This window comes from Tasmannia lanceolata, unplaced genomic scaffold (assembly GCF_043159265.1).
Source record: "Tasmannia lanceolata isolate RefF3 unplaced genomic scaffold, GAP_Taslan_0.1 ptg000018l, whole genome shotgun sequence".
Classification (NCBI taxonomy): domain Eukaryota; kingdom Viridiplantae; phylum Streptophyta; class Magnoliopsida; order Canellales; family Winteraceae; genus Tasmannia; species Tasmannia lanceolata.
Window position 1 is genome coordinate 24,673,727 of NW_027518695.1, and position 144,179 is coordinate 24,817,905.

The following is a 144,179-nucleotide window of genomic DNA, read 5'->3' on the forward strand; positions in this document are numbered from 1 at the left end:
TCACCTTACCAGTTGTGCCATACAATTTTATGATCTTACACACTTCTAGCCTTGTGCTGTTTTATGTTTGCATATGGTGGCCTTAGGTTGATCATCAAGAAAGTACAATAAATAAATAAATTGAAAATACAGTGTGCTTTTGACATGCGCGCACGCACACACACACAGATGAGAAATGTCCGTGCACTGCCTGGAATGATTTTGGTGGTAATATTTCTTCATTGGGATTTAGGTGCATATATTTTAATATCTGCTGGATCTTACCCATGTCATCCATGAAATATTTATTGTTGCAGGATTTTTATGAAGCCATTGACAAGGCAGATTTGTTAGGGTTCTTGAAAGACTCCCTAAGTCATGATGATGCAAATGTTCGTGCAAAGGCTTGCAGTGCCATTGGCAACATGTGTCGATACAGCTCCTATTTTTATAATTTATTAGTAAGTAAATGGAGTTGTATATTATTGCATAACTTCTCAAGCCGGCGATGTTTGTTTCACTGTTTAAAACCTCCCCTAGTCATTCATAAATCGCCTAAGTCAACCCCCTTTTACCTTGATCGAGTTCTGGTCTGAGTCTGATTTTTCCCTCAAGTCAATCAAAACTACTTTCGACTCGCCCTAGTTAGTGAAAAATTGTTTCTATGAATCATTGACTTGCCCAGGTCTACTTCCTTTTACCGCCGAGTTCTCCTCCAACTCTGCGTTTTGAAGCAGTGGTTTGTTCCATGTGGTTTATGGCCATTAATCGGTTTTCTTGTGACATTTTTCTCATTCCCAGGCGAGGCATCACATCGTCAGTCCACTCGTTGATAGGTGTGCTGATTCAGATAAACGTACCAGAAAATTTGCATGCTTTGCTGTAAGTGCTTTCTCAAATTTATATACGTACTTTGAATGTCTGCTCTTTTTTTTTTTTGAATTGTTTCTAACTTCCCATGAGTAGTTCTTTTGTGTTTCATTAAAATACGATTTCTCAAGCACACACATTTCAGCATGTGGAAGGGATTGGTAATTAAGAATGTTAATGGAGTTTCACGGTCCAAAGAAATTAGTACAAACTCAAAACATGAATCAATGAGGGAATTCCTTTCCATCCAACTTCATCAAACTAAATCTTAACTGAATTTATATAGTAAATCCAAGTCCGGATGGAGTTTGATGGGTTTCTAGAAATACCACAGGAGAAAATTAAAGCATTTTCAGGGACAACGGTCACCAAGGGCTGTGATGAGGCAAGCAGATGGGCCTTTCTATTTGGACTGGACATTTTCAAGGAACACTTCGACGATAATTTGAAGGTGAAAGATGACTTCTGCAATGCTATCGCTTGGGTGAAGAGATATACATTGGGACTGTGGAAGATGGCCTCTGTTATCTCACCAGTAGCTGACCTTATGAGAGAGCTTAATCACACCTTTATTCACATTCCAGTAAGTGCAAATGACAAAGCTGACAAGTTCGCTAGGTAAGGGGCGGATCAAGTGGAGCTAGATATAGGAGATGTGTTCACATTATTATATAGGATTTCTTTGTGCTATGTACCTCATATTTTTCGCAGCTTAAATTATATCTAATTAGTGAGAGGACACCCGCTGTTTCTTTAGGGCCATCTCGTCCCTTGGAATCGTCTTATCTTACTAATAAATTTCTATCATTATGTACAACTCAACTCAACTCAACTAAGCCTTTGTCCCAAACTAGTTGGGGTTGCTGATGAATCCTTTAGAAAATTTTCATGAAGGATGTGAAAGGATCTACCCGGCTCAAATTGACTAAGTCTAATCCTGACACTAGTTGGGTTCGTCTACATGGATCATTTTCTTCTATCCTATCCAAGGTCATGTTCTCTTTTATCTTCCTAGCTCTCAAGTCTTTCCTCACTGTTTCTACCCAAGTTGTTTTCGGTCTGCCCCTACCTCTTTTACTCCATCAACTTGGCATAAGTCACTTCTTCTCACTGGAGCATCCAAAGGCCTACGTTGGATATGAGCAAACCATCTTAAGCTGTGCTCTCTCATCTTCTCCTCAATTGGTGCCACCCCCACCTTTTTACGGATGTCTTCATTTTTAATTCTATCATTATGTAAAAAAATTAAAAAAAAAGAGGGATGTTACACCTTAAACAACATACTGCAAGAAAAAAAGACACTGAGAGAAAATAACATCGTTACTGTCCCAGGGCTTTTCTGTCTGCGACTTTAATAGGGCAAAGCCCAAAGGAAATCCTATGCCCTCTAGTTATCTTACAACTTAAACAAAATATGAAAAGAAAGATAAATGCAACTATACTAAACTATTCCTACCACAATTTCAGCTATCTTGTCAACTAAATGCACACTAAGGCTGGCACTATTTTGATTTTTCCCCCTAATTTAGTGAGTGAGACTGAAGCCCATGGTGCTGGGCCTAGAAAACTTGAATCCATGTGCAAGTAAAAGGCTTTTTGTCTTAAAAGTATATAGCTTATTTCTTGACTTCCCAGGTGGGAAATGCTGCGTACCACAATGACCTCTTATATGAGGAGCTCAGGAGATCCATACCTCAACTTGCAACTTTGCTGGTTTCAGCTGAGGAAGACAAAACTAAAGCCAATGCTGCCGGTGCACTCAGTAATCTCGTTCGCAATTCCAACAAGCTCTGTAATGACATTATAGAGAGAGGCGCTATGGAGGTTTTTTGAATTCTTTTCAACTGTTCTTTGTATTTTCTGTTCATATGAAATGGTATTTTGTTAATTAGATTGAAATAGAGGTAAGTTAGTTAATATATTCAGCCCTTGCAATGGGAAATTGTCACCATCCTCGTAAAACAATAAATTGTAGGATAAATCTTTATAGTTTTACATTTTCCTGTATTGTCATCATCTATGTGCAGTTCTTATTGTACTTTTTTTAATTCTTTCAGGCTTTGCTAAAGCTAGTGGCTGACTATTCTAACATAGCCCTTAGCTCGAATAGACGCGATGAAGTGAATGAATCTCCTCTAAAGATTGCACTCTTCTCCTTGGGGAAAATGTGCTCCCACTCTCCTTGCAAAACCTTCCTTCGCTCTTCCAAGCTTTTCCCTGTCATTGCACGGCTGAGAGAGTCTCCAGATTCAACCATTGCCAACTACGCGTCTCTCATCTTCAACAAAGTCTCCTAAATTTGAAGACTAAACTTATGGCCGACAGAGATGTTATTTTTTGATTGCAGGTGCTGAATTCTGATTTTTTGTACTTATATATTTTGATTCACAAATGACATCATTTTATGGCTACAGATAGTAGATTGGTTATAATTTGATGTTTCCCTGAAACAATGAGACTGTCTGAGTGACATCGCCAAAGAAGTATCTGGGTGTATTTCACATCTGTATATGAGAAATAAATCCATTTGTGTATATCTAGAGGGTACTTACAAAATTCTTCAATGAGATGCTGCTTAAAAGTAAATACATGCAATGGTTGATTAATTATTCTGACTCAATTCACCCCAATTGACACGTCCGAAGCAATCAATGTTGGACTTATTGGATCTTTAGCTATTCATGCGAGGATTGGTTTTTTGGGGTCTATAGAGAGTCCGTTTTATGAAATATCTCAGAGATCAAAAGAGATGAATATTATATGGTAGCAGCAGGAAATTCTTTGGCGTTGAATCAGGGTATTCAGGAAGAACAGGTTGTTCCAGCTCGATACCGTCAGTGTGTTGAGTTATTTTCGTTCATTAGTGATGCATGAGTGTTCTTTTGAGGACTGATAACTTACTGCTTTTAGCTCCTACCACAGATTTCATTTTGACAAGAGCTTGTTTAAAAGTTCAAAATAGATTTTTTTTTTCAGTATACTAGTTTTTGACATGGATGTTTTTCAGTATAATTCTTGAAGACTGATAATTTTGGACAGTTGTTCGAATCCACTTCACATACCAATACCCGAATGCATCCAACCCGAAATCTAGGAGGTATGTGTGTTTAGGGTGTCTGCAGACTTTGCGTTTGCCGCTAGCATTTTTCTTCTTTTCAATAACTTTTTTTCTTTGTTTTTGATAAAAGATAAAAAAACAGGAATGCTACTAGATGGAGATGCACCCCAAACACGCATACATGTGAATATTTTTTTATAGGGTATCAAAGGTTTCAAAAAGCCCAAAAATGAAATATCATTTGTCGTTTTAACTGCGTTTTTAAATGTTATGAAAATACCCAACCATGAATAGACATAAATGAATGTAAATATGAAGGGATTTTCGTACATTGATGCCTCCATTCGGATTTAGGACACTCCATCAAAATTTGGGCATATTTAGTTCATGATCCAAAATAATTTTGGACTTTAGGATTTGGATCCAATGAGACAGAATTAGGATGTAGCTGTTGCCCCCAAATCCTTTGCTTCTTTGGATCTACGCCTATAAGTTGGATTGATGACATTCAAAACTAGTTGTTTCCACCTGTATATGTTTGAGGTGCATCTGCAGACCTTGCCTGAAAAATATTATTGACTTTACTAGAGTGTTAATTTTATAAAATCTACTTCCGAAGGCTAAGTTAACTAAAAAGTGCTGTTGATTATAGAATTTGGAAACCTTCCAACAAAAACTTAGAGAAAAATTATGCTAAGTTGATATGTATTTACAAGACGCTGGGAAGCTCTTCAAATTCAACTAGGCATTCAATGGAAGTAGTATTTCTCTCTTCTTCCGAGTGAAAATTGACTACTAATTAGTGAAAGCAAGTGAACATTTTTGAACAATTTCTTGATGCTAGTAGCCTGCATGCATATCATTCAATCAACCACATATGAAAAATCTCCTAAAGATGAATCCAATTGAGAACCAGGGTGGATAGCCTTCATGCAAATGACTTTTAGATGACCAGTTAATCTAATTTTTACTATTCTAGCTGTCAGGACACCTAGAATAATCCATATTAGGAAATATTTTTATATTTGTTGAAGTTCTGCATCATTCATGTATGAAGTGTCAAACAAGCAATGAAAGTTAATTCAATTATGGAAACATATTTTATTATTTGCTTCAATGTAATTAGGTCGTTGAAATTAACTAGTTGCTGAGAATTAATTGTGATAATTCCGTTGTGGTTTTTCCTTCTAAGAACAACAAATTGAGTAAGGGGTCAATGTATCTTGTGAAGAAAAATTATTTAGAATCTTACAACATGTATGGAACGCATAAGCACCACACTTTTGTTGATAGACTCCATGACTAAAGGCTTGCCACTTGAGCTCGTTAAGGAGTGTATTGCATGCATAGGTAGGGGTGCAACTCAGGTCAATTTTTCGGAATTCGGGTTGAGCTTTTACCTTAAAATCAGGTCGGATTCGGGTCGATTACAACTCATTATTTATCAAAATCTCAACCCGACCCGACCCAAGTTGCACCCCTATTGAAGGATTGCTGGACAAGCATACTAGCTTTAGAGAGTGGAAGTTTGTATAAAGATTCAGATAGTTGTATTGTGATCACATTATGTTTTGAGTGTTTCTATTATCTTATACTATCTGCTCCTCCATTGTTATTTTATGCACATAAATGGATATTGTTAAAGAATCATAACGGCGATAAAAGATATAAAGTGAACCATTAAGATGGATGCCTTCACTAAATCTTCATCCACTAATCCTGTTTGTTTCTTTGTTTCTCATCGCCAAAGACCCTAAGGATCCAACAATGGACATTTAAGTTTAACATCTTCCATGTTCCTCTTTAAAGATATTTCCTTGAGGGTTTATTCCACTCTATCTATTTACTCTTTCAAACGAAGAGGCCAACTGAAAGTAACTTACCTCTTCCAAGCGAACTTTTGATTAACGGTCAGATCAAGGGATCCGATCAGATCCCAAGTGGGGCCCAAAAGTAAAGTTATTTTTAGCAATTTTGTTGGGGTAAATCACCTATTTTTGAGGTCAAGGGTTTAGTCCTAGTATTTCCCATGTGAAGTGTTTGGGGATAATCTAAAACACCCATCACAAAAAGGTCACAATGGGTAAATCTCATCACCATTATGATAGAAAATTTAATTTTGGATCATCTATTATCCAGAGCAGAATTGAACACAAATATCAAAGTGGCGCAGCGGAAGCGTGGTGGGCCCATAACCCACAGGTCCCAGGATCGAAACCTGGCTTTGATAGGAAGTTTTTTTTTTAAAGTTGCCCACTGTTCACGTTATAAGGGAGGCGAATGCGTACTGCAGAGGGGGTGAAAATATCATCTCCTGACAATGGGCTTTTCCATCTGGTGGGGTTTTGAAATTGTCACATTTAGGTGGAAAAATCCAAGCCTCTTCATGGGAGTTTTATGGGTAGAGACCAAGTTGATAGTGGTTGTAGGCTATAGAGTAGGTGTTATTTGAGATTTGGAAACAATCTAGCAAAGTTCTCAGCCAAATCATCTCTTAGTCCAGAGCAATCAATGGAGTTACCGTGGAGTCCTACAATGTAGACTTTAATGAGGATGAATTTTGTTGAGTTGGGTGTCTTGAAATAAGCCTGATTGGGGTCCGAAATATTTTGTGCGGCCCAGGTTAGGCCCCTGGCCGCTCGGCCCGGCCCTTTTTAAAGTGATTTCGACCCGATAAGCATAAGTTTGGGCCCGCCTTATAAAAGGGGATTTTAGGGCATACTTTTGTAACTCGTCTCAAAAAGGATTGAGAGTTCTAAGAAAGGGGAAAATAGTGTGCTAGGGTTTTCTTGTGGGTTTTGGTGAGAAAGACACCGATCTTCTCTTGTAATCTCTTGTTCTCATAGTGGATTCTCTCATTGCCTCTGCGGTGGAGTGGGATATCCGAACCACGTAAATCTTTGTGTCTTTTGTGTGATTGCTTGTGTTTGTTCTTTCGTTTTACCTTGCTATTGAAATCACATATTGCTATTTGGGGTTTTTCACGACAAGTTTCTTACTAGATGAATATTTAGGGAGACTTTGGAGATCTACGAGCAGAGTCCAGATTCAGATCTCATTAACCCTCATGTCCAACCAGGGGCGGAGCTACATGTAGCATAAGGGGGGCAGTTGCCCCTGTTGAGTTGGGCCTATTAAGTTGGGCCAAATCCTTAATAGGCCCAACTCAATTGGGACCAGCCCCCTTTAAAATTTGAAGGACTGCCCCCCTTATGTACAAGCCTGTATAAGCTTGCGCCCCCCCTATGGCTAAATCCTGGCTCCGCCACTGTGTCCTACCATGATCCTATGAACATTAGAGACAGTGGGAGGTTACCATTGGAGGAGGATTCTGAATATCCCGAACTGCGTAAAGTAGTCGTGAAAAAGTACCCCTTTGTTATTTTGATATTTAGGGGGAAGCTTTTTCAGCTATTCTTCAATATGATGAGCCTAGTTGATACTAGGAGGCCTTATCTTCATCTTCTTATGAGTGGGAAACTGCTATATGCTAGATGAGATGGATTCTATGATGAAGAACCAAGTCCGGGAACTTGTTGATCTTCTTCCTGGCCCTTCCTGGGCGTAAGACCTCTAGGAACAAATGGGTTCTTAAAGTCAAACAGATCAGACCATAGATAAATTCAAGGTCTACCTCGCGGTGATAAGAGTGGTGAAATTTGCTTTGATTAGCCTCATTGTGGCTATTGTGGGATGTTTAGACTTCGAGATCTTTCAGATGGACGTTAAAACATCATTTCACAATGGAAATCTAGATGAGGAGATCTACATGGATCAGCCCGTTGCTTTCGTGGTGAAGGGACTTGAATGCAAAGTCTACAAACTCGAGCGTTTTCTTTATGGCCTGAACCATTCCTCTAGATGGTGGTATTTTTTATTCTATCGAGCCATCAATGAGTATGGGCTTATTATGATCAAAGAGGAGCATTGTGTGTGTTAAACACCATTTGAAGAGACTCCTTATTCCGTTGTTGACGTTGGTGACATTTTGTTAGACAGAAATGATCTAGTGCTGATTGTCCCAACTAGGTGTTGGTTGTCTTCTCATTTTGAGATGACTAACATAGGTGAACCGTGTGTTGTGCATGGCGTTAAGATCCACAGAGATCACCCTAAAGAGACTTCGCTGTTTATCTCAGGAGACTTACATTGAGAAGATACATGAGAGGTTTTCCATGCAAAACTGCAAGCCAGTTAGGTTGAGAGGGCATAATTTATGTCTTGCACTCTATCTTAAGATAGAGGTAGAGAAGGGTAGGATGACTAGTGTGTGTTATGGGAGGGTAGTTGGGAGTCTCATATACTCCATGTTGTGACTATACACTGCGACGGCAAGGTGGCACCAGCATATGCGAAGTATGCTAAGTACCATGGATGAATGAAGCACATTGACATCTAGTATCACTACATCATGGCTCAGCGAGGAGAGGTTGTCCTGTTGCACATCCCTACACACATGATGATTGATAACCCATTGACTAAGCCGATTCGATCCTCGGGATGTTTTTCAGGCTTGTGTCAGGAGTCTAGGGCTTTATCGGTTAGATTAGTAGACAATGGACTTTTAATTATGCTTGCACTCCTTTTGGTTTTTCCATTTGAGCGATGATAGATACAAGGGAGCCCTTGCATAAAGAGCCACTAAAGGGCTCTTCATTCGATCCACATAATTTTCAGTTAGATTTTAAAACCGGTTGAAAAAGTAAGTTACATTTAATGACGTAGATCCAATCAGAAGCCCTTTTTTGGCTCTTTATGCAAGGGCTCCCTTGTATCTATCACTCCTCTTATTTTAATATCATACACTTATTATGCTTATTGTTAAATGTTTTTTTCTCGCGCGATTTATATAATTTTACATTATTTCACACACGACGCACTATGCCAGCGTGTTCGACAACTATTCTTTTCCTGGATTTTCTCCTTTTTTAGGGGTGTAGAATGAGGAAAGCCAAAAAAATCTTGGCGTGTTCGGCAACTAATTTTTTACGGGATTTCCCCCCTTTTCAGGGGTGGAGAATGACGAAAGCCAAAAAAATCTCAAAAATCTTGTTCAGCTGCGTGACACGCTAAGGTCCGTTTCCAAAATTTCTGCTACTTTTTCGACTAAAAAATAGCATTTCTTGAAGCGATAAATAACCGTTTCTAAAGTTTCTCATCACTCCGTTTCCACCCGATTCTTTAGGTGAGAATGAGAAGTGTTGCCGAACATGCCCTTAATCTCGTTCGGCTGCGTGACCCGGTAAGGTCCGTTTCTCAAATTTCACCTACTTTTTCGACTAAAAAAATAGGATTCTACGAAGTGATAAATAACCGTTTCTAAAATTTCTCATCACTCCGTTTCTCGCCCGTTTAATCGGGCGAGAATGAGAAGGCTTGCCGAACGTGCCCAAGTGACCGTGACTATGTCACAAAAGGGGAGATCTATTATTTTACTATTCTAGTGTGCTACCAATGGCCATGAGTGATACCGCCGACTGAGGCATGTTTGGGAAAGCAGTTGAATCAAAGCCTACTGGTAGGAGGGCGACGTGTAGATTGGTTTGATAATATGTTCATGTTTCTTTGTATTTATTGTGCCCTCAAATTTCTAAATGAGAGTGCACCCATTTGAGGGGAGTGCAATTAGGGGTGGCAACGGTTCGGTTTCGGTCCGGCCAATTTCGCCAGCCCTTACTCATAATCATTGGAAATCAGGGGCAACGGTTCGGTTTCTGTTCGGTTTGAAATTTGAATCGGTTTGGTTCTACCAAACTGAAACCAAACCGAAATTTGAATCGGTTGGATTGCCACGCCTAAGTGCAATACTGTAGATGAGTCATGCAAGGTTTAGAGTGTAGGCTGGAAGGGATTAGAATTGCACAATCCAACATAGTTGAAAGCTAGTATGTGTTTTCCTATTTTAGCTGTTGGGCTGAAGAAGGTTTGATGACATTGCGCTTAGCAATTTGACCATCAAGATTCATCTACACGATTGGATCAACTAAATTTGAAATGTTTTAGCACTAGTTTGCTCAACTTTTTTCACAAATAGTTCGGGCTAAATGTGGGTGTTTATACAACAATTAGACATTATTCCTTTTGGCAATAATACCCTTTGAGTATCTCCAAAAGCTTGATGAGCATTGCCCAAAATATTTTATTTTGCAAACTTGTTTAGAACCAAGACTAGAGAATATCATTTAAGCAAATAAATCACTACTTTCAGGTTCTGTTTGGTTTGCAGGAAAGGAAAAATATTTCTAAAATTTCCTGCCTTTTTTTTACCCGGGGAAAAATATTCACTTAAACTTACCCTATTCGAACTTTTTTTAGAGGGACCTTCAATTTATGATGACATCCCTCTAAATTAACCATAATCATATCATTTGCCTCTGAATCATGGAAAGAAACTCTTTTTTCCCAGGAAATGTTCTTCAGGAAAGAGAACAAGAACCGACCCTATTCAATTTTTATTTAGAGGGCCCTTCAATTTATGATGATATCCCTCTTCTGTATTAACCATAATCATAATTTGCCTCTAAATCGTTGAAAGAGATTTTTTTTTTCCAAAGATTAAAAGAGAAATGAGTTTCTTAAAACCGATGTCAGGGCAGAGAAATAAGTCAATGCTACATCCTGTATTATGTGAATGAAGGCTATTATAAAGTACTAAATTACAGTGTAAACATGTCCACTTTGTCATTATTGTCACACTGATTGAGAATAAACATGGTTCCATGTTGAACTGATCCAAGACTAATGAACTTCAGTTTGTGATAAACTACTACAATGGCAGACCATCCTGTATGCTTGCCCTGCCAATTTTCTACACAGATATATCATGTTTAGAATTATCCGGTCCAAGCAGTTTGACCACATGCTTTCATATGCCGTTTGTTTGGATTTTGAGAACCAATTGTAAAAACTGATTATTGGATTTAATTTTTTTTTAATGATATATTGGATTCAAATTTATGTTTAATTTTGACTCCAATAACCAGTTTTGGACTCACAATCAGTTCTCAAAATCCAAAATCCAAAACAATCAGAGCCATAGACATCATACAAAAACGATTATAGATATGGAATAGCTTACCTCTAGGTGGTATTATGGAAACGAGCGCACAGATTAATCACTATTAGAACTTAAAGCAGCAACAACCGATCCTGTAGTGCTGAATGTCGATGCAACATCTGGGTAATCTTTCCATGACGTGCTGATTTGGAGGGAGGGATAGAGCCAAGGCTTTATAGAGTCAATAAAGGTCTCAGGATTGGGGGACAGAATGGCTTCCCAATCCACCTGAGCGCCTTGAGGGATGCTTCCTGTAACCTCCATATTGGCTGCAAGAAATAAACCAAGCAAAACCACATACCCAACGGCCGCAGTCCCTCTCGATAGAGGAATAAAATTGTACCTGCAAAGTGTTCAGTTCCATTGACATCAACTGTTTGATGTTTCGATAATTATGATATTGATTTCCTTGTAGTGAACTAAGCATTTACCAATAATATGTCAATTTCAGAATTGAGTCCCGCACGTTCTCAAGCATGTCAATATCAGTTGATCCATACACTTCGCCACAGTAGGCATTGCATAGAGCCTGCATATGAAGGGTTGAAACATGGACATTATAGACGTGAACACTTGCTACCTATTATTTCAAAAATACCTCCAATAGGATACCACTGTTGAAAGATGTCTACAAATTGCAATCACAAAAAGCACTCTTTCACTATGTAGACAAGGTGATCGGCCGGCCTAACTTTTTGAAATTTTTGCGATGGAGGAAAAAGAAATGGCCCATGTCAAAAAATTCAACAGAATAAACTCCTGTTTATCTGAATTGGCTACATAGTTTGCACATTTTGAAGTTTACAGAGAACAAAATAAAGGGCTTATGTGCATTGGTAAAGATATTCTGTATGTACATTAATGACTGGCCAGGCCAGTGTCGGGTTCTGCAGTGCTGGAATCTAATATGTATGATTTCAAGTTTCAATAATAGGTGCAGAGCCATACAAAGAATGTTCTTTAACGTATTTGGCTCCAGCACAGAAGAATCTCAAGTTATGGAACTGGAATAGACACTTTTAGAGTAGGAATGATGCCCATGTCAGTTGTCCCAAATGTAAGAAAGTAGAAACAAATAAAGTTAGAGAAACTGACATATTGCAAAATGCCTAAACTATGGTGGCAATACAAATTTCACAATATCAAGAACAATTACCGGGGGACAGCAAAGAGAAGTCATAAAGGTAACCAACTTTGCTCTCCTCGAAGTGGAAATCCATTCCTAAGGCAGTGTTTGGTTGCACAAACTCTCGGCGGAATTTTGAAGGAATTTCAGATACCATTCCTTGTTTGGTTGCCAATATTGCTTTGCACACTCCAAGGAGACTCCTTGACATGTTTTGTAAGTAATTATTGCATGTCTGTTGAGGTGGGCATTCACGTTACTTCCTTATAACTTTCAAACCAAATTCTACAAAAAGGTGGAAGTTTGGTTGAAAAATCTTGGGAATGGTGCTCTCTCTCTCTCTCTCTCTCTCTCTCTCTCTCCATATTGGTAATGGCACCCCTATTTATTCCCCTACTCTCTGAGTCAATGCCGTGCAACCAAACACTAATTACCACTATTCTCCGAGGTAAATCTAGACAAATCCAATGCTTGTCTCCTAACTGTTGACTTCTTATTCCATCACTCTCCGAGTAGATGCCGTGCATCCAAACATACCCTAACGGGCCGTTTGGATATGCAGATTTTAGAATCCAGGTTTTTAGTTTGAAAACAGTGTAAAAGAGGGTTCATGATCAAGCTGATGTATGCTGTCCTGACAGTGTTTCTTTGGATTTTAAGTGAGAACTTCAGGTTTTAAAAATCGCTCCTGCATCCTGAGATTTCTAAAACCTGGAAATATAGGAGGAGCTGGTACTCTCTTGCTGACGGAAAGAAGGGCGAGAAGTAAAAAACGAGTAAAAAACAACAGCTGGTCCGCTTCTTCTCTTGTCTCTTAGCTAAACTTTTGAAGAAATCCCAGATTCAAAAATTCGCGTATCCAAACGGCCCCTAAGTGTTTGTAAGAGCAAAAAGGGATGAAAGTTAAATTCAGTCCATGTACTTGATCAGTTTCTCTGACTGTCTGGAGGTGCAAATCATAAACGTATTGTTATGCTAGGGTAAGGCAACTTGGTGGTTCAAAAACATTATACTCTTAGATCCCAATGGAAGATGGCTCACAGAAGTTTAATCATCCAACAATTCTCCTGATTAAGCTAGTTCAGGTCGGTTATTGCAAAATATTTTTTGCTCCACATGCAACATAACATGCAATTTGCCATGTTACAGGAAGAAAAAAAAAATGTTAAAAGGTGATGTTATCAACTTTTCTGAGCATATTTATTAAACAGAATGAGTATAAAGAAAAAACTAATTGTATTAAGTATCACACATTGTAGGAAAAAAAAGAAGCATTCCTCAAAATCTAGCAAACATACCTCCCAGGCCATTGCCATTTCTGCATCAAAATCAGCCCATCTGGATGGTGTACAAGGTGTTCTAATTGCAAAGTCAAATCCTCTGTTGCCCCTGCAGTTCAAGTTTTCTAGTATCAATTGGTTTCATGTTAAAAAGAACTGCAACCACTGACACATGCAATTTATACTGTACATTTTCTGGAATGTGATCCTTGTCCCCTCCAGACGCTTCCTGAATTGCACAACAAATCAGCATGTCAAGTGAGGTTAAGAAATACAGCAAGTACAATGCATTATTTTCTGTTGCACTCGGCGCTCAAATATTGAGAAAATTGCTTTCCACACTTGAGAAAACAATTAACAGATTAGCAATTGAACCTCGTCAGACATAATCATGGTTTTAAATTTCGGCCGAAATACCGAAACTTCGGTGGTAATTTCGTTTTCGGATGAGGCTGAAACCGAAACCGAAACCGAAATTTCAATCCTTGGACATAATTACCCCTCAAATGCTGTACTGTTGCACGATGTAGCTAACCAAAAGTCCTCACCAACAACACTGTAAAGATCAGAGCAGGATCCTGCATTCATTATCTGCAGTTGAATACACATAGTGAAAATATGAACACAAAATTCAAATGATAGAAACAGAAACCCAGAAGAGAAATGTGATCCTATGATTTGTCCAATGTTACACTTTACTAGCAGAAAGTTTTTAAAGTAAATGTGGTCTGGAGAAATAATTCAGATTAAATATCATGCTGTTCATACTTATGGAAAGACGATGTATAGTTCTTCGACAGAGAATGAGATCGGGTTACTCTGTTTCTCGAGACCATGGGTTGTGGGTATTTAAAAAATAAGGTAAAGTGGATCTGGGACTCGTCTGGATTGTTCAATGTCAAATCCTTCTACCACCATCTTGTTCCTTGCTCTCCTAATTTGGCATTTGTAAAGGATGTGTGGCATTCCAGCTCTGCCTCGTGTCTGCGCTTTGGATGGAACGTGAGTCAGGACAATAGCTTAACAATTGACCATTTGACAAATTGCAAGGTTCTCATTGTGAATCATAGTGCTCTCTGTGTGCAAGCTGGGGAGACTGTCAATCACTTGTTCCTTCACTGCAGGGTTGCCAGAGTTATTTTGAGTTGTATTTGGAAAAGTTTCAGGATGGTTTGGGTTTTTCATCTTGGCCCTTTGATTTGCTTGACTGTTGGTTCTTCATGTTGTGGCCAAGAAGAGGGAAGCTATTATGGAGACCGGTGTTGCTGGCTACTCTATGGGTTTCGTGGAAGGAGAGAAATGATGGTACCTTAAAAAAATTCTGTGAAAAGGCCTCACTTCTTATACACGAAGATTACCTCGCTGGTAATCTCATGGGCCAAGAGCCTGCCATGCTTCAATTTATCTCTTCCATGGATGAGTCGCTACTAGAGAGAGATTTGTGGTCGTGAGCAGAGGAGGGAGATTCTTCCCCTCATTGGTATTCCCCTGATCTTGGCACAGCAAGCAATGGGAACCCTGGGCCGGATGGCATCAGGGGCCTCCTTAGAAATGAATCAGGCAACACTCAATAGTCTTTCTCTGGCATGATCGGGATTAAGACTCAAATGAAGAGGTTAGAACTGTGCTGCAGGAAATCAAATATATAGTGGGAGGCAATTTGGATAGGGCTAATACTGGAAGGGGACTCCCTAAATGTCATTAGGTGGCTCGAGGGGAGAAGCCACTTCACTTGGAGGTTTGTGAACTTCATGGAGGAGATTAAGGATAGGTTTAGAAGGGCCCCTGGTTCATTTCCATCATGTCAGAAGATCAGCCAACAGTGAAGCAGAGCGATTGGCTTGCTCAAGGGAGGATCGTGTTAGCCTGGAGCAGACTGTCAATCACTTGGTGCTTTACTGCAGGGTCACCGACTCACCAGAGTTATTTGGAGTTGTATTTGGAAGAGATTGGGAGAGTTTGGGCTTTTCCATCTCGATTTTTTGATTCACTCGCCCGCTGGTTCTTTGTGTCGTGGCCAAGAAGAGGAAATATATTATGTAGCATGACGTTGCTGCCTGATGTTGTTGGCTACTCTATGGGTTTTGTGGAAGAAGAGAAATGGTGGTACCTTAAAAATTCCATGAACAGGCCTCATTTCTTATACACGAAGATTATCTCGGTAGTAGTCTCTTGGGCCAAGGCCCTGCCATACTTCATTTTTCTCTTCCATGGATCTAAGTCGCTGCTGGTGAGAGATTTGTGGCCACGAGGAGATGAGGGAGATCCCTTCTCCTCATTGGTCTCCCCCTGATCCTGGCATGGTGAAGCTGAAGTTTGATGCCTCGACATTGGCAATCATGGCCCGGCTGGCATCGAAGGTCTCCTTAGAGATGAGTCGGGCAACACTCGGCAGTCTTTCTCTGGCTCGATCGGGATTGAGGACTCAAATGAAGCAGAGGCTAGAGCTGTGCTGCAGAGAATCATGTATATAGCGAGAGGCTATTTCAATAGGCTAGTAGTGGAAGGGGACTCCCTAGATGTCATTAGGTAACTCGAGGGGAGAGGCCCCTTCCATTGGAGGTTCACGAACTTCATGGAGATTCAGGATCGGTTAGAAGGGTCCCTAGTTCGTTTCCGTCATGTCATAAGATGTGCCAACTGTGAGGTGGACCGATTGGCTTGCTCAGGGGTAGATTGCGCTAGCCTGGAGTTTTTCGATTTTCTCCCACCATGATTTGTCCCTCTGGCATGTTGCTGCCTATGTTTTTTTGTTTTTTGTTTGTTTCCGATTCACCCCCTCGATCGCCTATTTTTTTTCTTTCTTAATAAAATTTACCATCGTTCCAAAAAATTCCCCATCTATATGTCAGTTCATTTAGAGGTAGCATCGGAACTCTTACATATTTAATATGGCATTCATGAGAAAATGCAACAAATAAATATTTTGGAAATAAGTTATGCTCGACAATTAATAGTTACTGTATCACAGTTGTTTAGCATAATGCATGGTTTTTCTTGATAAGTCAGTGCACAAAGAGAAGTTTATATATTAATTTCATTCTAAATTTAAGGTTCAAGTTTAGCAATGGGATTCGGTTCGGGGTTTACCCTGGCACTAGGGTCAGATTCTGGTCTGATAAGTGGTGTGGCAAATCTTCATTTAAAGACTTGTTCCCTAATCTTTACTTGACAGCTTTTAATAAGGAGGCATGGGTATCAGATTATATGTCGCTGGGGGAGAATGGTATTGCTTGGAATTTCAAATTTTCGTAGAAACTTTTTTGATTTGGAATTAAATAGGATTGCTCGGTTTCTGGAGATTTTAGATGCGCAGTATATTTGTTGTGTTGGGGCGGATAAAAGGGTATGGATTTGGTGCACTTCAGCAGATTTCTCTGTCAAATCGTTTTATAGACAGCTCAATAGCTCACTCTTGGCACGAGATCGCTGCAAGCGACTAACATGTGGAGCATTCTAGCTCCTCCCAGGGTTTGTGCCTTCGGTTGGATGGCGGTTTTAGATAAGATCCTTACCATCGATCACCTTAGGAATCGAAATATGTTGATAATGGACCATTGTGCACTGTGCTTTTTGCTCATGAGGTGTGGAGTCGGTGGATCACCCTCCTTTTACATTGTATTTTTGCTCATGAGGTGTGGAGTAAGATCCTGCAGCGGTTTGGATTGGATTGGGTGTTTCCTAAGAAGTTGGCGGTCTTTGTTAGTTGCTAGGAATTTTCCATGTGGCGTAAGAAAGGTAGAATTTTATGGAGACTTTCATAGTTGGCTACAATTTGGTCCCTATGGAAGGAGAGAAACACAAGAACTTTTAAAGGGTTGGTAAGCAGCCCCCATTATGTCTCAACTTTGGTTATTGTGCTTACTATTTCTTGGGCTAGATCCCTTCCTAAGTTTAGGTTTGTGTCGGCTTATGATCTTTGCCATGGTTGGAGGGAGGTCTGCTCTTGCATCGAGAGTGTCAAGAAGGGTTGCCCTCAATGGTGCCCCCCCCTCTGAGATGTGGAAGGGACTCCCTAGATGTCATTAGGTAACTCGAGGGCAGAGGCCCCTTCCCTTGGAGGTTCACGAACTTCATGGAGATGCAGGATCGGTTAGAAGGGTCCCTAGTTCGTTTCCGTCATGTCAGAGGATCGGCCAACTGTGAGATGGACCGATTGGCTTGCTCAGGGGTAGATTGCGCTAGCCTGGAGTTTTTCAACTTTCTCCCACCTTGATCTGTCCCTCTGGCCTGTTGTTGGCTATGTTTTTTTTTGTTTTTTCTTTGTTTTGGATTCTCCTCCTCGATCGCCTAGTTACCATCGTTCTAAAAAATTCCCCATCTATATATCAGTTCATTTAGAGGTAGCATCGGAACTCTTACATATTCAATATGGCATTCATGAGAAAATGAAACAAATAAATATTTTGGAAATAAGTTATGCTCGTCAATTAATGAGTTACTGTATCACAGTTGTTTAGCATAATGCATGGTTTTTCTTGATAAGTCAGTGCACAAAGAGAAGTTTATATATTAATTTCATTCTAAATTTAAGGATCAAGTTTAGCAATGGGATTCGGTTCGGGGTTTACCCTGGCACTAGGGTCAAATTCTGGTCTGATAAGTGGTGTGGCGAATCTTCATTTAAAGACTTGTTCCCTAATCTTTACTTGATAGCGGTTAATAAGGAGGCATGGGTATCAGATTATATGTCGCTGGGGGAGAATGGTATTGCTTGGAATTTCAAATTTTGTAGAAACTTTTTTGATTTGGAGTTAAATAGGATTGCTCGGTTTCTGGAGATTTTACATGCGCAGTATATTTGTTGTGTTGGGGGCGGTTAAAAGGGTATGGATTTGGTGCACTTCAGAAGATTTCTCCGTCAAATTGTTTTAAAGACAGCTCAATAGCTCACTCCTGGCACGAGATCGCTGCAAGCGACTAACGTGTGGAGCATTCTAGCTCCTCCCAGGGTTTGTGCCTTCGGTTGGATGGCGGTTTTAGATAAGATCCTTACCATCGATCACCTTAGGAATCGAAATATGTTGATAGTGGATCATTGTGCACCGTGCTTGGAGGCGGGAGAGTCGGTGGATCACCCTCCTTTTACATTGTATTTTTGCTCACGAGGTGTGGAGTAAGATCCTGCAGCGGTTTGGATTGGATTGGGTGTTTCTTGAGAACTTGGTGGTCTTTGTTAGTTGCTAGGAATTTTCCATGTGGCGTAAGAAAGGAAGAATTTTATGAAGGCTTTCGTTGTTGGCTACAATTTGGTCCCTATGGAAGGACAGAAACACAAGAACTTTTAAAGGGTTGGTAAGGAGCCCCCATTATGTCTCAACTTTGGTTATTGTGCTTACTATTACTTGGGCTATATCCCTTCCAAATTTTAGGTTTGTGTCGGCTTATGATCTTTGGCATGGTTGGTCTGTTCTTGCGTCAAGAATGTCAAGAAGGGTTGCCCTCAATGGTGCCCCCCCCCCCCCCCCCCCGGGGTTTCCTTAAAATCAACCTTGATGGATCTAGTCTCAGAAACCCCAATCCTTCAGGGATTGGTGGCCTTCTTAGAGATGAGATGGGAGCTTTGATTTGGGGTTTCACAGGCCCGATTGGCATAGCGGATTCTAATGAAGCGGAGATTAGAGCGGCTTTACAGGGTGTTAGATTAGCCGAGTCTCTTGACTTGGCAAAGTTGATAGTAGAGGGAGACTTGTAGAATGTCATAGGTTGGTTGAAGGGTAGCAAATCATTCCCTTGGAGATTTGCCAGTTGGATCGATGAGATTAGAGACCGGATTGGAGGTGCAGATGACGCATTTCAGCATGTTAAGAGGTCGGCTAATTCTGAGGAGGACGGCCTCGCTGGAGGCGGAGTGTGGAGGCAGGGCTGGAGTTGTTTGATTTCCTCCGCCCGTGATGATCTCTTTTGTATTGTGCTCTTATTCCCGTATTTGTCTTTTCTTCTTGTCGACCCTCTCAGTTGGCTTTTTCTTATTTTGTACTTCTTGTTTTCTTTAATAATATCACACCATTAAAAAAAAAAAAATCACAAACAAATACATCCTTTGATCTTGTGTCTCCACAAACAAATACATTTATACGATGATTCTTCCTATCTTATGTTAACAACAAAACAAAAAGTTGACGTAATGTTGGATGTGCATTTGGTTGCATCAATTGCCAATCCACCAAGCAGTGCCATGGCACTGTAATAGTGGGAATTGATTGCATGGTGGCAGAATCAGGGGGAAAATATGACGAAGCCATTGCTGATACTTCAAACAAGATAAAAAACACCTGAACCAAATTGATTGTAGTGCAAATCTCAGAATAAATGTGGAGAGCAAGGGGCATCCAATCATAAAATAATATTTAGACCATAACCACTCCTATAACATTGGCCTGCTAAACACATATGACCATGTTCAAGTTCTACCATTCAGCTCTTTCAAAAAGATAAATGCCTATCTAAGGGAATAGGAGTTAAGACCCTGTTGAGTTCAAGAAGAATTAAATAATATGACCGGTAGAACAATAGACAGAAAGCTAATTCCGTAGATAGATATGAAACTCACCTTTTGCAATTTTCCACCTTCAGATAGATCAATAATGCCATCCCTAGTGTTATGTACATACATGGTTTCCCCTATGATAGCCTTTGCGACATTGAGTGTCCTGTGTATTCAACAAACAATATGAGGGAATCCTTCGGCATTGTTGCTTTAACTTGAAATATTAAGGGATGATACCTTTCACAATTTGGAAAGTACCGGACAACTTTTGCTTGTCCAAGAACCATTGGTGTGTGAGATCCAAATCCAGAATTGAACTCTTCACTGGATAGCAGAAAGCGACACATTTTATTCAACAAAAATATACAATTCCCAGCAAAGACAGGTATGAATTCAAATGTGCAGCAAAACAACTAATTTGTATGGATAAAGATGTCTAGATTGTTCTAGTGGAAAATTCTTAGCGAAACTAAACCTTGGTTGCATTGAAACTAAAGATTACGTATGTGTTATTTTATTATTTTAATACAATAGTATTGATTTCATAATTGAACCCAACAAGTGCCTGCCTGCATTCACAGGCAGTGTTTTACAGTAATATTGTTGAGGGGTACATTATTTATCAGATCATTTCATTTTTTGGATGTTTCGGGATGACTTATGTAATGAGGGGTACATTTTAGATGGCCTTAAATATTGTAAGATCTTGGGCTTCGTTGAGGTTTGGATTGAAGGTGACAGCAAGGTTTTGATTGAAATGATTAATGCAAATAAGGAGCCTTCATGGTCTATAAGTCATCACTGTCAGGATTTAACGGATGTCATTGCTAAGATTAAGCCATGGTTCTCCCATCAGTATAGAGAAGGCAATCAAGTAGCACTCTCTAGCCAATTTTTCTTGTGACGTGAAACGTAATCAAATCTTTTGCGAGAGGAACGAACTTTCTAGTCATGCAAGGGAGGCTTTAAGATGTGATGTTTTGGGTATTCCCAATATTCGTTCTAGGTGATTTCTTTTATGTGTGTTTTTTTTTTTTGGAATATTGAGGCTAGGCGGCACATCCTCTTGCATCATTTGTTTACCTATAATAAAATTTAAGGTCCCGGCCCAAGTTCCTAGATAAATTCCGGGTTAAAAAAAGATCAACCAAACAGTCCATGTGGCATAAATAAATAAAATGATAATATTCTTGGATATTGCAGCTGACACGTTGCAGTTTGTGTAGTTATGCAGCCCAAACACGCATTAAGCTAATAACTTGCTAAATTACTTCATCATAATGTCAAACTTTATTTATGTTTGTAATTATTTATATTTTAGCTTTCCTTGAAAAAGTCCTGATAGTGCCCCAAAAATGTGAAATTTTATGTTGTTCGGTTAATTATTGAGACAATAAATTCCGGGAACAGTATCCGTTCCATAGGTAAGTAGCAGACAAAGGATTATATATCTGGAAAAAGAGACAGGAGACCATGCAAACATGGAAATAGAAGCATAGTTAACACATGAAAAGATATGTAATTAATTATTAAACATAGAATTGTGTTCTCAATAAATATTAATTAAATTTTTTTTTCTGAAATTTGTGAACTAGAAAAAGGAAAAAAATCATGGAACTTTTTTTAGCTCGGCCATTGCCTAACATGCATGCCAATACGAATACATGCCACCATGTTAGATACTGCAAATTTAACCACAAGGGCTTCCTGGATTCATATTTCAGTATTAAGTAAGCAAAACTACAATAGCAACAAGGTAAGTAAATGGTAAACAACTTGAAATGGTTTGAATCCAAAATAAATCAGAAATAGAAGGTAAGGTAGTAGCTATACTCCATTACTTACTGTCAGGACATGTGAAACAACCAATTACTCTGAAAGCTTAAGCTGTTGGAGATGGCATTATTTAATCTTTCATACTTTAACACCCCCCTCACATGTGGCCCCTCTTTTTAGGGTTCGCCTATATGTGGCACATGTGAACCCTCTTTTTTGGGTTGGCGATCACATGTGGAAGAAGAAGAGTGAGGGAGAAGATGGAGTCTCCTTAAGGAACTCCCACAAATAAGATGTGTGCGTGCGTGTATTATAAATGTGTTTACATGAAAAGACCAAAATACCCTCTAACAGGACATAAGATGAAACAATATGAACGAGGATGGCATACCTTAGTTTGTTAACCCATACAACTGGGTCACAAGGTTCAGAAATCTGTCTCCATCTTACACCCAATGAATATACCTCTTGCCAAGACATCATAAAACGGCTTGAACCAGATCTATCATCACTAAATCCATATGAAGTTGATGGTTCTGAGGAACTGCTGGTACTACAACAAGCACCACCCCTATTCTGGCTAGGGACATTGACCTTTTCCTTTTTCCTGGCTTTCTTACCGGTTTTGGTTGTACTTTTACTCGAAAATTTCCATTCCAGTTGCAAAGATCGCCAAGCCTTTGAGACCTTTTGGGCAATCTCTATAGCAGCTAATCCTGCCATACGATGCTGGACAAAAATTTTAAATAAAAAGCCTGGACGAAACAAATAGATGCAAATACAAGAGTAGCACAAATAACATTTTTTTAATATCAAGAGAAATACAAATAAAATAAATTGAAAAATAAAAGAAAGTAAGAAAGTGATGTGCATAATTTGTGCTTCCAGTTGGAAAATTTAAAGAACGTAAGAAAGTGACGTGCATAATTCTATGTTTCCAGTTGCATGCGTCTTTAGGTGCAGTAGTATTCCTAAAAAAGTGAATATCATGGCTCTATAATCATTTTTATTTTTATTTTTTGAATTGAATGGTAGAACATAGCAAATTGGTAAGTAAAAGTAACTGAAATCAAATAACAAAGCAGCAGAGGATCCTCAGATCTTTACTACAAAGTGTGAAAAATAATCATTCAACCAAAAGTGCCATTAGAAATCGATATGGTATCACTGCTAAGATAATTAAACATCTGATCTATTGACTTTAGACTTCCGCATGATAGGAAAAAAAATCCTTCCTACTAAAAATACGATCAGTGTTTGAAATGGAATCACTACTAAAACTCTGGAAAATCTGATTGTTGGGCATCGCCATGAAATAACAAGGCAAGTACCATGCTTGACTCGGTAAGATTGTGAGCTTAGTTGTCTCCTAAATCAATAGTATCCCTAGCACATTGCAGGATGAGGAAGATGAAAAACTTCTGGTGCTGTAGAATGTGAGCAACTGGTGGTTCTCAAAGAGATCCAGAAGCAAAGCTCCAAGGAAGAGACTATAAATGGCAATAAATAACTGCATATACGTATTTTAAAAGTGATTCCATATCGATTTCCTAAAACATACTAAAAGTCCGTGGAAAAATAATTTTTTATGCCCCTCTGTTCATGCATATTGAATTGATTTTGTTATGCTATTTACAACATATAGAAACATTTTGGAATGCCCTTCTTTCTGTCTTCTTCTGATTCTTTGACGACACTTTCAGATATTTTGATGTTTGATTCAACCACATAATTCTCCCGTCTTTGAGATCCTAGAGATGGTGTTTGAATTGCATTATAAATCATAGCGTTTTATGTGAAAAAATTATTGAAGTATTTGAGTAGAACATGGATTGTTTTTGTTCAATTCAAGCACATAATTCTCCATCTTTAAGATCTTAGAGAATGCCGAGTCGTATCTCCGTTGCTGTATCCGTACATGTATCCATATCCGTGTCTAGGTATCATAGGATTTTGGTACACAATTATGTCTTTGTAGGGAACTTAAATCATCAACAAGGAATCTCCTCATGTCCAGGAAATTTTAACTTGTTTATGGTTTCCAACTTATATGTCAAGATTGAACCACTATATGTGGCTCCCTTGACTATTTTGTATGCATTTACATTTCGAAAGGTATTATATATGTCTGATTATTTTGGAAAGTTTTCCAAATGTTTTGATCTGTCGAAACAAATCGCATTGAAACTCATGGTTATCCCTTGTGGGGTCCAATAATAAATTACTACCTAATGGGTATTAAGATAAGATGAGAGAGACCAAAAAGCACATATCTAGGCACAATGGCTTCCCATGATAAGCTCTAGTGGAATGTGAAAAAACTCCAAGCGGCGTAGTATTATGGAACATTGCCTTGCAATGGGGGCACTTTGGATAATTTCCTATTTCCAAGTTTATGTTAATTCCAATAGAATCCATCTCCTAGCTAAATCTCTCAATTTCTCTATAAATAAGTTGGGTGAGGAACCCATAGCTTACTTTCCATTTGTCTATAAAAACCCTGTTTGAGAAGAGTGAGGGAATAAGAAATGAGTCATTTATTGAATAGAAAACCTCAAATAAGGGTTGTAGAAATCCAACAAATGTTCTCCTTGTGGATCATCGCATCCTACTTCCTCCATAGCACCCAACTAAGGAAGAAAGGTAGATTACATAGCTAGAAGATCATATGAACCTATTCAAAGCATGTTCGTTCTCTTTTATTTTGAAGAAATTCAATTGAACATTATAATCCTAATGAAACAATCCTATCTGTGCGTCTTTATGATGAGCAAAGGATTTAAAACCTTGTAAAAACTCAAAAGATTTCATTACGCTTGACAATTACTATTGAAACTATGCACAGAAAAACTTCAAATCAAATCATGTTTTGTAAAGAATTATGTAAGGCATATTTTTTTCAGTAACATCATGATAAGTTTGCCTTCAAAAGTGCATAAATTAAAAAGAAAAAGAAAAAAGGGCAGCCCAGTGCACAAGGCTCCCGCCAATGCGGGGCCTGGGGAGGGCTACATGTACGCAGCCTTCAAAAGTGCATGACTTAGGAAAATATAAAACATTAAAATTAGAATAGCTAGAAAGAAAAATTAAAAAAAAAGGTAAACATAATATTTATTAGATAACTTTTTGAATAAAATTACCTGGCACCTATTAGGTAAGAAACCTGGGCAATTATATTGAATCTTCTTGCCAATGAAATCTGCAGCCTGTAGAAGAGTAGCCTTCTGTTTTGTAACAGTAAAATCCTGCTTCCTAAGACGGCCCTTTTTCAGAGATTCCCGAAGAGGGGGTTGCCTGTAAACCTTTTCACAGACATCTTTTGGGTGCAATCGTTTGCACCAATATTCCTGAACAAAAATGGCAATGAACATGCAGTTTTCACACTAAATATCAAAAAAAAAAATCAACATGTATTACTTTAAAGACAGAAACTTTTGAAAATGCCTTGCATTCCACTCCACAAAACATTATGTAAATTAAACTAAGTTGGAATGTAAACACACTCAATAGGATCATAAAGAAATTTTGTAATGAAACTACAAGCATCTGAAATTCAACGAGTTATTCAAATTTTCTAAGGATTCATTAACCGACCCCAACTAGTTTGCGACAGAGGCTTAGTTGAGTTGAGTTGAGCTTCATTCAACTAGTGTGGAAATAGCGAACGTTGTTCACTAGCTATAAACAAGCTTGATATAAACCACAAAATCAAATAGTCAACAGTCAATGATACAATTTTGGACAAAGAAACCAAGGCCAACTTGGTTCAACTAAGGTTAGTGAATACATTACGTACTATGAGCCCAATGGTAGAGCCTCCCTCTTAGACTTGTTGGATTTAAAATTGAGTATTAGTAGGAAGTAGGGAATACTTGAATAGTAAATAGCTAGTCATAAAATCTGCAACCAGCAGTCTATCATGATTTTACGATTGCGTGATTGGTGTGGCTTGGGGCTATGGTCCATCTCATGATGGGGCTTACAGCATGAAAGGTCTAAAAATGTGCACATGGGCCATGTGCACCAGGATCGAGACACTAACACCAAAAACTAAAATCCAAAAAGTGTCTATCCATTGACACTCTCTCTTTCCTGTATATTTTTTTTGAAAGGGTTTCTCTTTCCTGTATATAAATGCGTACATATATACATGTGCATATTTACACACACAGACATATATGTGCATATTTACATATATGTGTGTGTGTATATTATAATATTCAAGTTTCACTATTGAGTTAATTCATGTCTTGACCAAGTCTTCGAGTTGACTCAGCCCGGTGCACTTCCAAGATGAGCCGAGTTGATTTTTCTCGATTCTAACCATGGTAGGTGTATTCTACGCAGTTGGTTCATCTAAATCGCAATGAAAATGGAGAAAATTTCTTCTCCACCACATTCATTTGGGCTTTTAAGATGGAAACTTCGTGGGTATGATACCCAAATACAGGTTTGATTATGGACATGGGGACAGGAACAAAGATACAACTCAACATTTATAAAATTTAGGACATTTATACATATTGGGTAGTCCATACCATGTGATGACACCTGAGATATGCATACATAATATATACCATTGAACATAACCAGATTTAACTTAGAAGATGGAAGTAATAATAAATCAATAATAACATTTATATAACACTCTGGTAATCGTAACTAATGTTGTAATTAGCAGTGACTTTCAGAGCAATGAATATGCAATGGTTTTCCAGTAAACGAATAAAAGAAATAAGCTAAATTTCAATCATAGAATACTTTAAATAGGGGGTCAAGATCGCCATCGATATCAAACCAGCAGAACTCGCTACATATCTTCGAAGCAGTGTACAGTGCAACTTCTTTCTGCAGCAGAATTGAATAAAAAGTAAAAATTCAGTCAGAGAGAAACACCAAGTATTGCTGCTAATCAGAAGAAATGACAAAAAGGAACCAATCACTGTATATAAAGTAATATCATAAATGCAAATAAGATGAGGGCATGATGGAGCCATAGAAGTTTGTCCTAATTTAAAAAGAATAACATACAGGCACAGTAATCAATCATCAATTTATAAGACAAAAAGTAAAAATAAGAAAATTCAGAAGTAAATAAAAAAATACCAAAACACAGATAACAGATAGACTATAGAATGCTTCCGATCAGAATCGAAGGTAAATCCTTAGAAGCAGGAATCTTCCCTCGGGGTGCCACTCCCGACTTGGAACCTCGATTCGGCGCTCCTTAGGAAGGAGCTTCCAAGGAGCGCGATCCCGAAGAGATGGAAACCGCTCCCAACCCACTCCAATTACCCTATTAGTAACCCCTTCACCAACTTACTTGCATCAAAATCCTCCAATTGTTCAAAGTACTTCATTGGAGCAAGCATGGAGGCAAATCTTCGGAAGGCATGAATAAAGAGGCCATGAAAATGAAGACGGTTAGAAGATACTACTTTTGATGTAGTTAAATTTTGAAAGATTATATATAAGATAGTTAAAAATTACTATTTTTTACGTACTTGAATTTTGAAAGACATGTGATGAAAATATTACATAAACGCTACCATGGAGGTCCCAACCTTAGACTCTTCTAGACCCCCATGCTTCCCCGCCCCCGCCCCCGCACCTGCTTTGTGCTTCTATGGTTAAATCCATATTTATTATTCAAATGAAATTTCAAAAGCTTTTCTCAGCCAGGCTTAAGAAAATGCAGCCAAAGCAAAGGATCACAAACAGGCAGAAAATCATTATAGCTAATTATCTCCAACATAAGAGTCTTTAGTTATATAAAGTCCTCTTCTCAACATCTATTACAGATACTAGATGCAGAATATGTTGTAGGTTGTCTAGAAGATTAAACTACACAAAAATTTCATCATTGGGTTGAAAAGAAAATGGAGCAGCAATAAAGTCTTAGAACATCAAGTTGCGAAAATCCACGGGACTTGAATAGAACCAACATAAATAAATAGTTGGTATCCCTTGGTGATTTCCGATTCTGCAAATAATCATTGCAAAACTATGGAAAGCATATAAATTCTTAATGCGTGCAATGAAAAAGTCATAAACATGATGCACTTAGTCAGTTTTTTGGATTAGTGACCGGCACTGCTAACATGTTGCCTATTGTCACGGGGATGCAATTAGAATTATGACCAGGAAGTGGGCTCGTCCCTCGCTCCCTCTCCCCTCCCACTCCTTCCCATAGTTACGGATTCGTCATCCGCCATCCGACCCGTGATCCGGGGTTGCACGTTCCCAAACTTGGTTCGATAGCGACCCAGATCGCCAAAAATGACGACCCGCAGCGACCCGTGGGAGAAAAAGAGATGCATATAGACCAAGGGGGGAGAGATGGAGAGAGAGGCAAAGAGCTACAAATTTTATATATTTTGGGTTGGATTAGAACTAGAGCTTTCTTTTTGAAAAAAATATGTACGGCATACGAGTTTTTTTTAATTTTGTTTATTAGATGGATGTAGTATGGACTATGGAAGGAATATATTCCAACTGGAACTTTCTTTATGAAAAGATATGTATGGATGTAGTATGGACTATGGAAGGAATATATTCCAACGGGAACTTTCTTTATGAAAAGATGTGTATGACATACATGAGGTTTTTATATTTTGTGTATTAAATGTATGTAGTGTGTACTATGGAATAATATTCTTGTAAAAATATATGAAATTATACATGTGTGTGTGTGTGAGCGCTCCAAACTGACCTGCGACCCCAAATAGCAAAACAACATAGCTTACCCTCATCATACCGCGTACCGGGCTACCATCATCCCAGTAACCATTCCCGTACCACGTATCGGAACGAACCGCGCTCAAGGTAACATTGCTCCTTCCCACCCTCCCCATTTATGGTCACTGCATTCCCACAATGTTCACTCTCATCTAGATCAAAACTTAGTTGCCAATGCCATGAGTATATACACCCTTTCCCTCTCTTCCCCTCCCCCTCCTCCCTAACCTAATCAGTCATCAAGTCTTATTTAATCCTTCATGACTAATTAGAATTACAACTTTTAGGAATTTACATTTTCACATGCTTTATTCATGTATATTTAATGGTATGTTTTTGGAAAAAGATCCACATATTTTTTATTTGAAACTTAAGAAGAGTGCTCAAGTTTTAAATGCTCTTTTTTAAATTCAGTCCTCCGGCATTATAAAAATGAGAAAATATTCTTGTGGAGAGAAGTAATCATTGAAATACGAAGCATACTCTTAATCAAGAGGAAACGCGTAGGAAGCGTGCTTCCCCTAATTTGGGAAGCGAGAAGAAATTAGCATCCAGAGCGAGTTTCCAGGGAAGCGAGCTTCCCATCGAACTAGGAAGTTTCCGGTAACTATGGTCCTACAACTGATTTCTATGTTTACAAGTTGAATTTCAGTTGGAAAAGTTTTAAGTTTCAGCTGGTCATAGTTTTCAGAACTCCATATCCACATGATATAAATGGAGACAAACTGGTCGGATTTGCTAAAAGGAAATGTCTAGGTTTAGGTAATAGCTACTTTAATGTGTACTAGACTTAGCTTCAGTGTTTTTACTTCATCTTCACAAAATAGACATTCCAGGTACTGCTGATCTTATTTTCTTCTCTTTTATTCGTGTTTGTTTCCTTCCATACGTGGCCGCTTCAGCATGGGACAAAAAAAAGAACGCATCTAACTAAGGACTACCAATGAGATAGCAATGCATAAATGAAAGCAACAGCTGGAATAAGCTTTGTTGCTTCAAAATGGGATAAGTTCCTATGTTGAAGACATTGCATATTGGAAGGGTACTTGCTCACCACTTTAGACTAGCTCAATGTGGATCCGTAGCCTCCATGGTGGTTTCTCTGAAGTTACTGGAATTGAAGCACCATATGTGCCTTCATTCAGTTGGTTGAAATAACAGACAATCTAAATTTGACCAAATTCTTTCCTACGACATGGAAGATATATTTCAGATTTTCTGAATTTCTGTCATTTTTTTTTTTTTGAATGGTAGATTTATTCAAGAGAAAAGAGGAGTCTGAGAAGGTCAACCAAAAGGTACAAGAGGAAACCACAGAGAATAAAAAGAAAACAGAAAGAGGAAAAGACAGAAGAGAAAAGATGGAAACAACATCAAGGGGGAAGGAAATCAATAGCAAGTCTGTCTGCCACAGAGTTGGCAGATCTTCTGATGTGTTTAAAGACTAGTTATTTCTTTGCAGTTTTTTCTTTGATATTAGTTAATTGCTGATGAGAGGGAAAAACACACATATTACATGATGGCTCACAAAAGACATCTCTATGAAAATGCAATGTTCCACTTCAAACCTGATAAAATGCCAAACACTGCAGCACAAATTTCTCCACAGAATCTAGTTCCAAATCCAAAACAGCATTATAATCTTTGACCTACAAACAGGAAGAAATCAAGTAATTAAGATTGGATCTGAAGATAAAAGAATGGTAATTAACGATGCTACAAGAAAATCATACAGTACCGCATCTCCATATTGTCCAATGGCATGGTAGCAAGACCCCCGCAAGTACAAACATTCAATACTTGAACGCTCGATACTCAATCCAATAGATAAGTCCTTGATAGCATTCCTGCAAGGGCCATGCTGGCTAATTAATTGTCAAATAATTTATCATGAAAGAGAAACATCTGCATAAACCCGACTTTACAAGTAAAAGATTCGATAGGAAGGTATCATACGTAGGTTAGGTCGGAAAGCTATGAAACTCAATTACGCAAGACACTGGAATAGCGAGTAATACTTAAACAGTGAGGCAGAGTCCTCTGTGATAATCCAGATTGATGTTTCATATTAGTGTTCAGGCACTAATAAGACTTTTGTATCTGGTAATTAATTGTAACCATACACAGTAACTACTCCTCACCCTATACCGTAATTTGAAATAAAATCAATAAAGGGATTCAAGACTAAAATACTTCCACCTTTCAATGATCAGTCATTGGAAATTAAAAATATTTACCGATGCACAAGTGAGCAAGATTGGGATACATCTTATCACAAAATTACTTCGCTGCAACTTATATCACCTAGAAGGCCACCCAAATGTAGCCAACTGAGGACAAGAAGTCATTTGCCTCAGTGACTTAATGTTACATAGAAGGGGAAGGGTGGCACATCACAAAATGTATAATTGGCATAACTTTGGTGATGATTCAATGTAACGACCCGGATTTGGGGCAAATTTTGAGACATGATTTTTTTCTTCAAAATCCCAAAATCCGAATCGCTACCCCAAAAAAGGGAAACAACAATGTCTATTACATGATTTATCTCAACCCCAAAAGAAATCCTATGAGTGCTCTCTCTCATCCTAAGTGCCACCTAGACCTGTTCATCGGCAAAGGCTCATTCACTTTCCTCACCTACAAAGCCTAGAAAATAATTTAAGTCACACAGCAAGCTCATGTGACTGGCTTTTATAATATTAGTTACATTACGATTTCTGTGATTATATTTCTGTTTCCTATGATTATTCGCATTCTTTTTGCACCTATGTTATTGAATTAACTGATTATCTCCGTAGAATTTCTTGTGGTAGGACTTTTTATTTTTAAGCCATAATCTATATATACGGTGTTTTTATTATTATTAATATTACGCCTCGTGCTATAGTACGAGAAGGCCATAGAGCTACGTATAGCCACTTACCGACGGATTTGTGATGATTTCCATCGTGTATATACTTATGAGAAGATAGATATGACCCATATACCTCGTCGAGATGACATGATGCTTCTCGTAGTTTACCTATCTCTGTATGTACTCTGTATGATTGACGCTCTTATATGATTCCATGATTTGTCATCTTCAGTATATTCCCTTGACATTCTCACATGCGCATATTGATATTCTTTATCCTCGGCAATAAATCTTATTGCTTTTCCTTATCACATGTGAATGCCATGAGAAACACCTTTATAATGCATATTTTCATTCTTGTCACTTTTATTATCCAAGCCAGTCACATGAGCTTGCTGTTTGACTCAGATTATTTTCCAGACTTTGTAGGCGAGGAAAGTGAAAGAGCCTTTGCCGATGAACAAGTCTAGGTGGCACTTAGGATGGGAGAGCACTCATAGGATTTCTTTTGGGGTTGAGATAAATCATGTAATAGACATTCTGTTAATGGAATAGAATTGTTTAGTTGTTGTTTCCATTTTTGGGGTAGCGATTCGGATGTTGGGATTTTGAAGAAAAAAAATCATGCCTAAAAATTTGCCCCAAATCCGGGTCGTTACATTCAATTATTTGGTGCTCATTGTTTCTGGTTTATTCTCTATGAAATCAAACTATAATACTTTGGTTACAACATTTTTATTGTTCATTCACAAGATCTTGCGTTGGCACACTAGTAGAAAATTTTGACGATGTTTTGTCTGGCACATATTGATAATTAAGGCCCTCAAAACAATAAGATCCCTTTCTTTCTGCCTATAATTTAGTATTAATGATCCTTATTTGGGATTTCCTTTGCGAGCAGGAAGACATAAAAAATGTAGTTGGGATCTCATCGTGGAGAGAATTGAAAGAAGGCTAGACACTTGGAAGAGAAACCTTGTATCTAGAGGTGGAAGACTCACTCTCATTAAGGCGGTGTTGGCAAGCATTCCCATTTATCAGATGTCCATTTTTAAGTGTCCCGCCAGTGTTGCCTTGAGAATTGAGAAAATTCAGAGAAGATTTCTATGGAGTGGGTTTGATAAAAGAGGGGCATCCCTTTAGTGAGGTGGCAAGAAGTTAGTTTGCCTCTAAAGGCGGGTGGCCTTGGGATAAGAAAGATTAAAACAGTGAATCAGTCGTTGTTGGGTAAATGGCTTTGGAGATATGGGAAGAAATCATCTTCGCTATGGGCAAATATAATTGATAGCAAGTATGATTCGATGATGGGTCACTGGGAATCTGAAGATAGATTTGCTCAAAAGGGGTGCACTGTATAGCGTGACATTCTTAGTTATTCCCACAGCTTCCGAGCCGGAACGAGATTTAGAGTACACTCTGGTGATCGCGTTAGGTTCTGGCTTGATAAATGGTAGGATTTATCTCCTTTGAAGGATATTTTCCCGGATTTGTTTATAGTGTCCTCCTCAAAGGAGGCTCTAGTCAAAGATTGTTTCTTGAGCTTTGAGGGCAAGATTGTATGGATTCCGGCCTTCAAACGTAATTTCTTATAAGGAGCTTCCTTCGGTGACCAAGTTGTTTGAGGTACTTGAGAGTTGCTACATAAAGCAGGATGGCTCTGATGTTAGAGTATGCGTTTGGGACTCTTCGGGAGAATTCTCGGCCAAATCTTTCTACCTTCATCTCCTTTCTTGCCTTGCCTCCCCTAATCTAGCTAGAATTTGGTCCATCTCTGTCCCCCCTAGGGTCGGTGTTTTTGGTTGGGCCACCATTCAAGAACGTATTCAGATGATGGACATTTTATGGGAGAGGAAAATGTTGATCATCAATCATTGTTCCCTTTGCATTGAGGATGGAGAATTCGTTAATCACCTTTTCTTCCATTGTAAGATGGCCAGAGAAGTTTGGGGTAGCGTTTTGCAGACGTTTGGTATCTCTTGGGTCTTCCCCGTGGATATTATGCAGGCGATGGAGTGTTGGTTCTTTTCTCCATGGAGGAAAGGAAAAATCTTATGGCACATCTCCTTTTTAGCGGTTATATGGGTATTATAGAAGGAAAGGAATGCAAGAATCTTCAAGGGGTAGCGAAAAATGCATCATTCCTATCTACAAGGGTCATGGCTCTCACTGTGTTTTGGGCAAAATCTCTTCCAACTTTTAACTTCGTTTCCGCCTTTGGTATGTGGAATAGTTGGAGGGAAGTGTGTTCAAGTGCCGAATTCTCTATCCCGATTATCCAAGTTTGGGAGCCTCTGGAATCGGGATTCCTCAAGCTTACCGGACGACATTGGGGGAGTTCTAAGAGATGAAAATGGTGGGGAGAGGTGGGCTTTTGTGGGGCCATCAAGGTATCAAATTCTTAGAGGGGGTATATCTAAATTGAATAGTGGTGGAGGGTGATTCTCTCAATGTCATTAGGTAGCTTTCCAGTTCGCATCTCTTTCCTTGGCGTTTTGGGGATTTTCTCAATGAGATTATTGATATTGTGGGCTCCTGTTCAATCTCCTTTCGCCACATAAGGAGATAGGCCAATGGTGAGGCGGATAAGTTAGCTAAAAGAGGTGTTCACTTGGGATCCCTTGAACAATTTGACTTTCTCCCTCCGTGATCCTATTTGGTGTCTCTTTTTTGTACATTGTATCTTCTCTTTTATTTGTATTCTTTGGCCATCTTGGTCCCATTAATGAAATCTTTGACCATTCAAAAAATAATAATCCATACTGTTCATCTGTTGGACCCCATTGCGGGTGGAGCACACAGCCTAAATCTCCTCCAACAAGATACAACCCTTCAATATGTAGCATGTAAATGAACTTTAAGAATATAAAAAGCTAGCAGTCCACATTTGGAAAAAAAAAGACTCCACAAATCAAAGGCATGTGATCATACAATGGAGGAGATATTTGGGGCATGGCCCATCGATTGTGAAGCCCAGAAGATGAATGGTTCAGATCATTGAAAAGGTTCTCCTATTTTTATTTTTTACCATCATCAGTTGGAACTTTCCAAAGAAGAATACACAGAGAGCATCTAAATGGTCTTAACAAAATGTAAGCTAATTACGAATTTACTAACAATAAATATTGTGAATAACATAGATTATTCATCAAACAATAGTTTAGATTACTATAAGAATTTGAAACTTTAGATACCTGCATGACTACTGATATCTAAACCAGTAGCCACTTCTGGGGATTAATATTCAAAATTATGACAAATGCTTATCGAAAGATTGGTTGATGCAGCATGCACGTGTGTGTGTGTGTGTGTGTTGTGTGTATTTGTATATACAAACAGTTTCTGCAGATGACTGTCAAAAAACTTGTTTATGTAGATATATGGTTGCCATTTCTAACCACCCATTGCCATAAAAATCTAGAAATTCTGCATAAATAAATAGGGATGTTGTTTACACCATCTCTTTCATCATTAACTCCTTTCGCTGGTTGTCAAAGCTCCATGGGAATAGTATTAGCCAATGTGAGCAGACTACGACAATGAAAGGGGATGTATCTACCAAAGAGATGTAATTTGTTGCCTTTATTTTTCTTGAGAAAAATAACTATCAGTTTCCAATATGTGTATGTATATAGGAGTGTTATATTTCGACCCATTTTAGCTGTTCCACCCCCAACCTTTTTCTTTGCTGTCTCTTAAAAGTGTCCTTGCCTAGTACCTCGCAAATCTGTGTGGTATTGGCATAGAGTTTGGGTCTTTGAAGGTGAGACTGGTCACTGCACTTTCTTGTACTTCATTACAGTGGTGTTCGATGTGATTGAGTAATTACGGATGGCTTTCCTGCTTATGTGATGGATTCTAAGTATGCGTCTGGGCTTATTCTAGCATTTCCCAAAGTTACGTCTTAGAATTTCATTATTTGAATATGTTTCCATATGTTTCCGTGATTTTACAAGATTTTCACCAAAATGTTTCCGTTTCCATTTCTGTGCAAACCGAAACTGAAATTTAAAACCTTGCTCTCACCAGTAGGTTTTGATGACAACCTCTACCTCAATCTCCTCTTGCAGCCATATGAAATTATCTTAAAAAAATCTCAAACTAACTTATGTTATATTTTTGAAATCCCAAGAAAGGTTTTATAGACAAAAACAGTCCAAGAAGACTATCGGCACAAATTGAAATAGACATAAATTTAGAAAACTAATCACAGGACTAGTATAGCATCTAACAATCCCAAAACAGCCCAAAGGACATAAATAGGGTAGAAGGTGAGGGCTTAGGCAAGAACTAATACATATAAACAGCAATAAATAAAACTAAAACAAAAGGAAGAGAGAATAAATAAAAGTGAAATCAATCACTTGAGGAAAACACTTGTGATGTAGGATAAGGAAGAGGAAGAGAAATAGAAGAAAGGGGATAGAAGAGAATGGTCGGACCAAAACGGACGGGCGCCCAAAGTTGGTCGTTGTAGTGCTTGCACTCGTTGTTGACTGCTGAAAGTGGACTAGATACACTCTTAAAGTTGTCACGAACAACTTTCGTGTTGATGACGAAACCCAATTTTGAGTCAAAATAGTCCGATCGAAGATAGAGAAAATGTGATGGAGAGAGGAGAGAGAAAGTGTAGAGAGAAATGAGATGTGTGAGGGAATTTCTTTTTTTTTAATCTCTCACGTAACAATAGTCGGATATGTTAAAAGTGGGGTGCCAAGGAAAAAATAGGGGTAGATAAGATGGAGAATATTTTATAAGGGGCTGTCTAATGGTAAAAAGAGGGGTGGACAAGAGATAAAAAGTGGGTTAATATATGTTAAATGGGGGTGCCTAAGGGGGAAAAAGGTGGGGTCGGATAAGAAATTAATACAAGGAAAGAAAGAATGAGAGAGAAAGTTTCTCATATTTTTTTATTCTTTCTCTCTTTCAATCACGTGAGGCAGAGAGGTTGGGTGACCCACTTGCCTCTTACTTACCTAATAAAGGTACTTCTCCTCTCTTGAATGACACTGACACCTTAGGTTGCTTATGTAAGAAGGCTACTTTCTTTATCTTGCTCTAGAAGTAACAGCTTTCCTCGTATTACAAGCAACCTCCTTTTTGACCTTTATCTATTGCTTTGGCCTTTGTTGTAATATCAAGATAGCAATAAAGAAATAGAGTGACTCTTGTTACCACGAGTTACAAGGTAACTTAGATGGCCAATTATAACACCTACTTACCTGTAACATTTTGCCTTAGGTAGCCTTCTGCCTTTTAGGTAACCTGATGGTTTAAGTAATAAGGAACTTGCCTTATGAAGACATTCAACCAAAAGGGAAACTCTCGTGTGAGTCTCCTTCCTCACAACAAAGAAGGGAGGAAAATCAGGGGTCACGACCAAACTTGTAGGAACAGAAGCGTATGATTACCCAAGATAATCTCAGACATCGGTGGCAGCTACAAGCAACTTCCGACGAGGGCGGTGGTTTCTCCGCTGATGATGATATTGGCAATGGCAGCAACCGGCAAAGTTGGTGGTAGATAGTTGGGCTGAATTAAAGGACATAAGGGTGGAAGGAAAGTGGGTTTCACGACTATTTTATAAAGAACTGAAGCTTGTTAAAATTCTGGGTTTGAGAATACAGAAGGAATTAAAAGAAGGCTTTGGGTTTTGGATGGCTGATTTGGGGTTTGGGGTTTTCTGAGAATGGGGTTTGGGACTCACTATTTAATGGATTTTTACTGGTGAAGATGACGGGCTGGTAATGTGTAGGGGAGTTTTGATTGGTTAGGTTGTTGGGTTTGGGTAACAAAAGTGGTGGGTTTTCTTGGAAGGTAATAGACCGAAATAAAAAGGAATTTGGGTATGGGAAGGAAAGGCTACGGAGAGGGGTTTAGGTTGGGTAATAAGATAGTACTGTACTAGAGGTGGTGAAAGGGTTCGAGGGTTACGGTTACGGTTACGATAAGAGGGCTGTTGGGTTTTAAAGATGATGAACGAACCTGTATTTACGGGCGATTCACGGCTCGATCTTTGGAGGCCAATCTTCGGATACTCGGATCTTTCGCTCTGATACCAAATTTGATGTAGGATAGGGAAGAGAAATAGAAGAAAGGGGATAGAAGAGAAGAAGAATAAGAATAGATGAGAAAAGAAGAGAACAATAGAAGAACGATAGCATAAGAAGAAGAAGAAGCAGAATAAGTAGAGAAGAAGAGACGGAATTAGGGAAAAGTAGAAGAAGAATAGGAGAAGAGGAGAAGAGATGGAAGAATAGGAGAAGAAAAGTAGAAGAGAGGGAAGAATAGAAATCCGGGGGGAGAAGCTCTCAATCAATTCAATAATCATCAAAGTTCACAATAAAGCTGTAAAGAGGCCTATAATAGGCAATTAACAACCTAAAAGATAGAAACCTACTAAAATAAGAATTCCTAAAAGACTAAACTTCCTAATTCTAAATAACATGGAAAATAAAGGCATTAAAACTAAATAACATGGAAAATAAAAGCCTAGAAATCCTAATGGGCAAATATGCCACTTATTGGCCTACAATCTACATCTATGAAGCACGGGTACGGGTACGGGTACGACACAACACGGGTACGTGGGTACGTGATTTGCCAAAAAAACCGGGTGCGGGTACGTTCGGGTACGCCAAATATAATAATATATTTTAATATTTTATTATATATTTATAAAAATAAAAATAAAACAATTGTAGAGCAATCAAATAACAATAACATCACCAAAATGGAAAATTCTAATATTACTCTTCATTTCATAAGTGATTAAGTTCCATATTTCATAACATGAGGCATCAATACATCATTCATTAGAAAAAAAAGTCTGTCACCAGTGTGTTGACCAGTGCCTGACAAGATGAATAATTTATAGAGACCAAATTATGAGATTTTTTTTACCGGACTTTTGGGATTTAATAATGTTTGGACAAAATAGATTTTATGAATTTTTAAAATTTGAAAAATACCCCACCGTTTGGAAGTTAAGAAAGTTAAAATTTTGACTCGACCCTTTTTCTTTGAATTTTGTACTAGAACTGGAGAGTTGACTTTTTTTCCTTTTAGATTTGGGCGTTGAAACTATTTTTAATAAATCTAAAAGGTAAATGGACAATAAAATAGTAAAGACATTTACTTAAATGGTTTACATGTAAATACCGAGTGCAGGAAAGTAGAGAGAAGTACAGGAGAGGAAAGAGAAGCAGCAGGACGTGTCGGGTACGCGAGGTGCGCACCCAACACGCATTTTTTTTTTTAAACAATGGGGTACGTAACCCGGACGTACCCGGGGCGTACCCGCACCCCATACGTGTCGGGTGCGGGAGCCCCGGGAGAGTACCCGTGCTTCCTAGATCTACATCAACTTGAAATCTAACACCAAGCACCACTCCTTAGTTATTAATTTTGTTCCGTTCCGGCCGGAACGGACCGGAATTCCAGTTCAAGACCGGATTCCGGAACGGAATGGGTATATTTTCCGTTCCGGTCCGGATTCAGGTCGGTTCCAGTCATTCCGGCCGGAATTCCAGGCGGAACGGTCTGGAAAGGCGGAATATTTTCAAAAAAATTCTAAAAAAAAAATGCCATTAAGGCTGTTGGGGAGTGTATTTTACAGATTTGCCCTCGTTTTATGACCGTTTTATAGTTGTTGGGAGGGCATTTTTCGTCTTTTTCCAAAAAATTACAGAAATTCATTTATGGCTGTTGGGGAGTGTATTTTACACATTTGCCCTCATTTTGTGACCGTTTTATAGTTGTTAGGAGGGCATTTTTCGTCTTTTTGCAAAAAAATTGAAAAAAATAAAATAAAATCCCAAAAATTACAGAAATGCCATTATGGCTGTTGAGGACTGTTTTTTACACTTCTACCCTCATTTTAAGACCGTTTTATAGCTGTTGGGAGGGCATTTTGCATTATTTTTCATTCAAAAAGCTATAAATAACCCTCTAACCATTGTTTTTTCACAACTCATTTCCTCTTCAAATCTTCACCTACAACTACAACTCTTTTATCTCCTACACTACATACAACTACATCTACTTCTCCTACAACTACATACAACTACATATACTTCTCCTACAACTACAAAGATCATCTCAAAGGTTTTTATTATTCCAATTCCAACCAATTCTACTACATGCTCAAGAAGATCAAAGGCTTTTTTTATCTCCTACAACAACAAGCTCTACTATACTAAAGACAAGGGCTTCTCTTCGACGGCTTCTTCAACTTATTCTCTCATCCAAAAAGCGTAAGGAAAGTTAAAGCTTTATTTGATTTAATTATTTTTTATTCTCTTTCTCTCCATTTTCAACTTAAAATATGAGTCTTCTGGAGGAGCATTATCTATTGGTTCCGCACCCGCTAGATTGGATGACCCGGCATGGGCTTATGGCCTAGTAATTCCGGGTAAGGCTGGACATGGTTCCGGTTTTAACCGAAGAACCGAACCGAACCGGCTGCTTCGGTTCGGTTCGGTTCGGTTCTGGAACTTCACGGTTCGGTTCTGGGTCCTGAATCTGGGAACCGATGGCTTTCAGTTCGGTTCTGGGTTTGGGGACCTGGAGCCGAGAACCGAACCGAACCGACAATTATATTAACTATTAGTATTAAGTGGGGGGTGTTGATATCATTTTTAACTTTATAACAAATTCGTATGACAAAAGGGGCTGCCGATATCATTTTTAAGACAAAAGAAATTAAGAAAAAAGAAACAAGAAAAGATAAGAAACCAGATCTTTTTTGCCTCCACTGTTCTAACTTAACGAAACCCTAGATCGTTTCTGCCTCCACTCCGGCATCGATTGCTGCCGTGAGAAGATGAAGAAGAAAAAAAAAAGAAGAAGAAGAAGAAAAAGAAGGTATGTATTAATCCCTCTTTATCCCTCTTTCAATTTCTGTTTTCTCTTTCTTCTTCAAGAACTTTTTCAAAGAATCAAGGTAAGTTTCATAGTCCTCTGCTTTTTTACTCGATTTTTCACATCTAGTACTTGTTTCCTGGCTGATAAATGGATCTTGTACTCTGATTTTTATTTGTGGTTTTTTTTTTTTTTTGTAATTCCTTTTTTTTTACTGTTCAACATTCATATTTCTGGTTTTGATTACATTTGGAGGACTCTGATTTGGTTTGTGTACTAGCAGAACTGTTCATTCATGGATTTGAGATATATTTTAGTCGAATTTGCTCCGAAAATGTCTTTTTGGTAGTGTCTCATGTTTGTTCTACCTAGGGTTTCTGGTTTTGATAGCATTTGGAGGACACTGATTTGGCTCAGTGTTTAGTATGAGGATGTATTTCAGAATTTTCAGGTTCACTTGGTTTAAAAACCAACCATTTTTTTTTACTGTTGCAAACCCAGAACCGAACCGAACCAGAACCGAATAATTCGGTTCTGGTTCGGTTCGGTTCCAGGTTCACATGGTTCGGTTCTGGTTCCAGAACCTGGGAACCGACAATAGGTGGTTCGGTTCTGGGTTCACCCCAGAACCGAACCGAACCGAACCATGTCCACCCCTAATTCCGGGTCAAAAAAACTGTGTTAAATGCACCTTTTGTGAAAAACTCATAAAGGGTGGAGGTATAACCCGGTTTAAAGAACATCTAGCGGGTGTTCCTCGCGATGTAGCGGCATGCAAAAAAGTCAATGCCGATGTAAAATGGAGAATGGCATGAATGTTAGGCGAAATGAGAAAAGAAAGGGCTAGGAAAAGGGTATCAAGGGCAGAGGGGGTACTTTTATACCACACCAGATGAAGAAGATGTGGAGGTGGGAGAGGGGGATGAGGACGACGAACCGATGGGACCACCTCAGCCTAGGAAGGGGAAAGCAGTTGTAGAACTGAGTGGGGCAAAGAGGAAAGAGAAGGGTCTTGTAGGGGGGTTAATAGATTTCTTTGCACCACGAACAACCCCTGGATCCCAGTCAAGCATTAAGAGTGCTTTGGCAATAAAAGAAACACTCGATCGGGCAAATATGACAGTTTGCATGCTTTGCTATGATACCAACATGCCTTTCAATGTTGCTAATTCACCATATTGGCAGCCAATGTTTGATGCCATAAATGCAGTAGGCTCAGGTTATAAGGCGCCTTCTTTTCACGATTTACTGGGGGGGGGGGGGGGATATTGAAGAAAACTATAGAAGATGTAAACAGCTACTTGGGGGAAGTTAAGAATTCATAGAAAACTAGTGGTTGTAGCATTATGGCCGATGGATGGACAGACACCAAATAACGTGCCTTAATTAACTTTTTGGTATACTGTCATAAAGGAGTAGTTTTCCTTAAATCTGTTAATGCATCTGGCGTAGTGAAGAATGCTGAGGCATTGTTTGCAATTTTTGATGAGATTGTTTTAGAGGTAGGTCCGAAAAATGTAGTGCAGTTTATAACTGATAGTGAGCCAAGTTATAAAGCTGCTGGGAAGAAGTTAGAAATCAAATATGCCACATTCTTCTGGACTCCGTGTGCAGCCCATTGTTTAGACCTGATTTTAGAGCACTTGGGCAAACCGGATGTGTTTCCTCTCACAGGAAACACAATTGACAGGGCTCGGAAGATTACGAGGTTTATCTACAACCACGCAGCTCTATTGAACTTGATGAGACAGAAATTTACGGGTGGGAGGGACTTGTGTCGTCCTGCGTGGACTAGATTTGCTACCAATTTCATTAGTATACAAAGTCTAGTACTTCATAGGAAAGCCCTACAACAGATGTTCGTGTCTGATGAGTATGCTGGTAGTAGGTATATTCGACATGGATTGAGTGAAGAGATCCTGAGTATAGTATTGGATAAACAATTTTGGGACAACTGCAAGCATATTCTAAACATCAGCGAGCCATTGGTGAGGGTGTTGCGTTTAGTAGACCGGCAATGGATTACATATATGAAGCCATGGATAGGGCCAAAGAAAACATCAAGGCTAGGCTAAAGAACAAGAAGTCAAATTATGCTCCCATTTGGAGGATTATTGACCAAAGATGGGACAAACAACTTCACAGTCTCCCTCCGTGCAGAGGGATACTTTCTTAACCCTGCTCTCTTTTTCAGTCCTACTTTCTCCAAGCATCATGAAATCACCCGAGGTTTGATTGAATGTATTAATCGACTAGTACTTGATGAAGTTACGCAGGACACCATCACCAGTCAAATTGAGAATTATTGGGAGTCCACGGGCATGTTTGCAATGAAGATGGCAATCAGCAACCGAGGGAGATTGGGACCAGGTATATTGGTTTGTTCATTTAATTAAATATATTTTATTTAAAATTTCCACAAGTAAATGCTTAACTATTATTGTTTACTTTACAGTTGCATGGTGGAACCAGTTTGGAAATGACGTTCCGGACTTACAGAGTTTCGCCGTCAGAATTCTCAGCCAAACCTGTAGTGCTACTGGATGTGAAAGGAACTGGAGCACTTTCGAGCACATCCACTCGGCAAAAATAAACAAGTTGGAGCACCAGAGGTTGAATGACTTGGTATTTGTCCATTACAACCTCAAGTTTCGAGAAAGGTATGCTATTTAATTGAATTGGAATTAATTTTCGCATATTTTACCAAGTGCCTTTAAATTTTAAGTATTACTTACTAATTTATGTTGGACATTCTTTTCAGGGACTTAAACAGAAAATCTTCTACCACTAGCGACCCACTGAGTATAGATCACCCAGATGTTATGATGGATTGGGTTGCGGAAGATGAAGATGTCATTCTGACGCCAGACGACATTAGATGGAAAAATATTGAAGCGCCTTCTAAAGTTGATGCGGCCGACGAGGACGACGATGACGCAAACTTTGAGGACACTCCTTGAAGAGGTGGTGGTAACAGCGATGATGAGGGCTACCAGTCGGTTGAGTATGATGATCCTCAATCAGATTCACCACCATTTGATTGAGATTTAGAGATGATATGAGATGTGGCTGGCACTATGTATTTGGTTTTTTGGTCTTCTATGTTTTACTTTTTTATGTCTTAGTTGTATTAAACTTTGGACATTTAAGTGTTTCTTATATTTTTCTAACAATTTCTAATTTTTTGGATTTTTTTTCATATTTTTAACTATTTTTTTCGACCGGAACGTCGAACGACCGAAACACCGGAACGTTCCATTCCGGTAGCCAGAACGGAATTTATAACTAAGCACCACTCCAAATCCACGTAAAGGAAGATGCATTCATGAGTAGGATTTCTATCTTTTTGCTAAAAAAAAAATCCAAAAAAAACTAAACTTCATGGAGTTTGGATCCCCCTTTTAAGCTATTATATAATGAAAGGTGAACAGACCCAATTAACCGTCACTTAAGCCCTACTTTAATATCAACCAGTATGATTTAAGTCCAGCTAGAATAAAGTCTAAATAAAAAAAAAGATTAACTAAACCTAGACAAAAAAAAAAAAAAAAAACCAAAGTTTTCCTAAGGTTACTTAACTGTTGCGTGGACCCTTTTATGGGCCATGGCCCCCCATGCATGCAGATCTTGAGTGGATCATGGCTCACACATGCATCATTGTGGCTGACACAATCCAATCTGCTGCTTTCTAAGGCTCCATGCAGTCATCGTTTAGAAACAACTACATCTAGATACATATCTCTCTCTGTGCATGTGGCAATTGATTTTTCATTTTTTTTTCTTCTTTTCTTTTGTAATTTGGTAGGTAAGGTTGCTCCATTGTGACCTGGTGGTCACGGGTTCGAGTCATAGAAATAGCCTCTCTGCAAAGCAGGGGTAAGGCTGCGTATAGCTAGCCCTTCCCAGACCCCGCAATGGCGGGAGCCTCGTGCACTGGGGCCGCCCTCTTTTTAATTTGGTAGGTAAGCTAGGACTGAAGACATGCCCTCAAGAATTAGCAGAAATGACTATAGAAGATCTTTAGCTGTAAATTGGGAACTGAGAAGTTCTGTTATGGCTTCATGAAAACGATGTTTTTATAGCATTAAATTGACAAAAAAAGGTAAACCTGATAGAAAAAGATCCAGAGAAGTCAGAAAGTAATGATACCTATGCTCTCCCATACCATGATGCAGTAGCCCACGCAAGTGATATGCTTTTGCAAACCTAGAGATATGTTATGAGAGCCATGAAATAAATTTAAAGGAAAGAATATGAAAAAAAAAAATCTAGTACGGAATTAAATCCACGCTCCAAATGGACACCAATAGTAATCTATAACATTACCTTTCATCAATAATCAGAACCTGTTTAAGACAATCCAAGGCCTTCTCTGAATTTGCCAAGTCTTGGTAAAACTGTCATTTCATTGCACGCATCAGTACCACCTTTATCAGGAAGGTTGATGACGAAATTATAACAAGAAATAACAAACAGAAATACAGATATTGCTATTCCACAGGGAATGTGCCTATTAAAAATAAAGTATAGAAGCACAATATCTGATAAATTTCAATATATATATATATATATATATATATATATATATATATATATATATATATATGAGAAAACGGTTCCTACACGTGTAGATAAGTTATCTACACACTAGCTTAAAATACAGTGGAGGGCATATTGTTTGGGTGATCCAAACCATACATTTGATTGGCCCTCACATAGATAGGGTGTCCACAAAAAATCAGCTCCATAGAATCATCCCAACCCTACGATTTGTGGAGGTAAAATGGACGTGTATAAACCTTCACAAATCTGTCCATTTTTGGCCTCCACGGTTTGAAGGGTTAGGATGATACTATGGAGCTGATTTTTTGTGGACACCCTATCTATGTGAGGGCCAATCAAATGAATGGTTTGGATCACCCGAACAATATGTCCTCCACTGTATTTTAAGCTAGTGTGTAGAAACCGTTTCTCTCTCTCTCTCTCTCTCTCTATATATATATATATATATATATATATATATATATATATATATATATATATATATATATAGAGAGAGAGAGAGAGAGAGAGAGAGAGAGTGTTTCTGAGCTCAAGCTCAGATAAGCTTATTTGAGCTCGAGCTCAAAAACTTATGTTTGCCCACATTTTTGGGGTAGTCCAAAGCATTCATTTGAAAGGCCCTTACATGGATAGGGTGCCTACAAAAAATCAGGTCCCTAGGATCATCCTAAGTTCCTAACCCTTCCATTTTTGACGCTCGAGCTTAGATAAGCTATCTGAGCTTGAGCTTAGAAACACTTTACTATATATATATATATATATGTGTGTGTGTGTGTGTGTGTGTGTGTGTGAGGAAATGGTTTGTGAGCAGCAGCTCAGATAAGCTTATCTGAGCAGGAGCTCACAAACTCGTGGCCCCACATTTTTTGGGGGGTCCAAAGCACTCATTTGGAAGGCCCTTCCATGGATAGGGTGTGTACAAAAAATCAGCCCTATAGGATCATCCTAACCCTGGCATTTGTGAAGGAAAAAATGGGCAGAAACATGGACACACATTGTCTGTCCATTTCCCCCTCCACCTTTGATTGGGTTAGGATGATCCTATTAATCTAATTTTTGGTACACACCCAATCCATGGAAGGGCCTTCCAAATGAATGCTTTGGATCCCCCCAAAAATGTGGCCCCCTATGGTTTGTGAGCTCTGCTCAAATAAGCTTATCTGAGCAGCTGCTCACAACATTTCCTCTCTCTCTCTCTCTCTCTCTATATATATATATATATATATATATATACATATATATATATATATATATAAGGAAAAAGATTGTGCGCTCGAGCGCACCAAGCTTATGGTGCGCTCGAGGGCCCAATCACATGTGGGCCCACTTTGTTAGGATGATCCAAAGCATTCATTTGAAAGGCCCTTACATAGATGGGGTGTGTACAAAAAATCAGCTCCATAGGATCATCCTAACCCATCCAAAAGTGGAGGGAAAAATGGACAGACATCGTTTGCCACAAATCTGCCCATTTTTGCCCTCCATTTTTGGAGGGGTTAGGATGATCCAATAGAGCTGATTTTTGTTACACACCCTATCTATGATGGGGCCTTGCAAATGAATGTTTTGGATCACCACAAAAAATGTGGGACCCATGTGATTGGCCCTCGAGTGCACCATAAGCTTGGTGCGCTCGAGCGCACAATCTTTTTCCACTATATATATATATATATATATATATATATATATATATATATATATATATATAGAGAGAGAGAGAGAGAGAGAGAGAGAGAGAGAGAGAATAGAGTTCCTAAGGTGCCACCTCATATAGCTTATATGAGGTGGCGCTCACAAAACATAAAGGGCCCACATTTTTGGGGTGATCCAAACCACTCATTTGAAAGGCCCTTAGATGGATATGGTGCCAACAAAAAATCAGGTCCATAGGATCATTCTAACCCTTTCATTTATGGAGGTTAAAAATGGGCAGATTTATGGAGGTTTATACCCATCCATTTCAACCTCCACAAATGGAAGGGTTAGGATGATCCTATGAAGTTGATTTTTTGGGCACACCCTATCTATGTGAGGGCGTATCAAATGAATGCTTTGGATTACCCAAACAAAGTGGGCCCCTTATGTTATAAGCTATATGAGGTGACACCTTAGGAACTCTATTCTCATATATATATATATATATATATATATATATGAAACCGTGTACTCGTACATGTATATATTTGACGAATACCAGAGCACATAAATCAAAGCTGCAGCGCTGCCACCCTTGTATTTTCTATTTTTTAGGATTCCCAAGAAAAAGTTGAAGAATCAATGGTAACACAGAAAACTTGAACCCATTAATAGTTTTTCATGTGAAATGTGATATGTAATGAATTATCAGACATATGCCATAGAGTATGTCACTAAGTGTTTGAAGTTGTTAAACCATTATATTTGCTTGTCTTGCTTACGTGATGTTTTCTAAGTGTGCAGTTGTGCTTATTCTGGCATTTCCTGAAGTTTCATCATAAAATTCTATCATTTGCATATGTTCTCATACGTTTCTATGATTTTACAAGATTTCCACCAAAATTCCAAACTGAAACCAAAATGTTTCTATTTCCATGGTGACCAAAACCAAAATTCAAAACCTTGGTGTTAGTAATAATACTAGGGTGTTGGGCTGCATCATCCTCCCCCCCCTATTAGAAGAAAGCTCATCCTAGAGTTTATATTTGACCCGCAAGTTCTTCCATTTTGATCCTACACTATTGATGATCAAAGAACCCCCGTTGTTCTCTTTGTGTTTCCACTGTATCCAAAAATTTCTTGTAAGAATCCATAGAATGTTTCATGAATCTAACGATGGATCAGATCCATCCATACAAACCAAATATAAACTTTTGTTTATGATAGATACAATCTTCTCATTGATAAAAAATTCAGAACCTAATTTCCAACTAGACGAAGACCGAGTAAAACAAGTAAAACTCATTATCCATCCATTGCATTCCCATGAAATCAGTTCTGTTTGAAAGATAACGAAGTTATCTTTTACATAATTCAAAAAAAAAATAAAGGATTTATCTTATAACAAAAGTAAATTTTGTGAAGATCCATTATCATTTGCTATTTCTTTAGGTTCATAAAAATGCCGATGTCCAGAACCCAAGTTCAGAGTCCAGAAAGATGGTGCTTTTATATTTTTATCATAAATTGTGGTTCCATTACAAATGTCTGTTTACTCCAGTCTCCAGTGTAGAATATTATAACACAAATGAATAATGCATCATGCACAGAAAATCACGATTTCTGAAAATAAAAATAAAAATAAAAATGCATCATTATTTCTACCTTCATTGCAAGAAAAAATCAGTAAGTAGTTTACATGACTACCTGAGCTAGATGGGTCCATCCCTCAAGAAAATTTGGATCAATTTCTATTGATTTCATATGTGCTTCTTCAGCTCTTCTATATTCAGCAATTGATGATAATGCCAAACCCTACATTAAAAACCAAAACTATATTTAGGTCACTGATATTGTTTAGTAATGATAAACAAATGCATCAAATCATATCCATATGGACTATTATCACTCATGAAAGAGTGTTATAAAATATGAACCACTTACTAGGTATGTGTATGCCGATTTATTAACCTTATCAAGCATCACACATGAAGACAAGTCTTCTACAGCAGCATTGAAATCCTTGAACTTGAAGTTAACAATACCTGCAATTGTTCCAACAATATATTTCACATGTTTCTTTTTTCTATTCTCAATCCAATAACAAAGAAATAGATAAAATATTAATTCACTCGCATATCATGGAACTTTTATAGAGGGTGAGCCTTGGTGCAACAGTAAGGTTGCTCCATTGTGACCTGGTGGTCACAGGTCCGAGTCACGGAAACAGCCTCTCTGCAAAGCAGGGGTAAGGCTGCGTACATCTAGCCTTCCCCAGACCCCCGCAATGGCGGGACCCTTGTGCACTGGGCCGCCCTTTTTTATATCATGGAACTGTTATCCACAGTTAGCTCATGAATACAGGAAAATATACTATCAGATTTAAAGCCCACGCTAGATTTTTTTAAATAAGGGCTCTTAAAGATAAAGTTCAGTAAATGTAAAATACGAGAAGGCGTGGGTTCAGTTTAACAATGTTGAGATGAACGAGTTGGTCTAAGTCGGCAGATTAAGGTTCTGGTCCGAAAGGGCGTGGGTTCAAATCCCACTCTCAACATAATCATTTTTTCCCCTTGTTGTTCTCCTCTGGGTGACCTTCTTGGTCTTCCCTTTTCTTTTTATATATTTATTGAATTGATTACCTTTTCAAAAAAAAAAAAATACGAGCAGAAAATAAATTTTGTGGCAATTATTACACTATGTATTCAAAGATATAAATAAGTATACCTTAAAGTTAAAACTATCAAATAAGAGAAGTTTGTTCATTATGAACTCCATAGCTAGTTTGTTAGTAAGGACATTGATGTAATTACCTTTTTTATCTGATTAATTCTTCTCTTCTTCTCCTCTCTTTTCTAAATCCCCCAACCAGAAAATCAACTTATACGAGCAGGCCCTAAACCCTAAGAAAGATGAGAATGAGCACAACATCCGACCGTACAGACTGGAATAATATCGACCGTATAACTCTACATGTATGGGAGAAAAATAGACAGTTAGATTCACCACTTCAAGCTCTATAAGCTGTCAAAGTTACAGCCCATTTGGAGTTCCATTGATACAATTTTTCTTCATTCTAGCATTTCGCCCAATTTCATGGTTTTCTGCTTCGATTTCGTTTTTTGATCTGACCAGGGATTTTTATTTTTTTTTGAATTTTGAATGATTCTTACCAGGGAATCTTATATCAAAAGAACAGAGGGTTGGTCATTTTTTGGTGGAAAATCATGCGGCGAAACTTTTTTGTGAGCTTGAAATGATTTGGAGCAGCTGTGTTGTATTTCAGTCATGCTAGGGGAAGTGGGGAACGTCCAGTTTGGGTTTTTTTTGTCATGCTCAATTGTTTTATTTCTGCACGTGAATGTTAACACCAGCAACATTGTTGAGGTTGAACCATTAAAAAAAAAACATTGTTGAGGTTGTGTGGCTCTTTATGTGAGGTTGGAATCCACTATTATGCCTACGACCAGTTAGAGATTTTTTCAGTCAGATTTTACTCAATATTTTTTGTACGAGCTGTCTGAAAAGGATGTCAGAGGTCAGTCAAGCCTTGAACAATATGAGTGGGGGAGAAGCTTAGTCCTAAAATGATAACCATACCTTACAGATCATAAGTGAGAAACTCGGTGGCAATAACTATCTTTCCTGATCACGATCTGTCATACTGTTCATCGAGGGAAAATGGGTTCCTTGACTGGAAAAGTGTCTAAAGTCTAAACCAGATATTCATGTCCCGGTTATAATAAATGGGATGCCGAAAATTATACCATTATGTCTTTGCTCTTATACTCTCTGAAGCCCGCGATTAGTAGTGCGCATCTCTTTTTCGGATTGCAGAGATTCGGGATGCAATCACTCAGACTTATTCTAACGTGGAGATTGCAGGTATTTTACCTCAAAAGATCGATCCATAAAATTAAGCAAAGAGATGGGTCCCTTCATTCTTACTCTGCTAAGTTACAGAGTCTTTGGGAAGAGATTGTAATCAGAACTTCCAAGCATAGTCTTGGAGATGCGCTTAAGTTTACAAGGAAAATAGACCAGGAGCCAACATTTTAAATGTTCGTTTCGGTCACCACTGAAAAGGAAACATTTTGGTTTCAATAGGAAAATTCGGTGGAAATTTTGTAAAATCATGGAAACGTATGGAAACAAATGCAAATGATAGAATTTTAAGATGAAACTTTAGGAGATGCTAGAATAAACACAAATACACATTGGAAAAGGGAATGATATCAGCACAACCATGTTTTAATAACCATAATTTAATAATTGCACAGACACAGCTTGTCTTTTCTTTTTAAATTGCTTTTTGAGAACTTTTTGTGAACTCTAATAACCTCCTGACAGCTCTTTAAATACTAAAAGACAAGATGTGTTACTGAAAATATCAAATCATAGTTATGCTGATATAATTTCCCACTTAGAATAATCACATAAGCAAGATAGCCATCCATAATGGTTTAATAACATCAAACACCTAGTGACATGCGCAACGTCTGATAATTCAAAACAGATCACATTTCACATGTAATTCATTATAAATATGTATACATAGTACATACAGCACATTTCACATGCAATTCTTATAATTAATTATATAACACACTGATATAGTAAACCACTAACACACTTACGATTTTGATTTCGATATGCATTTCGATTTTGGTATAGTTCAGTGGGGATGGAAATAGAAACATTTCGATCTTTCGGGTAAGTTTCGATGGAAATTTAAAACCATGCTAGGAGTGTGTCTTTGATTTCTGGGCAGGTCTAAATCTTGAGTAAATCTTGAGTATGATCAGGTTCTCAGGACTTAAACCGAGACCCTTTTTTCCATGCTAAATCAGGCCTATACATATGTTCAAGAGGAAGATAGTAAACATATTGTCATGCTACATCCTGCAATCCAGGAGAGGTCTGCTCTAGCATCTGCATCCCCTCGCGACGAAAAATGGATCAATAAGATCTGTGAGAGTGGACGACAAGGAGAGGCCAACCTTGACGAGAAAGACAAGTTGAAATGTAACTATTGTGAGAAAACTAGGCATACATGAGAGTATTGCTAGAAGCTCCAAGGTAGAGCGATGAGGAGGGGAGGTGGATGTTCAGTGCCAAGATCCTATCATACTTCATCAATAGACATATCTGATGCCACATCAACTACTGCTCCTTCAGATTCAATCCCTCTCTATCTCAGGCAGACAAACAGTCTCTAAGGCAACTCATGGCTCAGATGGAGCTATGGTTTAAATTTCACGAAAAAACCAAAACGTTTCTGTTTCCATCTCCATTGAAACGAAATCTCAATGAATTCCTTCCACGTCATTATTTCCCCAAAATTTGACTGAAATTCTCGAAATCCTACCGAAATGGTCGAAACAACAAAACAATGGAAAGATGTTATGATTCGCATTTCCATGGGACCAAAATACCTCGTAACTCTATGTGGTATGACATAGAGTTGGGGTCTTTGGAGGGGAGATTGGTCACTATACTTATACTTCATTGCATTGTACTTCTTTATTGATTTTACTTTTCCACACGTGTGACAACGCATGTCACTAGGTATTCGATGTGATTAAGCCATTATGGATGGTTTTCTTGCTCATGTGAGGGTTTCTAAGTATGTATTTGTGCTTATTCAAGCATTTCCCAAAGTTTCACCTCAAAATTCATCATTTGCACATGTTTCTATACGTTTCCATGATTTTACAAGATTTCCACTCAAACCGATATGTCTCTATTTCTATGTCGACCGAAACCGAAATCGAAACCAAAATTTAAAACCTTGGATGGAGCATCTCACTGCCATGGCTACTACAGCTGCTATTCACTCAGGTGGATATGACTGACTGTAAGGAGACTTGTAATTCACTCAGGCTAGCAAGGAGACTTATTTATTTGTCTTATACACGACCAAATATTACTTTCGCGGTAAATATAGTGAGCTAGTTTATACATGTGCCCCAATCCTCTTACCTGGAAGTTGTATTTAGAATTCTATGATACTTGAAATCCACACCAGGAAAGGGCCTACTATTTGCTAAGCATGATCACCTAAAAATAGAGTCGTACACGATGCAGACTAGGCTTGCTCTGTTGATGATAAGAGATCCACCTCGGTCTAATGTACCTTCGTTGGTGGAAACATTAGTAATATGGCAGGGTAAGAAGCAGCCAATTGTTTACCGGTATAGCAATAAGGTTGAGTTATTAAGGTTGATAGGCATTTCATCAAGAAGAAGTTGAGCAACTGGCCTTAAATGCATTCTTTTGTGAGACCAGGAGATCATCTTGCAGATACATTGACTAAAGAGATTAATTGTAAAGGTTTGTATACAATGTTATGCAAGTTGGGCATTTGATATATCTATCCACCAGCCGGTGGGGATGTTGATTATGAAGTCCGTAGTTAGTTTGTAAGGACATTCATGTAATTACCTTTTCAATGGGACAGAGAGAAGCCCTACTATATTCTCTTCCTTTCCCTAATCTTCTTCTGTTCTTCTCTCTTCTCTAAATCTCCCAACAGAAAATCAACAAACTTATGATTGAAAAACAATAGGGCAAAACTCCATTTCAAAAAAAAAAAAACAATAGGGCAACAATATTTTGAAATTAGTTGCTAATTCATGCTACCATATTTGTCACATGTTTCTTTTCTCTATTTTTAATACACTAGCCGAGAAATCAATAAAATATTAATTCGCTTGCATGCCATGGAACTGGTATCCATAGTTCATAAATACAGGAAAATGTACTATCAGATTTAAAGCCACGGCTAGGTTATTTTAAATAAGAGTTCTAAAAGATCAAGTCAGTCAATGTATACTATGAGAAGAAAATGAAATTTTAAACATACGTATCATGCTAAGTATTCAACGATGTAATTGAATGACCCCTAAAACTCACGAATAATAAAAATATGGTTGAAAAACAAGAAAGCAGTGCTATTTTGCAATTATTATTATTATTATTGTTAAAGTTAAAAGATAAATAACGCCTTTCTCCAACAGCTTAAGCTTTTGGAGAAGTTGGTAAGTTAACATGGTATCAGAGTCAAAGGTCTCGAGTTCAAACCTCCCGGATAGCAAAAGTCAACATGCGATGGTCAGCCCAAAGTGGGACCACATGTGCCACGTGTTTGTCAAGTGGGCCACACGTACGGGGGAGTGTTAAAGTATAAAAGATAAATAAAGCCTTTTGGAGAAGTTGGTTAGTAGTAGTAGTAGTAGTTGTTGTTGTTGTTGTTGTTGTTATATTTTTTATTTTTTATTTTTAATTTTCGGGAGTGGGGGTTGGGTTCGGTTAGTGCAAGTAGTTACTAATTCATGCTTTCAGTATTATTATTATTATTATTATTATTAGGAAAAATTATTAAAAAAATGCAAAGTTTTGGTTATATTGTGAACAAAGGGTAGACATTTCAATTTTATAAAAAATGGGCTGTCAGTGAGAGAATATGGCTTTTAGGACAAATATACCCCCCTTGCTTTTTCCCACCACTTTTTGTGGTTCTAATCCCTATGTTATTCACCTACCCATTTGACATTTTTCTTTCTTCTTCCCTAAGCCTTCCTCCTTCCAACGTGAAAACTCCATTGCCATATTGGGTGCTCTCTCATGCAACTCCACCCACGAAATGCCTTCATGCGAAAGTCCCTACCAAATCCCATATTATAGTTAGACAAACGGTGGAGGATCTGAGGGAAAAAATATAGTGGGGCCTGCTTATTTCAGTGATCTAAACCATTTACTTGCTGGGCCTTTTCATGTAGTGCCATAAATTTTTCTCTATAGGATGATCATAATCCTCTGATTTGTTAAGGCTGTTTTTATGGGATCCATTCATTCTAACCCTCTATAATCCTAATGGTTCAGATCATCCTATGGAGACCAATTTGGAAGCAAGTCCTATCTATCTACACCAGGACCCAAACAAATAAATGGTTTATGTTCACTGGGCCCCACCTGTGTCCCACCTAAGAAATATAGGATCCATAACTTTGATTAGATTATCCTAGACCCTTGATCAAACAAGTGGTTCATCTAAGTTTGTTCCAAAAGATCACATCTTATACCCCGGAACCACTAGGGAACCACATCTTACACCACGGAACCACTAGGGAACCACATTTTCTACCCCGGAACCACTAGGGAACCACATCTTATACCCCCAAACCACTAAGGAACAACATCTTATACCACGGAACCACTAGGGAACCACTAGGGAACCACATTTTCTACCCCGGAAACACTAGGGAACCACATTTTATACCCCGGAACCACTAGAGAACCATATTTTATACCACGGAACCACTAGGGAACCACAATTTATACCCCGTAACCACAAGGGAACCACATTTTATACCTCGAAACCACTAGGGAACCACATTTTATACCTCGGAACCACTAGGGAACCACATCTTATACCACGGAACCACATTTTATACCCAGGAACCACTAGGGAACCACATTTTATACCCTGAAACCACTAGGGAACCACATTTTATACCCCGGAACCACTAGGGAACCACATTTTATACTCGGAACTACTAGGGAACCACATTTTATACCCCGGAACCACTAGGGAACCATATCTTATATGCAAGAACCACTAGGGAACAACATATTATACCACGGAACCACTAGGGAACCACATTTTCTACCCCGGAACCACTAGGGAACCAAATTTTATACTACGGAACCACTAAGGAACCACAATTTATACCCCGTAACCACATGGGAACCACATTTTATACCTCGAAACCACTAGGGAACCATATTTTATACCCCGGAACTACTAGGTAACCACATCTTATACCCTAGAACCACTAAGGAACCACATCTTATACCCTAGAACCACTAAGGAACCACATCTTATACCCCGGAACCACTAGGGAACCACATTTTATACCACGGAACTACTAGGAACCACATCTTATACCCCGGAACAACTAGGGAACAACATCTTATACCACGGAACCACTAGGGAACCACATTTTCTACCCCGGAACCACTAGGGAACCACATTTTATACCTTGGAACCACTAGAGAACCACATTTTATACCCCGGAACCACTAGGGAAGAACATCTTATACCACGGAACCACTAGGGAACCATATTTTCTACCCCGGAACCACTAGGGAACCACATTTTATACCTAGGAACCACTAGGGAATCACATTTTATACCCTGGAACCACTAGGGAACCACATTTTATACTCCGGAACCACTAGGGAACCACAACTTATACCCCGGAACCACTAGGGAACAACATCTTATACCATGGAACCACTAGGGAACAACATTTTCTACCCCGGAACCACTAGGGAACCACATCTTATACCCCGGAACCACTAGAGAACCACATCTTATACCACGGAACCACTAGGGAACGACATTTTATACCCCAGAACCACTACGGTACCACATTTTATACCCCGAAACCACTAAGGAACCACATTTTATACCCCGGAACCACTAGGGAACCACATCTTATAACACGGAACCACTAGGGAACCACATCTTATACCCCGGAACCACTAGGGAACCACATTTCTACCCCGGAACCACTAGGGAACCACATTTTCTACCCCGGAACCACAAGGGAACTACATTTTATACTCCGGAACCACATTTTCTACCCCGGAACCACTAGGGAACCACATCTTATACCCCGGAACCACTAGGGAACCACATTTTCTGCCCCGGAACCACTAGGGAACCACATTTTATACTCCGGAACCACTAGGGAACCACATTTTCTACCCCGGAACCACTAGGGAACCACATTTTATACCCCGGAACCACTAGGGAACCCTGCCTTAAACTCCGAGTCGGAAGTCCGAACTGATGGTCGGACTTCCGAATGGAAGCCAGTAGAAATGGAAAATCTACTGGTTTCCGTCGGAAATCCGAAGGCCGAAACAAACGTCGGAAATCCAACGGAAACCAGTAGAAATGAAGCTTTATCACGTTGCAAATGGAGTTTTTTTTCAAAACTACAATGGCAATGGAGCTTGGAAACGTTGCCAATGGAGTTTCACGTTAGAGGAGCATGGACCTACTTGGAGCTATGTTTTATCACCCAAGTTCAAATTTGTGACAAGTAATGGTGTTTTTTTTCCAAAATACAATGGGATTGGAGCTTGCAAAGGATGGCAATGGCTGTTTTTCACGTTGGATGGGTTGGGGAAGAAGAAAGAAAAAGGTGAAGTGGGTAGGTGAAACTAGCTTAGGGATTAGAGCCTAAAAAGATAGTGGGAAAAAGCAAGGGGGGTATATTTGTCCTAAAAGCCATATTCTCTCACCTGACAGCCCTTTTGTTTATAAAATTGATATGTCTACCCTTTATTCACAATATAACTAAAACTTTGCATTTTTTTAATAATTTTCCCTTATTATTATTATTATTATTTTTTTCGGGGGTGGGGGTTGGGTTGGGTTAGTGCAAGTAGTTACTAATTCATGCTTTTAGTATTTAAAGACGTAAATGAATGAGCTCAAAAAATCTTAAATAAGAAAAAAAAACTGATTGGACAAAAAAGAGAGTAATGCTATTATGCAATTAGCTTTGTTTTATTAATTTATGCTTTCAGTTCTTTTTCCCACATCAAAGCATATGTGTGGGAATTCGAAAATGCTTGGCAATCAGCACTCCCACATGTTTCCAGTATAAAGTTTAAGTTAAAAATAAATACACAGCCTAAATGAGATACAAAATCAGTGTCACCATGAACATTTCTACGAATATCAAGCAAAAGAGTAACATAAAATCTATCTGGGTGTAATGAAGCTACCTACCCCTTTCATGTAAGATGTCTGGTGAATTTGGCTCAAACTCTAAAGCCTTTGTCAGGTCTTCAATAGCCTGTAAAATAAACCCAAGGATGCTGAGATACCAATCATTTGTACAGAGTATCCATTGATACATGTGAACAATTATGTGTGCAAGTCAATGAGGGTGTGGGCAGGCATGTAGGCACAAAGTTTCAAAAACTATCAAAGTTTTATGCTATAAGAAATTTTGAAGGCTAGTGGTGCAGAAGAGATTATATAGCAGCAAAATTTTAAATGATAAAATCTGAAACTCATTGAAGATGACTTCCTCTCCGTTTGATGCAACACATTACTTGCAATTATTGAAGAATGATCCATAATGATAACAATATCATGATGTTTCCCAACATCCATTCAGTTCAGTTGATGCAAATATTAAAAAATGTTCCATAAAGATACCATTATGATGATGCTTCATTATACACAATCACTGTTTTGTCATATGCATAAGAATGTAAATGTGGCCTACGGCTTCTTATTGTATCCCCCAACAACTGATATGATAGAATCTGATGGCCTGAATTTGAAAATAAAGTAGTTAGTTTAATCCCACACTGGACAAAAAGGGACAAGGATAGTCACAGCTGCTTATATAAAAGGTTAGGACTACTATAGTTTCACATCTAGTAGGGAGTCTGGTAGGGAGGAAAACTTTTAGGTGTGCAGAAACCTTAGTTAATGTCTCCCATTGCACAAGTTCCCATAGATGATATAAATTTATGGTAACATATGGGGACCTGGTAAGAGCAACCCATGTTTTTTCAAAAACAAACCTTCGCACTTTAATTATCTTTGAGTCTGTGCATTTGTTTCTTCATAATGATCTAATTCCATTCTTGATTTCCCTTCATTTCCTCCCCATTCTCCATCCTCTAATTTCTCTCGGTTACTAATTGCATTACATTTCATCTGAAATAGCCAGAATGTACGGTTTCACAATGGAAAACGGAACAGAATTGAAAACAAAACGTTCCGCCTTTTGTTTCGATCTATTTCGGTCATTTTTGACGAATCAGGGTGAAACGGCATTCCAAACATACATACCATTCAAAAAAGCAACAGTCTGTTCCAGACAGAACCATGTGAAAACCATCACTCATAACCAAAAACACAATTATTTTTAGTTGATTATTTCCAAAAACATGATTTTTGCTGCATTTTTTTGGGTTTTTCCCTTTTTACCCTCATATAGTGACCGTTTTGTATTATTTTGAAGAGGATTTGATGTGAACTAATGGGAATGTTAAAATACATCAAAACCTCTAATTTTTAGACTTGCCAAATCCATTTATTCCCTTGAACCCTTCCCATTTCTAAATAATTTCTATTTTCTTGATTTTTTAAAAAATTTAAAAGAAAATTCCAAAGGTCGTAACATCATTCCCGGAACAGAACACTGGAACGGACAAAACACTAGAACAATCCATTCAAGTAAACAAAACGAAGGACCCACTGGAATGGAACTAATAACTACGCTCCTTGTTTACCCGTCAAGCCACTCATTATTTCTTCCCCAACTTTAACCTTTATAAGTTTTACTGGGCATACATTTCAAGCCCTCACTTCTTCGTACAAGAGATGTTCCAGGAGCAATTCCATGGTTTCTCAAGACGGGAAAAACAAAATAGTCATGGACAGGCAACCAAGTCCCAAACACCAAATTGAAAGAAACAAGCCATTAGATTTTTCCATGGAAGAAAGTGTTTGATGCGAACCCTCGTGACTTTCTGGGAATTTAGGAGCAATTAAAAAAAAATTGAATGGTAAAATGAGTTCTAATTCAATAAAATTAGCAACATGCATTCCCAAATCAGCATAAACATAACATGAATAATCAAAATCAGCAAAGGATTTTAAAGAAATTCGAGGCTGAAAATTTCAATCATCCATAATAATTAAATTATACGTATCATATACCATACTACAAGTCCCAAGAAGAAGTATCAATATGAAATAAAAAACAGTCATCAACTGTAAATCTGTCCCAAATCCCAATAGTTATACATACTATGTACCATAATATAAATCCCAACAAAAAGGAACTAATCAATAAAAAAGGGCGGCCCAGTGCACGAGGCTCCCACCATTGCGGGGTCTGGGGAGGGCTAGTTAGTAACAAAAAGTAACTAATCAATATGAAATAAATATCAGTCCTCAATTGTAAATCTGTCCCAATAATCAGATCTATCAAATCAGACTAGTATGGCCTACAAGTGTCCCAATGGGTGAGGATATGATGGGTGAATGGTAAAAATAAGGTCGGTGTTGAGGGAGACAAGCGTAGGGTCGATCCGAGTAAAAATAAGGATGTAAGGACTCTTGAAACGGTCGAAAGGGGGAAGGAAAACATAGGTAGGCTTCTGAAAATGAAAGTTCCATAGCTGGGAATGAAGTACCGGATGTCTAGCCTGATTCATCTGAAGGAGGATGAGTCTAAGAGAACAAAGGGAGCAAGCCAAAGCGGGTAAGGGGGCTGTTCCCAACCAAGATAAAGAGAGACGGAGAAGGATGGAGAATCAACTACTCATCAAGTACCATGTAGGTTAAAAGAAAGGGGATAGAGGGATGGCTTATGAACCCAATCGTGAGGGTGATGATAAGAATATGAGACAGCAGACGCATTTTACGTTCTTAAAAAATATATATAATGACTGATTAATTGTCTTAAGTTATGAAAAGTAAAGATACGGTTTAAAGTTAGTATTTAGGTTGAACTGGTTTTTCAACACATCCGATTCAGTCTGAGATGCGATGGGATTGCCCATAACAATTTCTAGTAGAATAATACACAGTTAATAAACATCTTTATCACAATGTCCAGTATTGCAGATAAAGAAAGTAAAAACCAATTCACGGTAGCATGCTTGGTGACCCTCACTAAATGCACTCCACATGTATGAATTAAACTATGTTGAAGGCGATTTGCCAAAAAAATTAAGGGCGAAACCTCGATGTTGGTCTAGGGGGTGCCGCTTGACTCCTCAGAATCTTCTCCTTGTTTCTGGCCTTCTATCCTTTTGGGGAGCCGAACACCTTGTTTTAGTGTTTCTGCTTTTCACCCGAGGACTTTCGGACAAAAATTATGTTAAAAGTTATTCTATTTCTACTCGGTCAAGTGCATTGGGCCTTAGACCTTTTATAGACGAGAAATCTAGTGTAATTCGCAAGCTTAAGCGATGTGGGACTAAAAGAACGGAGAGAATGACGGCTCTGGAGGTTGTTTCTAAATTGGGGAACTTGCGACCACAGTGTAACCCTAATTCTAGGTTTTGCGACAGGTGTGATAGCAAATGGCTCAGGGCCTGCTTTTGTCTAAGAACTAGAGGGCTTTTGGCTTGTTGAAGTATCCAGAGGTAGGTGATGGTTGGGTCTGTTGAATTTCACTGGTTTTCGTTGCCACAAAGACCTTTGGTCCACACGTTCAGAAGTTGCTCATCATCAAAACAAACTATCGTCAGCCCAATCTAGGCAAAATGGGGTGTCTATATTAACATGCTTGGATTTGATTTTTCAGCTTTTTGTTTTTTATTTTTACCCATATTTTGCCCTTAAGTAGAAGAAAAGATGTGGATCTCTAGATCAAATGGTAGAGCACTTGGGGAATTGGGTATGACCGGAAGTTTCTCAAGAGGATGGAGGTTCAAATCCACCAACATCCTTTACAATCTATTTTAATGACATTGCCTTCAATACCAAAAAGCAAAAATATCAAATCAATACAACAACTTGGAGGCACTAGTGGGGCCCACAATACACACTAGTATTCTGATCTATTAATGGGACCCATAAGCCCCTGCAGTAATGTTAAAAAAATGAATATTAAAGCTCTAGGACTTCAAAGTCATGTAGTTGTTGATGACAAACGTGCAATTTCATTGTCTACATGAAAGTCCCCGTTGAAGTCCCAGTAAGTCGAGAGTCCACGCATTCAAAGTCAAAATCCCCAAACAGTCATTGACATTTCACAAGAGTTCACATGACATTCAAAATCCCTTACGACTAAACCCCCCAAACAATAGATTTGAAAATTATTGATAATATAATTGTGGGCAACATAAAATCACAATAGATAAACATTAAACTGAAACAAGAATGATTGGAGAAACCTTGCCTAAACAAATAACGGATTAAACCATTAAACTGAAACTTGAATGACAAAAACAACTTACCTGTGCAGAATGATTGGAAAAACCTTGCCTGAACAAATAACGGATTACACCATTAAACTGAAACTTGAATGACTAAAAACATCTTACCTGTACAGATTCTCCCAAAGCAGCACGGGCCTGTCCCCTTCGCTTCCACGCCTCTCCGGCTAAGGGGTTTGATTCTATAGCCTATAACATAAAAAAATATTGAAGTTCCAGTTAAAATTACAAGTCAGGAAACATTCCCATCAGTATGGTATTTATGAGGGTCCATATACCTTAGTAAAGTCAGTAATGGCAGTATCAAGTTCCCTCTGGAATGCATATGCTGTTCCCCTTCCAATCAATGCCTCTGAAGAGGTAGGATTCTCTTTCAATATCTGTATTTTACGAACATAATCTTAGGTAAAACCAAAAGATTATGAAAGATATGTTTTTCTTAACCAATCATCAAACCCTGACGGGCCTGACCACACACACTATGGGTATATAACTGAAAAGTTAAAGAGGAAGAATGGCATGTGCGCAATAGATAAGAATGCCTGATAAAGAACATGAAGACAAACACTTAGCTAGGGATAAGGTGTAACCTGGTCAAAGATAGAGACGGCCTTATCGTACTTTCCTTCATTTACCTGCAAAACAGTCATTAGTACATTTTAGAGGGACTTTCTAGACATACCTTGTGATTGAAAGAAAAAAGTTGAGAACAAGTTATTAGTGTAACAAATGAAATGTTACAAGCATAATACAGAAAAAGAATGAAGAAATGACCAAAAGATTTATTCAATAAGAGCACTTCAATATTTAAATTTCTATTTGCATACAATTTTGACCATAAGAACAAGGACTCTTCAAATAAATCCATCATGCAAAAAATTAATCAAATGCATATAATATATTAAAAACAATCGTCGATTCTACAGATGTTTAAGCAGTACATCTAAACAAAGAAACTAATACGGTACAAACTGAAATAAAAGGGAGAGACAAATAAATAGATGACTCTCAGAATAGACAGAAAAAATTAGAAGAAAAAAAAACAAGACGACTGCCCAGAATATTAATTTTTATTTACATATTGAAAAATAATTAGAAGGATGATGAAATTGGGTTTTAGCGTCCTTATTGCGTAGGCTCAATACAATTTAGTTGTTATAAAATACTGGATTGGTAACTAGAAAAATGGAGCCCTATCAGTGAGTATCTTATGGAAAATAGTGTCAGTACTCAGTAGTGAGCCAAGGCGTCATGTTTAATCCATTCACGGCCCTCCAAAGAGTCATGTTTTTCATTGATCTGTAGGTTTTGACAAGATTATAATCAATCCCCTTCAAAATGGAGGAAAGAGCCATATCCTCAGCAATTGCATTATGTTTTCAAAGAAAACTTTTGATCATCTTTTATTCTTTGCTCCTTGGCAAAAACCCTTTGGTACTCGCTCTTCTCCATTTCTTGGGTGAAGTGGATCATTCCTTAGTCAATTGTGGCTCTATTGGAGTGCCCTGGTAGCCCTATCTTTCCATGGTCAGATCTTGTGTGTGGTATGGTTGGTAGCTACTTTGTGCTCAGGTCCCCTATCAATTAAAGAATCACTTAATATCATTAAATGGGTGAGTAAGAGGTGCTAAGCTTCCTTGAAGGTTAATGGATAGCTGTTAGCAATAACAAGATGCCAAAGTTCCAGTTCTCTTCTGATGTTCAGAAGAGTGAACAGACTCTTTTGCTAAAGAAGTATAGAGAGGATTTATGTATTACGCTCGTTGAGTTGAGTTGTTCAATTGTCTCTAGATTATTGTATTTAGTTCTTCTATGCTTTTGTAATCTTCTATTCTTTCTTTCAAATAAATCTTGTTATGATCCATGAAAAAATATTGTTACCAGTTCAAGATTAACAACAGTAGATGAGAATATTTTTTTTGAGGGATAAAACCAGGCTTTCTCAAACCTTTAATCAACTACATTGAAGATACACATATATACAAATATCATATTGAGAAGCCGGACATGAGCTACCAACATAGAACAAACTTCAAGATCACTCACATTTCAGCATAAAATATTAACTTTTCTAGTACAAGCACAGTTTTAAATTTCGGCCGAATTGGCTTGGACCGAAACCGGACGTACATTGAATCTGATTTTTACATGATTTCCCTGAAATTTTGCCGAAATCTGAAATTTCATTTTTCACCCTTATTTACAAAATTTCTACCGAAATGTTAAAGATTTCCACTGAAATTTAAAGATCTCCACCGAAATGGCCGAAATATCAGTAGAAATTTTAAAAAACCAAAATTTTTTGGTGGTTGCCGAAACCAACATTTAAAGCCTTGATTACAAGTTCATTCAATTAATTTTTAGTCTTCAAAGTAAAATTGAAGAATATAGAAAGCTGTAACCATTGCATGACTGAATTTTTTCAATCTTCCAAGCATATCAGATGACAAAGACCCGGACTTCATATACTATGTGCGGAAGTTATACCTGTGGGAAGTTAACTTATACCTGTGCTATTCCTCGTGATAATCGAAAATCCAAGCCTATTGACTTGGTCTTCGAAATACCTGTAGCAAAAGCCTTTTGAATAAATTTAGCTCCATCAGTTGATTTGCTATGTATTTCAACTGTTTCCTTTGTTTTTCTGTGGATTTCAGATGTTTCAGTCGATTTAGAGGAAATTCCAGAGTCCGCATCACCAGATGTAATTGTACTGGAAGAGTCCGTAGCTTGTTCTGCACAAACAATAGTTCCATTCTGTTTTGCACTAGCCAATAGCTCTTCCAGCTCCAACAATTGCTTTAGATCTGCCGATTGGCGAACAGCATTTCTATAGCCTTCCTCCCACACAAAAAGAGCATCCTCCTTTTTCCCCAAAGCCGATAGCGCGTGACCTGAAAGATGTGAAGACAACAAATGAATGAGCCGACAACAAAATAAGTGAATAAGAATCGCAACAAGAATATTTCACATCATTGGTTCAGATATTATGAAAAAAAAAAAACAGAAATCTAAGGAAAGTCAGAGAGCCAGATTATAAGCTAAAGATGAGCTAAAACCATCCACATCTCAATCCCACATGACATGGGAGAGGAAATCAAGCTGCAGAGAAAGCAAAAGACTTCAAAATTCATCAAATATGAGCTCGATACAAGGTTGGACGAAAATAATAAGGGAGCATTAAGGCTGCACAGCAAAACATGTCTCTAGCCTTCTCTTATGATTAATCTAATGGCTGCAGTTTTAAGTTCAAACAAAATGTCTATGACTGACTAAACTACCCTTAATGAAGTCACATGATCACTTAAAAGTCACATGACCTGTAAAATAAATCGAAAGAGAAAAATAAACACACATACAAAATGCCCAATCTTCTTAGCACCGTGTTTATTGTAATCTCCTGACGGATATCTTTATTCAATTAAAAGAGCCCACACATATTCACCGGCATAAAAAACCATACATTCCATGCCGTTACCAACATATTCATTATACTTTTTGTTATTGTCCTCAATATGCCTTCGCGCCTACCCATAAATTTACTTAATCTGATCAGCGAAATCTTCAGCTTTGTTGCTCGCAAGACTAGATAAAAGAATCGGAGCCAGATCTAAAACGTTGTTAAGATTTTTTTTCTATAAACAATCTAAATAGGCTCATCTTCATTGTTCGGTTTCTAGATCGGATGAAAGTAAATTCTACATGAGCAAGAATCTAATCCCACTGCTTAAGACTGTTGCCTACCAAACTTCTAATAAAAATTCCCAAACTCCTATTGACAACTTTGGTCTGCCCCTCAGTTTGGGGATGATAGGCAGTGTCAAGAACTCAAGGTACAAATCAGAACCCAATCTCTCCCAAAGACCCTCCAAAAATCACTGACAAAATTTCTATCCCAATCGGAAGTAATGGACTTTGGTACACCGTGTAGTCGCAAAATCTCCTTAAAATACAAATTTTGCAATATGTGAAGCATCCATAGTCTTCCTGTAGGGTATAAATGTGTCATTTTAGAGAAATGCTCCACGACAACAAATACAAAATCCATGCATTGCGGTGCATGTGGTAATCCAAGCACAAAGGCCATGCTAATATCTGTCCAAGAGGCTATAGGAACAGGTAAATGTGTACAACCTAGCATTAGTAGCTCATCCCATTGACACTTAACAAGTGTGGCATCTATCAACAAATTGGTGAACATGGGTTCATAGCATGGGCCAAAAATAACTAGTTTAAACCAAAGCATAGGTCTTGTCTCTGCCAAAGCGTCCTTCATCATGTAATTGTCAATTAATATTCTCCGTTAATGAACAATCAGCGGCATGGATTGGACCATGATGAGACTTTCAGTACAATTATCAAACCAACTACGGTGAGACTTGTTTTAAATTCAGCTAAATCCTTTTGTCAGAAACAATGCAAAATGGGAACTAAAAATGGTTTCCTCCAAGGCTGTCTAAAGGAAGACATCTACATGGAATAGTCAGAGGTCTATAAGGTGCAGATAGAGATAGTTTTGTATGTGGGCTCAACAAAATTGTTTATGGAATAAAACATACACCGAAAGCTTGATTCGATAGGCTTAACTAAGATCCCAAGGGACAACGGTATAGGAGAAGCATTTCAAACAAATAGCTCTTCCTCACACACAATCAGGAATGGTCCTGATTTTGCTCATATAGATAGTATCAAAATCACTGAGAGGGACAACCTTGAGATTTGGTAATTGAATGATATCCTAAAGGGGAACTTCATATGAAAGACCTTGGGAAGTTACACTATTTTCATGTAGTTGGGGTACAGAGAGCCAATGAAGGCATGGTGTTAACATAAAGAAAGTATGCTATTGACCCACTTGGTAGATTTTACATGATAAATTATACATCTTTTAGTACTCTAGAGGTTTACAATAGGAAGAATGGTAGGTGAGGTTGAAGATTAGTTGAATGCAGATTGAGTTGGCGATCCTAATACAAGGTTACAAAATTCTTGGTGAATGATCGTTAAGTCTCACGGAAGTAAGACGCAATGTAGAGTAGTAGAGTAGCTAGATCTAGAGCAAAGGAAAAATAAGGTATTATAGCTTCTACTATTGAAGAGGATCACTTGGGTTAGCCATCATGAATAGGAGCATCACAGAGAACTTAACTCACATGCTTTCTAGTAATAATCAGAGAGCAATTAAGTTATCATAAAATCTAGTTTCATATGCTAGAAATGAACATAGAGAGAGCAGTGAGATCTTTCTCTGTTTGTATTGAGTCGAGATTAGATTGCAGACATCTTTACAAAGGGTCTCACTATAGATCATTTATGGAGGAATCCATCAGGGTAAAGAAGAATGTTAGAAATACGCTCATACATTATGTTTATACATGCTTAGTTGAGTACCCTCCATTAAGGGTATTTTATACTTTTTACTATTGCTAGTATAGAAGACAATATAACACTCATTACAATGGACTAATGAATGTCCGTCTATTTCCTCTCCACACGATTTCTTGCTTCTCTCCTTTCTCCTGTATTTCAATTACATGATTGACTGGAACTCAGATTGCCACTTAAAGCACTGACTTTATGTGGTTGTATTGAAAGGAAAGACCCGACAGCAACAAAATAGTGAAACATTACACACACACACACACACACACACACACACACACACATATATATATATATATATATATATATATATATAGAGAGAGAGAGAGAGAGAGAGTTCCCCAATGTAATCTTCATAGTATCAATGAAATTGTCAATTTTCAAAATATATATATATATATATATGAGGAAAGTTTTTCTAGTCGGCCGACTAGAGAACCTTCTCTAGTCCGCCGACCAAAAAACACAGTGGTCCCACATTATTTGGATAATCCAAAACATTCATTTGATAGGCCCTAGCATAGATAGGGTGTGCCCAAAAAATCAGCTGCAAAGGATCATCCTAACCCTTTGATTTGTGGAGGTTAAAAATGGACAGATTTGTGGAGTTTATAAGCATCCATTTTAACCTCCATAAATCGAAGGGTTAGGATGATCCTATGAAGATGATTTTTTAGGCACATCCTATCTATGTCAGGGCCCATCAAATGAATGCTTTGGATCATCAAAACAACGTGGGCTCACCGTGTTTTTAACCTCCACCGTCCATTTTTAACCTCCACAAATCGAAGGGCTAGGATGATCCTATGGAGCTGATTTTTTAGGCACACCCTATCTATGCCAGGGCCCATCAAATGAATGCTTTGGATCATCCAAACAACATGGGCCCACAGTGTTTTGGTCGGCGGACTAGAGAAGGTTCTCTAGTCGGCCGACTAGAAAAACTTTCCTCATATATATATATATATATATATATATATATAGAGAGAGAGAGAGAGAGAGAGAGAGAATCCATTAAAAAAAATTAGATATATATAGAAGATGGCAGGCTTACATAGTTACATAGTCTAAAAAGGAAAGAGATGGTGAGGTGGAGAAGATGACAGCCAAGAAAAAATGTAAAAAGGAAAGATTTGATATGGTTCATCTTTTATGACAGCCTAGGTGGCCTAATGAGGAGAGGAATATGAAACTCTAAGGCAATCTGTCCTTCCACCATTTTTTGAAAAATTATGAAATAACTGAAAAACTCAGATTTTTTGTTTTAAAGGATAGCACCAACTATAACGGGAGTAGTCATCAACAAATAAAGCACAATATCAAAAATTTTGAGTTGAACTAACCGAAGCTCATCCCCAAATATAACAGTGCACCTTTTGTAAAAGTTCAGTAGAGCGATTAGTAGAGACAAAGAAGGGAACTTTAACATTCTTATTGAGTTGACAACTAGAGCATAGATCCAATGATTTTCTAGTAACAGAAATAAATCCATTATTCTTAAGAAAACTTAGTACTCCCACTCGTGGACGTCCCAACCTCATGTGCCATATATCTTCAACTGAGGTATGAAAACGATTTGAAAAATGTTCCTCTACTTTTGTGCCATCCAATGCGTACAGTCCACCTTGTCTACTCCTCGATACCAATATTTGTCTTGTCCGTTGATCCTTTATCTTGAAACAGATTGTTGATCCTTTATCTTGAAACCAGATTGATCGAATTCAAAGTAGCAAGGATAGTCCGTGGTCTGTTAAGACACGGAAATCAAGTCTTTCTTCATATTTGGAACAAGTAGAACATCTCGCAAGGGAATTGTAGAACTGACTATTTTTTCCTGACCAATATGAGAAATATGCATCTGCTTTCCATTACCTACCATGACAGAATCTGAACCTTTATACGGGGTCAGGTTGATGAGGTTACCTGGATTCTTTATAATACGGGCAGTTGCTCCACTATAAGGGAACCATTGATCGTCGTGTGAGTTAAAAATCTGCATTGCAGCTACTGCTTTCGGATTTTTTATGACTAAAAGCTATTATCCCATCGGTTCCAGCAATCTAGAGCTTCGCGGCCGCTTTTCCTGCAAATCTGGCATTTCACGGTACTGTCTCAATTTTGAAATCGATCATCTTGCTGAGTGTTGGGCCTTAGAAATCGATGTCCTTGACTAGGTCGGACATGGTTTTTATTTTCACAATAAGGTGGATTTCCGTTTGAGAAAAATCCCTTGCCTTTGGATGTGAAGGATTGGTTTCCTCTTCTTTTATTATCATTGTTTCCACCATAAGAAAAGCGTTGCCCATAAAAGGCCATTGAATGATTCAATATTTCTCCCATGTGTTCCTTATTATGTAGTCGGTAGTTTATGACTCTGTATAAGATGATACTGAGCGGTATAAGCATTGTCGTAGTAAATGATTCATATTTTTGTCTAAGTTTGTGTAATATAGTAACTTACTTACTTGTATCAGGAACAGACTTTCCTAATGCATTTAATTCATTACAGGTTGATTTGAATTTATGTAATAATTGGGTGAGGCTAACGTGCCCTTAGGAGGTTGTAACTGTTTCAAGAGCTCAAACTCTTGGGCCTGTGAGTCTAGAGCAAAGGCATTTTCAAGGCTTGTGACACATCTCTTGGGGTAATCAATCATATTTCCAACCCGAGAATTTCCTCCGAGAGTGTCCCAGTGATCTACGCCTTGAGCAACCAAGGGTAGTCAATCCTATTACCAACCCGAGAACTTCCTCCGAGAGTGTTCCAGTGATCTACGCCTTGAGCAACCAATCTGTCCGAATCCATGACATCAAGTCTTGATTGGGAGTTTTACTTTCACGTCTGGTGATTCCACTTCAGATACTGGCATTGGTGTGCTCCCATCAATGAACCCAAGCATATTTTGGCTCTTAATTGATGTTGTGATTGAGTTTCGCACGGCAAATAATTCAGTTGTGTAGGTTTCAGTGAAATAAGTTCATGATATTAATTGAAGCAAGGTAAGGATAAGTTGAAGCTGTCATTGGTAAACAAGAGAAAAAGAGCATAGAAAGAAGAAATCTTAGGGTAGAAAGGAGAAGACGAAAATGGAGAAAAAGTATGGAAGTTAGAGATCTAATACCATAAAGAAAATAAGAATATGAAAAGCCTATGGACAATAAGAGACCCTTTCTTGATTGATGGGTGAGAAAGTGCATACATTGCTCTATTTATAGAACTTTACAAGATATTTACATCTTATCTAAGGTATAAAGAATAACTATTTTACAATTCATAAACAGCTCTAGTAGGACTTTATTTTGATTTATGTGATTGTAATGTATAGAGGAAATTGCTCCTTGGCTTGATTGACATGATTTGCATAGATGGAGAACAACTTGGCGTGATTTACGTGATTTGCATAGATAGAGAGCGGCTTACCTTAGATTTGCATATTATTACAAGTACACCATATCAACTCTTTCCTTTTTACATTTTCTCTAGCTTGTCATCTTCTCTACCTCACTATTTGATATGGTCGACCTGTGATGACAGCCTAGGCGGCCTGATGAGGAAAGGAATATGCAATTCTAAGGCAATATGCTCTCCATCTATGCAAATCACGTAAATCAAGCGAAGTTGCTCTTTCCTAGGTGATCTTAATGAGGAAAGGAATATTCAAATCAAGGCAAGCTGCTCTCCATCCATGCAAATCACGTCAATCAATCTAAGAAGCTATTTCCTCTATACAAATCACATAGATCAAGATAAAATCCCACCAATATTGCTCATGAATTGTATAATAGTTATTCTTTATACCTTAGATAAGATCTTGTAAGGCTCTATAGATAGAGCAATGTATACGCGTTCTTACCCATCAATCAAGAAAGGGTAGAGACAACTTCTCTTTCTTATTTTCCTTAAGCTTTTCAAATTCTTATTTTCTTTATGGTATCAGAGCCCTAGCTGCCACATTTTTTATCTATTTTCGTCTTCTTCTTTCTACCTTAAGATTTCTTCTTTATACCCTCTTTTCTATTTTTTATTTTCAACTTATCCTTACCCTGCTTCAATCAATATTATGAACTTTGTTTCACTGAAACTGACACAATCAAATTATTTGTTGTTGAAAGCTCAAATCACACAATCAAATTATTGCATGTTTCTTTGTAAAGGGTTTTATCTTTTAGTATCTTGATGGGTTAGAGGCTAAAAAAACCCAGAATTAGAAGGAACAATTTTATACGAAATGAAGCAGAAATACAAGATGAGGTTAGAATTGACGAACCCTTGAGGATATAGGCTTGGAGAAGAGTGCTATCTAGCTGCAACGCGCTATCACAGTCTTTGATCACGTGCTTGTGCAGCTCCAGCTGACTATAGCAAAAGGCCCTATTGCTGAAACCAACAACACATAGGATGAGAAACTAATGGAAATCTTTATTAAATAAATCAATTGCTTCATGATTCAAATTTTTTGTTCTTCGCCCATGAAACCAGAGAGAATTAGGAGATACTAAAAACCCTAGGTAAAGAAAAATGATGGAGGAGTGGAATTACCAAATGTCTTGGATGGCGCAAGATTGAGAGAGAAGAGAATCGAGAACTCGGATGGCCTTAGACCAGTCTCGAGAGCTGCAAAGCTTCGCAAGCTCTTGCCGGTCCGAAATGGAGGCCATAGCCCCGAAACGGAACAGATCGGATCCGATATTCCGATCTGTATGAGAGACTTGCCGTCTGTATAATGGCTGTAATAACCAGCCTAACTTTTTCTTTTTTCTCCTCTTTCTTTTACGAAAGTAGGTTTTATTTTCTTTCTCCAGGCTTATCTTGTAAAACACGATTGAGTTCAGGAATGACGGGGCTGGCCCACATGAAAGGCCCGAAGATAGTGGCAGTCCCGGACCTGCGTCACTCTCGTGCGTTTTCGTATCATTTTTCATGTGAGTTTATTTGTTTGTCCCAGCTTGCTTTCCTGTTGGGTCAAGGTGGAATAGGATTCCCATTCCCATTTCAAATGCAAAACTGATGAGAAGAGATAAAGTGGGATCCATAAATTCCGTAAAATATGGGAAAAGAGGGTAAAAGGACACATTTTCCATTCACTAGTAACATGGTAGACCTTGTGGGGTGTAAATTTTTTTCCAGATAAAGTCTTCTTGCACTGTTTGACTTACCTCTCAAATAGGAGAAAAAGAAAAAGTAAAGAAATGGGAATCATTATCCCTTTGCTTCTACTTCTATACTACACATCAATGATTCCCAAGAATTTCTATTTCCTTTCCTTCTACTTCTATACTACATACATCCAAAAGCACCCAATGCTTGTTTTGCTTAGGACAGAACTTTGAAGGCTGTATTTAAATTTATTACTTGGTCATGTTCACCCAATTACCCAACAAGTTGGCCTAAGTGAGTTTTTCATTTTTGATTAAGAGGGTAATTAATTATTGTCCTTCAAAGAGATTGATTCCCATTAGAAAACAAACTCCTAGTATTGGCCTATCGTGGATCTTCGGATAATATGAGATTAAAAAAGAACACTATGGGTTGAGAGATGGTAAACTCAACTCAGCTCAACTAAGACTTTGTCCCAAACTAGTTGGGGTCGGCTAATGAATCCTTTAGAAAATTTTCATTAAGAAGGTGAAAAGATCTTCCCGGCTCAAATTGACCGAGTCTAATCCTGACACTAGTTGGGTTCGTCTACATGGATATAAAAACTACCAATGATAGAAAATCTAGTTATGGGTGAGTGTATGTGAGGAAAGTGAGTTTGGGTACGAGAGAACCATTCAACTACTCTCTATTATCTCTAAATACTGGATGATTTTAAATAAGATGATGAGGGTTGCTAGGAAAACGGGATCCCGTGCTTAAAAAAAAAAAACACCTGTCCTTCGTAGTGACACTTGGGCAAAAAAAAAAAAAAAGGACGGATACCAAAAATCATGAAAACTACCAAATCCAAGGGTCCTATTCCTATTCACCCCCTTTTTATTTTTTTGTAACAGGATTCCGTTTTAGAAGTGTTTTCCTAAGAATAATGTTATTGCCCTGTGGATATAGACACTTTTGTTTCTAACAATTGGTATCAAAGCTTCATAGTGTTCCGAGTACTTCATGTGTGAGAGATAATTTCTTTAATCGAAGTTGTGAAATTCAATAGTTTCAACGATATGTTGTCTAAGTTGAAGATATATATGATTTTGGTGACAGAAGATTCTGTAATCTTGATTGAAGGAAAAAGAAAAAAAAACATTGACCAGTGAAAATTAGAAAAAAAAAAAATGAAAATAAGGTAGTTCTTGTTTAACTTCTTGCGTCTGGCGAACCAGAGCAGTGGTGCCCATTTCTCAGTTCCAGTGTAAAGAATCAGATTTTTCGTAGCAGAATCGGAGTCATTTAGATTCTGATTCTCCCGTTCCTGGGCGCATTCCTGGGCTCATTCCGCTGAGAATGAGAAGCCTTGCCCAACATGACCCAAATGTCTCATGTTGCCTGATTTTTTATTTCAGATGCGGATTGGCAATTTGGCAGTCAATTAAACATCTAGCTAATTTAGTTGCTTTGATTTTTCAGCAAGGACCCCACTGGGCAGGTGATCAAATGGTCAGATCAGTGCGAAATTTGGGCCATGTCTAACACTCATCTACTTCACACATTTTATACAAGTTCTGTGCAATACAAGTAGACTTGCCCCTAGGTAGTCTAATAAGCCCTGTTGAAGCAGCAGTCTTATCTTTCTTTTCTTTTTTTTTTGCAATAATGAAGTTACAACAAAGAAGAGCAAACTAAACTACTAAGACCAAGAATATGTCCCATGTGTAAAGAAGAGAAGAAAAAAAACCATACAACTAGCCCAAGAAAAAAAAAAACATATTTCAGAATCCCACTGCAATTTCAATTTGCAACCCCTCCCTCGCTTTCCACGTCTCAATTTCAAAACATCAATAAGAACAGGGCAATTCTTCCAACACTAAATTTCAAAACATCAATAAGAACAGAAGGCATTTCTTCCAGCAACACAAGGTAACTAAGGTAACTTGGATTTCAAAATATCAATAAGAACAGGGCAATTCTTCCAACCTCTCAATTTCAAAACATCAATAAGAACAGAAGGTATTTCTTCCACCAACACAAGGGAACCAAGGTAACTTGGATCAGAAAACAAATACCTTTGATGAAATAGTACCCCTCTGAGTACAATTATGTACATCATATCCTGTATTTTTATTCAAAACTCACTCTTGCTGCCTCCTCGGTCAGTATCCTTCATATACAGTCATTCCTACATATCATCAGTTCATCTGATGTATGTATGTATAGGTCATAAGAGAAATGCTAATACCATTTTGGGGACGAGTAAAGGATTGGCACATAGATGAGACTGACCCACAAGTCGGGGCTGTCGGGTGTTTTGAGCCAATCAAGGGAACAAATGATGATCATTAACACATTTGGAATGAATGATATTAAAGGCACTAGTAGGGTACCCTTCAGTGGGTTGAGACAGTTTTCTGTTTCAGGGAGTCGGACTAAGAGGGTCCTCTGTTTCATCGGCATTATAAGAGTAGATGTCAACTGGTGCACTAGTGCAGTCACCATTGTTCCCTTTCAATCTAGAGGAACCCTTATGGTGATCAAGATAGATAACAATCACTGTAATGTCATCATGGAAGTGACGCCTTATCCCCTTTTCGATCTTTTGTATGTCCGCATATCTCATTTCTCTTTTTTTCGCAGCCTCATTAAGAGCTTCTCTCACCAATCGCTTCGCTATTCCCTGCATAAATCATGAATCAATGCTTGTCATTGTCATTGCAAATTAACAGAGCAAAGGAGTAGATTAAAATAAAAAAGAAGCAGTGTTTGTCTGTCATAAAAGATGTTGGACTTGACAAACAATTTGTGAACGGAAACAAATTTATAAAGATTAGGGAAATGATATCAGCACTACCATGTCTTGATAATTGCACTAACTCATCTTGTCTTTTATCATTTAAAGATAGGTGAGAAGTTACTACAGTTCCCAAAAGGCTCTCACAAGCCAATTTAAAAAGAAATTACAAGTTGAGTTTGTGCAATTATTAAAACATAGTAGTGCCAATATCAGTAGCCAACGATTATTGCAATATTAGAGATGCATGAGAAAGGAGGTGGGCACTCACAGCTCTTGGATTTTTGAAGACGAGTTCGACCGCTGCTTCATCACTTAATTGCTCCCAGAGGCCATCTGATGCAAATATCAAGAATAAATCTTGTGGCTTTATCTTACGAATCTGTATTGATGGCTCCGCGGTCATTACAGCTCGTTTCAGAGGAATAGGACACCCGAACTGATGGAAGAGAGAGTCCCTACTGAACTCGGGTTTTTTCAAATAGATATCTCCAATAGATCTTGACACCTAAGAGGGCAAATGTCAGGCTTTAAGACAAAATTTATGGATAGTTCAACATTGAAAGCTACATTAGCAGCTAGCAGCTGGTGATGATTTGGGTAAAAAGAATTATACTAGGCTTTGAATCCTTCAAAATATTTCATAAATATACATCTCGATTGGAAAAGAATCAATAGAAAAAAAAGAACAGAATTGATTGATATCTTTCTCAAAACAAACGAAAAGGAAAAGAAAGGTGAAACATAAAGCATGGATCCACTAAGCTCTCCCCATCTCCATCAAATATGAACAAGGGAAAACAGCCTTTTCCAATATATAGTCCTCATTCATAGAACCTCCCAGAAAGGTTCCAACTCTCAGATACATAAAAATTACCAATTTACCATTACACTTGCCAGACTATAATCCAATCCTAAACTAAATGGGACAAGTTTGGTCAGACAATTTACTGCTCAAGGTAATTGAATGTAGGATGCACGCCATAAAGTAAACCCTGAAAGAAGATTGAAAATAATGGGATATGCTTCCAAGGAACTTTAGCCTCTTGGCCCAAAATCAAAATATAGATTTAAACAGGCATATCTGTATTTCATCCACTAACTATTAAACAAAAACGTTCCATCAAAGGCAACTAGTATATGAAACATACAACCAGTGAATTAGATTTCCAAAGTATAGTGGACCCATCAGCAGATCTAAACATCTCTGTTGTTGCTCCGCAAAATGATTGCAAGATTACCCTAAAACCGTTTAAAAAAACTACCATGAAAATGACATTCAAAGATTCAGAACTTTGATGGATTGTCAAACTTCTTTCAAAGTTAATTTGGTCAAATCTCCACATCTCTTCAATTACAAAAATCACTATTTACAGCATCACGACATATAGTACCTATAAAATTGCACCTGAGTGGACTGCTGATGATCCATTCCCAAGAAAGATCCTCGGTGAAATAAGGTTTGATGCCAAAGGAAAGAAACTCAAAGGTACGATTAGTTTCATCATAGAGGAAAGTAGTATGAATAACAAGAGCTTCAAAGAAAAGCAAGGCGATCAAGAAAGGGTGTGTGCAAGGAAAATTTCAATCATTGAAGCTAATTGGGAAAGGCAGACTCTGAGATACGCAAGGAAAATTTCAATCATTGAATAATTGAGATACGCAAGGCGATCAAGAAAGGGTGTGTGCAAGGAAAATTTCAATCATTGAAGCTAATTGGGAAAGGCAGACTCTGAGATACGAATTTACTTTATATACTGAATGAACTATAAACTGGACTATTTGGGGGCCTGTCTTAGCGCTATGTGAAACTTCGTTAGAAGCTTATGGAGCAGGGTTGCATCTCAAAGTTCACCAAATGCATTTTAGAAAAGAAACATGCATAGGTACCGAGGTGGGGAAGCAATATCAAAAGTTACTACAGTCCAAAAGGTGACAATTAAGATGAAAGAATGCAATGCAGATTTTGAATAGCTCCTCTGTATTATGCTTGAAAATGGTTTGGACATATTTCACGTATGCATCACTTCTGTTTCTAAAGTTGCAACGAGATATTTCTGAAGAGGTGGAAAATGGACCTAGAGAGGTTATCAATGAGAAAAGGAAAATGTATTATAAATCTTTCATTGAACATTGCAGAAAATTGAATATGAGGATAACAAAAGACAGCTTTTTGTTCAGTGAAAAAAAGAGCCAAAGAACATAAAAAACGCAAAAGAAAACATTAGAAAAAAACTAAAAAGAACACAGAAAAAAAAAACACAATGAAAACATAGATGGGTTTGCATCTTAACTGTAATCATCACCCTAACAAGGACAAAATGAAAAATAATTTTCTGCAAGTTTACAGCTTTCTTCTTTTATTTATAATTCTTTGAATCATAGCTGAAGAGCATGTTTGCTTTTGAAAAAGTTTAATTCTAGTTCACATGCCAAAAAAAAGTTTTAAAAGAAAATGCAAATAAATTAATATGTAATGAAACAAGAACTTTTACATTATGCTACCATTCTCCAACACAAAGAATATTGCCTTTAGTGATAGTTATTTAAGGTATTATGATGCAAGGGCCTAACTTGTATATGCAAGCATAATCTTCTCTGAGGACAAATTAGTACATAAACTTAAAAATTATTGTATACATTAAAACACCAATAAAACAGCATGCCTGCCATCCACTTGTACCAGCTTGCCAGTGAGAAACTGGCTGAAAAATCTGAAAATTTTAGAGAAATAAGTCAAAAGGCATAAAATTTAAAAAAATGAAAGTCAAAATTTAAGAAATATTAATCCTTAAGAAAATAGCACACCCTTAAATGCAGTTTCTTTGCCTGTCGACCACTCAAGTTCCCTGTAAATTCCAAATCCATTGCCTTCTCAAAGAAATCCCCACCTTCAATAATGTGTAATTCTATAGGGTTCAAACTTCAAACCAAATCAGTATCATTTAAGTGGAAAAACAACGAGATCATGCAATTGGAAGTCTTCCACAGAAAAAAGAAAAGAACAAAACAAGATTCCAGCTCTGCATTTCGACATGTCTGCAGTGCACATAACCCTCACAATCAGTCATGTACTTCAACATTGAGATTAACATAGACACTGATACTAATTCCTCATGCCAATGAAACTAAGCCAGAGAGCTAACCTAACACAAAAATTAGCAAATCAATAGTGCAAGCAATCTATGCCAATAAAGGCAAAACCTCTAAACTGGATCAACACATGACAAAAATGAGAGCAGTATCCTAATTTCAACACCATTATGAACGGTGGCTGTCATGTCAACAACATGGGCCCCAAGCAGCTAATCATGCACTTTAAAAGTGCTCAAAAAGCAGCATTTTTCTTGGAATTAGAGTTTCCTTCCCATCAAGTGATTATAGATCTAAGCTTAGCTGCAAAACTTTAGATGTTTGAAACCCATCTAAAAGTGCAAAGCAAACAATACATCTTTAGCACGAGTTTTAGAAGGAAACATATTGTAACAAAAATCTTTCCGATTTAGTTAAAACAATTCAAGAAAGTTTATATTGAACTAGAATGTTAGGAGATTGAAGGGAAACATATTGCATACATAGTACTTGGCTGAACCAAACTTGGGAAGTGCACCCGATCCTATTGAACAGAACCAGAAAAGCCTAACCTTCTATAAATTTTACAAAATAGACCTTAATTAGCTACCAGAAAATATTACCCATGTGTACATAACTAGAAGATTATTGAAATTCAGATATCTATACTCTTCATGCCATATGAACAATGAAAAGATTCAAAGTTACTAAGATAAAATGGATTAAAAAAATTACATAGACAGAATGGTATCTGATGTGTAATATGCCAAAAGTTTCTTCTACTATGATTTATGAGGAAGTTAAGTCAGAATTCATTATAAGGACCCGTGATAAAGTCACGAGACACGTCCCCAGTGCGGGTATATACTCATGGTTCAACCATCAAATGAAATTGAAGAAACGCCTTCAAAACAAAAGTATGTGAAGGTCTCATAAAAGAAAACTTGAAAACCAACACTGATATTTCGGTACCAACAACACCAGCATGATAGGAGACATGAATGTCAACAATATGCCTAACAACACCACGAGCATAATAGGACCAACGTAACAGGACAACATAGAGCCATGGAATCATAGAAGACCATCCGGCATTGGTGCACCCTGGTTACCTTTCTTTCTACCATCACAATTTTGCTTCCACAAAATCTTCTAGAGAATTGCTATTTAGCCAAAAAGGGATATTTGGGCATAAAATAGAAAGAAGAATTCGACAAGTACGCTAACTTAAATTCACGTCATTCATGGTTTAAGGTTTAAATTATCAGATTCCGATACATGCTGGACAATATCGCCTGAGACAGACATCATTTTGAATGATACTGTAGTCTTTTTTTTCGACGAATACTGTATTTATCAGGCTATAGCAGTGTTTAAAAACGTGGATGCAACGCAGAACGCGGCTGAAGAAAATCCTAGTCGACTCAGCACGATTCGGTCGAATACTCTGTTGGCACAGCTGAGTACTCGGTTGATGTAGTCATAATTCGGTAGAGTCAAAGGAGTTTTTATTGACTTTGTAGGGAAAAATGTTGAACGCGGATACGGTGCAACACAAAACGCGGCCAAGGTAAAAGGGAGTCGACTCGGCCGAGTTCCGAGCCGAGTCAATGAGTTTTTAAACAATGGGCTATAGTTCATAAGCTTTGTGTTTTGTCTACTTGGAAAGAAAAATGTATCGATCGATACTTCTCTGAGAATTATTTGATACAAATGAAATTAAATCTTAGTATAGTCTCTCGAATCGTGCCAAACTGGTGATGACGCATCAGCTACATATGGATGGAATGACTTTTGTCTGAAGTCTAAACTTTCACCCCACAAATAAAGCAAAAGTTGTTTGAGTGCCTTCTAGCTAAAACAAAGTTTGATGGAAAAAAATGCTAGTTGGAAATACTTGATGGGGATCAGATGTCATCTCTAGCAAAGAAGGCATGGTCACTTTTGCCTACACTAAGCCAGTTAGAAAAATAAATGCAATTGAAGCGAATGATCTGTCACCAAGAACAATAATCAGTCATCTCATCATGTTTCCATGACTTTTCTCACAGATTGATGGTAACTCCATAGTCCATATAGGCTAGAAGGTGGCACTGTGAGGATACTCCTCTCCCTCGCCAAGACAGCAACATATTTCTTGATTAAGGAGAAAAGAATACCCTTTCATCATTATAAATCAAACGTTTGGTGAAACAAATTAACTCAGTAGGGAAATTGGTATGGGTTTTCAGAACCAGGCAATATAGGCTAGACATGTAATTTTTCGTAGGCTTGGATCTCATTTGAACCTAACTCACATTTTGCTCCAAATAACGCATTAATTTCTCACTTGCTCGACTTAAAAAGTAATAAAGACTGAAGCTACTGATAATCCTGTTTGGAGTCGCTTAAATCGATAAGCAGGATAAATAACGCCGAAATCAAGCTTATCACTCTATCAGTACTAATTCTGTTGCCTACACATCCACCCTAACCCCACATTTAAACCAAAGAAACGACCCCACTTCTCTAAGCACCACCTGTTTCAAGTGAAAAGGAAAAGCCAATTGAGTTCAGAAACTACAGTAACTTAGAATCATTCCAGTTTCAATTCCCATTTAGAATGCTAACTAATTCAACCATTTCAGAAAAGACTTCCTTCGGCCAAATCATGAATCAAGAATTGCATATGACAAAAATGATTCAAACTACCAATGATGATCAAGCATCTTACTCTGTAATTCACTCGATTATCTAGAAGAAACAAAGAAAAATCCAAATTTTCAAATAATAAAAAATAAAGTCTGATTGTATTACCTGAATTATGCCCTTAATCCGCCAGACGCCGCGAGTATGCACGACAATATGAGAATCATCGGGATGAAGTGCTTCGAGCTCCTTCCTTACCTCTTCCACTGCGACATTATGATCCGTCGAGAGCCGCTCCGCCGCCACAGTCTGATTCCGACCATTAGAGACCCGGCGACCAAGCACTGCCCTTGAATCCCCAAGATTTGCGACGTACAATAAATCATCAGTGATCGCCCCAACTAGGCAACAAGAACCGACAGACGCGATTTGAGGCCGCGCAGGCCACGATCGCTTCACCAAATGGAAGAATTCCTCCTCCGTCGCATTGAACGCATCCTTAATAACATCCACCGATAATCCCCCTTGCTCCGAAACAAACTCTGAAATATTTATTTTTAAAAAAAATTTGAAGATTAAAAATTTTAAAAAAAATCAAGGAAATAAAGCGGTGGAAGGGTGCAGAAAGGAGAAGATCACTATCTTCAATCTGTTGAGGAATGATATGTGCATGTTATTGTTGTATATTTGAGTAGTTACACACAATGTGGTTATTAGTTATTATGTGGTTATTCACTTTGGGCTTGTGGAGGTTAGCTATTGGTGATGTGTCTTGTAAGTGGGTAGATGGGTTTGTGATGCAATACTCTTTTGCTTGTATTTAAGTAGTAATTATTCAATAAAATGGAGAAGAAGAGAATTTTACAGCAACGAAGAAACTTTGTTTTTAAGATAGTTATGTCTCCTCTCCAATTAAACCTTCAGGCTCTGTTTGGATGCTTAAGCATTCTGTTGGGGTGAGTAAAGTCCATGGAGAGGGGCAGGATTTTGGATCCAATTAAAACCCTGGTACAGCTTAGTAAAGCCATGTGCTTTATTCTGTTTGGATGCAAGTTAACAGCTACAGGGAGAAGGAGAGTGATATATATATATATATATATATATATATATATATATATATATATATATATATATATATATATATAGAGAGAGAGAGAGAGAGAGAGAGAGAGAGAGAGAGATATCTCTACTGTTTTTGGGAAATTTCATATGTAAATGCTAGTGATGCCATGTAACCAGACAAGGAATTATTACACATGTTTGTTGTCTGGTAATCTGTAGGGATTTGGATGTTACATTGGCAAACAAAACACCACCAAGTAATCCAACAAGTGCATTTTTTTTTGCTTAAGAATTGCTTAAGGATCCCTTGCATGTGCCATCCAAACACAGGTAGGTTCTGTTCAATCAACCTGTGTTTATTTGTGTCACTACCAATTAGACACATAACAAAGAACACTGTCTCCTTCGATTAAAAAAAAACCCTTGAATCAAGATTCGATTTCATAATTAAGAAACCAAAAAAAAAAAAAAAATCTAAATAAAATAAGAAACAGTTTTTGGATTAGGGTTAGGGTTTGAGGAGAGAATATATACTGTGTAGATAGGAAAAGAGATGGTTCCTGATAAAGTGCGACGCCTCAGGACCACCATGGCCGTCGTAGACACCAACATAGGTTGCTAAAGGTGATGTGAAAACTTGACCTTGATCTTCTAAGGAAGAATTAGCCTGTACAACCGCAATTGAGTAGTCCCCAGAGGCATGTGGTTTTAAGTCCATATGCCATAAAAGTCCGTCGCCGGTCCGGCGGCCAAAACAACGGCAGAATGGCCGGCAACACGTCTGTAACATATCTGTCTCCTTTTTTTGTCCCTTTGATGTCAGATTTGTCTCCTTTTTAGTTTACCTTCTTGAGTTGGGGAGAGAGAGAGAGAGAAGATTTTGATGTGATGTTGAAGCAACGAGGAAGGAGAGTCGTGGTGATACCGCGTTAGAGGAAGATGGGAGGTAATACGCGTGCGTGACTAGAATATTTTTTCTTTCTTTCTTTTATATTTTTTCGGTGTTCATTTCCCTAAAATCAATGTTTTGATAATGACACTACCCTAATTTTGTTTTATGCTGTGGAATTTTAGAGGAATTAGATGTAGACTTGTAGTAAGGTGTGCAACTCGGGTCAGGTTGGGTCGCGTTGACCTGACACGAGGAACCATTTTTCCAACCTGAATCCGACGCGACCCAATTTCCACGCGGACGAGGTTCAACCCGAGCCGACACGAGGAACCCTCTTTTTTTTCCAACCTGAACCCGTCCCGACTTTTATGCTGTGGAATCTGAGATATGTAGTCAAGGGGTGCACCTTAACCCGTCCTGAAGAACCCATTTTCCCAACCTGAATCCGACCCGGCCCGATTTCCAGCCCAACGAGGTTCAACCCAACGCGACCCGAGGAACCATTTCTTTCCAACCCGAACCCGACCCAACCCGAGTTTTTTAGCTTAGAAAAAAAATTAATAAAAAATGACGGGTCAAACCCGAACCCATATTCGACCTGACCCGACTTTTTCTAAGGTTGAACCCAACCCGAGTTGCACCCCTAGACGACTCGAGGAATGAAATTTCAATTTCGGTTTCGGCCTTAGCTAAAAGTGAAATTTTGCTGGAAATTTCGGTGGCAATTTCAGTTTATGTGGAAAATTCGGTGAAAATCTTATGATTTCGGTAGAAATTTTTAAATTTTGGTTTCGGTTTTAAATTTTAGTCAAAATTTGGTGAAAATCTTACGATTTCGGCAGAAATTATTAAATTTCGGTCAAAATTTATGTATTTCGGCCGAAATTTAAAACCATTTAGAGTGCCTTGAGTTTTAGAAGCATCCCTCCATTCTTTCCCCTTGTTTTAAGGAGCAAGTCATATTGCAAGTGTTGAGCCATAGGAAGGGGCAGCCCACCGCTTGTGCCGTGGGGCTACAGACTGCTAGTGATGTTTTTGTCCTAATTTATACTTTACGCTGTTGTGAAGGGCAATTAGGTGCGTTAATTTTTTTATGAGATCTGAACAGTCGATCACAAGCGGTGGATCTGGATCGTACCATCAGGACCAGATGCATACCAACGGCTGAACTTGAACGGGTGCGCTCTAGAATGTAGGATCGTGAACAAATGTGTACCAATGAAGTGTAATACAAAAATACAAGTCGTGACTGCCAACTTTCACTGCTGTTACAATTATGCCAAGGTCTTACGATCGTAAACCATTAGTGACTTACGATTATCCCAATGATTTACAATCGTAAGTGGGGTTAGAAGGTGAAAACTGGGAATGTCTGGGGCACTCTCAGTTTTCAGGTTTGATATTTAAGATCTCAGATTGGTTAGCTTGGGGCTTGGTTTGCAATCTGGCTCTGACAGGTTTAGGGTTGCAAGGAATTTGTTTTCTGTTCACAAGGTTTGCTGGGAATCTTCCTGTTTTCGCGCACGTAAAGAGGCAAGTGACCAATTCATTCAAGAGCACGAAACTTTTGGGGTCATCATTGGAGTCATCATCGCGGCAACCTATCATTTGTCCGATCTTGAAAAATGGGGTGTCTACAGTGTTTTATCTTCTTTGTGCTTTATTTCAAACAATCTAACCTTGCTCTTGAGTGTTTTAATTTGTGTTGTGTTTTTTATTTTTAATCAATATTATAAAAAGGAGCAAGAAATTTTATAAAATCCAATTCACCCCCTCTTGGGTTGCCAAACCGGGAATTCAATTTGTATCAGAGCTTGGGGCTCTTGTATTGCAACCTTAACTGGTTAGAGTCAAAAGATCAAAATTAGATGGCAACATTTCCCCATTCCTTAGAGGCTCATTCTACTACTAGGCCTCCCTTCTTTAAATGGTTCGAATTATGGATGTTGGAAAGCTAGGATTAAAATCTATTTATCCCAAGATTTTAACATTTGGAAATTCATCCAAGTAGGGTATACTGAACCTCACAAAGACCTTTGGAACAAAAGTTAACAATTAGCCTCTAACCAAAATGCCAAGGCAATGAATGCCTTGATTTGCCAACATCATTTCTCAGGAGGAGTTTAACCAAGTATTAACCTTGGGACTCGGTAAGGAAATTTGGGACTTGTTAGAGGTTACCCATGAACGAACAAACCAAGTCAAAGAATAAAAAAATGAACCATTTGTTTAGAAAATTTGAGTTATTTGAAATGGAACCTAATGGAAACTATAGCCGAGATGCATACTAGGTTCATAAATATAACAAATGGTATTAAAGGCTTGGGTAAACAATTGTCAAATAAAGAATTAGTAGCCAAAATTTGAAGGTCTCTACCAAAATATTGGGAATCCAAAGTAGCTTTAATAATAGAGGCAAAAGATCTATCCAAAATGCGCGTAGAAGAACTAATCGGATCGCTAATAACACAAGAAATAATGTTTAAAAGTGTAGACACTCAAATTAAAATTAAGAAGGGAAAAGAGAAAATTGAACTTGCCTTTAAAGCCAAATCTTCAAGTGAATCCGAAAGTGAAAGTGAACTAGAAATCTTGAAGAAACTAAAAAGAAAATGGAGAAAGAAAGCAAATGAGGAAAGTGAAAATGAGATATCAAGTCGGAGTGCCCTCTCAACAAATCCTCCTCTTCAAAAGGCAAAGAAAGGAAGATGGATTTGAAGAAGAAGAAAACCATGGTGGCTACTTGGGATGATCCCGACGGTGAAGATTTCAAAAGCCAAAGTGAAGAAGATGCAAGCATATGCTTCATGGCACTCACCCATGAAGATGAGGTAAGTACTTTTAATGATAATGATAGTGAGTTAGAAGTTTCTTATGATGAATTGCTATATTCCTTGAAGAAAAAAGTTTCAAAAAATTAAGTTCTTAGAAAAGTTTATGCTAAAATAGAATAAGAACTTGAAACTTTGAAAAATGAGTCTTCTTCCATTTCTCAAGTAGAAAAACAATTGGAAAATCAAAAAGTTAAGAATAAAACCCCATGCTTCGTTTGGTTGATATTAAAAATGGATTTTTGTGGAAAAAGGGAGGTGACATCAGCATTACCTTCGAAGTCTCCCATGTAATTTTCTAGGGAATGATGCTCTCTCTCTCTCTCTCTCAACTCATAATGACACCCTTGTCTAATAAATGCTTGTCCCCTCGCTTGTCTCCTCTCTTTTTCCACAAAAATTCGATGGAATTTTTTTTACCTGCAACCAAACGAAGCCTAAGGGGTTATTTGGAGCAAGGTTTAAAATTTCGGTTTAGGTACCAGTTTCGGTACTTGAAATTTGGTACAAAACACGAAATGAATATTTTATTTAATATTAAATTTTCGGCCGAAATTTCAGTAAAATATTAAATTAATATAAAAAACAGTTTTTTTGGGTCAAATTTCGGAAAAACCGAAATTTCGACCGAAATAAATGACCGTTTTGGTTTTGGTCAATTTCAGTGTCGGTCTCCACCGATTTCGGTTGAAATTTTAAACCATGATTTGGAGAACAAAAGTGCCAAATCTCAAGATTTCGGCAAGTTCTTCCAAAAATTTTGAAGAAGAAAGAAATGAATTTTTGAAACAAATAAATCTTTTTCAAAATGAAAATGAGAGGCTAAGAATATGAGGGAATATCACTGGAGCACAAAGAAATGCAAATGTGCCTTGGAAGATTCAAAGATCAAATGGGCTTGAAGTGAAGAGATCAAGTTGAATACCTTCAAGATTCAAGCCATTTAGACTGTATTGTCCAATCCTTAGCTTAGGATTTCTTGAGTCTAAAAAATGGTATTTTGGTTTTTTGTTTTCCTAATTTTCTCCATCAAGTTTTATCCCAATTTGAAATACTAGTTGAATTGGAGGTCCAAAGTAAGTAGGGGAGAGTGTGGATCAACTTGGAAGTTTTCTCAAGCTTGGAGAGACCTTTTTGGATCCTATAATATCTCAACTTTTAGTTTTAGAAATATTTTTGGATTGGAATAAAATCCCTAGATTTTCTTCTATAATTTCTCCTTTTCCACTTTCCCGCTACAAACTTTTGATGAATTTTCGACTTTGTTTTTGGATTATTAGATGGAAGAATCAGAAAAAATTATAAACTACAAAGCTGTATATCTTTTAAAGTTGTTCAAAACTAGTACTTACACACTTATTTTGGTCAAAATGTCAGAGAGCTATTACTGTTTTAGTAAAATGGGTCTATAAGCTAAAATACACACTACACTTGTTATTTAATTTTTTTAATTAAATAAGCTTATTTCCTCCCATCCAATGGGATAAAAGCTCAATCCATAATATTCTATAATTTCCAAAATACCCCTAAGTTAGCAATTAACTCTTTGGGCATTTCAATTGTGTCCTACAGTGTGTATACACCAAAGGAACTATGTAAATCTTTCTCTCGCATCAAACGCGACGAATCAAGTCCATCTGTGCAATTTAGTAAATGCGAGACCTTATCCAAAGGATGTAAATGCGTCATTCGAGTTATGAGTGGGATCGCTGCAAGGATCCGATTGTCGATCCTGTAGAACCCACAAATGGCCCCCACTGCAATTTTGCTCGGTAGTCAATAACTACAATCGCATTGGATCAATGGCCTCCATCAAGACGTAACCCTGAAGATGACCTTCAAATCATCTTAACCCCAATCACATCTTATATCTACAAGTCCTTTCTCCATTCTCACATCTACTGAGTTGGTCCTATGGAGGGTGGACATCTATTACCCCCTGAGCCCACTCACGGTATACCTTTCAGTCAAGCAGTCAAGGGCCCGTAAATGCATTTCTAAAAATCATTTAAAAAACATACAAGTGTTTTGATAAAACATTTGATAAACCATTCATCAAATCCGCTTGGCCAAGCTATTTTATAGGCCTAGTGCTATGACCAAAACTATAGATGATACCCCCATAGTTGTGGGTTTGTCCAAGACTCCAGTACAACCCTCTGATGATTTGTAGAAGGACCACTGTTAGATAGACTAAGAATCAAGGCCGGGCTCACAAACCAATATGACCCGTCAGGTCTATGGACGTGTAAAGGGTTCTGTCTGATAGAATAGCCTTACTAACTCCTGTCCACAGGCTATTCTAGTGTGATTTTGTACAGTGCTCAATCCTTATTATCGTACCTACTTGCTTAGGGTCCACTACCGAAGTAACTGAGATAAGCCACTCCACAACACGTGCATGTAGACAAGACTGGTGCTGGTTGTGTCCGGGAGGAGATGTCCAAATCTCGACTCCAACTAGGAACTCTTAAGGTTTACAAGGAACCAAAATACTATATCTCCCTGCTCCTTAGGATCTGTGAATCCTTGAGCATTGTATTCCTACTTTGCTACCTAGGGAAGAATATGTGTCAGATAATAAGCACATCACACATATTCAATCTGTTAATATCAAATAAATGTCATGAAATATTTACTTTATTAATTTTAATATGACAAGATATACGAAATGTACTGGGTTTTAGGGCACTAACTCTAACATGGCCCCGGCCTCAACCCGGCTCGGACCATTTCAATATGCAAGTCATTATCAGTACTATCTTATTTTAGTACCTTTGAGTATTGTTTTAGTGTTTTTTTTTAACAATAAACATTTCTTTTAGGCTAGTGATATTGGCACAACCATATTTTGATAAGTGCACGGGCATGCTTATCTTTTCTTCTTCATGGGCGTTAAAAAGCTTCTTTGGGGCAGGGATTTTGTCCACGTTGTGTGCAGGGCGGGGACGGGAGCAGGGTTGGGGATTAGATATTCCCCGCAGGGCGAGGACGGGGATTCCCCGCCATCCCCGAAGTGGGGATGGGGATTTTTCCTTTCGGTGGGGACGGGAACGCAACATCCGGCCCCGCCCCGTTGCCAGCCCTACATATAATGTGTATTTATTAGAATATTTACTGGGCCTGGCTTGTTCAAAGATAAAGATTCAAACCGTTCATCTGTTGGACCCAATGTAAATAAGCATTGTCCCAGAAAACAACTACATTGGATTTCTTTTAACCTTTAAATTGTTTACAGCTCTAGATTGGCGTTTTAGGAAACCCGTTGCATTTTTACAAGTGCAATAAGCATTGCATATTCACAAGTACAGTGCAATGTGCATTGAGTATTGGCTAATGACTTGGCTCGATTTCCTATCAAGTCGAAGCGACTCAACCAAGTTCTGAGTTGACTCGTTGAGTTTTGGTATAATGAATCTAGCCCAAAAGGCATGTCTTTGGTAGAAATGATAGAAATACAATGCATTATGGCAAATTCACGATAAAAGAATGATAACAGAATGTCATGACTAAGTATTAGAGAAGCACTATATTCATTTCATAAACTTCTTGTAAATACAATTCTATATATAAGAGGTTAGTATGGTTCAAGAAAAGGGGCGTGAGCAGGAAAGGGCTAGTAAAGAGATTAAGTTGAATTTTCTACTTCTCAAGTCCATTTATTTGTCTTTTGGGAATTCCATGTTCTTTTAATCCTTTTTTTTCTCGTTGCAAAAACCTCAAGTCGAATGCTTACTATTATTACAACATTTGTTTCAGGATTAACTTCAATAATATTCACTATAATCAATTAATGATTGAAGTAAAATGATATCTATCATATAAACTCTTGTTTTGTCTTGGTTTTTGTCATCAATTACTTCACTTCCTTTACTTTTATTCATGTAATTCTATGAAAAAATGACTTCGACCAATCCAACTGGCTACTATTATTGAAGAAAGCAGCAGTGTATATGCCACAGGTATAGACGACCATGTTCTGATAATGTGGTGAACTCACTTTGTTTTACACTTTTTGATTGACTGACAAGAGATTGTTGAGAATTGTATAGAATAGCACAACGGGTTAATCAGGGGCGATGCCAGAAATTTTGCACAAGGGGGGCAAAAATTATAGTAATTTTTTTTCTATCTTGGGGATGATTGGAAAGGGGGGCATATTGGGGTATATTTTTTAGAAAATGGGGTAAGTATAAAAAATATTAAAAAATAAAGGTATAATTTTTTTTCCTAAAAAATTAAGGGGGGCAATTGTCCCCCTTCCGTTTCAAGTGCCATCGCCCCTGGGGTTAATCAATGTAAAACAAGGTGAGTTCGCCATATTATCTCTCTCTCTCTCTCTCTATATATATATATATATATATATATATATATATATATATTTCTTTATGGGAAAATTGTTCGTGAGCTTGAGCTCAAAATGGACAGATTTGTGAAGGTTTTATACATGTACATTTTACCTCCACAAATCGTAGGGTTGGGATGATCCTATGGATCTGATTTTTTGTGGACACCCTATCTATGTGAAGGCCTTTAAAATGAATGGTTTGGATCACCCAAATAATGTGGGCCTGTAGACACCCCATTTTGACCGTGCCCTAAACCCCCAAGTTTGAGCCAAAATCCAACCAAATCAATCAACTAAGGCCCCAAATTTCACCCCAAGGTAGATTAGGGTCCCAGCTAGGTCCCTGCAAAATTTCGTCAAAATCCGAGAGCGTTTACCCAGCGAACGAGCCGAGAAAAGACCGTTGTGTAAACCAGAAAAGGGGGTGAATATATCCGAGAGGGGGGCGAATTTATTTTGGAAAAAGACAAACCTGGGCCGAAAAGGACGCGCAATTTCGCGCGCCCATCAAAAATCCGCGCGCTTTATCAACTTGAAGTGCTTTTATCAGCCATTTTTCTCTGCTTATAAATACAAATTAACCTTCATAAAATAAAAAAGGAAAAAAGCCGAGAGAGAATCTTCTTCCCCATTCTTTTTCTTAAACCCTAACACCATTGCTCATCTTCGCCGATCAAATCCTTTAGATTCCGGCCTAGCTCCGGCCAGCTTTTAACCAGATCTTATTCTCATTCGTTGTTGCTTTGTTTCCTCTGTTTTTCTTCCTAATATTGAAACCTCAGATTCATCTTGCTAGAAACCCTAATTTTTTTTTCTCAACTCAAATCCTCAGATCTAAGCTCCGGCAAACACAGATCTGAGAGAAAGAGAGAGAGAGAGAGAGAGAGAGAGAGAGAGAGAGAGAGAGAGAGAGAGAGATTCTCAAACTTACCTTCTCCGACGGGATCTCCGGCGAGCTCCGATCTCTCAGATCTCGTATTTTTTACAGCAGATCTTCGTTTTCTAATCCAATCGGAGGCTTATTCTCAGATCTGAGAAGCAGAGAGAGAGAGAGAAAGAGAGAGCCGATCGAAATCCTAGCTTTCCCCATCTCTTCCGGTCATCTTCTCCGTCAAGCTTCCGGCCTAGCTCCGAAACTCTAGCAATTAGTCTTCTTCGATCATCCTCGCCAAATCCCGGTTAGATGCAGGCCTATTTCCGATTACAACAAGATTCTGGCCAATCTCTTTTAATCGATTGATCTCCTCTTAAATCCTACTATGGCGAGCATGGATTTGCTTCGGATCTGAACAAAAATTCATTGAAGTTTGAAAATTCTCTCTAGAAGATCTGCTAAAGCTCTATTTCAGGTATTTTTGTTAATATTCTTTGATTTCTTTTTATTTTTATCTCTACTTCTAGCTAATAAAACTTTAAATTATCTCATTTCTTTAGTCTCTTTGCTCATAAAACCCTAGAACTATTATATTTTTATAATTTAAATCTTAATTTATTGATCTTTTTATTTTCCTCAAAATCTAGCATAGTAATCGACAGATCTTATTTTATTTTTTATTTTTTCCTTTTATTTAGGCATTAGAAAAATCAAATCTATATTTTGTTTAAAGAAAAGCTTTAGATCAGGTTCCTCGTTACTCTGTTTCTAATTATTATTATTTTTAGTCTTTTCTTAAGTCTTAAATGTGAGAATAGAAAGGGCTTCTTGATTATATAAACGAGAAAAAAATGAAGAAAATTGAAACATTTGAGAAGTTACAATCTTACTGAGAAAGTATTTATTTTATTTTATTCTATTTTATATGTTCTTTTTGGAATTGTATTTAGTTGCTTTTGTTTCTGCCAGGGTAGAACATGATTATAAAAGCTCATGTGAAAAAATTGATTAAATATGACTGTTATTAATTAGGTTGTACTTGAGTCATTAGGAGTAAATAATTTTTCTAAACCTGTTTAAGGATGTTCATTTAGTCATATGCTTTATATATTAAAGAGTAGATGTACAGCTGGTTCATCACATTTGTGTATTATGTCTTGGGTTTTTATGTGATGATTCTGCATATGAGTCAAGTAGAATGTGTTCATTTGTGTTCATTATAAGAGTGATTGATAAAAAGTGATTTCTTTTATGTCTTATGCAAATTATGAATTGTTTTCAAATTGCAAAGTATAGGAATCATAATATGCTGACATCCATTTTAACTTACTTAGATAGTTGCCCATGTCCGTAACCTAATGACCTTGACAGTTTTTTCTTTAAATTTCTAGATATAAAGGTGATTAGCATAGTGGTAAAGGTATGATTACAATAAAGCCAATCCCTTTAAGAGCAGTTTTTTTTTATGCTATTGTGCTGTGACAATGGTACAGCTAAGAAAATCATATATTAACAATGGCATTTTATGCTATCCTATGAATATATGATTGGATTTACAACGTCTTCATCAACCCATGTCAGAGTATTGAACCTGAAGAACCCAGTCTAGTGCAAGTGCACCATTGAAGCTTTATAATTCATTTTTTAAGGTGTATTTTTCATTTTGTATTTTCCATATTTTAGACTCAACTGTTCCTGTTTATTTAAAGTTTGTATTGTTAATGCTTGGATATTTAAATAACTGCACAAATTCTGTTTTTTCTCTTTACATATGGTACTACAAGTTGCACCAAACGCAATTCATGGACCGAGGGTTTGTTGAATTGGTTTATATGGTTGTGGACAAGTTTATCTTGACAAAATTGTCATATCTTATTAAATTCATAACTTTCATGATGTCACCATGACTCTTAGTTTTGTTAACCTGTTACGTACTTTTCATCTCTTGCATGATTGAAGTCAAATGTTCTCACTTATAGATCCTTATATTGAATCGGTACAAAGATTTTCTTGCCTTGTGTAGCATTTGTTGGAAAGTTCAAAGTGTTGTTTTTTACAATTAGGATAGATATGAGGAGTTAGTATTTGTTATACTAAGCTCTAAGGATGGCCTGGATAAAAAATTAGTTGAACTAGTTTGAGCTGACTCGGACTGATCTAGTTTGAATTGAACAGACAAAAGTTGGTTTGAATTATGTTCTTAATTGAATTGATTTGAATTGACTTGAACTTATGCTAATTGGTTTGAACTATATATTCTCAACTAAACTGATTTGAACTGATGTGCATTGATCTGAGCGGATATTTTTATTTTTATAAAGTAAAGAAGTATAACTCATGTGCTGCCAAATGAGCATGGAGTACACCAGATGATTTTTTATTGAAGATATTAGGTTTGATACAGTATATTGTAATTGTTTGAATACTTAACATGTGGTTCAAACACCCAATTACTTGGAAAAGAGTAGAAAGAGCTAGTCATAGATTTAAGAGGGTATGTTTTAATTTTGATGAATGTATCTTTTTAGATGAAAGGTTTTATGTGATAGGTGATCCATGATTTTGTTTCTATAAATGGTTGATAAATATCAGTATCTATTTGAGAAATATGATAATGTGATTAGCATTTCTTTTTAGGATCGTTATTCCTCCCCCTCATTAATCAGGGGCGATGAAGGCGATAGCCCAAGCCCATTATTAGAAGACTTACATAGTTTGAATAGCGCTCCCCTTTTCATTTTTTTAGGCTTATCCAGCCTTTAGTAAGTCTTAGAATTTTCCCTCTCACGCCTTAATAGTGGTAGCCATTTTCATTTTGATATTAACAGCCTTATTTCACCCTGACAATAGCAAATATTATTTATTTTTTTAGATTTAGTTATACTTTGCTGCTTACCTATATTAAATAAATGCCTCTTTTAATTTATACTTTGTATAGATTAGAAATATCATTGGAAAAATTTGTATAAAATATTGAGAATTTATTACTTCTCTTTCATACTAAGTTTTGAGTTAGATTCTGAAGATAAATGGATTGTTCAGGCGAGATTATCTCAAAGCTTATTATACTCATTCCTTTTTTATTTTAATAAAATGTTTAATAGGAAGAAGGAAATCAGATGACTACTCTATTCGATATTATCGACATGAGTACTGTCTGATTTCAAGGCGGGATATAGAAATATTATCATGTGTATTTGATATCAGATGATTACTTTAGCATCATCTGATTTCATCCCCATATTGGGGTGGTGTTTGTGGTTGGGCATAGAAGTGTTTGATATTGCTTTCTTTTACTTTATTAGGCTATCCAGCGGCTGGTCTGGACTAATTAATGTTATTTATCATTTTATGATTGCTATAGATTGTGTATTCTTTTTATTGAAAATTCTTCTTTGCTTAGCACTTGATTTATTTTTAGAATGGAATTTGCGATTATCTGATAGCCTTTTCTTCTCTCTTTGGTAGACTAACACAGTCTCATAGATTTCTGTTAAAATTCTTTAGATACTAGAATCCCCTCTCGTTGCAAGGGCTATGAAGGAGTCATCCCGAGCCCATTATTTTAGAGGACTTGCATAGTCCTAGTAATGTTTTCCCTTCTAATCTTTTCTTCATTTTATGAGACTGTTTAAGTCTTTCAAGTTTCTTTCCTTTGTCATTTCAAGTCCATCTTTAGGGGGACTTGCACAGTCCAAATAGCATTCCATTTTCTCAAAAGACTTGCCTAGTCTTTTAGATCCAAATCTTTGGAGACAGGCATTGTCTCATTAATGAATCAACCTGAGTCAACCCCCAGGAGACTACCTCTAGTCTCACAGGTCTTAAACCTTCTTCTAGTCGAAGACCAACTTGGTCTGTCAGTTATCTCATTTTCTTATCATTGTTTGGGCAATGATAAGGTTACTTGGAGCCCATCCTTGTGCTTAGGAGACTTGCCCAGTCTTGCTAGCATTTTTCTCTATCTCACCTCTGTGTCTAAGAGACTTACCCAGTCTCATTCTCTTACTAAACCTCCTCTTTGTGCGTCTTTTGGTTTTGGGAGAACACCCTACTCGGCTTGGCATCATACTCCTACCCTTATGGGTATTGGGTTGCACATTTGTTGCACCCTAGGGCTAGGTAGCTGTCCGGCCCGGCTGGGTGTTTTACCTTTGCCAAATATGCACAAGGTCTCTTTTTCCTTGTTAGCATTTTTCTCTATCCTACCTCTGTGTCTAAGAGACTTACCCAGTCTCATTTTCTTGCTAAACCTCCTCTTTGTGCGTCTTTTGGTTTTGGGAGAACACCCTACTCGGCTTGGCATCATACCCCTACCCTTATGGGTATTGGGTTGCACATTTGTTGCACCCTAGGGCTAGGTAGCTGTCCGGCCCGGCTGGGTGTTTTACCTTTGCCAAATATGCACAAGGTCTCTTTTTCCTTATTACTTGTGAGCTTTATCTTAGTTTGATAGTCCACTAGCATAGGAATCCGTCCTTAGTCTAGAGAGTCAGTCCTCTTGTTCAAGAATCAAATTCTATCATCATAGGGGTTAGGATTCTATCCTACCTCTCATCAAATCATGTGTTTTTCTATCCGCTCCTGCAAGGTATAGGATGCTGTCCAACCCTTGCAGAGTTGTTATTCTGTTCATTCCCCCGCAAAGCATAGGATGCTGTCCAACCTTTGCGGGATATCCGGAGTCTGTCCTCCCCTTATGATGATAGAATTTGATTCTCTTTGAGTCAAAAACACTTAAAAATAATAAAAAACATTTCAAAAACACTTAAAAATTCAAAAATATCTTAAAATCCAAAAATCTCAAAATTTTTGAGTCTTTCAGAGTAGTTAGGGAATTCTGTTTCCGAACTACGTTGGCTTGATCCTCTTCCACAAGGTACGTAGTGCAGCTTGGGATCCACATCCCAGGTCCAGCCAAACCTTTAAAAATAAACATTTCAAGCATTCCCAAAAATACAAAACTTCTTCAAAACCTTTTCAAAAAGATCTTCCCATAGAGTTAGGAGTCTGTCCTAGTTTGTTTGGGGTGTTTTAGAGTTAGGAGTCTTTCCTGATTGGTTTTGATATGGTGTATCCTGTCGTGTGAGTGTCCCTAGAGTTAGGAGGCCTCGAGTCGATCGTTTAGACATTCAGTCGAACCGATGACTAGACTAGGAAGCATATAGTCAGCCCATGGTTTTCCTTAGGTTGCACAGCCTAGTTACACATAGGATGAAAGGGCCCACCTGCATTAGTTTAAGGTTAACCAACTTGCATTAGTTAGGACATATAGAGAGTCCTAAAAATCACAAATCACATGAATTTAAGCAATTGTACAAAAAAAGCTTTAAAAATCAGTCGAGTCTAGTGGAATCGAGTCTAGGATAGCAGTTCTAGATGGTTAGGCATAGTAGTTTAGAATAGAGCATCGAACTACGTTGACTCCGATTCTTCCCGAGGCCGGGATACGTAGAGCAGCTGGGATGGACGGCCATCTTGGTCCGAGTCAGGTTGCATTAGAGTTAGGACTCATTTTTGTCCAGTCATGTATAGAATTGAATTGTGTTGTGTACTTTGCTGTGTTCTCTTACTTTCATGTACAGATCCTATACCTTTAGCTGTAGCATGCTTGTGTTTGCACACCAGAACTCAGACACTAATTAGGTATGACACTCATAACCTAGTTATTCTTAGGCGACACTTCTTTCATTTCTTTTATGTGTGCTTATTATTCATCTCCGAGACATGCATGATTAGATAGACGTCTTCTCGGAAATATTCGTTCCCATTTCATATGACTTTAGCTCAAAACTCTTCAAAATCAATAATAAATGGCATAAGAGACCAGGTGCTTGCACTTGGGCGGATGAGGTGCTCTTTAGACCTTCCGATTTCGTAACCAGGCACGAACCCTCTTTTTATAATCTCTGGTTATCCGTTGCAACAGAGCATAGTATGGGATCCTTGGCCCACTTCCTTGGATGGCGACTCTTCTTTGTTTAAGGTACGCCTTGAATCTGGGCTAGTCCCCGAATCGAGAGGTATCTCACCTGATATCGCCACTCATGCTGTGAGAGGCACATTCTTTCGAGAGTTCCTTGGTAGAGCTCTCCATTCACGTGGATGATCCTGAGATTGTTAGCGCGTGGGGCACGTCTCCTGCCGCCTCTCTCGGATCGGGGTCCACGGGGCCCTCATTGTATTTTAAGCTAGTGTGTAGATAACTTATCTACACAAGTGTGTAGGAACCGCTCTCTCTCTCTCTCTCTATATATATATATATATATATATATAATATGAGAAAACGGTTCCTACACACTAGTGTATATAAGTTATCTACACACTAGCTTAAAATACAATGGGGACCCACATTGTTTGGGTGATCCAAAGCATTCATTTGATGGGCCCTCACATAGATAGGGTGTGCATTCATAGGATCATCCTAACCCTTCGAACCGTGCAGGCAAAAAATGGACAGATTTGTGAAGGTTTATACACGTCAATTTTACCTCCACAAATCGTAGGGTTGGGATGATCCTATGAAGCTGATTTTTTGTGGACACCCTATCTATGTGAGGGCCAATCAAATGAATGGTTTAGATCACCCAAACAATATGCCCTCCATTGTATTTTACTAGTTCTTTGTCGGCCCGTGCATCGCACGGGGATTATTACTAGTATACTATATAGCAGAAGAGAAAATGAGGGAATTATTTGAATTTCTCCCAAAATTCTAATAGGGTCTTTTCAGTTGTGCGGATTTGATGGAAAGGAAAAGGAAAATGCCCCCTATTATGTAGAAAATGCGCTAAAATGGTCGTTCTGTCGCGCGGATTTGGAAAAGGGGCGTCCCATGCGGAATCCGACTTAACTGACGTGTCTTTGGATTTTCCGCTTTGCAAAATCCGCCCAAAACCAACGAATTTTAAACAAAATCCGTGGAATCGCACTATAGGGAGAGGCAAAAGCAGACCCAAAAAACGAAAATGCTTTTTACACTCCTTCCCAATGCAAAACCCTTCGTTCATCTTCCTCGTTCTCAAGCTCAACCGTTAGTCTTCGGCGAGGCTTCCTTCTCCGGCGGCCCTTCTTCAGTGACCTCAACGAGGCAAGCTTCGTCCCTTTCTCCTCTTTCTCCCTCTTTTGTTTTACTTTTTTTTTCGGCTTCCTTCTTCGTCAGATCTTCGGCGACGACAGATCCATTTTCTTATGTATATTTTTTCAGCAAAAACAATCTTTGTTTTCTGATTTGTTTCGGATTTCATTGTTCTTGAAATCAGTCTACCAAACCCTCGAATCTTTTGGTTTTTTCGTTTCTATCTTCTCCTACAGATGTGGGTTTCAATAGAAGCATTGTATCGATTCTTTTTTTAGTAGATATGGGTTTCAATAGTAGATGTGAGTTTCAAATGAGGATTTGTATGTCATTCATATGTGGGTTTCAAATGTCATTTGTATGTCATACAGATGAGGGTTTCAACATTAGCATTGTATTGACCCTTTTTTAGTAGATCTGGGTTTCAAGAGTAGATGTGTGTTTCATGTTATTTGTATGCCATACAGATGTGGGTTTCGAGATTTTTAAGAGCTTCGAATCAGTCTACGATACCATCAACTAAATAGACTAACTTAGTCTTCGAATTAGTCTGAGATTTTTTTAGAGCTTCTGTGCATTTTCTTTTCCAGTTCCTCACAACTGAATGCACACTACAGTTGCTTTCTTTTCCTTTTCCTGGCAACTAAATGCACACTACTGCTACTTTCTTATCCTTTTCCTTTCTTTTCTTTTTCCATCTGCTACGTCATTTCTTTTTCTTTTCCTTTTCCATTTCGCAAATGAACAGACCCATAGAATTACACATCACATTTTTTTACTTTTTTTTAACAAAGGCACCCATTCAACCCACATATTTTCAATCCTACCCCCTCCTTTATGCTTTTTAACAAAGGCACCCATTAAAGCCACATAATTTCAATCCTACCCCCCTCCTTTATGCTTTTTTAATAAAAAAAAAGGACAAAGTCAACATAGTTACATAATAATACGTTTTTTTTTTGCAAAATTACGGATTTGGTACATAAGTTACATAATACTACGGATTTTTGTGAACATATTACATAATACAACGGATTCAGGACGCCTTTCAAAATATTGACGAACTCGATTATTTTTTAATACATAACGTGTTCATTTAGTACATAATACTACGGATTTCGGCCACTTTCATAATATTCCGGGTCCCAATCGAATGCATGGATTTGGCTATAGATGGTGCGTGAGACCCACCTGTTAAAGCATGAGTGTGAAATACTTCATCGCATCAAATGGGAAAGTGAGTAACCATTTATATTTTTCTCGCCCTGTGCATCGCACGGGTGTTTTTACTAGTATACTATATAGCAGAAGAGAAAATGAAACATTTATTTGAATTTCTTCCAAAATTCTAATAGAATTACACATCACTTTTTTTGCTTTTGTTAACAAAGGCCCCATTAAGGCCCCATATTTTCAATCCTACCTCCTTTACTAGGCTCTGTTTCTGTTGACCTTAAATGGATCTGAAACAAATCTTATTCCATTTTCACTAAAATATTTATTCCCATTTTCACTAAAATATGGGCACAAATGTTTTTTACGCCCATTTTACTTAGAAAGAAACCGAGCCTATAGTAAGCATTTTCTATGTTACGGTTATGTCTCGAATTCTCTCATATGTGGGCCTACAATGACAATGGGCACGGCTTGATGTCTACCGAATGAGAGACTGGGGAGTGCTCCATTGGACAAAATATGGGTATTTTCATCATATGAGGACTAAGATTTGTGATTCTATACAAAGTCTTAGTTTTAGATCTTTTATCTATCTTGTAGTCTGTGATGTTCGCATATAACCTAAGCTTTTAGATTGCTTTTGTCCATTGACATGATCACACAAATGTAATGAACCAGATACATCTCCCATGTTCTATATTCGTTGTTTGTATGTGATGGGGAATGATCATAAGCATCCATGATGCATTGTGTTTACAACTTCCCTAGTTTTTACTCGACAAAGGGGGCAAAATGTGAACTCATGCAAAATTGTACTAATAGGATGATTCTATATAACCATTCCATCAAGATCTTTAAAAAGTACAAGATATATTTATGCAATGGTCCTTGTTCAGTGGCTAAAAAAATCCACTGAAGATATTATTTAATTGATTGATTTTTGGACTCATCTGCATTATATAGCTAGGAAGCATGAATGCATCAATGGTGTCTGTAATCATTCCCTTCCCAACCCCCACCGCGCGCAAAAAAAAAAAAAAAAAAAACACATGATGCAGGGCAGATAGTTGATCGAGACACCGTCTCATATTTTCCGATCCGAGGGTCTTTGACGATCCGATTAAGGTTCTGATGATCTTGACCGTTGATTTTCATAATTGTGCGAGATGCACCTGCATCAACAGCCCAACACACATGTATATTAAGATAATAATTATTTTACTATTTAAGTTCTAATTCCGACTATCACATAGGGTTGGTCTTTTCACCCAGAAATTTAGGCATTTCCAACCATACCAGTTTGTCTTTTTTGAATTACTTTCACACTAGCACCTTGCCAGTGGCATGCATGGCTAATATTATTGACCGCATATCCTTGGAAGCTGATAAATCCAATAAAAGATGATTCCCGATTCCAATCAGGATCATGCGCCCTCCTGTTAACGAGAATTGTGCCAGGCTTTTAACACTTTTTGATGTCAAATCATTATAGAGGTTTTTTAACAGATAAGAAAAGAGAATGCCCATCAACTTTGACTGTAAAAGGATGGCACCTCAAAGTCACCAAGATATTACTACCAAATGGTACGAGGATATCATTTTCTTAACAAACTGGGACAAAATGAGACCACCTAGAAAGCAAAACCAAGGTTCAAGCTACTTCGAAACAACTTGGTGTTTTTTAACCAACCACCCCACCCCCCGCCATCCCCCTCTCGCCCTTTTTTTTATTTTATTTTATTTTTTACGTAAGGTTCAATAGGTACTGACAATCAAGACTTGACTGTGAGATTGACTCTAAGCTTTTACTTTAAATTGATGTTGAAAGGGGGGTAAACGACCCTTAGTATTTAGACAAGTTAGGTAATTGTAACCTTTCCATGTAAATGAGTTAGTTGCGGTTGATGTCATTATACATAGTCCCTTTTAAGCCATTTTATGATAATATTATGTAAATTTTAAGTAAAATCTCAAAATTTGACTACACGAACTAGCTTTGCAGAACCTGTAATCTTGTGCTCACAGAAAAAGCGTCAGTGGGCCCAGAGTTATGGCTCCGGACGGCCACTTCGACACTCAAGTTAGAGACGAGTAATCACAGGCCATGGACGGGGAATGGGAGAGGGCTAAGTCAAGTTACCAGACCAGTTCAGAAGAGAGGGAGAATCGAATGCCTTTGCTTGAGTGCGTAGCCCCCTATTTATAGGGGTGGCGATCCACGATCTTGGAGATATCAATCGTGCTTTTGATTCCGCCCACGTGGAACTTGGTAGCTGGCGAATTAACACGTGGAGATACGATTTCCGATGATTCTGGGCGAGGATCGCGGATGGTGGCTTAGGCGGGATGTTTTGAATTCAAAAGCCGCACCTTACGTATAACGGCCGACCGGGTTTCTCGCTTGGGGGCGAGATCCCCGTGATTGCCTTTGATTCCTTTGGTAGCTCGGTACCACTCAAGGGAGAAGTATCAAGGAGGTTCAATCAATGTTCGTTACCGAATGTTGCTGCTGGGACTGTATCGATTTAGTTGAGTAATGGAGAAGGGGTTTGAGGTTCGGTGCCGGATATACCGATTTTACCCCTAACATACTGCCCCCCTACTTTCTTGTCCCTTTGTAAGGGTCAAGGAAGTAGCTAAATTTTCAGGTGGTGGGCCGGTGCCGACCTTCTAGAGGTGATGGAGTCGAAGCGTCTTTCTAGGGAATTGGCGGGCGGATTCGATGTTCGATGTCGCGTCATTTAATAGGCGCGTCATTCTATCCTTAGGGTTTTCCGGGAAGCGGCGAAAACACTTAATTCCCGCCTGTTTTTCACATGTTTTTTCAAAAAATGGGCCGGGTCATTATTTCCCGCTTTATGGGAGATTTCGAAAATCGGCACGACATTAAATCCCGCTCGATTTTTTCACCTGGTGACCCTTATAAAAGGGGGGGGGGGGGGTGAGGGGGAGAGGTATCCGTCAACTCTTTCTTTTTCTTTTCTCCCCTTTTGTCGTTTCTCTGTTTAAAATGTCTCAAGAGGCCGTCACCGATGAGCCCCGGCGGTGGAAGTGGAGCCGCTTTTGGACGGAGATGGAGAAAACCCTCCCGTCGCTAGGGAACCGGTGGCCCGCAGATCAAGGAGGTCACAAAGGCTAAAAGGGTCGCCTGCGGTGGAGCCTAGTCCGCCGAAAACGGTAACTCCGGTGGCGGTGGCTTCCTCATCGGTTGGAGCTGAGGGGGTGAGTCGCGGCCTCCAAAATAAGAAGAAGCAGAAGGTGGAGACCCCAGAACACTCGGGTTCTCCCGCTCCTAGGGATTTCCTTGCTTCCGGTGACGTTCCTCACTTCGTTGCCAATTATAAGCGGTCCCTGAAGCATACCATGGAGAGGGGGCACGGGGTGGCAGATCAACTTCTCCAACAAGGCTTGGAGGTTCTCCGGCTGAGGGCCAAAGTCGAAAAGTTGGAGATGGAGAACGAGGCCCTGAAGGTAATGCTGCAAGGAGTGACCGAAGGTGGCATGAGGGCCGGCTCCGCGTCGCCCGGTCTCGAGCCTCATCTGGAGGCGAATTCGTCGGAGGAGGACCCTGAAGAAGATCCGGACGAATGATAGGACCTTCGGCCATGACCTTGGCACAGTCGGTTTTGAAGACTCCTTCTGGGGTAAAGAAGATCGTGCCAAGTGGGTGTCGTGGCGATGCTGAGGTCCAATGTCCGGTAGCGCTTGGCGGTTCACCAGACGTATGATACTGAAGCTCCGGGCGCCGACTCTTCTCAATTCCCTTCTGTCCTTTTTAGCTAGTCGTAGTTTAGCACGGGCCCAAATGTATTTTCTTTTTCTTGTATCTGGCCTAGAAGCCCACCTTTTGTAAAGGTTCTTTCATTTGTGAATAAAAGGATTTTTGTCATTTTCTATGTCTCCTTGCATTGTTTGTATTCAATGTCGCAAGTAGCTTGTAGATAAACTGTGAACTTAGTATTAATGACAGTCGGAATCGAACATCAGGACTTACGCATCATCATGCGAAGGACCGTCGTTTTAGTTGGAGTTATGCTCATGACCTTGTCGCAGACGTAATGTAGTTTGAGTGTATTGCATGATTTTATCAAGAGATACTAAGGTACCGGAGGAGTGTTTGTCGATTCGTTCTGAGGGAGGAGACACGTGTAACGGTCGTGGCTCTTGGGAAACACTGGTTTGGCGCTTTGAACAATGATGACGAAATGGCGCATTAATGACTTTGGTAGCTGTGCTGGTGTTATGGGGCGCCACGTGTCGCATAACGTCAGAGTGATGTGACTTTTGAGTTTTTCCGTGCGTGGACTTATAAAAGCCCGCCCATTTTTCTTTTTTCTTCCCTTTTCTCTTTCTCTCTTTTCTTCCCTCATTCCGGCGAGAGACTCAAGGGTTTTCCCGTGGATCATCTAACTCTTTCTGCTAGAATCTCTCATTTTGCTTCGCTCCTTTGTGTTAATCGGAGATTTTGAAGATTCCAAGTTTTTTCTCGGATTAATTTCCCTTTTCTTTCAAGGTGCTGGTTCGTCTTCTCCGGTGAGCTTCACGGTCTTTTTTCTCCAATTTCACCGGTGCGTTTCCCAACCCGAACTTTTCATTTCATTTCTTTAAAGTAATCATGTCGGAGAATACGGATTCACAAAATCGGTCGAATGAACCCTTGGGGATGGAAGAATCATCCCCTTCTCCCCAAGTCTCGCTGGAAACGGAAGCGGAGAGTGTACTGGAACGACCGTCGGAGATAAGGCCTAAAATTAGGGCCAAGGAAGTTGGCAGTGGAAAAACGGTCGCAAGGAGTAAAGGCTCCATGAAGAGGATAGCACCATGGCCGAGAAAGGAGGTAGATCCCATTCTCCCAGTTGAAGCTCCGGGTGCGGCAGAGTCGGTTCCGAGTGATGCTCCCGTGATCGCTGCGTTAGTCGAGGATAGGAGCGATTCACGTTCGGCACCGATGGATGTCCAGGTTAGGCGTGTTGCCAGAGAGTCGGCGGAGCTTCGGAAGTCATACGTGCCTCCTGGCGGGGCATATCATCCTGAAGTCGCCATGAGCTCAACATGCATTCTTCAACCTTTAGATCTTAGAAGCTTGCAGGAGAAATATCATATTCTGAATGAATACGAAGTTTGGCTCCCAACCTTCAACGAACGGGCGTGTAGCAGTAGCGTGGAGTGAGAGACAGCCTCTACAAAGAAGTTATTGAGGCGGGTGTCCGCTTCCCTCTTCATCCGATTCTGATAGACTTTTTTGATTTCTTTGGTTTGGCACCGTCCCAGATTTTCCTAAACGGGTGGAGGGGTCTTTTGGCGTACATAGTTAAAAGAAAAATGGTGAAAGCCCACTATCCTTGGATATTATTCGGAAATGTTTCCTTGTGAAGATAAAATTGGACTGGTAGATGTGGCTCAGCGGCGGACACTGATGATCGTGGGCGGGGCTCCCTCTTCCATTAAACGGTGGAAGAATGAGTTCTTCTTTGTGAAACCGCCTCAAACAGCCGGGTGGCGATTTCCTTTCGATTGGAGAGAGCCCAACGAGGAGAAAATTGGGTTGAAGTTTTCTTTAGGGACCTTGAGTCAGCTAATTTTCAATGATATCATGGGTAGGGGTGTAGACGTGGGAAAGGAGAGGTTCGACGTTCGGGATTTCAAATCCGAACAAGTATTGGTGAAATTCGGTTTGAGCAACGTCGTGGTAGATTCAGAGGATGAGGCTCGGAGCGAAGGTGAGGAAGGGGGGGGGGGGGGGGGGAGGAATACGAAACAAGTGCTGACGAGAGTCAGTCTAGTGATTCTCTTTTCCAACCTTCCTTTTCGTATTTTTGCTCTCTTTCTTCTATTGTGTTGTGATTTGTTTCCTGGTTTTATCGCAGAAATGACGGCACAAGGTTCGGGCGCTAATATTTCTACCTCGGCAATGGAGGAGGCGAGGAGATTGAAGGCCGAGGAAGTGGCTCGGCAAAAACAGGACAGAACCATGAAGCGCCAGGCAGCTAAGGCCGGCAAAGGGTCGGCCCTGGTTGTGGGGGCTAAGGATGCCGCATCTCCGGAGAAATCCGTGCATAGCAAGCGGCAGACAAAAATCCTGGAGAAGACTCCCAGTAAAAAGGGTAAGTCGGCCGAAGAGGGGGGTAAGGGTAAAGGCCAAGTTGTGAGCCAGGAGTCTTTGCCTGTCTAGGGTTGCGAGGGAACTCAGGCTTATTTTAAGCCGGGATCTCTTCCAAGGGATCAGGCGACCCAACAGGGGTCTTATTTTGACCCTAACTGGAAGGTGGGTATTGAAGATTCTGCCCTTTGCAACCCGAGGGTGGCTATTGAGATGGCGATGGCGAGTGTCTTGCCGAGAGACTCGGCAGATTTGGAGAGAAGTTCGTACTTCGCCTTGGGCCGGGACATGGTCGCTTTGGCGAAGAAGGTGCGCATTTTAATTTTACTTTTTTGAATATCCTTTGGTTCATGCAAACATTTACCTTTTTTCTTTTTGCCTGTAGTTGTCAGATATTTGTGCTCACGCCTCACGGCGCATAGACAAGTACCATTCTCTCTATGCTCATGCATCCAAGGAGGTGAAGAATCAATCAGATGCTCGGGCAAATGATAAGAAGGTGTTTAAGGATTCTCTAGCGAATGTTCAAGCAAATGCCGAGGCTGAGCTCCAAAAGGTCAAGGACGAACTTGTCCGTGAAAAGGAGATTCGTGCTGAACTTGAGGAGGCACGGGATAAGGCCGTGCAAAGAGTGGAGGGAATTCGGTCCTGGACAATTTCTGAGTTTTGGCAGTCTCAAGAATACCAGACGGATATGGCGCTCCACGTTCTGGAATTTGAGGCGAAGGGGTTCATCGACTGTCGGAACAAGATTAAGGCCATAGACTCCGGTTTTCCAATTGAGAGGCTGGAAGGGCTGCGGGGACCGAACTTTCCGAGGGAAAGGATTCTGAGGCGACTAAGATGAACGTGGCGGATCCAGTTGTTGCCTCTCCGGAAGTGGAATCTTCTGCGCCGCCTGTCATTGTGCCTTCTACTGGAAAGGATTCGGAGAAGGATGTCTAGGGGCGGGGCCCTTGCAATTCTCCTTTTTATTATCATTTTCATGAACTGGTATGTAAAAACATAATTTTATTTTGGGTGTGTGGTTGAAGGGGTTTGTCCTTCGAGGCGATCCCTACTTATGGTGGTGCTTTTGAAACACTTTTACTGAGATAGTAAATTTTCCTCTTATTCCGGCGATACATTGATTTGTTTTCGAAGTACTTTATAGATAGACTCTTCACCGAGCCTCTTCGGGTATCGGTTCATGGGTCGCATCCTTCAAGTAGACAGACTCTCTACCGGGCCTCTTCAGGCACTGGTTTGTGGGTCATATCCTTAAAGTAGATAGACGCTCTACCGAGCCTCTTGGAGCCTTGGTTTATGGGTCGTATCTTTCAAGTAGATAGACGCTCTACCGAACCTCTTGGGGCATCGATTTATGGGTCGTATCTTTTAAGTAGATAGACGCTCTACTGAACCTCTTGGGGCATCGATTTATGGGTCGTATCTTTTAAGTAGATAGACACTCTACTGAGCCTCTTGGGGCCTCGGTTTATGGGTCGTATCTTTCAAGTAGATAGACGCTCTACCGAACCTCTTGGGGCATCGGTCTAATGGGTCATATCTTTTAAGTAGATAGATGCTCTACCGAACCTCTTAGGGCATCGGTTTATAGGTCGTATCTTTTAAATAGATAGACGCTCTACCGAGCCTCTTGGGCCCTCAGTTTATGGGTCGTATCTTTCAAGTAGATAGACGCTCTACCGAACCTCTTGGGGCATTGGTCTATGGGTCGTATCTTTTAAGTAGATAGACGCTCTACCGAGCCTCTTGGGGCATCGGTTTATGGGTCGTATCTTTTAAGTAGATAGACGCTCTACCGAGCCTCTTGGGGCCTCAGTTTATGTGTCGTATCTTTCAAGTAGATAGACGCTCTACCGAGCCTCTTGGGGCATCGGTTTATGGGTCGTATCTTTTATTCTTCGTTCGTAGCTTCTTTCGTTTGAAGATTTGAGATTTGTCAATGTTGGGGAGTAATTGTTCTTGCGAATGGAGAATCGAAGAGGAGATTTTATTAATTGGGGAGAATGATTACATGTCTGCAATATCACAAAAACAAAGAACAAACACATAGATTTATTAGAAATATGGAAATGAAAACGAATTGCACTCTTGCCTACTGGTAGAATTTATTCAAATTCGAAATGTGCCAAGTGCGGGGAATGGGGTTGCCCTCTAAATCTTCCAGTTGATATGACCCAAGCTAGAGAGTGAGAGATACGCGGTAGGGTCCCTCCCAAGTGGGAGCCAATTTTTCCGAGTTGTGAAGGTCGGAGACTTCGGATCGTCGTAACACCAAGTCGCCCATCCTTACTGCTCTCTCCTTCATCCTGGAGTTGTAGTATCGGGCGACTTTGTGTTGATACGCGGCCATCCTGACTCGGGCTTTTTCTCTAGTTTCTTTGATAAGGTCGAGACTGCTCCCGAGGTGGATGGGATTGGCCCTTTCACTGTACGCTTCAAGCCTTGGAGAGTGGGCTCCAATTTCAACGGGTATGACTGCATCCACTCCAAAGGCGAGGCTGAATGGTGATTCCCCTGTTGCGGTTCTAGGGGTAGTTCGGTAGGCCCAGAGGAGACTCGGTAATTCGTCGGCCCATAATCCTCGAGCATTTTCTGCGCGTTTCTTCAACCCCTGTAAGAGAGTTCGATTGGTTACTTCCACTTGTCTGTTAGCCTGTGGATGACCGACTGAAGTGTCGCTGGTCGATACTGAGTTTTCCACAAAAATCTTTGAACCTTCAGCTCGCAAATTGGGTCCGGTTGTCAGTCACAAGAGTTCGCGGAATACCGAACCTGCAAATGATGTCATGATAGAAGAAATTTTCTGTTTCCCCGGAAGTAATCTTCTTCACCGCCTTGGCCTCGACCCATTTGGTGAAGTAGTCAATGGCGACATACATCATTCAGTGTCCCTTAATTGAGTTAGGGAAGGGCCCTAACAAATCCATTCCCCACATAGTGAACGAGACATGATTGGAGATGGGCTTGTATGGAACTGCAGGCAGACGAGGTACGGTAGCGAACTTCTGGCATTGCTCGCATTTTCTGACGAAATCAGACGTGTCTTGCTGGAGAGTGGGCTAGAAAAAATCTCGGCGAAGGATCTTATGAGCCAATACCTTCCCGCCCGAGTGATCGCCCTAGATTCCTTCATGGACTTCCCTCATGGTGAGTTCCGCGGTGGAGGGTCGAAGACATTTCAACAAAGGCCATGAAAAGGATCGCTTGTACAACCGCTGTTCGTCGAGGATATAATGGGCAGCCTTGGCGATCAGGCGACGAGCTTCTTTTCTATCCGAAGGTGTGACACCGTCTTTCAAGTATTGTACTATAGGATCCATCCAGCTAGGTTCCTCATTGATTGGCAGGATTTCTTCTTTTTCAATGCTGGGCTGGGGGAGGATCTCAGTGTAGATGTTTCCTGGCTCAAACTTTCCAGATGAGGCCATTTTGGAGAGAGCGTTGGCGCGGGTATTTAAGGTTTGGGGGATTTGTACTATTTGGAATTCTTCGAAGGTGGAGATTTCCTTCCTACCCTTCTCCAGATATTTGATCATTCGTTCTTCTTTAGCCTCGCTGAAGCCATTTACTTGGCTGACTACCAATTGGGAATCACTGTGGACTCTGATCCGAACAACTTGTAATTCGGTGGCGAGAGCAATTCCCGCGATCAAGGCTTCATATTCTGCCTTGTTGTTAGAAGCTTTGAAAATCAAGGCGCAAGGCGTACTCAACAATAAAATCATCTGGTCCTGTTATGACTAGTCTGGCAAGTAACCATCCACGTACAAATTGATCCTACTGGCCGAAAGTCGGCTCTTTGGCTGGGATGCTCGGATCTTTAGGTTCTTCTATCGGTACCGTGCGTTCCACAATAAAATTCGCAAGCACCTGGGATTTAATCGCTGGGCGGGGCTTTATTTGGATGTCGAATTCGCCCAATTCAATCGCCCAATTAATTAGACGTCCTGAAGTTTCGGGCTTCTGCAACATCTTCCGGAGAGGTTGGTCATGAGTATGGTGATAGGATGAGCTTGAAAATATGGACAGAGTTTCCTCGCAGAGATGACGATAGCGAATGCAAAATTTTCAATCTCCTGGTATCGAGTCTCGGTGTCATGGAGTACTTTACTAACGTAGTAGATAGGTTGCTCCGCTTTCTCTTCCTGCCGAAGAAGCATGCAGCTTACTGCGGCGGGCCCCACGGCTAGGTAAAGGTACAAGTCTTCCCCCGGTACCGGCTTTGAGAGCAAGGGAAGCTCTTGGAGATATAAATTCAGCTGGTCGAAGGCCATCTGACATTCTTCCGTCCATCGAAAGTCCTTCATGCTACGGAGAGTTTTGAAGAAGGGTAGGCACCTTTCGGCAGATTTTGACATGAACTTGTTGAGGGCTGCGACCCTACCGGTGAGTCTTTGTACATCTTTGGCTTCCTTTGGTGCCGTCATCTCTAATAGTGCTTTTATCTTTTCGGGATTGGCTTTGATTCCTCGCTGGCTCACCATGAAGCCTAGGAATTTCCCAAAGGTAACACCAAAAGCACACTTGGCTGGGTTCAGTTTCATTTGGTTTCACCGGAGTACAACGAAAGCTTCTTCGAGGTCGGCGATGTGGTTCTGTGCTTCGAGGCTTTTGACGATCATGTCGTCGACATGTACTTCCATGTTCTTCCCAATTTGTTCGGTGAAAATCTTATTGACGAGACGTTGGTATGTGGCGCCAGCATTTTTGAGGCCAAATGGCATAACTTCATAACAAAACAGTCCTTGGTCGGAGACGAAGGAAGTTTTTGGAATGTCGGGGCCGTACAACTGAATCTAGTTATATCCGAAGAAGGCATCCATGAAGCTTAACATCTCATGCCCGGCGATGGCGTCGATGAGGTGATCGATCCTCGGTAGGGGATAACAATCCTTGGGACATGCTTTGTTGAGGTCCGTGAAGTCAATGCAGATTCGCCATTTACCGTTGGATTTCTTGACCATCACAACGTTGGCGAGCCACTCCAGGTAGCGAATCTCTCTGATGAATTTGGCATCAAGGAGCTTATCTACTTCTTCCTTGATGTGCTTTTGTCTTTCGGCGGCGAAGTTGCGCTTCTTTTGCTTTACAGGTTTGGAGTTTGGATCCACGTTCAGTTTGTGGACCGCGACATCGGAGGGGATTCCCTGCATATTGGAGGCGGATCAGGCGAAGACATCCGAGTTAATCTTTAAGAAATTGACAAGGTCGGTTTTAAGCTTACCTGATAGGAGAGAACCTATTTGGACGGTTTGCTCTTCGGTACCAGAGAACAGGGGAATTTTCGTGAGTTCTTCAACCGGTTCGCCATGTTTTACCTCAGCTCGAGGGTCGGTACCGCCTATGGAGAAGGTTTCTTTGGCGTCATTTTTCTTTTTCAACAGGGCGGCGTAGCACTCGCGGGCCTTCTCTTGGTCGCTGACAACCTCTCCCACACCGAGTTTGGTGGGAAACTTCATTTTCAAGTGGGCAGTGGTCCCAGTTCATTCAGCGCTAGTCTTCCAATGATTCCATTGTAAGTGGAAGGTACACGAACTATTACAAAAGTTTACATGATGGTGCGTTGGTTCGGGTGAGTGCCGAACGTTACGAGGAGTTTGATTTTCCCTCGCACTTTGACTTCCCCTCCAGAGAATCCGAAGATGGACCAGTCAACGGGTTCCAGCCTATCACTGCTAATATCCATTTTGACGAAGGCGTTTTGATGGAGAACGTTGACTGAGCTCCCAGTGTCTATCAAGATTCGCCCCATATTACAGTTGGCGATGTTAAGTCGAACTACCACAGCGTCATCGTGCTGTCGATCTATCTTTCCATAGTCTGCTTTGGTGAAGGTGATAGGCACACTGGTGCTTGGGTCAGCTCTTATCTTCTCAGGGGGGTTCTCTATGGAGTTGACCTGTCCCGCGTAAAGAGCGCGCCCTTCGTCTGTTGGACCTCCGGACGCTGGGCCTCCGTAGATGGTGTCAATATTTCTAATGATCTTTGGCGCCTCCTCCTGGTCCGAGGTTCTTTGCCGACTATTTTCAGCTTGGTGGTCTGGTGAGGGATGATATTCATCCGGTCGGTGAACTTCGGATCGGGGCGCTGCTGGTTCCTTGGGGGATTTTGAAGGTAACGGTCAATCCTTCCTAGTCCCGCAAGCCTTTCAATTTTGTTCTTCAGATGATAGCAATTGTCGATGGTGTGCCCATGATCTTGGTGGAAATGACAATATTTGTTAGAGCTTTTGCCTTTCCCCGCATTTCTCTTCTTTTCGGGCCATCGTACGAGTTCTCTATCACAGATTTCGTACAGGATGTTTGAGATGGTGTTGTTCAGTGGAGTGTAGTTGACCCTGTCAAATTGGGGATTTAGGGCGCGACGACTCTGTCGATCGTTATGCCTCGCATGTTTTTGATTCGGTAGTACCCTATAGTTGTCTCTTCGCTTCTCAGTTCCCCGGGTGTTCTCCAACTCCCTTTCCATGGCGAACGATTCCTCATTGTTGATGTATCTGTCCGCCGTAGCCATGAGTTCTCGGAGGTCACGAGGGGGTCACATTCAATGCGACCTTCATGTCTCTATCTCTGATGGCATGACGGAGCGGGGCGTGAACCATATCAAAGTTCGGTTTGTTAATCTGGTGGAGTTCCACTCGGAACCGACCGATGAACTTCCGTAACATTTCGTCCTTTCCATGCTGCAGGGCCAAGAGAGCGTCGCTTGGTTTCTTTCGGGGTTGACTATTAATGAAGTAAGCGACAAACTCCTTTCCAAGTTCATGAAATGACTCAATGGAGTTGGGCGCAATCAACTGAACCAGTTGCTAGCTTCTTTCTTCAGGTAGGCGGAAAAGGCTTTGCACATCGTCGCGTCGGAAGGATTTCTGATTATCATCGCGCGGCGGTAGGTTCGGAGAAAATCAAGAGGGTCTGATGACCCATCATAGAGATCCAACCGAGGCATGTCCAAATTTGTTGCGACGAAGGCATTGGTGATTCTAGGAGTGAACGGGGAAGCGATCTCGCTATCCCATTCCGCGAGGAGGTCCGGATCACAAGGCGTCTTCATTTACTGTTGAAGTTCTCTTATTTGACGCTGGAGTTCAGCCATGATGGCAGGGCTTTCTTCTGTTTATTTTTCATTGGGCTTCTTATTTACGGAGGTGTCTGATTCTTATTTCGGTGGGCAAGGTTCGCCGGTTCCATCATTGAGTTGTCACCCCTTCGATGCCGGACATCACGGCGATGGTCGAGTGGTGGGCTGGTGATGGAAGCCGACTCTTGTTGACGTTGTTGGGGTCTTTGGCTCCGAGGGTTTCGCCCTTCTGAGGATCCTTGCTCTTCTGGAATCTCGACGGGACGAAGTCCTCCGACTGTCTTTCACCTTGAGTGCTAAGGATCTACTCTCTTTTTCTTTCTCTTTTGGCTTCTTCTCCTCTTGTCGGCTAGTGAGGAGCATCTCATGAGTGATGAGAGATCTAAAATTTTGACGGTAAGCCCGAGTACTTACTCTAATGGCAACTAATGAGAAGGTAAAATTTAGGTTACTAACAAGTTTTAAATTTTCCAAAACTTCTAACCCAATTTTGAAGATTAAGAGATCAAAGATGAAATTTAAGCTCACAAGTTAAATCCTAAGTGCATGCAAATGTAAAGCAAGAGATTAAGAGAGAGTGCACCCGAGATTTAAAGTGGTTCGGTCCTCCAAACGCGAGGCCTACTCCACTCCACCAACCAAACCCGTTGATGGCTTCACTATTTGATCTTCTTAACTTCGGCGAAGATCGGTGCCGATTACAATTCCGAATGCCTTTAACCTTGGTGGCAATCCTCACCACGGAGAGTGGGCTCCGCTTCTCCGAACACTCGCCCGAATACAATGTTCTTGAATAAGAAAGAAAGATCAAAAAATCCCTCACAAGGGCTTACAAACTTTGAAGAAGATGTACAAATTTGAGCCTAATGATCCAAATCCTAAATCTAGAGGATGAGAGGCATAAACAAACTTGATTCACTCTTTGGATATTCCAATAGGTTTTTAGAGTGTTAGGATTTGATAATTGGGAAGTAGAGAATGCCCATATATATAGAAAAACCAAATATGACCGTTTGAGGGGCATAGTCGTAATTCTGGCAAAGTTCCAAACGGCTATTTTTCTTCCCATTATAGTGTTCTCGGAGTTCCGAGAATTTCTCTTGGAGTTCCGGGAATACAAACAGAAGTTGGAAAAAAGCTACTGGACCAAATCTCGGAGCTCCGAGAATTCTCTCGGAGTTCCGAGAAGCCTATATGCAGGAGATTTTCAATTCTGTTTCTTATTTGTTTGGGCTTCCAACTTTACACCAAGTTGGGATTGTAAATGAGGGTTCCGAAGTGTTGGAACACCACAAGGACAATCACATAAATATTTAGGGTGTGTGTTTATTTACTTTATTTATACCTCTAAACACCTAAACTATGATTGGATCTTTACATTTCTAAAATGACTTCGATCTTCAATTGTGATGCTTTAAGTCTTCATTCGTCTTGGATAGATTTAGTTGATTAAGGATGAAGATTGAGAAAATAGAAAGTTTCATATTTTATAAAGTTTATAAAACATAAATCTTTTACACTTCTTAAACATAGAGATGGTGTCATGGAGCTTTGAGCCAAGTTTTGGGATGAGTTAGGGACGGTATTGAATCATAGATTTAGTTGATGATGGATGGAGAAAAAATAAAAAGTTTCTTATTTTAGAAACTTTATAAAACATCTATGTTTAAGACATATGAAACAGTAGAGATGGTTTCGATGAGCTTTTAGCCATGTTTTGAGATGACATGTCTTTGGCCTCCCGAATGTCGTCCAATGAGAGCTTCTTGGCCTCAACCCAAGCAATCTTGTCTTAATACACTCATGATCTACAACTTAGACAACAAACACATTAGTGATATAAAATCACTTGTGTATTGGAATCATCAAAAGAAGATGGTAATTGCCAAGGTGGGAACCATTGGACTTACAAGATCCTACAAGCTCTTCTATAGTTAGCGTCTTGAGATCCTTTGATTCTTGTATGGCGATGATCTTTTGATCCCAATGTGGAGGAAGTGACCTAAGCAACTTACCCACAAGCTCATCAGTAGGATAAGATTTACCAGATTAGCTAATTCATTTGATATTTTAGAAAATCGGGTATACATTTCGAAAATACTTTTATTTTGACCCATTCTAAACATTTCATATTTGCTCTTTAACAAGTTTATTTTGGAATCCTTGACTTGTGATTAGGTTTGCAACTTGGGTCGGGTTTTACCCGGCCCGCATCTACCCGACCCGAAAAACTCATGGGTCGGGTTTAAAGAGCGCGGGTTTCGGGCTGGGTCGGGTTTTAGATTAAAAAACCCGAGGTATGTTTGGGTCGGTCCGGGTTTAAAGGCGTAAAACCCGAAAACCCGGAAAACCCGACTTAGTTTCCTTTTTTATGAGATTTTATTATTTTATAATCCAAAAACAAAACCGCCTTTCACGACTTTTCAGTATCCCCCTTTGTTGACTTTTTAGTTTCCCGCTTATCTCCTCTCTCTTTCGTCTTCCTCAACCTTTAGTTTAGGTTTTTGAACTCCATCCTCGTAAGTTGAACATAACACCCCCAGCTAGATTTTCTCTCCTTCTTTCCAGATGGAAAAACTCTTCCCAAGTAGAACATGAACAAGGTATGCCTTTTTTCCATATTTTCCCTATGTAAAAGATGATCAGGTTCTCTCTCTCTCTCTCTCTCTCTCTCTCTCTCTCTCTCTCTCTCTCTCTCTGAGTGTTTAGAAATCAAACAGTTTGGCATCAATAGTGCGCGAGGGAGGGAGAAAGAGGGAGATTAGGGTTAGATAATGGATATGCTCGATCGTGAACTACTCCAGCACATCAGAATCAATATCTTGTTCCATTGGATCTCAGAGTCCAAACCCACCCTTTTCTTCTCAACTGTGAATGCATGAATAAAGGGTCTCTAATCTCTCTAAACCGAGGTTGCAGTAATATGGTGAAGCCCTAGGTTTCCGAAGGAAAACTAGGGCTGCTGAAAGTGCAAGTGGGGACCACTTTTGCCAATATTCCATGCCTTTCAATTTTTATGCCTTCCGTCTTGAAATGTTCACAATATTGTCTCTCTTCCTGTGATCAGGTTTTGGATATTTTATTACAATTGATGCAAGTTGAGGCTTCATTATTTTAAAGGGAGAAATCTATTAAAATTATAGTTCCATCTGGATGATTGCTCAAGTTTAAATCAGCTGGTTTAAATTGCATATTTTCATTAATTTGCACGGAGCTAAGTGCGACAATGTGGAAAAATCCGGCCCGACCCGACCCGACCCGAGAAACTAACTCGGGTAGGGCCGGGTTTATGAATTGTGGGTTTTCCCCAAAACAAGCCCGGACCGGCCCGACCCGAGAAAGTTTCTTGGGTAGGGTAGGGTTTTAGAAAACCCGACCCGCCCGACCCGAGTTGCAACCCTACTTGTGATGTTCCCTCGTGAATAACGGCAAGAGTTTTCCAAATAACCTTGGCGGAATAAAAAAGAGCTACTCGATTAAACTCCTCCGTAGATAAGGCGCAAAACAAAGAGTTTATAACTTTGTAATTTAAATTTGCATGCCTTTTCTCTACAACATTCCATTCTTCAAATAGCTTGGAAGGCAAAGTGTATCTGTTTTCAACAATATGCCAAAGCTCCACATCTATTGAAAGAAGATAGATGCCCATCTTGTCTTCCAATGTCCATAGTTGGACCCATCAAAGAAAGGAGGTCTAGTTGTGGAATGGCCCTCCGGAAGTCCGGTTCCATTTATGTTTGTCATTTCACAATTAGAAAGTTGCCAATGATCTTATGATCTTTTCCTTGTTAAAATTTTTTTTTAAAAAATTTACCAAAGATTTTAAGAAAATAAAATCTTTTAAGAGCCAAGGCTCTGATACCAAGTGAAATTCCAAGGGTAGGCCCGAGTACTACTCTAATGGCAACTTATGAGGAGGGAAAATTTAGGTTATAAACAAGTTTTAATCTTTTGAAAACTCTAACCCAAATTTGAAGAGTAAGAGATCAAAAATGAAAATCAAGCACACAAGTTAAATCCTAAGTGCAATGCAAATGTAAAGCAAGAGATAAGAAAGAGTGCACCCGAGATTTAAAGTGGTTCAGTCCTCAAAACGCAAGGCCTACTCCACTCCACCAACCAAACCCGTTGATGGCTTCACTATGATGATCTCCTTAACTTCGGCGAAGATCGGTGCCGATTACAATTCCAATTGCCTTTAACCTTGGTGGCAATCCTCACCACGGAGAGTGGGCTCCGCTTCTTCGAACACTCGCCCGAATACAATCGTCTTGAATAAAGAAATAAAGAACAAAATATCCCTCACAAGGGTTTACAAGGTTTGTAGAAGATGTACAAATTGAAGCCTATGATCCAAATCCTAATTCTAGAGGATGAGAGGCATAAACAAGCTTGATTCACCCTTAGGATATTCCAATAGGTTTTTAGAGTGTTAGGATTGATAATTGAGAAGTATAGAATACCCATATATAAAGAAAAACCAAATATGACCGTTTGAGGGGCATAGTGGTAAATCTGGCAAAATCCCCAACGGTCATAATTTTGTTCTCGACATAGTGGTCTCGGAGTTCCGAGAAATTCTCGGAGTTCCGGGAATACAAACAGAAGTTGGAAAAATGCTACTGGACCATTTCTCGGAGCTCCGAGGAATATCTCTTCTCAGAGTTCCGAGAAGCCTATATGCAACAGATTTTCAATTCTTGTTTCTTATTCATTTGGGCTTCCAACTCCACACAAAGTTGGGATTGTTATGAGGGTTCCAAAGTGTTGGAACACCACAAGGACAATCTCTTAAACATTTAGGGTGTGTGAGATTACTTTATTTATGCCTCTAAACACCTAAACTAGAATTGGATCTTTACATTCTAAAACGACTTCGATCTTCAATTGTGATGCTTCAAGTCTTCAGCGTCTTGGATCTCCGATGTCTTGGCCTTCCGAATGTGGTCCAATGAGAGCTTCTTGGCCTCAATCCAAGCAATCTTGTCTTTATACAATCATGATCTACAACTTAGACATTCAAACACATTAGTGATATAAAATCACTTGGGTATTGGAATCATCAAAAGAAGATGGGAATGCCAAGGTGGGAACCATTGGGCTTACAGGTGCTTAGGAGATTACATTAGCAGACCCCAGATGGAAACATTAGCCTGAGTCTTCCTAAGCTGCTTTAACAGAATATCTTCATCTTCATCCAAACTCAACCTCTGATTCTGGTTTTCAACTGCTCTGGCAATCTCAGCAGGATTCTCTGCTCTCAGCTCGGGAGGCTTAAAGACACGTCCACCACGGGTAACATGGCGAACCTCATCACAAGGATCGTTCAATAGCAGCAAGTCCTCATCTTCAAGCTTAAGGACATATGGGACTTTGTTTTTCTCTTATTCTTCCTCGTATCTGAGAACATAGGGACATTCGGAAGATTCCCCAGCTTCTTTGCTATGGGACAAGACATAAGGCTTTTTGCATTCAACTTCCTCATCATCGGATTATCTCAAGATGTACGGCTCTTCAGAAATGACAGCACATATACAGGAATGATCCAAGACAACTTCGTTAGTAAAAATGGCATAAACATTTGGAGGAGGCATAGCATGTGTCGGCAATGTATTTCTGGTGACATTAGGAAGAGCTTCTATCGTGATTTCTTTTGCCTCGATCTTATTCTGGATCTTATGCTTTAGTGCCAAACATATGTCAGTCAAATGCCCAACACTCTGGTGATATTCGCAATATTGATCTTTCCTCCAATATTTCGAAAGAGGATTTGGAACTTCCGGGGTTCTAGCAGAGTGATCTTCTTGTCCCTCAACAACTTTCTAAGAGCTACAGACAGATAATGGGGTAAAGGAGTGAATTGTCTGGGTTCGCTCCTCTCCGGACGACCTCCTTCAGAACTTTCTTTCTTAACTGGACGAGCAGTATTCACATTGTTAACTCCCTTCGGAGGCGCCATAGGCCTTTTTCCCTCTCTGACATCTGAGGAGGAGGTCCTAGTTCTCAGGCCGCCCTTAGCCAATATATCTTCGATTCTCGTCCCGGTCTTGATCAGGTGATCAAAGTCATTGAAGTACTGGATTGACATATGAGGAAAGTAAAAAGGGGAAAGATTCTTAACAGCAATTTTGATAAGATCTTCATCAGGCAACTTGTTGGTCATTTGCGCTGCCTTTCTCCTCCATCGCCGAATGAAGGAAGTAAAGGTCTCATTAGGTCCTTGCTTCAGCGATTTTAGGTCCCTTTTGTCACGTCAATCCCCTCTTCCATGGATAATTGTTGGACAAATTTGTTAGCTACACCTTCAAGGGTTCTGATTTCTTCTGGCTTCAGATGCAGAAACCACTTCTTGGCTGTCCCAGTCAAAGTTCTAGGGAACACTAGAGCAATCTGCTCTGGGAATAAACCGTGCTGCTGCAACAGAGGAAGGACTGACTTGAGATGGCTACGAGGGCACCCCATTCCGTCGTATTTGTCAAAGTCTAGCATTTTGAACTTGGGCAGAAGTACGATCCCTGGAGCTATCATAAATTCAGACATATCCAACTTTTTGGGACCTTGGTACTTCATGGTTTCCATATCCCGGGTCAGCTTCTCAATTTGGTCAGCTAATCATTTTGCTTTATCAGGATTTCCCAGGTTAGGAAGACAGTTCTCTTCTGCATACTGGTCCTCGTCAAAATCTTCGAATTCAGGCAAAACAGCAGGCCTGGGAGAAACAAGAGGGATGGAAGGTATAACTGGAGGCTACTGATGGGCAGGTTCTTTAAAGACAGAATGACGGTCACTTTTCAAGAGGGCTATATCATCCTTCATGGCATTCAGCTGAATAAGAATAGCCTTCATCATCTCATTCATATCAGGACTGTTGTTTCCGGTCTCTTCCATTGATTCAGATGTAAATTGAATTGGTGAAAGTATTTCTGGAAGACCAAGTAGAAGCGGTGTAGGAGAAGTAAAAGACTTTGGAGAAGAAGAATGTCTACTCAGCCTGGAATCTGAAGACTGACGGGACCAGGACGGTTTTGAATTGACTTTCCTGAGAGCGATGGTGTTCAGTTAAGACTCCTGAATGGAAGTTAATACGTTAGATTGCACATTTGATAATTGAGATAGAATACTTCACACAAATTCAAGACGAGAGAAATAGAAAAGAACACATTTTCATTGATCACAAATCAAACTGCAGTTACGATTGATAAAACATGTCACTTTTAATTACAAGTAAATGAAACCAATTGAGCATAATGAAACTTGAAATTAAAATGACAATTGTATGAAAATGGTCTTCAATGCTCCATGATCCGAGCTCTCTTCCCTGCAGGCTCTTTTGGTAACTCCTTCCGTTGGACTTTAGATGATAGAGCAAATCTCTTATCGGTAACCTTATTTCTCCAAGCAGCTACAATAGACTTTATGAGACCAGGAGTAAGCTTTTCTTAAGGAGGAGGGGTTACAAATCCGGGAGGACATGGATTTCCCGTGATCTGGTAAAGCAAACGAGTGGGTGCATAAAAGGTTGACTTTTTCAAACCCATAAGATACACAAATGGATGCGGGTAGATAATAGTGATAACTTGTAAGCATGAATGACTCACCCAGTGAAATTGATCCTTCTCCACGTGCTGCAACCAATTATGCCACTCATCAATGGATTAGGGTTTATTGGCCATTGGTTGCCATGAAAGGTGATCCTTGAGGGTGTACTGAAGAGAGCTCCTTGGCTGAAGGATGGTAAGTTTTTTACAAAGCCACAAATAGAGCAGTTTGACACACCCATGGAAATTATCCTTAACCTCTCGCCGAGCAATAAGATCCAGCCCAGAGAAGGTTTTCGCTAGCATGATTGGGACAGGATTCCTTCCTTCGCTAATTTGATCGACTACACTCAGTAAAGTCACAGGGGCAATACTAGAGTCTTCACGGATAACGTGACGTGCAAGGACACCAAAGATTAGGGCACTGCGCTTACAACTTTGAAAACGGGAATCGGCAGGGTCAACATTTTTAGAAAAACACTTAATGAGGTCATCAAATTGCACGCACGTGTCTTTGAAATAGGGCATAACTCAGCAGTTTTGTTCTCGAAAAGCTTACATAAAAGGTAACGAGGAGACTCTACACTCGAAGGCTGGATCCAAAGTCCCTCAGGTGGGAGTTCTAGTAGGGCGCACCAATCCTCGAATATTGGACAGATTTTAAAGGAACCAAAACGAAAGACATGGAGAATGGGATCCCAAAGCCTTGCAGCTGCTTGAAGAAATTGCCAATTCACACCGGATGCGCTCAAATGATTGAACGTGCTGATAAACCTGTCGGCCATACTCCACTCTGTACGCTCGCGCGGGAGAGCTCTAGTTGACTCAATTATCCAATCCCTCATCACCTTGTTCGACATAATTTAACCTAATCACAGATAGGATAAGATCAGAAGAGAGTGAAGATAACCTTGAATAATGAAATAATAGGGATAAATTTGATCAACCATATGGTAAGGATACGACTGGTGACACTGAATTTTGTTCATCAATGATCAAGGATGTTCAATAGATAAGAAAGGTAGATCACGGCCACAAAATGACATAAGTAGGTCATAGACTGGATCTCAAATCTGACGATGAACATCGACAACTGTATGATCAAGAGGATCGATAATGATAGATCATGGTCACAGAGACAGCGGACAAATCATCAACCATATCTAAGACAGAGCAGGTGAATAAGCAAAATCTAGCCTAATGAGTAATACATATACACAGCCTGAATCTATGACACATCAAAAGAATGGGTACACAGTCGAAGGGTAATATACATATATGGCAAGGATCTATGTACCCAACATGAATGAACTCACGATCAAAGGGCAATGAATAGACCGTGGCCATGAGAGTGACGAGTATAGACCACTAATCAGGTGACTCTAAAAGAATGTACATATGATTGATTAAACCAGGAATCCCTCATTAGAAATGGGGGTTCTAATCTAACCAACCGACAAAACAGAATATACACACGAGATTCGTACAATCTGAAGACAAAATGATAGATATAGTCCCAACAACGGTAAAAGAAATATTATCGACTGCATCGAAGGAATGTAAATAGAATGAATCAGACCTGTAATACCTACTGCAAAAGGGGTTCTGATCTGAATGACCGACTCGACAAATAGGGTATGTACAAGAAGATGGCAAAGCTGTATATCGACTCAGCAAGTAAGACATGTACAATGGGACAACACAACTGTACACTCAGAAGCAGACCATAGCCCATGCAGGATAACGACTGTGGACCCCGATCCGGGAGAGAGGTGAGGGACGAGCCCCCAGCGGCCTCTTGGATCATCCACGTGTGAAGGAGAGCTCTACCGAGGAACTCTCGAAACGGATGCCACCCTCATAGCATAGCACGAGTGGCGATATAAAAGAGATACCTCTCGATTCGGGAACAAGTCCGGATTCGAAACGTACCTAAATAAACTCAGAGTCGCCATCCATGGTATACGGCCATGGATCCTCAAACAAAATATGCTCCGTATACCATGGATAACCAGAGATATGTATGGGTCCGTGCCTGATTACGAATGGAGAAGGTCTGAAAGCACCTCCAATTCGTCCGAGTGCAAGCACTTGGTCTCTTATACCATTTATTATTAACTTCAAAGAGTTTCGGGCGAAAATCATATGAAATAGGAACAATTCTCAGGAATCGTCTACCTAAGCATGCATTTCCTGAGGATAAAGAAATAAACATACAAAATGAAATGAAAAATGTTTCGCCTAAGCAAAGCTAGGTTATGAGTGACATACCTAATGGGTGTCTAAGTTCTGGTGGACATATACATGCAAGCTATATCTAAAAGTATAGTATCAGTACAAGAAAGTAAGAAAAACACATCAAAACATAAAACACAAATCAATCCTATATATGACAGGACAAGACAAATCCTAACTCTAATGCGACTTGACTCGGACCAAGATGGCCGTCCATCCCAGCTGCGCTACGTATCCCGGCCTCGGGAAGAATCGGAGTCAACGTAGTTCGATGACCTATTCTAAACTACGATGCCTAACCATCTAGAACCGCTATCCTAGACTCGATCCACTAGACTCGACTGATTTTTAAAGCTTTTTACATAATTGCTTAAGTTCATGTGAATTGTAAGTTTTAGGACTCTATATGCCCTAACTAATGCAAGTTGGTTAGCCTTAAGCTAATGCATGTGGGCCCTACATCCTATGTGTATCTAGGCTGTGCAACCTAATGAAAACCATGGGCTGACTATATGCTTCCTAGTCTAGCCACCGGTTCGACTAAATGTCTAACCGATCGACTCGAGGCCTCCTAACTCTAGGGACACTCACATGACAGGACACACCATATCAAACAAATCAAGACAGCCCCCTAACTCTAAAACACCCAAAATAACTAGGACAGACTTCTAACTCTAGGGGAAGATCTTTTTAAAAGGTTTTGAAGAATTTTTGTAATTTTGGAAGATTTGAAATGTTTATTTTTAAAGGTTTGGCTGGACTTGGGATGTGGATCCCAAGCTGCACTACGTACCTCGTGAGAGAGGATCAAGCCAACGTAGTTCGAAATGAACTCTCCTACTACGTTCATAAAGCTCAAAAGCATTTCAAAATGACTTAAGATTTTTTTTATATTTTTCAACTGTTTTTGAATTTTAAGATATTTCAATGTTTTTGAATTTTAAAATATTCAATTGTTTTTGGGTTTCAAATTTCTAATGTTTTTGTTTTAAATTTCAAAGTATTCAAGTGTTTTTTAGATTTTTAAAATGTTTTCACTCTTTTGGTCAAAGACCTAAAGAGAACATACAAAGCAATAAACTAGGGCAAAACCCTAAAGCTACGGGGAAACCCCGAATAAGCAAACTAGTGTCAAAGACACTTGAACTAATCCACAAACAAGTAGCTGAAATCTAAAATAAAAGAGAAAGGATAAGGATCCCGAAAATGTCAAACTCGAACAAGACTAAGCTAGTCTCTAAGGATAAACCTCTAAACCAAACAACACTAAAAGGGGTTACAAGTATATCAAAGACACTCTAAAGGAGAGCAAATGAGTCAAAGACCCTCTAAAACTCTAAGAGAAGGTGCAACTGAGTCAAAATGTGACTGACAACACATAAGAGATAAACAAGGGTGCTAATGAGACTGAGAAAGTCTTCTATATACAAATGGAGGGGAGCGCTACTTGGACTGAGCAAGTCCCCTAAGGATGGGCTTGGGCTAGCGCCTTCATCGCCTTTGCAATGAATGGGGCTGGTTAACATCAATGGATATCTAAAAAGACTAAGAAAGTCTCACAAAGGAAAAAAAAGAAAGGAGGGGACTATAGGACTTGGCAAGTCCCCTATAGAAAAGTCACCTAAAAGAGAAAACAAATGCTACTAGGACTTAGCCAGTCCTCTTAAAGCTGGGCTTGGGATGACTCCTTCATCGCCCTTGAATCAACAATTTACTTTTCAAAGAATAATAAGACATTTTTAAAGGCTAACAGGACCCCAAAACTTTTCGAGAAATCTACTAAATCAACGGGGACAATTCAATTTAGCGTGAATGTAAAAAAAAACATTTTTGTAGTATTGACACCAGTCATTAACCAAATGATATTTGCACTTCCATATAATGATAATAATACTACTAAATTCAAATGGAAACTGCTTGCTTGAACATGTCTTTTAGTATTTATAAAACTGCCTAAGAGTCATTTCAATCTCTAGAATATCCACAAACCCATTAAAACAACAAGACAAGGTAAGATTATGCATTTATCAAAACATGGCCAGGCTGATATCATTTACCCTTTATCAAGACAATAATATCAAGAATCACTCCTTACAAATCCAAATATTATGATAAAATAATTAAAATCGCAAAAGAGAACTAATCCAGTGCGCCTATTCGAACAAATAATAACAATACTAAACTAAAGACTTTGGAGTTAAGGTGACCAAACTAATTTAATGAACATTTTATGATAGAATGACAACACAGTCCCCCATTTTTTTTTTTAAATAATTCATTTATGATGTGAGAAACGAGTTAGTCTAAGGAAGAAACAAGAACAGGGAATTGGGCAACATTAAGCATGGAAATAATATTAGCACTACTATGCCTTGAAATTTCTTCCCAAGCACCCCTTATTCTAAAAAAAATGATTTAAAAGATGTCAAAATATTATTATAATACTAAGGCCAATTAAAATGAGAGACAAGCTAAAGCCATACCACTGCCAAAACTACTATTTTTTTTTTTTATATATCAAGCATCGTTTAGACTTGTGTTAGCACTGTTACGAGCATAACTTGTTTCTTCCTTTTTCTTTTATGGACCTAACAGGTGTTACATGAACCACGGAAACAACTCGCCAATTGGATAAGAGGAATGAAAATTGAGATAGTATGATATGAGATCTAAGAATTGAAAGGCTGTACTGAAAATAAATTGAGATACAAACTTTAAGTAATATAAATTGACCATAAAAGAAAATTTCATAATGATATAAGAATAAATACCAGACATAAGAAAACTCCAAAAAGAAGCAAACAAACAGGGCCTTGAATATTAAGGACAAATAAATTTAGTGCACTCATTAAGACACAATAATGACAACCAAAGTCTTTTTCCTAACACATTCCCAAACCAAATGAGCATCTTGTTCCTTTTCGCATTTTTTTTTATTCCAAGGCAAATCAAGATTGAAATCAGTTTTATAATTCTTGTCCTCCAAGTTAGGAAATTTTCACAAACTTCTAATGGGAATGAACAAAATTTATAGTTAGCCCTATAAAATACTAATGTATAAAAATCATAGCCACATACAATATAAGTACAATATAGGTTTAATATAGTTTTGGTTATCCCAAATTCAAAGGTTCCTCTAAATAGAATGATCCTTTACACCTCAATTTGCGGTTGTTGACAGAAAAAAAATGAGCAATTACAAGAACCAAGCTAAGGTGAAATGTGGGGGTTACCATTATCAAAAGGGTGAAGGCTTGTTGATATCAAATGTGTGTGAGAGGTGCCACTATCAAAGAGGTATGGGCTGCCCTTATCAACGAGGGTGAGGGCTGCCACTATCAAAAGTGTGCGAGGGCTGCCACTATCAAAGAGGTATGGGCTGCCATTATCAAAGAGGGTGAGGGCTGCCACTATCAAAAGTGTGTGAGGGCTGCCACTATCAAAGAGGTATGGGCTGCCATTATCAAAGAGGGTGAGGGTTGCCACTATCAAAAGTGTGTGAGGGCTGCCAAAAACAAGGCTATATAAGACGGCTGCCATTATCAAAATGCGAAGATGGCTGCCATTATGAAGGAAGTAAGAGCTGACAATGTGAAAAGGAGTTAGGGCTGCTATGAGCATTTCCATATCTTCTTTTTGCTTGAAAATCTAAATTGTTAGGCTCATATAATCTATGTGATAAAGCCCACAGCGGACAAGATGGTTCAATGCACTTCTTGGAGCTTTAAGTTCTGCGTATTAATTCCAACAAACCTAACATGCAGAGGATATGCTAATGCAACTCATAATTGGGATAATATGAAAAAAGGGACCAAAGTGTAATAAACCAACAAATAACTTCACACAGACTATTGTATTGAAATGCTCTTCATGGTAACTGTATGAATACCAAGAGTAGATTTTAAGGTTATATGAGGACTACTATCTACTCCATCATGTATCACCCTAATAAAATATCGAAGTATTGAGAGCATGGTACACTAGGGGTCAACAATAGCATTTCACTACACAAGCATGAGTGACTGAATAGAACCATTACCAACATAGAACATATCAGATACTGATCCCAAACCAGATTACACCGTTGCTTCTTTTTTTTCCAAAGAATAAATGAACAAAAATAAACTGAGCCAAATAACCCCTACAACCTGATCATATCAGGTCCTTTCTCCCCCCTTCCTTTTTTTTGAAAAGAAAATGTATCAGGGGAATGGCCTCTCCTTTATCCGACGATCCAAACCATCTATTTCGCATGACAGATAAAACTCATGCAATCTTGACAGATGAGATTCTTAATAAGACCTCATCATTTTATTCCATTTCAACTTATAGAAAATAAAGAAATTTCAAATATTATTTCAACTCTTTAAAGGGAATCAATAATACACTTGGTGAAATCCAAGCAACAAAACTAAATTTTCAATTATTTCCAAAGTTACGAAAGACGACATCAATACAAAACCAATCAACTTCACGAGTATCGCATAAAAAATAAAGAAAAGAAATTTTAGGTCTAACTTGAGATATGATCTCAATTCAAACATCCAGCACACAAGATTAAATGCAGTTTTGATCTAATTCACCATATGAAATAAATTTGACACAAATCACGAAGCATGATTTAAGCTTATAAACCCCACACAAAAACAGTATCTGATGATATAAGAATCAAAATCACAAATCTTAAGCTAATAACAGGTCACAAAATTAAAGAGTAACAGAAACTTACCTTTTGAAACCTTCTTCTCTTGCCGATTGTTCAGAGCTTCGAAGAAATTACTTCCTTTCTCTGTAATTTTATTCTCCTCTGTTTTTTTTTTTTTAACTCCTTTTTGCTTTAACTTCTTTTAAACAAATCTTAGCAAAGATCATCTATATGAGAAAGCTACCTCACCAGCTAAGATGGATCTAGAGTTTAGAATGGATAAAATGAAAATTCCAAGGCTTCTTCGAACTGATCTAAAGTAACAATAAGGATCTGTAGCTTATAAAGGAAGAAAGCAAAGAAAATTTCTTGGCCGGAGCTGTGGCGAGTTCACCGGAAAAAGCTAACCGGAGAAGAAAAGAGAAGAATAGCTAGGGTTAAGGAGTTTAGATCTGAAATTCGTAGCTTGAAAAAAGAGAAGAAAATCAAAGCTGATGATGTAACAAAGTGAAATTGAAGCCGTGAAACATTTGCCGGAGAAGAGAATACGAAGGAAAATCAACCGAAAAACGATCGGAGAAGAAAGATGAAGGGATTTAGGGTTTGGATCGCACGAGATCTACTCTCTCTCTCTAGCTTCGCAGACTTTCTCTCTCTAAAAGGGGGAAAATGGAAATTCTTTTTTTTTAAAATGAGCTTAAACATATATTTATAGCAAAATAGGGTGCGGATATGGGCACTACCATTTGATGGGCGCACAAAAATTGATAAACACCCGCGCGCAATCCGTGTCTTTTTAGGCTCAGATTCGTGCTTTCCAGGATAAATTCGCCCCCCTCTCAGGATATATTCACCCCCTTTCTGGTTTACACTACGACACCATCTCAGCTTGTTCGCTAGGCAAACGTGCTCGGATTTCGACGAAATTTTACAGGGACCTTAGTGAGACTCTAATCTAGCTTAGGGTGAAGTTTGGGATCTTACCTAGCTGATTTGATGGTCGTACAAACACGGGAAGTTTAGGGTACGATCAAAATGGGGTGTCTACAACGAGCAAGGAAGATTACTAACCGGGCTGAAGACTGGAGAATTAAACTATGTACCTGATAGTTAGACCAGAAAGCTCCACTGACAAACAGGCCCTGGTCTAACAGGCTAGCACAAAGAGCGATCAGGATCACAGAGTTTGAACGAAATGGACAATAAGGAATCAAGGACTGGACCATGGCCATGAAAGGTGATGAACAAAAATCATTGGCCAAACCCACAACTGAAAGAATGAACAAGCTCTAGCTGATGATAATAGATCAGGAAATCTCACGGACATAAACCCAAAACACTGGAATAATCATATGATAAAAGGTCACATGGTAGATCATGATCCAGGTGACGACCAAGTAAGAACAATGGTCACAGATTAGGTCCGAAGGAATGGCATGACTGAAATAGATTCAGAAACCTAATCTAAGAGACAGGTCCTAATCTGAGGATAGATATAATACATGCACGTACATATATACATACATACCCTAACCAGGGGCACCAGCCCTAACCTGATCTAGTGGAGCCAAGAAAATCTTGACTCAAAAGTGTCTGTGAGTGTACTAGATAACGCGGCGGGTAATCACGGTGTGACCTACCCTTCTACACTACATGAGTAGATTGACTTCTATCCTAGGCTCACATATGCTTGTCGCACATGTTCATCCTATATGAGTACATATATATAGTGTCCTAGCAAAGGTTCCCTGATTTTGGTTCTAAATGGGGCAACTAATATATATATACATAATATAATGAAATGAAAGTAGGGCCTAGGCATATCTGCAGGGTACTATGCTTATGACCATACCCTTGATGTATAACACCAGCACACCCAGCATTATACAGAGTATATTCATTGCTCATCGGCTGCTGTAGAACACCAGCACACCCAGTGTCTACGGCTGCAGCTCCGGCGCATAGCTTGGAAATAGATACAACGGTTCCCTCAACGTCATAATTTTCCATCTGGTACGCATAATGAAAAAAATGAAATAAATAAAGAATATGACAATGTATGATGTGCAGTGTGTGAATCCCTCGTTTTATTTACGAACCTACTTGGTGACCCTGGATTTATAACGATAAAGTTCCCATTTAACTTGGTTTTGACCCAAAATTTTTCAAAAATAATTAAAATGGCATTTTTACAGAGTTAGGCAATGTTTCAAAATTTCCCCAGCAGAGTCGCCAGCCTGTGGACCCCGATCCGAGAGAGGCAAGGGACGGGCCCCCTAGAAAGTCTTTAAATCATCCACGTGAAGGAGAGCTCCACCAAGGAACTCTCGAAAGAGTGCCCCTCACAGCATGAGTGACGATGTAAAGTGAGATACCTCTCGATTTGGGGACTAGTCCGGATTCGAGGCGTACCTTAAACAAAGAAAGAGTCGTCATCCAAGAAAGTAGGCCCTGGATCCCATGCTATGCTCTATCGCAACAGATAACCAGAGATACAAAAGTTCCGTGCCTGATGATGAATGGGGAAGGGGTTAGGCGCCCCCAATTCGCCCAAGTGCAAGCACCTGGTCTCTTATGCCATTTATTATCAACCTTGAAGAGTTTTGGGGGAAAATCAAGTGAAATGTGAATGAATATCCCCGAGATAACGTCTAGCTAATCATGCATGTCTCGGAGAGGAATAATAAACACACACAAAAATAAATGAAAGACATGCCACCTAAGAATAGCTAGGTTATGAGTGTCATGCCTAATTGGCGTCTAAGTTCCGGTGGGGCAAACACATGCATGCTAAAGCTAAAGGAATAGGGCCTGTACAGGAAAGTAAGAAAATACGGCAAAACACACGACATGACAAACCCTAGACTCTAATGCGATACTTGACTCGGACCAGGATGGCCGTCCATCCCGGCTGCTCTACGTATCCCGGCCTCGAGAAGAATCAGAGTCAACGTAGTTCGACGGCCTATTCTAAACTACAATGCTTAACCCTCTAAGGCCACTATCCTAGACTCGATCAACTAGATCTGACTAGTTTTTAAAGCTTCTTGTGCAATTACTTAAGTTCAAGTGAATGGTAATTTTAGGATTCCCTATATGCCCTAACTAATGCAAGTCGACCCTACACCCTATGTGTGACTAGGCTGTGCGTCCTAAGGAAAACCATGGGCTATCAAAGTGCGTTATAGTCTAGCCATCGGATCGACTAAGTGTTTAGCCGACCACGACTCGAGGCCTCCTAACTCTAGGGACACTCACACGACCAGACACGGCAAATCAAAACATCCAGGACAGACTCCTAACTCTATGTGAAGATCTTTTGAAAAAATGAATTGCAAGGTTATTTTGAAGAATTTTTATATTTTGGGAAGGTTTGAAAGGTTTTGAAGCTTATGGAAGTTTTTGAAGTTGTGACTGAACTCAGGATGCCAGCTGCAAGCCTGAGCTGCCTACGTACCACTCAGCTAGGGATCAAGCCATCCGTAGTTCGGATACCTTTCTGAACTACAAAGCCTAGGAACATGCAAAGATTGACTCTGAAAGATGGAAGGACAGAATCCTAAGCTCTATGAAGGGATAGGACAGCCTCCTAAATTCTATAGAGGTAGGACAGACTTTTAGACTTCTTAAGGGCATGACGAACTCCTAAACTCTATAAGGATATGACAGACTCCTAAACTTTACAAGGCTAGGACGGACTCCTAAACTCTGTAAGGGTAGGACAGACTCCTAAACTCTACAAAGGTAGGACAGACTCCTAAACTCTATGACACACTCTAAAGAGGAAGAAATCCTTAACCTGTGAAAACTCTAAGGCAGGAAGGGAAGGGGTACTGCTACCGGATTACGGCAAGATCGAAGGAATTAACGGAGGTGAGAATAGGGTTTGAATGACATGGGCTATGATGGTGGAAATGGGTGTGGGGATGTCAACCCAATCAACCAGCTACATCGAGAAGCTCTAACCATGTCCCCTCATGACAAGAAGGTAAACTTAACAACGACAACCTATGAACTGGTGAAATGAAGATTCGCCTAACAATTGGTGGAACAAGCTATGGCAAACCCTATCCCCTTTTCACATCATAATGCACTACGGAAATATAATGCCATCAACAAATGCCCCCTCAGCTAAAATCATGATAATACAGTGATATGTATATCTATTGCTTAGAGAAGTATATGATTACCCATGTATCTCTTAAGCTTTGAGTGCGATTATCAGCATTGCCAAAACTTCTAAATGAAAGTCACATATTAGTCAATTGAAGGAAGATAGATGGACAAAATTTTATATCATTAATGGGAAGGATACTGGTGACCATTTAACTGAAGAAAACATGCCATATTGATAATAATGCATTTTGACAACCACATATGCTATATTTCAACAGATTACCATGGTCTACACATAACTGTCAAAGCTTTTTATCTAAATGGAAAAATATCAAGTGGAAGTGGTCAAAGTACAAGACCAATCAATCAAATAGCCAGACAACTAGGCCCCCTGATAATTCCAAACAAGAATGACAAAGTTCAACATATTTCCATTATCACAAAGAGAATTCCTCAGATGAATACATGCATGGCAACCATATTTGTTCAGCTGAAATATTAATTCTAAACAAAAATGGCAGAGTTCAGCATCTCCCCCAATATCACAAAGCTGATAGCAGTATCTTTTTCCAAAGACAGAACTAACGAATCTTGTGCTTAATATATCTCTGAAAATTGAACAGTGTGTTTTTTTTATAAGAAACTCTTAGCATGGGTTCAGAAAAATAAGAATGAAAAGTTAAAGTGTGTAAGGCTCATTAGATGAAGGATAACATGAAAATAATCTGCAGCGTGAAGCAAACTTGATGCATAGATCCTAAATTCTCTTGATTTTCTTCCACATACCAACATTAAAACAAAATTCCCTCAAAGTTTTTCAAAGCTATGGTATTAAAAGATAACAATCAAAGGAAATATCAACCTGCAGATCAACACCAGTCCTATTCGAATAACCATGCCAAGATTCAATCCCCACAGTCACACAAAAATAAGCAATTCTACTTATTGAACTTGCAAATCAAAACAACATAGATGACAAAATGCAGGAAATGGATGATGATGTAAGAAAATACCTTCTTCCCTTCTCTCTGCAACTCCCCCTATATCTAAGGGTGTCAATTTTGGCTCGGGCTCGGAAGCTCGTTCGAGCTCGGCTCGAATCCTTAACGAGCCGAGCCCGAGTTAGGCCAGGCTCGGCTCGGCTCGTTAAGAATTTAATATATTTAAATATATATATTATATATTAATATATACATTAAAAGGGTTGTCCGTGGAGTGAAAAGGGGGGGCAAAATATGTCACTTCATTTTTGGGACCCCATTTGTTACTAGGACCACCCCCCATAGTGTAAAAAAAAGTAGTCAAATTACACTAGTAGGGCTGTCCAGGGAAGATGAGGGGTGTGAATATAATATAACCCGAGCTCGGTAAGGCTCGCGAACCTGACTGAGCCGAGCCCGAGCCCGAGCCCGAGCCGAGCCTCACTTGTGAGCTTAACGAGCCGAGCCGAGCCTGGCCAAGCTCGGCTCGGCTCGGCTCGTTTACACCCCTACCTATATCTGCTCTTTTTTGGGGTTTCAAAAACCTGAAAATATGGAGGTAGTTTTAATGGAGGCTGACTTGGGAGAAAATGATGGCTTGATATAAGATGATGGAGTTGGGGTTAGATGAAGGTTTTGGTGGAGGAGAGGGTTTGGATGGGGTTCGAGATGATCGGTTGGAGGGATTTTATGACGAAGATGAAAAATGGGTTTGGGTTTAAAAGGTTCTTGGTTGGGTTAAAGTGATGAATGAGGGGAGATGGAGGTGGCTGGCCGGATTTAATGGGGTACGGCGGCCAGATTTGGGTGGAGATAGGGATGGTGGCTGAGAAGGGGAAGAGGGTTTGGGTATGGTGGAAAAATGGAGGGGATGGTCGGATTCGGTGGTCTTTGCCGGAATCAATGGAGGTTGGCTGGAGTTGCAGAGGTTGGGGATTGAATCTGTAAAAAATGGGGGAAATGAGATGGGTTTGATGGGGGTGGAGAAATGGGGAAGAAAAAGGTGGTAGTGGATGATGGAGGCAAAATGGAGGCGCGACCGGAGAAGGAGTGGTCGAGGGTGGATTGGCCGGAGGAGTAGAGGTTGTGGGGATGGTGGAGCCGAAGGTAGCGGTGTCGGTGTTGGTGGGTGGAGTTCGAGCTCCCTATCTCCTCCTTCATTCAATTTATTCTCCTCTCTCTGCTATTTCTCCAATGGAAAATGAGAATCTCCCCTCTTTCCTCTCTCGTTGCAGCTAACAAGGGTGAGAAAAAAAAATTAGGGCTTCTCTCCCCTCTTTTTGCTATATATAGGTAGGTTTTGAGGGGAATGATATTGGCACACCAATACCCTATAAGCGCACCAAAACCCACCCTTGATGAGCGCACGAATTTGGGTCCTTCCTTTTCCCAGGTACAACCCTCTTTTGGTGTATTTTCACTGGTTTTTCTCTGCCCAGGACACCCCCCGACTTAACTAATTCGACCCTCTTCTGCACTATTTTTCAAAATAAATCCCATTACCCGGGTAAATTCTGTCAGATTTCGATGAAACTTTCGCTGGGGCTACTTACGGTCTCAAGCTATCCAAGATTTACCCCTGGAACCCTTACCTGCTAATTTATAGGTTATTATTATTTATTTATTTTTATTTTTTTCAAGGACTTATCCGGGTCCAGTTACTCAGGGATTTTCCAGTTTTTTTTTTTAGGGCTCGGTCAAAATGGGGTGTCTACAGCTATATATACATAGCAAAAGAGCATAAGATTCATTGATCAATAGAAACAAATCTCACCTACCATTTGTAGCATATGTCACGTACATGAGAAAGCCGAAACTATTGGGTTAAGATCAGAAATTACAAAAAAGGAATAGGAAACTGTTTACACTCATTTTTAGGCATAACCGATCATGAAAGTCCAAATTATCAAGGGGGGGCTGGTTCGGAACAAGTCAGTGGAATTATGTGCCAGGATGGTATCTGGGGGAAAAACTGGAAGAACGTGCAAGTATTGAAACCTAAAAGATTGGGCAGTTATCAGAAGTTCCATCTAACTACGCTTTTTCTAAGACTGATCAGTTAGGTGGGACCGAGTCACTATGAAGTTATCTGGTTGGAATGGGCCAAAGAAGTGGCACTACAGTTGCCAATCGTGGGATGGTAGATAGTAACCACATGGAAGAATGTAGGACGTGCAAACAAGGGAGCCTAAAAAACCTTCCCTTTAAGAGAACATGGGGTAATGAGGAGTGGATACCTGAATAAAGCTATATAAGAAGACATTTGTCTCCAAGGAACTAGTCCCAAAACCACATCACGACGTGTCTCAACATTTTATTTGATCTTTACTTTTCAGCGTTGTACCTTTACTTTTCGTAGTTGTAGCTTATCTCCGGATTAAGGAATCAATGAATTCATCTTCCTAGGTGAGTCTTTCTCTTTAATTCAACTATCCCTCACACTGGTCTTTTGTTGTCTAATTTGAATCAAACGGTTTATCGGCCTTGAGAGTTGTTTGCATTCTTCGTGCATCAACGACATCATTTGCGTTTTGCGCACATCGACATTTTTTATAAATAGCGAGTCATTCATGTTCTACACCTGTCAACGTGTCATTCACATTCTGTATGTCAACATCCCTGCATTTGGCATCACGTCTATACTAAAAAAGTCATTTCCACCCGTGTAAAGGCAGAGGAGCCCAAAGATAAAGTCTCGTTCCCCTCTTCTTTCGAATTGCTGATGTAAGCCTCACCTAGGCTTCATAAAATAAGGACCAAGAGAGTCAAATATGCCTTAAACTCTCTGTGTGTATTGTCTGCTCACAATCAATCAACACCTTGGATGCAAAATACAGTTCTACGCGAGTTTGGTAAACGCAGCCTAACTCTCTGGATATAGGTCGGATTGACCCGATTCCAAAGCCAAACAGTGTCTCCTAGTGCAGATGGGGGTGAAGTGGCTAAGGAAACAAACAAACAAAAAAAAATAGGAAACTAGTGTCTCCAGTGATGAGGAGCAGGAAAAAATCAGTAAACAGTAGATCGGATTTTGAGTTGAATTTTTTGTTTCAGGAATTTTAGCCACTATTACGACTTAGAAACACTAGTCTTTGGTATTTTGTTTTTTTTATTTTTAGCCACTTCACCCTCATCTCCACTTGGATACACCGATTTATCAAGAAAAACAATTCATGGTAGCCAAACTTGCCTTTAGGAATTTTATTTTTGCATGAAAATAAAATTTTCAATAATTTCTTTTGGCGTATGGTATTTACACTACTATATTTTGATAATTACACTAACTCCCCTTACCTATTAAATGAGGGGAGTGATAAATCAATCCCCTATGTCTCTTTCTCTCTCCTCTGGGTTAAACAGAGAGGGGAGAGAGAGAGAGAGACATAAGGGGTCCGTATATCACTCCCCTTTAACCAGCTATCGAAGGTTATCTCAATTCGCAAAAAGTTATCATAGGTTAATTAAAAAGGAAAATACAAGGTGAGTTAGTGCAATTAATAAAACATGGTAGTGCCCATAACATCATGGTTTCTTTTTTTATACCTATATCCAAACAATAGTTTTAAATTTCGAATTTGGTCAAGACTGAAATCAAAATGTGCCGAAATGACTGGAATTTACCAAATTTCTTTCGAAATTTTGGGATTTCGACCAAAACTGAAGATTTCGACCAAAATTTCAGTTTCAGACAATGCCAAAATTGTTACCAAAACTGAAATTTAAAACCATGATTTTAAACCTTGGGAGGGAATTGGTATAGGCACCTGTACCTTTTTAAGGAGAAAAGTATGGAATGCAGGCTAATGTTTCGAGAAATTACGGATTTTGGGCACCTTTTTAAAAGAAGAATGAAACACGGGCTAATCTTCAAAATCGGGTGGTCAAAAGACCCTGATACCCTTCTGACATCGACAGAGTCCTCCTTTTTCATTACTGCCTATTAAATTGGCGTGCTTCACGAGGCTTTTTTTGGTTCGTTTGAATGTGTATTTGAACCGATAGAACCTTGGGTTTGTTTCTATCCTGGTGTGGTACCCTGATCCCGCGAGAGGGGTGTGGGGCGCGAGCCGCCGCGCTCTCTCTCTTGGTCTCTCGTACCCACGCGATTGGCGTGTGCATTTTAATGTTGATTTGAATTAATCTTTCCTGTGAACTTGGGATCACTAAGGCAATCCGAATTCCACACGAAAGAGACTGACAGAGTCGCCACCTAGATGTGGGATCTAGGACCCGTAATTAACCAGAAATCTAGACTCGCTACCTGGTTACGAGAATGGAAGGTATGGGGAGTTATCCGCCACATGCACCATTCCTGCCCGATAATCGGTCTTCGATTCCAAAAGCTAATTCTTTTAAATTTATTTTAAATGGCTCATTCAACTCTATGTTAATGTGCGAACTAAGTGACATGCATCCTATGATCTAATTTTAATGTGAATCCTAGATGTGTATCTTGATTTATTAATTTGTCTGGATTCATTCTAAGTGAAAGTTCTCCTAGAATTCTAATTCATGGAAAATCCTAAGTGATTTGATTAAGCATTTACAAGAAAATTAATATACAAAACACCACAATTTGTTTGTGGTGCCGACTCGCGGGTGGTATGCCATCAGACATCCAAGCTGCCTACGTACCCAAGCCTTACTGGGATCAGAGTCGACGTAGTTCGGTGCACCTAAGCTAAGCTACTTATGCCTAACTCAACTAGGACACCGACCTAGACGGGATTGACTGTTTCAACAGTTTTAGGAGAAGTTATTTAATTCAAGTTGAGGATTTTATTATCTTAGGATTTCATCTAAGATGCTATATGATTCTCATCTAAATGCAAATGGTCCCTTAGACTAATGCAGGTTTGCCTACATCCTAGTTTACTAGGCTTGTCCTAGGGAAAGATTGGGTGACTAGTGTAACTAGACCTATGGCACGGTTGCTATACATAGCAAACGTCCGTGATGAGGCTGGACTCCTAACTCTAGGACTCCCTAAAACCTAAGACTCCCTAAAACTTAGGACACGACACGACACCGGTGTTCCTAAATTGGGCTCTAAGGGTCCTTACGACGGAAACCATAATCCAATGGTTCCGAGAGACACGAGATGAATCGAGATGATGAATAGTGTGAGGGAATGGGAAAGATAGAGAAAGGTGCGACTGAACTTGGGAGTGCCAAATTGCCTACGTACCCCGTGATGGGGATCAAGCCACACGTAGTTCCACTGGGGAGGTTGCTTGGATTTTGGAAAACAGGTTTGGTATTTGGATCAGGAATCGGGTTTGTATTTGAGCATTGGACTTGAGATTCAGAAACATTGATTTAGCAATGGGATTTTGGAATTGGGAATTTGCATCAAAGAATTGAGCATACAGGAATCATCAAGGGTTTGAATTTTGGGAATTCAAAATGGGCGGGCTTATGAGATTCGGCCAAATGGATTCAAACATGCGACTCAGATTGTGTTGGGATATGACTTGGTTAGGCAAAAGGGAGGAAGTTCTATTAGGTGTAAAAGGGCATTAGTAGAATAGGGGAATGACTCGGTTGTGACATGGAAGGCCGCAACTTGGTCGAATGCGACTCGGTTGCATTGGGATGGGTTGATTAAGGAATTGGATTGAGTCAACTAAGGGGAGAGTCCAATTAGTTAAAGAGGTTGAGCATACTCGACTAGAGAGTTGGGTCAACTCGACTAGGGAGGTTGGCTAGAGTTGACTCAGTTGAGCTGGGTTGGGATCCCACTTGGTTGGATTGTATTGGGGCAATTTGACTTAAGCTGCAGGTGGCCTGGCTGGGTTAGATTTAATGTAACCAAATTTATGGATAAATGGTGTGCCTCAGTGAGTGGACAAAGGTATGGCTTGGGTTGATGTGTGGCTATGGTTATAGGGTTTAAGGCTTATGGGTATGGGGTTTAGTGAGTCGGGTCTAAGTTAGGAGCAAACCCGAGACTAGCCATGGTCTAACCAGGAGGAAGCAGGGTACAAACCAGGGTGCGGACCAGGGTGCACCAGGGTGCGAACCAGCAGGGAACCAGGGTGCGAACCAGCAGGGGAACCAGGGTGCAACCAGCATCGAACCTGGGTGCAACCAGCAGCGAACCTGGGTGCAACCAGGGTCTAACCAGAGGCTAACCAGGGGGAACCAGGGTGTGAACCAGGGTGCGAACCAGCAGGGAACCAGGGTGCGAACCAGCAGGGGAACCTGGGTGCAACCAGCAGCGAACCTGGGTGCAACCAGGGTCTAACCAGAGGCTAACCAGGGGGAACCAGGGTGTGAACCAGGGTGCGAACCAGAGTACAACCAGGGGCTGGCCAGGGTGCGAACCAGGGTGCGAATTAGTAGGGAACCAGGGTGCGAACCAGCAGGGGAACCAGGGTGCAACCAGCATCGAACCTGGGTGCAACCAGCAACGAACCTGGGTGCAACCAGGGTCTAACCAGAGGCTAACCAGGGGGAACCAGGGTGTGAACCATTAGGGAAAAATAAAAATGAAGATAAGATGGGTTAAGAGAAGAGGGAAACATGTATAACTTCAAAGTCTACCATCAAGAAGAATATGATTAAGGATTGATCCTAGATGCTTCCTAACATGGTTTTTCTTTTAAAGTAAAAGATATGCATGAAAGCAGACCCTACATAGAATTGAAATAAATGCCTACCTCTTTGAAAATCCACTTTGTGTTTGATTTTTCTTTGATGTTAATTCCTTGAAGATGATTCCTTGCTTGATAATGACTGCTTTTGATATATATCACCCAACGTATAAAATCACCCGATCCGGCAAGGATGGCCGAACCCTTGAAGAGATGAGGGAGAGGGATGAATTTTCTAAGAGAGGGGTTCCTTTTCTTCCTCTCTTGGATGGTGGGATGAGAGGGTATTTATAGGAGAATGGGATAGGAGGTTAGGTGAGGTTAGGTGAGGTTAGGTAAGGTTAGGTGAGGTTAGGTGAGGTTAGGTGAGGTTTGAATGGTTAGGATGAGAGGAGAGGTTAGGTGAGGTTAGGTGAGGTTTGGATGGTTAGGATGAGAGGAGAGGTTAGGTGGTTTTGGATGGTTAGACCCAGGTCAAGATCTGCCATTGATCTAACGATTTACGGAAATCGGGTCTCGGAATGGAATCAGGGTCCGGGCTATGAAGTGACCCTAGCTTATTTTGTCCCGATTGATGATCCGTAATGTCAGATCAAGATATTAATGACCTAAAACATATAAATCAATGATAGAGGGGGTTCTCACATGGATTTAACACACTAAATTCACCAATCAGGGTATTTTTCAATTTTTCGGATCTAATCATCTCACCAGGTACATCTCTTTATCATTTTGTTTTTTTCAAAAAAATTGAGGATGCATACTTTACCAATGAAATTCTACGGATCAATATATTAGGTTATTGTTGGTTAAAGTAAAGCAAAATGTGGGTGTCTACAGATGCCCCTCTTTGGTAGAGACGACGTAGTCATCGAATACCAAAGTCAAAATGACAGAACCATTTTGCGTAGCTTTAATCGACAAAGGACCACAATGCAACCTAATATAATGCAAGACCTTAGATGAAATCCTAGAATTGGAATGCAATAAAACAAACCCGCTGCGATGCCGCTGGCAACGAGAGAAATGGGATACCATTTTCAAATGGATTTTCGGAGGGAAAGGAATATCGCTTTTGAACAGCTTCAGAGGAAATGAGACGTCATTTTCAAATGGTCTCAGAGAGAATAATGGATGACTTTTGAAAGATTCTTAATGAAAACGCAGCATCATTTTTGAATGAGCTTGGGTAAGCTGAAATACCATATTTATACGGATTCCAAGGAAATGAGACATCATAGTTGTATGATGTTCAAAGGGTATAAGAGACCATAGTTGTATGGACTCGAAGAGAATGAAATACCGTATTTGTACGGATTCCAAGGAAATGAGACATCATAGTTGTATGATGTTTAAAGGGGATAAGAGACCATAGTTGTATGGACTCGAAGAGAATGAAATATCGTATTTGTACGGATTCCAAGGGAATGAGACATCATAGTTGTATGATATAAGAGACCATAGTTGTATGGACTCGAAGAGAATGAAATACCGTATTTGTACGGATTCCAAGGAAATGAGACATCATAGTTGTATGATGTTCAAAGGGGATAAGAGACCATAGTTGTATGGAATTGAAGAGAATGAAATACCGTATTTGTACGGATTCCAAGGGAATGAGACATCATAGTTGTATGATGTTCAAAGGGGATAAGAGACCATAGTTGTATGGACTCAGAGAGAATGAAATACCGTATTTGTACGGATTCCAAGGGAATGAGATATCATAGTTGTATGATGTTCAAAGGGGATAAGAGACCATAGTTGTACGGACTCGAAGATAATGAAATACCGTATTTGTACGGATTCCAAGGAAATGAGACATCATAATTGTATGATGTTCAAAGGGGATAAGAGACCATAGTCGTATGGACTCGGAGAGAATAAAATACCGTATTTGTACGGATTCCAAGGGAATGAGACATCATAGTTGTATGATGTTCAAAGGGGATAAGAGACCATAGTTGTATGGACTCGAAGAGAATGAAATACCGTATTTGTACGGATTCCAAGGGAATGAGACATCATAGTTGTATGATGTTCAAAGGGGATAAGAGACCATAGTTGTACGGACTCGAAGATAATGAAATACCTTATTTGTACGGATTCAAGGAAATGAGACATCATAGATGTATGATGTTCAAAGAGGATAAGAGACCATAGTTGTATAGACTCGAAGAAAAGAGGCACCGTTCTCAAACGGGCTCGAAGAGGATAGAAAACCATTCACAAATGGACTCGAGAAAAGAGGCACTGTTCACAAACGGGCTCAAGGAGAAGACAAGACCATTCACAAATGGACTCGAGAAATGAGGCACCGTTCATAAACGGGCTCAAGGAGGACGATACCATTCACAAATGGATTCGAGAAAAGAGGCACCATTCACAAACGGGCTCAAGGATAAGACAAGACCATTCACAAATGGACTCGAGAAATGAGGCACCATTCACAAACGGGCTCAAGGAGAAGACGAGACCATTCACAAATGGACTCGAGAAATGAGGCACCGTTCACAAACGGGCTCAAGGAGAAGACGAGACCATTCACAAATGGACTCGAGAAATGAGGCACCGTTCACAAACGGGCTCAAAGAGGACACGAGACCATTCACAAATGGACTCAGAAAATGAGGCACCGTTCACAAACGGGCTCAAGGAGAAGACGAGACCATTCACAAATGGACTCGAGAAATGAGGCACCTTTCACAAAAGGGCTCAAAGAGGACATGAGATTTTTCATGAACTTGAATTTGACGTAAGATTGGATTTGTTTGAATCGGGGATTGGATTTGATGAATTTTGGATTTTTTTTTTTTTTTTTTTTTTTTTTTGAACTCAATGAAATCGGGGACATTATAGATCGTGCCCAGTAAAGATATTGGAAACCAAGACTTTGACGAATGATGAGACGACCAACCTTATGAACGAAGAACCATTAGTAACAAGAATGGATTAGGAACACTTTTATGAAACTTCAACAAGATTTTTCTCAATGAGACTGTTGGTCTTGTCTTCTGGGGATTTTGATAACTGAAACCTTGAACAAGATACTTGAAATTGGTAATTTAGAACAACGGCTCTCTAACATGGAAAAGCGGGATCTGTTTTTTGACAGGTGCTTAGATGAACATTTCTTGACCAGGATAGTATTTAACTAACCGGAAGGAAATTCTGAATTTTAATGGTTCATCTTTCTGAGAAATTGGCTCAACCACCATTGCATCTGGGGCTCTTCCAAGCTTAAGGTGCCTTCCTGGGGTATGATCTTTTTACGGAAGCTGGGCTTTCTGATGTTTCTACTTCTGAACTCTTCTGAGTTGATCTTCTTTGAAATGTAGCTGTTTGACTAGATTCTCGAACCCTTTCAGGTATAATTGCAGGGAGCTGCCTAGGCCGGGCCTCCTTCACCAAGACAGTTACATCATTTGGACATAGGAACGACGATTGACTCTTTCTAAAGAGAAAACTTAGATGAAAGGCACTACTCAAAGGATTGAGCAGCCCTGAAGGAGTGAACTTAGAATAACAAAGATTGACTGACTATACTGACAAACACAGTGATGCTTCTGACTTAGTTAATATTTTGTTTGGTAAGTCTATCCTTTCGAGGAATAGTTTTTCAATTGGTAAACACTGGACTTCTTCCTTAAAACAGTAATGCCTCAAGGATTTAATTACGCCCCCTAAGATTGCTTAGCTTCAATGCCCCCAGTTTTGAGGATATCACTTGAATTTGCTTGAACTTCAGTTGATCTTCAGTCTTGATACCGGCTGTTGCCTTCTTATACTGATTCTCTTACCGTGACCAAGTCACCTCTTCGGGGTTTTTAACTTGGCGGACCGCGCTAGCCTTAACTTTTGCCTGAACCACCATTCTAGGTTTTCGATCCAGCAGGCTATCCCCTTAGCTTTTGCCTAAGCCGCCCTTTCGGGTTTTCAACTTAGCAGGGGAATGATCTTAAATTTTGCCTAGACTGCCCTTTCAGGTTTTCAGTCTAGCAGATCTTCAAACTCCGTTCGTTTTCTTATTCATCATTTTTTTTATTGTGTCTCGGGACCTAGCTCATTAGTTCTGAACACCAGAAGGACTTTATAGGTAGGATAGGGCTTTTCAAAGAATGGCTTAAGGTTCAACAAAGATTTCGACCGAACCTGTGAACAGGTTGCCTACATATCCCAAGGTAGGAATCAGGTCGTGTGTAGGTCAAGGCGAATGCCCCTAGTTTGAAGATCAATTGTTTGAAGGTTAATTGATTTTTTTCCTTTTTTCTTTTCTTTCTGGAACAATTAACTTCTCTTCTTTTGGAACTTGTCCCTCTCTTTTTTTTTTTTTGAAAGGATTGAATTTCTTTTCCTTTTTGAATGGACCGAACTCAGTTCAACCGAGTTGCCTACGTACCCCAGTATAGGGATCAGGTCTCGCGTAGTTCGGGGGAATGCCCCAAGTTTGATGGGTTTTCAAGAAAATTTGATTTAGGCTCGAAGGGTTTGCAAATCGGTATTCTTTTGACATTGGGTTTTGATTTTGGGATTTAATCGGCCAAAGGAGGCCTTTCGATGTTCAGATTGGGAATCGATCTAGGTTACTAGAGTCCCTCTGGTACTGATTATTTTTTTTTTCTCTTTTGTTTTTTTTTTCGCGGAGTTTGACGGCATTTCCAGGTAAGAGATAATGGATCTTCTTCTTTCAAGATTCTAATACGTGCTTTTGACTTTCATAGAGCGAAACTTGTTCTTTGACATCCTCCATCTATGGATTCATACTCTCGATATCTGATGATCACTTTTCATTGTTTGCTCTTGAACTTTTCATCTTGAATTTGTTGGCTTTATGAATTTGAGAACCAAGGTCATTGATTGGAAATATGAAAGTTGTTTCCACTCTATGCCCCTTGTATAGCATATATCTTCTCACTTTCTTCATTTTCTTTGAGCTTTCCATCTATGTCTTGCCCCTGGTATCGGTTGTAGCTTTTCTAGACAATCTTCTTATTCTTGAAATAATTTTATCAATTCTTCACACTCTTTAGAGGGTAATGTATTTTCAATCGGCATTCACTGAATCAAAGTTTCAATGCCAGTGTTTATCATTTCAATTTCATCTTTGAAAGGTTGGGATTGGCGCTCCTCCTCTCGTTCAAGTAATTGCTGTGACTCAAGTGGAGTTTCGTCAATTTTGTCCTCATTTGAAGAGGGAGTCTTATTTTAAGATCAGAAGCACACTTAAGAACAGACACAAGTGAACTTTTTGGAACTGACTGAAATTTTATTTAAAGAAAAGCTATTACATCAGACGACCTATCCTGAACATGCTCAGGATTCACAACTCTAAATAAGAAAGGGAAACAGAAGATAACTTGCCTGGACTAGGCATTGACCTTTAACTGTAAGACCGGACTCAACAATTATACTGACCATGATGACTGACTCAACATAAAATAGTAAGTGACTAAAACTTTAACTGCTGCAACTGTTTGGCGTTGAAGGCTCGGCGAAGGCTGGTTCGTTCTGAACATCATCATGGCTGATACTTTCAATTTTGGACAATGATGACTGATTCGCATAGGGAAATGCCCCTAGCTCAAGGATTCTGAGAGTGAACTCTGAAGGACTTAGCAAAATAATCTTGAAAAAGGTAGCCCCTAGAGGAGGAACAGACCAGGGGTACAAGCAAGATTGGATTATCTGGACCAGGCATGATCAGATCATGAGAACGCATAATCGAAAGATTGTGAGATTCTGCATCTGCCAGTTAGGGGATGGCATGAAGATACGATCGAATCGTATGACAGAAGAACGAAAGACGCACGATCAAAAGATTAGATGAGATAGCATAAGATTGCTTTCAACGGATAGATCATGAATGACTAATCCTATGAGATCTTTGGAAATGATGGGATTTATATCCTAACTCAAAGGGAATTTTTTTTTTTTCACATTTTATCAGTGTTACCTGAAGGCATCAACCTTAATCCTAATCTATCGGAGTGGAGAGAGAATCTCGACTCATGACTTTGTTCGTGTATATAAGGACCGATCGTGACCATTGGAAGATGGACCACGGCCTAATCTAAACACCAATGGGTAGGATATCCTAAACTAGGCTCACACACGTGATGCACATGTGTTCGTATACTACATGCATGTGTGGGTTAATCTAGGGGTAAGGCCAAGAGTTCCCTTAGCGCGAATCCCTGCTCGATATACTGTACCAGTGTCCGGCGTATCAGTACGTGAACAAGAGATCCGTTTACGTACCATAAAGGTACCAGGCTAAGGGTGGAATGCTTCTCTAGCACAGAGGCACCAGGTGATGAAATCCCAGTCAACCATGCTAGATAACACTCCGGGTTCCTAAAATAGGACGTGTGTGCA

At 39.3% G+C, this 144,179-nt stretch overlaps 4 protein-coding genes across 6 annotated transcripts in view; 1 reads left to right on the forward strand and 3 right to left on the reverse strand.

Moving 5' to 3' along the window:
• The window catches only part of FU (kinase family with ARM repeat domain-containing protein), a 21,715-nt gene extending 18,319 nt beyond the window's left edge, over nt 1–3,396 (forward strand). For 2 of the 3 annotated variants that reach the window (XM_077360455.1, XM_077360456.1), the window contains exons 20-23: nt 297–440; nt 781–861; nt 2,485–2,673; nt 2,907–3,396. In XM_077360455.1, coding sequence (XP_077216570.1) covers nt 297–440; nt 781–861; nt 2,485–2,673; nt 2,907–3,146 — 654 coding nt within the window. In that variant the 3' untranslated portion in view covers nt 3,147–3,396. Of the gene's footprint in view, nt 1–86; nt 273–296; nt 441–780; nt 862–2,484; nt 2,674–2,906 lie in introns of those variants that run through there. The other variant, XM_077360457.1, reaches the window with a different exon arrangement.
• Nucleotides 3,397–10,494: 7,098 nt separating this feature from the next.
• Nucleotides 10,495–71,450, reverse strand: SRFR1 (Tetratricopeptide repeat (TPR)-like superfamily protein). The gene is made up of 24 exons (XM_077358775.1): nt 71,205–71,450; nt 70,933–71,042; nt 63,791–64,176; nt 61,873–61,917; nt 61,561–61,662; nt 61,391–61,471; nt 57,099–57,165; nt 48,233–48,333; nt 47,996–48,103; nt 44,417–44,487; nt 44,240–44,296; nt 30,113–30,221; nt 29,943–30,023; nt 26,398–26,484; nt 24,777–24,983; nt 22,028–22,365; nt 20,098–20,184; nt 19,924–20,023; nt 13,870–13,961; nt 13,561–13,599; nt 13,389–13,479; nt 11,396–11,493; nt 10,986–11,307; nt 10,495–10,715 (listed from the first exon to the last, which is right to left on the reverse strand). The coding sequence occupies exons 1-23, from the start codon at nt 71,321–71,323 to the stop codon at nt 11,019–11,021; spliced, it is 2,865 nt and encodes a 954-aa protein (XP_077214890.1). The 5' UTR covers nt 71,324–71,450; the 3' UTR covers nt 10,495–10,715; nt 10,986–11,018.
• A 2,227-nt stretch (nt 71,451–73,677) lies between these two features.
• LOC143850781 (putative protein phosphatase 2C 78) lies at nt 73,678–82,266 on the reverse strand. The gene is made up of 4 exons (XM_077360035.1): nt 81,841–82,266; nt 80,413–80,786; nt 74,816–75,052; nt 73,678–74,430 (listed from the first exon to the last, which is right to left on the reverse strand). The coding sequence occupies exons 1-4, from the start codon at nt 82,094–82,096 to the stop codon at nt 74,170–74,172; spliced, it is 1,128 nt and encodes a 375-aa protein (XP_077216150.1). The 5' UTR covers nt 82,097–82,266; the 3' UTR covers nt 73,678–74,169.
• A 25,467-nt stretch (nt 82,267–107,733) lies between these two features.
• Nucleotides 107,734–108,339, reverse strand: LOC143850216 (uncharacterized). Its single transcript, XM_077359480.1, has one exon. It carries the CDS (start codon nt 108,337–108,339, stop codon nt 107,734–107,736), a length of 606 nt encoding a protein of 201 aa, XP_077215595.1.
• Nucleotides 108,340–144,179: the final 35,840 nt, after the last annotated feature.

Excerpts from the sequence above, each read along its gene's own strand:
- LOC143850216 (XM_077359480.1), bottom strand. The coding sequence starts at position 108,339 with ATGATTTTATTGTTGAGTACGCCTTGCGCCTTGATTTTCAAAGCTTCT.
- LOC143850781 (XM_077360035.1), bottom strand. The coding sequence starts at position 82,096 with ATGTTACAGACGTGTTGCCGGCCATTCTGCCGTTGTTTTGGCCGCCGG. Across the intron at positions 75,053-80,412 it reads GGATTAAGGGCATAATTCAG|GTGTCAAGATCTATTGGAGA; the intron begins GTAATACAATCA and ends TTGCCCTCTTAG. Across the intron at positions 74,431-74,815 it reads TCTTCAAAAATCCAAGAGCT|GGAATAGCGAAGCGATTGGT; the intron begins GTGAGTGCCCAC and ends TGATTTATGCAG.
- SRFR1 (XM_077358775.1), bottom strand. The coding sequence starts at position 71,323 with ATGGCCTCCATTTCGGACCGGCAAGAGCTTGCGAAGCTTTGCAGCTCT. Across the intron at positions 61,918-63,790 it reads TATCACGAGGAATAGCACAG|GTAAATGAAGGAAAGTACGA; the intron begins GTATAAGTTAAC and ends ACTGTTTTGCAG. Across the intron at positions 22,366-24,776 it reads TCTTACCTAATAGGTGCCAG|CATCGTATGGCAGGATTAGC; the intron begins GTAATTTTATTC and ends ATTTTTGTCCAG.